A 125,225-nucleotide genomic window follows, 5' to 3' on the forward strand; every position below is an offset into this window, starting at 1 on the left:
ATCAGAAGAGTCTGGGTGGTTCCTCTCAGAACAATGCAGTCCTGCTGCAGATCAACCCCAGGGCCGCCAGTTTGTGCCGCCTGCCTCTCACCTGCACGGCACCTGGAGCCTGCAGAGACAGACTAGGTCATCTAGCCAGAGCCAGGGGCACTGTGGGATTGGCAGGAGGGAGGGGGGCATCCGCTTCTAGGGCTGACCACAGCTATAGACTGGAGCCTTTCCCAGGCTGCATTAACTTGGCTGGCAAAGGGCATTGATGACCGCAGGGAAATGCTTCTGCAGAGAGCAAGTGGGATCTGGGGCCAATGTGTTCAGTCCCGATGACAGCACCTGGCTCCACGTCTCCTAGAAGCAGCTATTGGGGGAAGACAGGAACTGCAGAGCAGCTGCTGGAGGGGAAGCTGGGCCAGGAGGCCCGATTCCTCCTCTGGCTCAGTCATAACAGTTAGACTAATGGCAAATGGGCACTTATCGGGCACCTCCACCATGCCAGCTGCCATGCTAGCATTTTACCTAAGGGCTCTTCAACAACCCTGCAAGGATGGCAAACATGTTCCTATTGGAAAGATGAGGAAACTGAGGATGAGAGAAGAGAAAGACTCGCCAAGGTCACCCAGCCTTCCAGACAGTCTTCCTCTTGAAGACGTGTCAAACAGGCAGGACCCTCATGCAGCCTGCAAAGCTCTGTGTGGTCCGGTCTCTACTTCCTTCTCCAGCCACACTGGCCTCAGCCCTCTCTCTCGGTCCCACCATTTTTTTGTGTGTGTTTTTTTATCCACACCCAAGGACATTTTTTCATTTTTTTTTCCAGATAGAGTAGGAGGGAGAGAGAGGAAGAGAAAGAGAGAGAAACAGCGACGTGAAAGGGACACATCGAGTGGCTGCCACCCACACGACCCAACCAGGGCCGGGGACAAACTGCAACCGAGGTACGTGCCCTTAGTGGGAACCGAACCCACGTCTCTCTGGACCGCAGGCCAATGCTCTAACCGCTGAGCCAAACCGGCCAGGGCCAGTCTTCTTTTCAATCACAGGCTCTTAGGGTCTTCAGAGCTTAGCAAACCCTGTCATCCATCAGAAATGCCCAGAAGCCTCCCTGACCCCTGGACTAGGTTGGGGGCCCCATCTAACCCCTTGCAGTGACCTCTCCTTGGCCTTTGGAGCACTTTTTACAACTATATCATTTCACAGCTATAACAATAGTGATCTGTGTAAATTTGTGTTCAGGTCCTTCTCCCTCACGTACCTGCACATAGATGGTTCTTAATATATTGTTGGTGGGAGAACAGTGAATGAGTGAATAAACCATAAATGAATCTCCCTCTTATGGAGATGGGCTGGCTGCAATTCTGCTCAGAACAGGGGACTTATAAAGGGCCATCTCCCAGGGATGGGGAATGTCCGGCTTGGGGGCCATATAAGGCCCTCAAAATCAGTACCAGCTAACATCACATGCCAAATATAGCAGGCTAATTTTTTTTTTTATTGATTTTAGAGAAAGAGGAAGGGAGAGGGAGAGAGAAATAGAAACCGATGAGCAAGAACATCAAATGGCCACCTCCTGCATGTCCCCCACTGGGGACCTGGCCCACAACCTGGGCATGTGCCCTGACCAGGAATCGAATCGGCTCCTCTTGGTGCGTGGGTCGACACTCAACCACTGAGCCACTTTGGCCGGGCTAGCAGGCTAATTTTTAAGTTGATAATTTTGTATGGCCTGCAAATGATGTTATAAATATCCAAATGACCCCTGGCAAAAGAAAGGTTCCCCACCCCTGAACCTGATAGAAACAGTATCTTCCAATCATATGGATGCTGGCCAAGGAGATGTGTGTGAAGAGCTGCTGCCCAGGATGTGTGTGGTGGGAGGTGGACATGAGTTGATGCCCAGACCAGGCTGGCTTCTCTTTGTCATTCCTCAATCTCAAACCTCCAGGAGACAGTGGCAAGGGTATGGTCTGACTTGCCTCCGAAATTGCAAGGGAAGTATGCCCCGTTTCACTTCTGCTTTGAGGTGAGACACATCCTGTGTGTCAGACCACCCTGGGAGTGCTCCTGGCTTCCTGTGCCAACCACCAACGGCGGCCAGTGTGGTGACTGGGAAATGGAGGGCCTGTGGATTGGCCCTCATCACTGTGCAGGGAGCCCAGGCCCCAAGCCCAGGCCCCAAGCCCTGCCCTCCCTTCTTCCCAGGTGCGGCTGCCCACCGTGGAAACCACTCACAATGGGCTTCTTTCTCCCACTCCCTGGCTCCTTCTCTCCAGGGAAAGAGCCCTGTGGTGGAGAATCCCTGAGCTCAATCCTGCTTCTGCCATGTGTGTGCTCCCTGGCCCTGGGTAAGTCCCTCCTCTCCCCTGAGACTCGGTTTCTCCTCTGAGAAGCAGGGGTACGTCACCCACCCGCCTCCCTCAGGCTGTCCTCAGGCTCCAGCAGGGCAATGGGTGCACACATGCTTGGGGGCCATATGAAAGTAATATAGATACAAAGGCACTTTCGTTCCCTCCCTCCCCAAGTTTCAGTCTAGCGGGCAGTGTACCCCGTTCTTGGTGGACCTCCGGGCACTTCTGAAACAATGTTTTCATGGCCTTCGTCAGGGGAGCGTTCACAGTGCTGACTTCAAGCTAGAGGGTGTTTTGTGCCACCCAGACACCCTTGCAGATCTGACGTCATCGGATCTTCACCCCTTAGAGGAGGCAGAAGAAACACCAATCATCCACCCACCCCCAAACCTGAGGTCCAATGAGGTAAACGGACTTGCGAAGGATCACACAGGTAATTGGTGCAAAAGTCAGACAGAAACAGCAGGGACCCCCACCTTAGATGGTGTAGGAGTTCAGCTCTGAAAACATTTCAAAGCCCTTCCCCGGTTCTCACACCGATCCCCCAGGCTCAGCGCAGTTCCAGGAGCATGGCAGGGTCACCAGGAAGACATGGCAGGTGAACCTGGGAGCAGGGTTCTGGCTCCCAGAAGAGAAAGGGGATGAGGAAGGAGGGTCATTCCCAGGCAGCCATGCCCCCTCAGAGCCTGAGTGTATTTATTTATTTTATGTCTTAACTTTTTTCTTTATTGACTTTAGAGAGAGAGGAAGGGAGAGGAAGAGAGAGAGAAACATCGAGAGAGAATATGGATTGGCCGCCTCCTGCATGCCCCCCCCTGGAGATCTGGCCCACAACCTGGGCATGTGCCCTGACCAGGAATCAAACCAGTGACCTCTTGGTGCATGGGTCGACGCTCAACCACTGAGCCACATGGGCCGGGCTGGGTGTATTTAAACCTGTGTTCTACCCAGATCTGGAGCCAGCAAAGCCTGACGGGTGAGCAATGTGTGCCCTCCCCGTCTCCCGGCTCCCACCAGTGACAAGCGCCCAGGGCCCAGGCTAGCTCCGGGCTCCCAAACAATGGCCTGTTTGTCACTCTGCACTCTGGCACTTGACAACACTCACCTCTCTCTGGAAACCGCGTAAAGTTTGCTACATGCTCAGAATACAGGAAACACTCAGAAAACGGAGCGACCATTATTATTTCACGTGCCTGACGTCCTGGGCAAAAGAGGAGGCCTGTAAATTGGCTTCTATTCAGCCTTCTCTCCCACCACTGCCCGTCCACTTTAGCAAAGTCTCACAGGTTCCCTTAGTCTCAGGTGTGTATCATGTTCAGTGACCCTCAAACAACTTGGGTGTGAAGTGAGCAGGTCCACATTCACGCAGATTTGTTTCAATCAATATACGATTGGTCCTCTGTATCCTGGGTTTCACATCCATGGATTCAACAAACCATGGCTGGGAGTCTGCACATGCAGAGGACTGACTGACATTATCCAGTGGATTTTTTATTGTGGGGGGAGGAGCACGTCTAACCCCCACATTGTTCAAGGGTCAACTGTACTTTTTCCTTGTAATACCTGAAGTTTCCATTTTCATTATTGTGATGGGTCTCTTCCTACAAAGAAGACACGGGCTTCTGTGCCTATCCAGTGTAGTACTTGGCAGTTCCTGGCCCAGCGGCTCCGTCTTGGGTGGGCCTTGAAGCTCTCCATCTGCTCCCACAGCCATGGAGCCGTCAGTCATCATTTCATGCTGCAGCCGTGTTCTCTGCCTCTGCTGTGTTGCCTTCCGGCGTGCGGCTTCTCGTCTGCTTTGGTCTGAGACTCAGGTTCCCAGTTAGAACTGGGTGTGAAGCAGGCAGGAAGAAGCCCAGAGCAGGACTCCGAGGCAGGGTTTCTCAAATGGACCCCTGATAGCAGAACCACTTGGAGTGTGTGTTTACACACAGAGTCCCCGATCTCCTGAACCAGAATCTTGGGGGAAGGCTCTGAAGCTGAGGTTTGGGCGAGCTCTTACACAGGAGCATTGGAGAAGCATGGGTGGGGGACTATGACAGCTACTTCTCCAGTTTTGAGGCCTTTCTGGCTTTTTTCTAGTTCCTTTGGTAAAGGGACATGTTACCCTATCTCATTTCTTTTCCCGTCATGTTCTTTCGCATCCTACATCTTATGTGGTTCCTCACCCCAGACTCATTTCTAAGTCTGGGAGGCTGACCGGTGCTGCCCCAGGTGGACCTGAGCCTGTGTGTGACCCTGAACACAGCCACAAGGCTGAGGACTGTCTCCAGAGCTGGCTCCTTGGCAAGGAAGCAGCCAGGGCAATGTGGTCAGAGGGCCCTTCTTACTGCTCTTGGCAACAGGGTGCCTCTGCCAACAGAACATACTTCTGAACAGAGGTTCTTAGGACCCAAAAAAGCAGAAGGACCGTGGCAGCTAGAGGACAGCAGTCTTCCAGCCCAAGTCCAGACAGTGGGCTCCGCCTCTTGACCACTCTGATTCCTACACATCCCACAAGGTCCAAAGCTACTTCCTCTTTAAAGACCACCCTGTCTACTCTGGCCCTCTGCAGTTATTCCCATCATCATAACAGCTCCTGTTTAGGGAGGGGGTCACAACCTTTCAGGCACTGTCTTAGCTTTTTTTTTTTTTAATTTTTTTTTTTCCTTTATTGATATTAGAGAGAGAGAGAGGAAGGGAGAGGGAGAAAGAGATAGAAACATCGATGAGAGAGAACATCGATTGGCTGCCTCCTGCATGCCCCCACTGGGGATTGGGCCCACAACCTGGCCATGTGCCCTGACCAGGAATCTAACCGGCGACCTCTTGGTCCATGGGTCAGTGCTCAACCACTGAGCCACACTGGCCAGGCCTATCTTAGCTCTTTACCCACCTCCTCACATGGGATTTTTATGGCCCCGTGAGGGGGTATTATTGTCCTATCTTACGGATGAGAAAACCAAGGCTCTGAGAGGTGCAGTGACTTGCTCAGGGTCACGTGCTAGCAAGGGGCCCTACTGGAATCTGACTCCAGCCACCTGCCTCCTGAGCCTGCCCTCTTACCACCATGCTGCTGACTGCAACCACCTGCCTAGAAAGGTCTGGGGACCCTGGAGCCAGGGGACCTGGGTTCCAGCTAGAGTGAGAGGCAGGCACCCTTGTTTCTTTCTTTCTTTTTTTTTTTTTATCCTCACCCGAGGACATTTTTTCCCATTTTTTGCACAGATAAAGTGGGAGGGAGAGAGAGGAAGAGAGAGAGAGAGAGAGAAACATCGACGTGAAAGGGACACATCAAGTGACTGCCAACCGCACGACCAACCAGGGCCGGGGACAAACTGCAACCGAGGTATATGCCCTTAGCGGGAACCGAACCTGGGTCTCTCCGGACCGCAGGTCAATGCTCTAACCGCTGAGCCAAACCGGCCAGGGCACCCTTGTTTCTTTATCTGGGAGAAAATGAAAAGGTTGGAACAGATCTCCAAGAACCCCTCTGTTTTAAAGCTTGTCTTATTGGACCACACTCATCTCCACTCACACTGGGGTGACCCAAGGCATGTCACGCACGTGTCTTGGCCTTGATGGCCTCATTTCTCAACCTGAGTAAGTGCCTTCCATGATTTGATTTGGGGAGCAAGATCAGGTGATCCCGTCAAGGTCTTCCTTATAGTTTATGTGTCCCTCCGACGTGCTGGGCCCTGCCTCCTCAATTTCACCAACTCATTCATGCAATTCCCACTGACTGAAGTGTTTCAGAAGAATTTCTGGACCTAGTGAGCTGAAACGGGCTGGCCAGTAGGTCAGTGTCACAAGCACAGAAGGGCAACACACGAGTGCGCGGGTACATGCGTGTGTGTGTGTGTGTGTGTGTGTGAGGGTTGGGGAGAAAGGCGGGCCACGTCATTCTATTTCATAGGTGAGGAAACAGGCTCGAGAGACAGAACTATCCCTAGTTGTCACAGCTAAGAAATGGCAGGGCTGGACGTCAAACCCTGGTCCTCTTGGGCCCAAGCCCCGTTTTTCTCTCCCCCAAGGAATGGCTATTCGCGTCTCTGCGTCTGCGTGTTTGCAATACGCACTCACACACCCCGAGGGCCGGGCTCTGCACCTGGGCAGCAGGGATGGAGGGAGGTGGGCAGGAATGAGGAACAGGCAGGAGGGATATGTGGGAGGACTGGGTGATGATGGAGGGGGAGGACTGAGTCCGAGTCCCAGATTCTGGCTTGGACAAGTGGGTGGAGGGAGGTACTGGTCAGAGAGGGGAGAAAGGCAGGGGGAGCTGGGGTTCGAGGGCATGTCTCAGGCCCGGCTCTGAGGATAGTGACCCGGCATTCTAACTTGTCAGTTGCCTCTTCTTCCACCAAGTCATTCTCTGGGCCTTCTTCTGCTGAGTCGTCTTTGCAAGAGGGAAGAGGGCAGGGGCGACTGCTGGCCTCACACGCAGGCTACTGGGATCTCAGCTCACAGTGAACGGGATCCTGGCCTGGGACTGTGCGAGCAGCCACTGAATGTATTGCCTGTTGGCTGCAAGTCCTTTCACATACATCTATCTTCTGATCCTCCAATCACCCTGGGAAACAGCCTCCCCATGTATAACTGAAGGATAGTGATGCTTAGAAAGGGGCAAAGATTTTTTTTTATCTTCACCCAAGGACATTTTTGCATTTATTTTCAGATAGAGCAGGAGGGAGAGAGGGAGGGAGAGAGAGAGAAACATTGACATGAGACGCATCAACTGGTTGCCACCCACACGACCCCAACCGGGGCCAGGGACAAACTGCAACCGAGGTATGTGCCCCTAGCGGGAACTGAACCTGGGACTCTCTGGTCTGCGGGCTGACGCTCTAACCGCTGAGCCAAACCCGCCAGGGCAAAAGAAGCAAAGATTTGTCTGAGGGAAGGGAAGATGAAAAGGGAAAAGAAAATGGATTTTTATCAAGAACTTGCTCCACCCCAGTAATCAACCTATACACATTCATACATCTTAACAGACCTGTTCTCAAAATCTGCACGCAGCATCAATAGCTAAAGAAGAAACAGCCTCCACTAAGTAACTTGGGAACCCAGCTGGGGAGAGATTCAGATGTAACACCCAGTGCCCGGCCCTCAAGCTCAGAGTTCACTCATTCAATCCACCCATTCAGCCAGCAACCACTTTTCCACCATCTGCACATTCAGAAACAGAGATAAATGCAATAGGCACGCTTCTGCCACGCTTAGTGTCAATGTGCCGAGCGCTGTGGGAGAAGGTGCTGTGGGGAGATGTCACAGGGCATCCCACTGTGCCTCTCTGGAGAAGTGACGTGAGCTAAGAGCCGACGGACGACGAGCAGGGGTCAGCAAGCGTGGAGAGGAGTGTTCTAGCAGAGGGAACAGTGTGTGCAAGGCGCTGAGCAGCTACCGCGTTTGCAGATCCCGGTGGCTGGAGAAACGGCCAAGAACCAGATTGTGCGAGACATTGTCTAAGATTTTTGAATTTCAAGCCACCAAAGGGTTCTAAATAAGTGGCGGGTTTTTCAAAAAGATGCTGACTGCCAAGTGGGGAATGGCCTGGAGTGAAAGCGGAGCCCAACTGAGAGGCCCTCCCAGCCACGCAGGAGGAAGCTGAGGACCAAAGAGGTCTGGGCTGAGAGTGGCAGCCAAGGGCCTGGGAAGAAGCAGATGGATTCACAAGCTTTATTATTATTATTTTTGATCCTCACCTGAGGACATTTTTGCGGAGAGAGAGGGAGAAACATCGATGTGAGAGAGACACACACACTGGCTGCCACCCACACGACCCAACCAGGGCCGGGGACAAACTGCAACCAAGGTACGTGCCCTTAGCAGTAACCGAACCCGGGTCTTTCTGGACCACGGGCTGACGCTCTAACTGCTGAGCCAAACCAGCCAGGGCGATTCCCAAGCTAGTAAGGTCAGTCATCAGGGCTTGTGAGCGTGTGGAGATGGGGAAGAAGTGTTGGTAACTGCCGGGTTCCCCTCTGGCTGGCAGCCCCACCCCACCCCACCCCACCCCCGAAGGTTAGGGCGGGCCGCTAAGGCTGAGGCACCAGGCTGAGTCTTGCCCTGTTAAGCAGTGGGCCCTAAACCTTGGTCAGCATTAAGCGTGGCTTTCCTTTGATTTTTCTCTGAATGTCATGCATGAAGTCTGAGTGGCCCAGTTGGGATCATCCTCTTAGCAAGATGCACCTGTGACCGTAGAAGCCCGCAGTTCCCTAGGGCTGTGTGTCCTCCAGGCCTGGCTGAACTTTCCTGCTCTGGCCCATGGGCCTGTGGAAAGACATCTTTCAGCAGACCCACAGCCAGACCCTCCAGGACGGTAAATTCTAAACTCCTCGCCATCCGTGGCTGCTCACTGGCCACTACAGCCCCAGAGACAGGGCACAACTGTCCACTGAGGATGGGACAGCTGCTGCCAGAAACCAGGCTGGGGACAGGGATGCCACATATGGCACTTTATTCCAGCTTCTGCTATGTACAGGTATATACAGTTGGTGTGAGCCTATGGTACATTATTTCACAAAATTATCTTACATCCTGTGCACAGTTCTAGTGGGAAATGGCAGATTCTGCTCTGAGTAGCCCATGGATGGCAGAGGAAAAGGGTGCTCAAAGAAGCCGCCCCCTCTCTGAGGACATTCATGGGGGCTGCCTGTCCCCTTCCCCAGTACTGAAGCCCTCCCACGGGCCATCTGAGTCTCCCACCGCTCTGGGCGCTAGCTGCTCCCAAAATCTTTCTCCTCGAGTGGAAGAAAGCTAGTGGGGAAGAAGCAGCACAGCGGCCCCCACTCACTGACAGTGGCAAACTGCCACCTGATGCCCAGAGCCTGACTGATCCTATTGAATATCAATAGCAAGACGGGAACCCTCCCCACGCTCTGACTCCAGTGCAGCCTGGTCTCATGGGGCGCTGGCATGCATCTTCTCTAGGCAACTCATCCAGAACGCGACCAGCCGGTTGTCACGGTTGATGCAGAAGTCCGTGAAGTCCTTCAGCAGCCGATCGGCAAACTTCTCATCCCCCGTGGCACTGGAGCGCCACGTCTTGGTCAGCATGGTGTTGTAGGCCCAGTTGTAGCCGATCCGCTCCTCACAGAACATGTTCTGGTTGGTGGAGCTGGTGGAGTTCCGCCGCCGCCGCTGCTGCCCCGAGAACTTGCGTTTGGAATAGGGCAACTGCAGGAACACTGTTCCTGAAAAGAAAAGGGGGTTGTGTCACAGCCCCAGGGGGCACCCGGGGCTGGCCGGGGGGGGGGGTCTGCAGCCACAGGCTTGGTATGAGGGAAGAACCCTGTGCATAGGGCCCAGCTCCTCCTGCCACAGGGCCCACCCACCCACGCTCTGCCTGGAGCGCCTCACCTGTAACGTGGATGTACTGAGGTTTGTTCTCAGCCGGGAAGTTAAAAGCAGATGCAGAATATTTATCTTGTACAAACCCAAACCTAAGGGAAAGAAAGGAAGACAGACTGATTAGGGCCTCTAAGGGTCAAGGGGAGTGTGGCTACGGGGCTCTGACAGCTGGGTCTAAAGGGATCTGGAAAGATCTCTTTCAAGGTGGAACATCCAGGCTGCTTACTTTTGTCCTTGCTTGCTGCATCTCAACCTTCACCTCGTCGTGGCTCACCAGATCCCCCCCAAGCCGCCTTTCATCCCTGAGGTGGGTGAAAGCCCTCACCTGCTGCATTCTTTCTCATCCGGCCTTGACCTCTGCCCCCTTCTCGGCACACCCCCAGTCTCGTCAGACCTTCCCACGGTGCCCACCCAGTGTCCTCCAGAAAATGGTCCTAATCTTTATTTTCTTTAGCTACACCTTTCTCCCTTTCCTCATCGTCTCCCACCCCAAGCACATAGTAAGTTCTCAATAAAGGTTCTGAAGTGAAATGAGGTATCTTAATTGAAATCCTTTTCTTAAACACGAGGAGCACCAATCTGGGGCTCTCTGCTTCGCTACGCTCTGGAATGGGCAGGAGGGGTCATTTTTCATCTATGGCTGTTCTATTCCTGGCTCTATTTCCATAAAGCCCATTTATTACACTCTCCCTGCTAAGTGCTGCAAAGGACATGTTCATAGCTGTGGCTCCTGCCCTGAGTCTGAGGGGTTTATGAAGGCAGGGGTACAAGCAGAACAACAGGAGGTAAAATGCCTCTCTCCACTCAGGGAGGTGCTGTGTCACAGGGCCTAAGCTGCCAGCTTTACACTGGCATGTGGTGATTACTGACTGAAGAACACATCAAGCCAGATACGCACATTAAATGGACAGGCCAACATGCACCGCAAGCTCCATCATCTAGGCTTCGGTCCTGTGTAAGAACAGTCCTGGGTTTTGCTTTCTTCCTCTCTACTTTCAATCAAGGTCATTTCCTGACCAGATTCTTGCCTCGTTTCTTCCTTAAGTCACACAGGGAGGACCTTTCATTTTAAAAAGGCAATTTAACCACATGGTCCTCAGCCCCCTCACTGTCCACTCAGGATCAAAGTGAGGACAGGGGGCTCCAGACCCTGGGAAGGGGATGTATTAATTTCATGCCAACAGCCCACACAGAGATGGAGGGAGAGTTGGGAGCTGGCCACTTTTCTAGCTCCTTCTGAGATGGAGGCTAATGTTTCATCTCAGAGCCACATTCCCCCTAGAGCATCACCCTATGCAAAAAGTGACATGTTGAACAACTCTTCTGGGCAAGGCACTTTGCTAGGCCAGGTGGAGGGAACAAAAATGAGAAAAATGCATGCCCTTGCTCTCCAGGGGCCCTAAGTTAGTGTGATACATGGACAGGGTGTACTGGGAAAATGGAAGGAGGGATTCAGAGTGGGGAGACCTGGGATCCCTGTGAAGCAAGACTGACAGGTGTAGAAGGGGGTGGGTCTTAGGTGGGAAGGTGCGGGAGAGGGTCTAGATGGGGAAGGAGGAGGATTAGATGAAGGGACACAGCAGTCTGGAGCAGCGATACATGGGGACTGGGCAGGAGCTACATGAGGAAACTGGAGGCTGGAAAAGCAGACTGAGGAGGAAAGGGTGCTAGTTTACAGAAGACCTCACTGGGATCTGGACTAAGGTGGGTCTGGAGGAGGATGCTGTGAAAAACAGCAGATTTGACAAATAAAGGCCACATCCCAAGTGACATCCAGCCAACAAGGTGCAGTGGCTGCCCAATGACACAGGTGAGTGGTGTCAGACTTGACAGTCAACTTGTCAGCCGACTAGAGTCCTCCTAATAGGAACTTCTGTCTACTGAGGGCTCACTAGGTGCCAGGAAGATGAGAGAACCTTCCCAACAGCCCTGTGAGGAGGGAGAAGATGAAGGTGGAGCAGTTCCAGGACTTGTTCAAGGTTCCCCAGCCAGATGCTGGTGGAGGCAGAGGTGACCCAGGCCTGTCTGCTTCCCACATCAGTGCCCTTTCCACCAACCACTGTTCCCCCGACCTCCTTCCCCAAATCGGCACCCTTCCCACTGGAAGGAGAAAACCAGCTTCCCTGGCCCTCATTCCACAGCTTTTACTGAGCATCAGAGCAAGGTCTAAGAAGAAAGGGTCAGCATGAGGTCTAAGGCGGGGGCCGACTTGGGTGAGGGAAGGACGGGGAGTCTGGGCTTCATCCTGTGGTGTGCAGAGTGGGCGCGGTGGTAGCTGAAGGTGCTTGAATAAGGAGACAAGACACTGAAGGCTGCAGCAGGAGCATCTGAAGCAGGAGGCTTCGCTTACACCAGGACTAACAAGGAGCAACAACTGGACACCGAGTTAGCAGTATTCTGGAGAAGGAAACTGTACTGGCCTGAGAGATGGACAGCTAAGCCTAGGAAAGGCTTTCCCTGGAATACGTAAGTGCCAGTGAATACCTACTGTCTTATCTATCACTTTTTAACCACTGAATGTCTTTTCAACATGTTTCAAGGGACTCTTGACAAATTTCAGTTTTTCATTTCATGTCATCTCCTGGATGGCTTGTCTCAGGGTCTTGTTGGAGGCTAAGGAGGGAGCTCTCTGCTCTCCCCTCAACTGGAAGACGACAGATATCAGGTCTGAAAAACAACAGCCACAGGAATTGGAGAGCTAATGCTTATCTTTGAAACCAAGGCCAGGGTTCTACTGGAGATAAGCAGCAAATTTGTCATTGGTGGACAAGACCTGTTTCCCCACAAGTGAAACAAACTGGGTTTTGCTTTGGTAACCGCTATTCAAGACAAACGAGAATGCCTTGCCACTATTCTCCATTGCTAAGGGACAAACCTGTGTGCAATCGCTTCCTGGAACAGGTGCATTCGATCCCAGTATGTTTCCGGTTCAAAGCCTGAAAGGAAAAAGAATAAATGCTCAGTTGTGATCCCAAGGTAGGTAGTTCTCCTGGGTCTGGCCTTCTGCACCCTTCTCTACTCTAGACAGTTCTTACCCCTTGGTCATAGGCTCTGCTTTTCCATACTACCTACTTCTGGAAAGACCAGCCTCAACCCCAAGAAGGGCCATCCTAAAGAAAAGGACAGTCATACAGTCTCACCATCCCTTCCCCTAAGCCCTATCAGGATCTAGAAGGGGGATGAATATGAGTCCTCTGAAACCAGCGTGGGCTACCGAACGCGATAAAGCCTCATTCTAGCCCTGGCCAGTTTGGCTCAGCTATTAGAGTGTCGGCCTGTGGAACAAAGGGTCATGAGTTCGATTCCTGGTCAAGGGCATGTCCCTGGGTTACAGGTTCGATCTTTGGCCCTGGTTGGGGTTGTGCGGAAGGCAAACAACCGATGTCTCTCTCTCATATTGATGTCCCCCTCCCAACTCTATCTAAAAAATCAACGAAAAAATATCCTTGGGTGAGGATTAACAACAACAACAAAAAGACTCCAATGACCTCCTATGACAAAAGCAGGAAGTCGCATGATATTCAAGTGCAAACAGAAGAGAGGCTTTAAATGCATGTTGTCTACTCCTAAGGATCAAATAAAAAATATACATACATATACCTACACAAACTTATAATCCTCACCAGAAGGTATTTTTCCATTTATCTTCAGATAGAGGGGGAGGGAGAGAGAGAGACATCGACTGGCTGCTTTGCACATGACCCTGACCAGGGCCGGGGACAAACTGCAACCGAGGCACGTGCCCTTGACCGGAATTGAACCCACAACTCTTTGGTCTGTGGGCTGATGCTCTAAGCTCTGAGCCAAACCAGCCAGGGCAAAAAAAAAAAAAATAGTTTTTATTATCGCTGATCTTCCATTTCCCTATAAAGAAAGGTAATATTATACGCTCCATTTTAGGGGTAGGGAAAATGAAGCAAATAATACAAAAATTATTTTGGAAAAGTGATCAGCTAGGGTAGGGCAGGAACACACCCTCCCCCAGTGCCCACTTCATTGCTCCAGCCTCGCTCCTTCTGTTCCTCCTGCTGGGCTGCTGTGAGGACCAAGGAGGCGGTGGGAGGGCTGGGCAGCCTGTCACACAGCAACAGGCCATGGGCCTGGGCTACTTTTGGGACAGAGGTGCCGAGGGCTAGAGCAACAACTGTACAATACATCCCAAAGGCCATGGGTGCCTGCAGTGTCCTCGTTACTCCTTCTACACTTGACATCTTCTATGTAGGACAGATATGAGGATTCTGGGCAATGAAAGAGCAAGGGAGAAAATGACTTTGGCTTTAATAGAAAAACATACACACACAGCAGATTCTTGTCAGATTTTTAAGGTTTTAAATTCATTGTTATCAGAAGGGGAATAACTGGAAGAGAAACAGCAGAGAAGCGAGAAAATCGATTTTTAGATTCAAGTCCTCATTCCTTGAAGCTAAGACTCCTGTTCAACTGTAACCATGGTAACCAACAGAGGATGCTGGTCTTGATGACTGGGTTATAACTGGCAGGGAACATGATCAGCTCACATAAAAATGTCCTACAATGCCAGTCCCTTGAGCAATCCTGTGCTATTACCGTGAAGGTAGAAAACCCCAGAAGAGTCTCTGATGGTGTGGGGATGATCTCTCTATCCCCTCACCATATTAAAAACAGCACTAAGAGACTGTGCCTGGCTTAAAATCATCAGATATAAACATAATCATCTGGCATTTCAGAGCTGCAAAAAGGGTCCTGTATCAGCCACACTGTGAGGTCACACAAGAATGTGTGTGTGTGTGTGTGTGTGTGTGTGTGTGAGAGAGAGAGAGAGAGAGAGAGAGAGAGGGAGAGAGAGAGAGAAGTACTTTATAAACTCTAAGGATAAAGAGTGGGGCCAGCATCGGCCTGCGATCCAGACAGACCCGGGTTCAGTTCCCGCTAAGGGCATGTACCTTGGTTGCAGTTTGTCCCCAGCCCTGGTTGGTCGTGCGGGTGGCAGCCACTCGATGTGTCCCTTTCACGTCGATGTTTCTCTCTCTCTCTCTCTTCCCCTCTCTCCCTCCCACTCTAGCTGTACAAAAAATGGAAAAATGTCCTCGGGTGAGGATAAAAAAAAAAAAAAAAGAGTGGGGCTTGCCTGAATCCTAACTGTCACTTAAAACATTGTCTCTATAACAAAACGTCTTCCAAGATACAACCAAAGAATATACAAGCGGGCCTTTGGAACAAAAGCTGTTTCTACCCTGGGTGCAGCCTGCCACAGGGAAAGCACAGGGACACTTAGCTTGGTCTCCCCGACCCTCTGGGCCACTAACCATGACACAGACTTACAAGGGCAGAGGAAGAAAGCATCTCTCTTACATTTGAAGTTTTTTCTTTCACGTTGTTAATTTCAACATCTAAGAAACGAAAAGGCGCTCCTAATAGATTAGCAGCAACTCTAGCTTTTTGGATTTAAAAAGTCCATCTGTGAGCTCACCCAGAGCTCTGGAGGAGCTACTTATACGTTCATTGCAATGAACCCTTGGTGATAAAAAGTTTGGTGCTGTGTGAAAATGCCTCCTTCCATCTGTCCTGCACCTACCCTCAAAGTTCTGGTGGATTAGGGGTGAACAGCAACCGACAACCCTGTTCCAAGGGAAGGGCTCTGTCTGGCTCCTGATGTCCTCCTACAAGCTCCTCCTGTTCCATCTGCCTTGAGATGCAGGGCACAAGCCACGTGCAGTGTCCCAGGTGCTGACACCCCACAGCTCTGCACAGTAGGTCACTGTTTCCTGTTTTGCTTTCAATGTCTCCCTTTTTTAGCATTTCTGCATGGAACAGCAGATTCGAGCCTCCTGTGAGGTTCAAATTCCTGCAGCCCAAACCAGTTAGGCCAGAGCATAGACAGGACAGTGTGGGGAGAGTACCTGGGCCACTTGTGACGTACAGAGTATCACACCCTCTCCCATCTGCTATTCTGTTCCAGGCCTTCTGAGGGTCTTCCTGAGTTGCAAAACAGCTCTAGCCACCCTCATTTTAGGAACTTGAGGCTCAGAGACATTAAGTGACTTGTCCAGGATTACCCAGCCACTAAGTGAAGAATGAGAATTAAAATCCAGATCCTTTGGCCCCTTGTCCAAAGGCTCCCTCAACACAGTCGTTTATGTGGATTAGACACCTAGAGGTGCCCTTGGGGGAAGAGGAGGTCTCACTCGTGGAGACAGAACCCCAGGGGGAGTATCTCTTACTATCAAACAGGTGCTCGCTGCCTTCCTTGAGCAGACAGCTGACGTTGAGTGGGATGAAGAGCTGGGCTCGAAGCGGATCGCCATACAGGTAACTGGGCAGCGCAAAGGGACCCTCCAAAACCGGGACCAACAAAAAGCCACAAGAGGTGGCTTTTCGATGCCAACCTTGGACCTGGTGGAAAGCAAAGAAACAGTATCACTGCCAACTTGGTTCAGACAAGAGAAAATACTGCTCAAGGAGCAAAGCAGCCAGGATGACCTTATGCATGTTGATTGGCATGTTCATTTATTAATGTTCACTGCTCCAAGCTGGTCCTGGGCAGGAAAACACACAGTCTAACCTGATGAATACCCGAAAATCTGTGAGTTTAAGCACACAGTTCCTCTTCATTGCCCAAGCTTCTGCAATTTCCCTATTTCTTTTGGGAGGAAGAGACTGGAAAGAGCTATTTCTTGCCTCCTAAAACCCCTTCTCATTCTATAAGATGTTGGAAGAAGGTCACAGGATAGAGGTTAAGTCCTAATTTTGTCCTTTATAAAATATTTACTAAGTCCAGAGTATTGAGTAGGAAAACAATGCACTCAAGCCGGCTGAGTGGGTCATGACGCAGGGTGCAAGATGAGTGTGGTGGCCTCTGGCCAGAAGCGATAAGCCTGGACCTGGCGGAATGCGAGCTGCTCCCAGGCGAACTCCCAAAGACTGTCTGTCTGCAGGCTGACCGAGAATGAAAGTTACTAGGGCGTAAAGGAAACTCTTCCCATTAATAACATTTTCTTAGGAAACAGTGACAATGTTCTTAAGATACTTTTAATCATAAACCTGATATATTTAAAAGCTGATGAGTGTGGCTCTGCATACAGATGAGATTTGTGTCCAATGCTCTCTCAAAAACCTACAAATACAATTGTTTACAACCGAAGGGGACCAGTCTTAGTTTCCCAGGAATACTCATAACTACAGTATAACAACAACACAAAAACCAAGCTCTCTGTTTGACCAAAATAATTTCTAAGATTTAGTCAATGATGCTTTTATTTTATGCAATATTTATCCTAATGAAGTCTAATTCATAACAATTTTGGACACTGCCTCAAAATAATAATTAATATGCAGTAGAGACTTCTGGGCATCTTTTTAAACTTGGTCCTTAAGAATGCTTCCCTGGTGAGAATCTCTCCAGGGGAGTAGTGCACAAGATATTCATGCTCCCACTCCCGGGGGATTAGTGGCAATATCTAGAGATACTTTTGGCTGTCCCAGGTGGGTGATCTCCTGACATTTAGTGGGTAAAGGCCAGGGATGTTGTTCAACATCCTAAAAGGACAGCCCCCCACAACAGAGTTATATGTTCCTAGATGTTAGTAGTGCCAAGGTTGAGAAGTTCTGAGTCACACCCATTCTGGCTGCTTGAATTTGTTATTATGCCTGAATGTTTTTAAAAAGGTAATTTCAATAATCTAGATGAAAGGTAATAGAAGTATGAACTTTAAAAAAAAAACAAAGGACACGAATTGCTACTAAGCATCCACTGTGCCCCTCTGCCAGGTGAGCCAAGGCCCCACCCACAAGCGGAGGTGCTCACCATCTCAAAGAGGACTGCAGCCGTCACCGCCATCCAGTGGAGCTTGATCTCAAACGCTGCATTCAAGGAGAAGTTGCCATGGTAATAACAACTGCACCACTCCAGCCGGTCTGTTCGGTTGTTCACATCCACGTCCAGGGTCACAGTCCTCTGCTCCGGGACAGTGGCAGCTATGTCAGCACAGAGGGACCCCAAGAGAGAGGGAAAAGGAGTGGGATGAGGAGGAAGAACAAATACCCAGAAATGAAACTGCAGAATCACCTAATAGGAAAAAATCACAGATTCTAGAAGCTTCTGGGAAATCATCTAGTCCAGGGGTCGCAAACTTCTGTAAAGGTCCAGATAATAAACAGTTTAGCTTTTGCAGGCTATCTGGTCTCCTATAGAGACTTTCAACTGCTCAACTCTGCCTTTATAGTGCAAAAGCAGTCATAGACATCACGCAAACGATGGGCTTGGCTGTGGTCCAATAAGACTTTATTTATAAAAACAGATGGATTTTTATTGATTTCTTAGAGATAGGAAGAGAGAGATAGCTAGAAATATCAATGTGAGAGAGAAACATCGATCGACTGCCTCCTATATGCCCCCCACTGGGGATCAACCCCAAAACTCAGTCTTGTGCCCTGACCCTGAATCCACTCTGCCACACTGGCAAAAACAGGTGGATTTTTAGGGTGGTGAAACTGTTCCATATGACACTGTAATGGTGGACACATGTCATTATACATTTGTCAAAACCCTAGGTAAACCACAGACTTTGGGTGATAATAATGTCAATGTAAGTTCATCAATTGTAACAATTTTCCCACTCTGGTGGGAGATGTTGATAATAAAGGAGGCTGTGTGTGTGATGGGGCAGGGAGTACATAGAAAGTATACTTTCTGGTCAATTTTGCTGGGAGCCTAAAAGTGCTCTAAAAATAAAATTTATTATAAAACAAATAAATAACAAAGAGATGGTAGGCCAGATTTGACCAGTTAAGCCATAGGAGGTAAACCCCTTCATTTACAGATGAGGAAACAGCAGCCAAGGAGGAAAATCCTTGGTCAAGATCTTAGAGTCAGAACCTCAGCCAGCTGACCCCTGATCTGACTCCAGGGACCCATGAATGGGGACAACTGGACCAGCAGCCTAGACCACAGTCTGGAGGAAGTCTTGCTTTTCTGGTCTCAACACAGGAAGGCAACAGTTCTATAATCTTTCCTCAAGAAATGAAACCTCATAATGAAGCTTAATGCCCTGTTCCATCAACCGTGTGTTGCTCAAAACTTCCAGGTCAGAAGATGGTGGCGTAGGTAAGCATGGTATCGTGTCCTCCCACAACCACATCAAAGTTACAACTCAACTACAGAACAACCATCATTCAAAACTGCCAAAAATCAGGCTGAATGGAAATCCTACAACTATGGAATTAAAGAAGAAGCCGCATGGAGACTGGTAGGAGGGGTGGAGGGGCAACAGGCTGGTCCCACACCCACGTGTGGTGGAAAAAGAAGGACACCTCAGCTGGAAAGGTCCTTCCTGAGGACTGAGGGGTCCCCGTCCCACACCAGGCACCCTGCTCAGGGTTCCAGAGCCAGGAAGAGAATCCCCATCACTTCTGGCTGGAAAAACCAGCAGGAACTGAGGCTCAGAGAGGCTGAGGAGGCTGCAGCCCCAGGCAGCTCCTTAAAGGGCCCACGCACGGACTTATTGGACTCACTCCCTCTAAGCTTGGAGGGGAGGCAGCTTGAAAGGCACCAGAGACATATGGGGAAGAACTGAGTTGTCTGGCACTGGAGCGAGAGCTGGAAAGGATGCTTTCTCCTGAACAGACCTGCTGTCAGAGGCCTTTGTTCCTTTGGTGAGCCCTTCCTGGGGGCGGCAGACAGCCCCAGAGCTGGAACTCCAGCAACCTGGCTCACACTGGTTGCCCCACCCTGCTGACTCCCTGAGGCCCCGTCCCACCCATCTTTCAGGTCCACCCAAGCTGTTGCCAGTTTCTTTACCATAGGATTGGCCTGTCTTGGATCCTGCTTCAGGTTTTCCTAAAGTCTTTCAAACAAGAAGCGTCTGGTCTCAGGGAGCCCCATACCTCTCGTTAAGTAATACACAAAAACAAACACAGGGAGGCGGCCAAAATGAGGAGACAAAAAAACAGGTCCTAAATAAAAGAACAGACTAAAACTCCAGGAAAAGAACTAAGTGAAATGGAGATAAGCAACCTAACAGATGCTGAGTTCAAAATACTGCTTATAAAGATGCTCAATGAACTTAGTGAGAACCTCAGTGAACTTAGTGAGGGCCTCAAGAGCATAAAAAAGGACCATTCAGAAATGAAGGAGGCACTAACTGAAATAAAGAATAATTTATACAGATTCAATAGTAGAGCAGGTAAAGCCAAGCAGCAAACCATCAATTTGGAATATAAAGAAGCAAAATACCCAATCAGAACAGCAAAAAGAAAAAAGAATCAAAAAAAAAAAAAAAAATGAGGATAGTGTAAGGAGCCTCTGGGACAACTTTAAGCGTGCCAACATTTGCATCTTGGGGGTGCCAGAAGGAGAAGAGAGAACAAGAAATTGAAAACCTATTTGAAACAATAATGGCAGAAAACTTCCCTAACTTTGTGAAGGAAACAGACAAGTCCAGGAAGCACAGAGAGTCCCAAACAAGATGAACCCCAGGAGGCCCACACCAAGACACACCATCATCAAAATGCAAAAGGTTCAAGACAAAGAGAGAATCTTAAAAGCAGCAAGAGAAAAGCAGTTAGTTACCTACAAGGGAGTTCCCATAAGACTGTCAGCTGATTTTTCAAAAGAAACTTTGCAGGCCAGAAGGGAGTGGCAAGAAATATTCAGAGTGATGAAAAGCAAGAACCTACAACCAAGATTACTCTATCCTGCAAAGCTGTCATTTAGAATCAATGCCATATAAAGAGTTTCCCAGACAAGGAAAAGCTAAAGTTGTTCATCACCACCAAACCATTATTTTATGAAATGTTGAAGGGTCTTCTTGAAGAAAAAGATAAAAAATATGAACAAACAAAATGGCAATGAATACATATCTATCAACAATTGAATCTACAAACAAAATGAACAAGCAGAACAGAAACATTCTCATAGATACAGAGAAATTTTGTTGGTTGCCAGATGGGAGGGGGGTTGGGGGAATGGGTGAAAAAGGTGAAGGGATTAAGAAGTACAAATTGGTTGTTAGAATGACAAACCTCAAAGGGAAGGGAGGGTGGAGGGTGGGAAGAGAGAAACCAAAGAACTTATATGTATATATGCATAACCAATGGACACAGACAACAGTGTGGGGAAAGGCAGAAGGGGGGCAGGAGTGGGGAGGAGGGGGTCAATAGGGGGAAAATGAGAAACATCTGTAATACATTCAACAATAAAGATAAATTAAAAAAACAAACAAAAAAACTTCCAGGTCAATTTCAAACTAGCTCATCCTATCTGGGTCTCCTGCTCAGAAATTCTACATGGCCAAGAGATGGATGTTTTAGAGACTGATCAGATAATCAAGTTTCTGACCAGACTAAGGACCTAAATGGGCTTAGAAGTAAAGACAAGATTATGGCCAGACTTCGGGTTTCTAGAAACTATTATCAGTCTCTCATTCTCCCCTGGCTCCCCTGAGTCCAATGGTATTTCTTTATCTGAAGGAGTCAGCTTAGTTCTGAGTTCTGCAGGTAGAAGTCCTGAGTGGCTTTTATCACTGATGAGGATGAAATGGCATCTGAGTCAGCAATTCTAATGAACTATTGTTGGGAGGCAAGAGAGCTACAGCTGGGACACTGAATGCACCCAGGCAGAAGGCACCCAGCTGCCTGGTGTACAGCTTACCATTCTCTCCAAACCAGAACACTCAAAATGAAAAATGTTCTTGATTTGCAGTCAGAATCCAACTCTGTTCTTTACTATGTACCCCTGAAAATACTGCCTCACCTTTCCTGGTTTAGTTCCTCATCTGCTAACTGAGATGGTACCTGCCCAGCTGCTTCATGTGGAAGAGAATCACAGACGCCCCCCCCTTCCCTTCTCCTCTATCCACCCTCACTTGTAACTCTTCTTTCCTCCTGTTCCTGTTCATCCTTCCTCCCAGCTTATTTATTTTTTTAATATTTTATTTTTTATTTTTATTTTTTTTGTATGTGCCCCTAGCAGGAACCGAACCTGGGACACTATGGTCCGCAGGCCAATGCTCCAACCGCTGAACCACACTGGCCAGGGCCTTCCTCCCAGTTTAAGCCATGAGCTCACCCATGCTCAACATGAGGCCTGTCCATAACTCCCACAGACTCTGCTTAGCTGTCTATGATACTCAAGGCAAGATAATTTGGTGCCTCTGATGCTAAAAGTTTCATTTAAACTGGTTTCTGTCTCTGTCTGGTGTTCCGGATTCATGACACCGCCAAAGTAACCATTTACTTAGCCAAAATCAAAGGAAGAAAGTTTTGCTCTCTGGTCCTGGACACTGCATTTCTCTGCAGGTAGAAAGCCTCTGGTCACAATAGAAAGGACACTCAAAACACCAGCAGTGACCTCACACATCTCTTCTCTTCCATCTGGCATGTCAAGTTCAGAACAGGCTGGTCTGCGGAAGCCCAAGACAGGGTGTTGCTCAGCCAAGTGCTTAAGATGCCACCGGCTTCCTGCTCAGGAGCCAGACTGGACAGTGCGGATGCTGCCGGCAGCTTATAATGCTGACCGAAGTGTAAGCCCAGCTGAGTTGCAGCTTTCAGTGAGTTCTCTGAATCACTACTTGAGCCCTAGGAGAACTGACTGATTCACCTTAGGACAGTGAGATAGGGAGAGCCCAATAAATACATGCAAACCCAGAGGAGGAGCAGGATGAGTCATAGTGAGGGGACTATTAATGAGCAGAGAAGGGGATCAGTGTCACCGGAGGACAGAAAGGAACCAGGGAGGCGACTGAGGCTCGATGTAACAACCAGAGCTGTCCAGTGATGGAACAAGTGGTCTCAGGAGTGAGTGCTGTGTTGGCAGGAATTTTCAAAGAGCATCTGGCTCCTCACTTATCAGAAGTGCATGGAAAATGTGCAAGCATCAGGGTTTGGATAGAGGTGCCTCTTCTGACCCTGAGATCCAGTGGGTTGTCCAGAAAAGGCTGAGAAGTAAAAGGTGTGTGAGCACGCTTGACAGATGCAGTGCCACTTCTTCCAGGATCTCAGATGCCCCTGCAGCATCACAGCTCAGCGGCACAGGATGACAAGGGTGGGGAAGTGGGAGCCACCACGGGAGCAGCCAGACAGGACCCTGCCCCACGTCAGCTATTTTAAAATAGCTTTCCGCTGCCTACCTCCAACTGAGAATCAGAAATACTTAAAAGGGAACATGTCAAAACAAATACACACAAAAAGGGAGCAGGTCATAAAAGATACACAGGCCTTCTTCCCTCTAAAATCATGTTAAATTTGCCCTGGCCGGTTTGGCTCAGCGGTTAGAGTGCTGGCCCGTGGACCAGAGAGTCTCAGGTTCAGTTCCCACTAAGGGCACGTACCTCGGTTGCAGTTTGTCCCCAGCCCCGGTTGGGGTTGTGTGGGTGGCAACCAGTCGATGTGTCTCTCTCATGTGGATGTTTCTCTCTCTCTCTCTCCCTCCCTCTCTCCCTCCTGCTCTATCTAAGGATAAATGCAAAAATGTCCTTGGGTGAGGATAAAAATTTTTTAAAAATAATATTAAATTTTTTTCTGAGAAATAAACTCAACATTGAAGATAGCCCCATTTATAGAAAACTGATCTTTCTCACTTAAGTAAATGACATAGTAAAAGTTTATATTCTAACCTGAAAAAAATGCTGGGGAGAAGTATCTCATATCCTAACACAAAGGTCTGGGGGATGTTACTGGACAGAATTAGCTGTCAGAGTCATGTCAAGTTTCAAAGGAAAAGAAACCCACTTCCTGTGGGAGGGGTGATTGGAAAGGAAGCAGATGGAGTGAAATTCTGCGATAACAATCATGGGAGCCACTGAAAAGCTAACAGAAGGGTGCCTTCCCAAAAAACGTGCACACGCAGGATTCTGCCTCATTTCAGAACCACTGAACCTAACGCCCATGCAGACTCCATGAAGCATGATGGCTAATAAACTACCTGCTGAAGACATACATCCTCTCTTCTCCCCTACCCAAGCATGTATGTGCCTCCCAGTGCAGGCGGCAGTATGGTCACCTTTCTGCAAAGCAGGTGTGAGTCTTCATTCAAGCCTAATGTTAGGCTCATCAGGAAAGTTTTGTACTTGTCCATTGTATATTGATTCTGCAATCACATCTATACTTGAAGTTTACTAAGAAGGTTGTTGTTTTTCATTAAGAAAGTGTTTATGGCCCACCCGGTATGGCTCAGTGGTTGAGCATCAACCCACGGACCAAGAAGTCACTGGTTCGATTCCCGGTCATAGGGCCCAGCGGGTGTGGCTCAATGGTTGAGCATCAACCCATGGACCAAGAAGTCACTGGTTTGATCCCCAGTCAGGGTACACACCCAGGTTGTGAGCCAAATCCCCAGTGGGTGGTATGCATCAGGTGGCCAATCAATATTCTCTCTCATTGATGTTTCTATCTCTCCCTTCCTCTCTCTCTAAAAATCAATAAAGAAAAAAAAAAAAGAGAAACATTGATGTGAGAGAGACACATCAATTGGCTGCCTTCCACACGACCCCAACCAGGGCCAGGGATCAAACTTGAAACCAAAGTACACGCCCTTGATCGGAAATCAAACCTGTGACCCTTCCCTTTGGTTCGCGAGCTAATGCTCTAATGGCTGAGCCAGACCGGCAAGGGCAAGGATGCATTTTTTTTCCTCACCCGAGGACATTTTTTGTATTTATCTTCAGACAGAGTGGGAGGAAGAGAGGGGGGGAAAAGAGAGAGAGAGAAACATCGATGTGAGACACATCGTTTGGTTGCCACCCACACGACCCCAACTGGGGCTGGGGACAAACTGCAACGGAGGTACGTGCCCTTAGTGCGAACCAAACCCAGGCCTCTCTGGTCCATGGGCCAACGCTCTAACCGCTCAGCCAAACTGGCCAGGGCAAGGATGCATTTTTGAAAGATGCTCACATCTCAACCCTCATTCCCTCCTTGAGAGTAGCATTCCCCATTTCCTGTTTGAGGTTACCACCATTCAATAAGCAGGTGTTCACCCTTATCTTATAGCTGCAGGAAATGAGGAAAGGAGGGACAAGTCCCAGTTTACAGCCCTCAATGGGGTAAGCATATTTGGGGGGGAAAGACAAAGGGAGGTTCATGCTCAGAATGAGTGTTTGGAATGGACCACCTTTAAGGTCCCTTTCTCTCCTGAGGTTCTAGGATGCTCTAGTCTCAGGGAAGGCCTCTGACAGGAATTAAACCAGCAGTGAGCACCAGCTCACATCCTCTGAATCCTGAAGGCCTCTTGAGAAAAGTGGCCACACTGTCTACTCTGTCCTGTTTGTGCAGGTTTTGTATTATGTCCTGATGTGAGAATTGCTAAACACTGTTGGCTGGGATAATAATAAGCTTGGCCCACTCAGAAAGTAGAAGCTAGCACAGGAACCTACAGCACCGACAGACAGACAGAATGGCCAGTGTGATGGCCACGGCAGCTCTAATCCTGGTCCCTGTGGCATTGTTCCCCTGGCTGGCTGCCACTCTCCCTCAGCCACCCACCAGCACATCCCCAGGCCCTGTGTGGGTTGGACACCTACCTAGAAGGGCTGCTGCCTGGCTCCGCCCTCCAAAGCTGCGACTGAAGGAGCTGTGCCTGCTTGCATAGGAGGCTGGCCGGCTGGGCAGCCAGGGCAGGAGGAAGGCCGGGATCTCGGAGTGCAAGAGCTCTTCAGCCACAAATGCCACCTCAAACCACTTGCGCTGGAAGCTGGCGAAGTCATCTACCGCTGTCGTGTGCCAGGTGGTGGGCTGCTGCATGGCCACTGGGAAAAGCAGAAGGGAGAAAAGCACCTTCAGCACGAATGTTTACTTTCTTACTGATGCACGCTACAACAAGGGTAAACCCTGAAAACATTATACTAAGTAAAAAAAGCCAGACACAAAAGGCCAAATATTGTATGATGCCACCTAAATGAAATGGCCAGAATAGACCAATATTTAGAGACAGACAGCAGATTGGTGGTGGCCAGGACATGGAGGGAGGAGGAGTTTGGGACTGGCTGCTGATGGGTACAAGGTTTCGTATGGGGGATGGAAATGGTCTGGAACTAGATAGAGTGGTGGCTGCACACCATTGTGAATGCGGCAAATGCCATTGAATTGTTCACTTAAAATGGTTGATTTTAGCCCTGGCCGGTTTGGCTAAACGGTTAGAGCGTCGGCCTGTGGACCAGAGGGTCCCAGGTTCGGTTCCCGCTAAGGGCACGTACCTCGGTTGCAGTTTGTTCCCGGCCCCGGTTGGGATTGTGTGGGTGGCAACTACTCGATGTGTCTCTCTCACATCAATGTTTCTCTCTCTCTTCCTCCCTCTCTCCCTCCCACTCTATCTGAAAATAAATGCAAAAGGTCCTCGGGTGAGGATAAAAAATAAAATAAAATAAAATAAAATAAAATAAAATAAAATAAAATAAAATAAAATAAAATAAAATAAAATAAAATAAAATAAAATAAATAAAATAAAATAAAATAAAATAAAATAAAATAAAATAAAAAAATAAAATAAAATAAAATGGTTGATTTTATGTTATGTGAACTTTACTTCAAATTAAAAAATATTTCATTCTCAGTTTCAGACCTTTCATTTCACAGCATGTAACAGTAATTGGGACGTCTTCAACTTGAAGGTAACACAGGTCAAACTCAGAGCTGAAGAGGTGGTGTGGGAACACCAGTGGCTACAAGGGCAGAAACCTGCGCAGACCCACTCCTGACACATCCTTGCACGATTATCTGATGCACGATTCCTGAAACCCTGAGGCCAGGAAGCCTTTCCTCTGCAGAATGGGAGTCATTTCCAGCCCTGTGTGCTCTAGGGGGACTAGAGATGTTTGTCCAGTGCTACGAGACCCAGCTCTGACTGTGCTGGAAATTGCTCCCCTCTTGGGGATTACTTTTTCTCATTAAAAAGAAAAAACCTTAAAATATATCTTGGAAAATCTTTAGAACCTGATAGTCTCTCTGGAGGAAGAAATGGAGTCTGTAGGCCCAGCAGGTAGAAAGTGCTGTTATAGGTTAGAGCCCATCATGTCATACTCAGAAGCACCTGCACTGGGGTGGGTGAGTGGGTGGATGGGGGCTATGAAAAAGCAGCTACCAAAACATGACCCATGAGAATTTCCTCTCACTAGGTCCTCTGGCCTCTTTTAGGGTTATCTTCTATCCACACTGTTCTCACCAAGAACATACTGTAGCTTTAAGAAATAGCTGTCAATCTAGTTATGCTTAAATTAAATACAAATGCTCAAAGAAGTTAACATATCCATCAACTTGGAATACAAAGTGACATAAGAAGCTCAAGAAGCAGTGTCATTTGAAGGAGCAAGTCACCACGCAGAACACAAGCCCCTGTGGGCAACAGCATCTGCCTCATCTCTGACCTCGGTCGGGCTCTTTGTCCATGACTATCTTGTAGAAATAGAAGCCGTAGATGAAGGTCCGCCAGACTTCACCAGATGCGTGTGTGATGAGCTGCTCTTCCAGCATTTTCTAGAGAGAGAGACATTGAAACTCTGAAATTCCTACAGAGGGACATCTTAGAGGTGCAGCCCTCAGTGATATGCTGGAGTCAAGAGAAGGACGAGGGCACTGAGGAGATCTTACTCTTCACCCCCATCCACCATAACTGCACTGTGCAAAGTGTTGTGCCTGGTGCAGGTAATATTATAAAGTAGAAATGCATAGTACAATATCATCAAATATTTCAAACATACAGGAAAGTATAAAGAAAATCCAGGTACACCACCATCTGACATCAACAAATTTAATATTTTACTATACTGACTTCAGATCTTTTTTATTTTTTAATCTTATTTTTTATTTTATTTTTTCTTTATTAATCTTAGAGAGAGAGGAAGGGAGAGGGAGAGAGAGACAACCTGGGCATGTGCCCTGACCGGAATCGAACCATCGACCTCTTGGTGCATGGGTCGATGCTCGACCACTGAGCCACACCAGCTGGGCTAAAAAAAAAAAAAATCTTTATGAACTCTCCAATGTCCCAATCCTTTTCCTCTCTGTCCAGAGATAAATGGTGAGTATAATAGTATTCTCATACATGCTTTAAATAATTTTATTATATAGACATGCACTGATAAAGAATATGAGGTGTTTGCATAGGCTTTTAAATCCTGAGTGAAGTATATAATACTATTATCATGTTGTAAATTGGACTGTCACTCAACATCATGCTTGTGACATTTATCCGTGTTGATACGTGTACCTCCAGATTGTTTATGTTAATGCTCTAATACATTCATTGCATGAACAAGGAAATACAATTCTCAGGGAGATGGGAATATAAAGTAATCAGGCAAAGGCCAGGCACAACAGCCTACTGAGACCTTCAAAAAGAAAACTGAAGATCATGTGCTTATTCAAATCAGTTACTGATTTTACATTTCAGTGATGGCAACCCAGCTGGTCAGCAAGTGGTACTGATTCCCAGCAGGGGCCTCTGTGTGGCCAACTTGACTTTGCCATTCCTCTTCTCCCGAGTTTAATTCCAGCTCTGAACATTGTAATTAAATCCGGCAAACATGTGCCAAGTGCTGACCATGTGCAAAACAACATGGCAGACACTGGTGATGTGGAAATGCACCGTGGGAGGTGGCCCCGCTCGCAAGAAGCCTGGGCAAGGTGGGAGATGTGTGTTAAGGGCTGACACAGGGCCTTCCCTCCAGCCTCAAATACTGAGCGAGCTGGGGAAAATGGGGGCTCAAGGTCAGAGGGAGGGCATCCCAGGGAATCTTTCACAGAGATTCCTCTCAGGTTCAAAAGTGCAGATTCCTTTCAGAATGCTTCATTTCAGACAATAAATTCCACCAGATTTTTAAGTCAAAGTATGGTGTCTTTCAAAGCAAGACACACTCCTTCATCAATTCCACAGTCCTCACTTACTAAAAACAGTTCCTCACCTCAACCTACAGACCTTGTTACTGGAGAGGGTGGCTCCTTCAGGGACAGGATCTGGCTGTGTGGCTGCTCACCTGCATGATGTCGATGGCCATCGCGGGCGTCTGGACCCCCTCCACGTTGTTCACCAGCCAGTGCACCACCTCCGCGCTGATGAAGCAGCACGGCGAGAGGCCCTTCTGTTCAGAGAGCAGCTGGACTCCTGTCCTGAGATCCAACACGGCGGGCAGGGAGCAGGGGGTGTGTGCACACAACGGCAACAAGCGGAAAGAGAAGATGACAGAGATGGGACTCCTGCTAAGGCACTTAGTATCTGAAGTGAGGATCCCTGTAGTGGAATTTCTCTACACTATTTGTAGACCCAGAGAAACCTCCGTGACAGAACAAAAATGGTGCAATAGGGAGAAAAGAAGAAGGGGAAGGAAAAAGGACTTGATATTTAGAGAATATCTATACTTGTCAGGCATTATACTAGGTAAATTACATAATTATTTTATTTAATCCATATGTCAAACCTGTGACCTATCCCATTATCCTATTTTACAAACAAGGTAACAGGATCAGAGGTCAGAAAGGTCAAGTAACTTGCCCAAGGTCTTGCAGCTAGTGAGAAAAAAAGGCAGGCATGAATCCACCAAACTACACTGCCTGAGCATTGCCCCGGCCTGGGCCTGCAGGATCCTCCCACCCCCGCACTTATGCATGCCCCGAACACTTACGAGGGGTGCTTCATGGCTTCCAGGATCTCTGCCAGAGTGGAGGACGATGTCAAGGAGCTTGCCACCAGTTGCTGAGAGCTGTAACACAGAGCATCTGGTCAGCAAAGCAAGAGGTCACACACCGTCAAGAGCACAAACCCTAGGAACTTCTTACAGAGCTGGGAACTTGGACAACACTGACTCTAAAGGTGTTCCAGCATATTCTGGAGAGTTACATCCTAGGAGAGTTACGGAGGTGTGTGTGTGTGTGTGTGTGTGTGTGTTCTACTTCCAAAGTATATATGCTAAAAAAAAAAGACTTCAAAGTGGTTTTGTTTTATTTTATTTTTCTTTATTGATTTTAGAGAGAGAAGAAGGGAGAGGGAGAGATAGAAACATCGATAAGAAAGAACATTGATTGGCCACCTCCTGCATGTCCCCCCCCACTAGGGATTGGGCCCACAACCTAGGCATGTGCCCTGACCAAGAATCAAACCAGTGACCTCTTGGTGCATGGGTCGAGGCTCAACCACTGAGCCACACCGGCCAGGCTCAAAGTGGTTTTATATCCACACTTGCTTATTATTATTATTATTATTTTATTAATCCCCATCCGAGGATATTTCTCCATCTATCTTCAGATAGAGTGGAAGGGAGGGACAGAGAGAGAAACATTGATGTGAGAGAGACACATCCATTGGCTGCCCCCTGCAGGGCTGGGGACCTAACCACAACCAAGGTGCGTGCCCCTGACTGGAATAGAACCTTCGACTCCCGGCCCAAAGGCCATCACTCCAACAGCTGAGCCAATCCAGCTAGGGCAACACATTTGCTTGTTCTTTTTTTTTAATCCTTGCCTGAGGATATTTTTCTATTTATTGTCATACAGAGTGGGAGGGCGGGAGAGAGAAACATCTACGTGAGAGGGGTACATCAACTGGTTGCCTCCTGCATGACCCGGACCAGGGATGGGGATGAACCGCAACCGAGGTATGTGCCCCTGACTGGAATCGAACCCACCTCTTTGGTCCGAGGGCTAACACTCTAACCTGAGCCAAACCGGCCAGGGCCACTTGCTTATTCTTAATAAGCACTTCCCCTTTGAATAATCTGCCTCAGGCCCGACCACTTCCAAGAACTCTCCCTGGAATGCTGGAATGCTGTGGGTTTGCCCCAAAGGCCTTTTACCTGTCATATCATTTCATCTTAGCAGAGAGCACTAGATCATGTGTAAGAACTTAGAACACAGTATCCCAGAACCATTACCTACCGGCTGCAAGGCCTCTCTCTAGCTTTGCTCAGCCTTAGTTTCCTCATCTGAAAAATGGGGATCATACTACTCCTGTCTTTCAGGGTTGCTGTGAGGTTAATGTGTGTAAAATATCACACATAGGACTGATACCCACAAAGTCCAAAACAGTAAACAATACTAAACATAACACCAATAGTATCAACCCTTTGAAACTCAGAGGTTAAAGGAGCTGGTGAAGGTCAAAGAGCTGGGAAGCATCAGGGTCCAGATCTGAATCCAGGTCTGTTGATGCCAGAGCCCAGATCTTTCTATCACTTGCTCCCCGAGTTTTTTCTCAGTGGTATGATGGTTCCTTGAAACACAGTTAATACTCAGCGACTGAGCCCAGGTCACTGGGCATGGGACACAAGTGGCCACCCTCCATACCAAATCAGGTTTATCCAGACGCTCCTCAAGCCTTAAAACCTCTCCCTTTCCAGTACCCACCAGCACGTTTCAGAATCTCAGGGTTAAAAAAGCCTCTACAGCCCTGGCCAGTTTGGCTCAGTGGTTAGAGCATCGGCTGGTGGACTGAAGAGTCCCAGGTTTGGTTACTGCTAAGGGCACATACCTCGGTTGCAGTTTGTCCCCGGCCCCATTTGGGGTCGTGTGGGTGGCAACCACTCGATGTCTCTCTCTCACATCGACGTTTCTCTTTCTCTTCCTCCCTCCCACTCTATCTGAACAAAAAATGGGAAAATGTCCTCCGGTGGAGATTGAAAAAAAAAAAAAGCCTTTATAGACCCTGGAAGTGCACTTTCCTCTAATGCCTGAGTCCCCACTACGAGGGTCAGACAGGAGGCAGTCCCACCGCATGAACACCTTCAGTGGCACAGAACTCGACCCCTCCAAGGCCACCCAGTGTACTGTGGCTCACCCAACTGTGAGTAAGTCCTTCATCATGAAACGGAATCTGTTCTAATTTTCAGTCCATCCTGATTCCTGTCATTTTTGGCCTTCTTGTCTCCAGCCTAGACATCCCCAGTTTCTCTTTGCTCCCCAAAGCAGAAGAAAACCTGCTACCCTAGCCTCGTAAGCAATAAGAAATGCATTCTGTCCCTATGAGCCAGGCAGCCCCTCCAATCTCCTCCACAGCAGCGCCCGAAAGTCAGCCAGGCTAGTGGAGGAGTTGAGCCTGGGAAGATGACAGACTAGAGAAGTGCGGGCCTTCTTGTGCCTCTGCACGGATCATCACCTCTACTGGCCAGAGTATGAGCTGCAGTGCATGGAGCGTGGGAGAAACCGGCACCGAGCGTGTGACAAAAGGAAGCGGAGTAACTGCTGACAGTGGCCAGCCAGGCAAGCTGCCCCAGAGGCCCTTCTGCTCTCGGGTGAAGGGATGCAAAAGTCAAGTTTTTCAGACCACTTAGCCAAGGGCTGCTCAGTCAGTACAGTGAGGCAACAAGAACAGACTGGACAGATTATTATACAGCTTTATAAAGTAAAGGAAATGAAAAAGAAGTTTCTCTGCTTTGTCAACAGTATAAAAAGCTGAAGCACTTCCTCAAGCAAATGAGGTCCTAGCAGTTCCTTTTTCCTCTGGATGCTCAGGAATAGGATCCGAGGTTAGACCATCCCCACTGCCCAGGAGGACAAGTCAGCCATTCTGAATCTCACCTGCTGTCACTGGGGTTTGCAGAGGTGAAGCCCTGTTCCCCTGAGTTCTGGGAGTTCCCGAAGGTCTGACTGTTGCCTCTGTCCACGGATTGGCCTGTGCTTACCCCCAAACTGGTGCCATCCAAAACCGGGACGGCTGTCTGGTCCACAGACACCTGTAGGAGATTTAAAAATTAACACCAAAAATAAAACATCCTTTAAGGCTATTTACATTTGCGGTCCTTTTTTGTTCCTCTCTCACTCCCAATCCTGCTGGTCCCTGGTGGAAGAGCTCAAGGAACAGGGACCACACCAGTCTTGTGTAGGCTGCCTTCTTGCAGAGCCATGGGCATCCAAACCTAAGCTGACAGACCTCATTCATAGTAAATCCCCAGGACCAGAGAAATAGCTCCCGCACCTGACTCAAACTGAAAGATGTACGCTAAAGAAAAACCTCCATAGAAAGTAAAGAAGTCAAAACCATCCCTTATAATGAGACGAGGAGGAGGGAGGGAGGATACAATTAGAGACAAATGGATAAGTACTGCAGCAGACACCCTCTAGTTACCATGGCTCACCCTTTCCCACCCACTCCTCCAACTGCCCAGGTTCAAACCTCAGGACATCTGATAACTCTTCTACAGCTTCACTTTAAAGAGAGGCCTCATCCTATGGCCTCCCCTCTGCCAACTCTCCAAGTCATTCCCACCCCACCACTCTCTCCAGGCCCACACTTTCCCCCACCTCAGAGGGCTGTACCAGCCTCTCCCTGACTCCCCTGACGGGCAGCCTTTCCCTGAAAACCCTACCTGGGATCCACTTCCATTTCCATCTTTCTAAAGGACAGTTCTAATCTCATTGCTCCGTTACTCTGTATCTCTCAAGTCTCCCACGAAAACCAACTCACAGGACACTGGCATCTTGCATATTTAATTCTGTCTATGTGCCCTGCCACCCTGAGACTCCTTTCCCCTAAACCACAGGCTAAAAACCCATCCATCTCAAAGGGTCATTTCAAATGCTGCTCCCTTAGCAAAATGCTTCCTTGATCTCTCCACTGCAGCCCCAAACAGAAGCCATCTTTCTCTCTACTTTGGACCTCTATGACCTTCTCCTGGTAGCTGCCAGATTTTGGTGTCATATCTGTCTCATTCTCTTTACAGGTCCTAGAGGGTAGGACTAGGACCTGCTTACCTGGAAAGGTTGTGCCCATAACAAATACCTGGAGAGACTGGTGAGCTTTCCAGAGCATACCTAGAAAAATGTAAGACTCCTAGTCCCTCTTACATAGAGTACATGAGAACTTCCAAAGTGGAGCCTTATATTATCAGATATTTTGTTAAATGATGTAAAAAGTACTCCTTCGAAGACAGGGTGTCTCAACCTCGACACTCGTCTCTTGGGGACAGGTAAGTCTGTGGTGGGGCTGTCCTGTGTAAGATGTCCTGCAGCATCCCTGGCTTCCACGCACTAGATGCCAGTCCTTAACACTCCTCTTTTCATCTCCCCCCACCCTAGTTGTGACGAATAAAAATGTCTCCAGATACCACCAAGTGTCCCTTGGGAGTCATAATTGCCCTTAATTCTGAAAGAATCATTTTGCTCTCCTGCAGCAAGCTCAATGATTTGGAAAAACAAAACAAAACAACAAAAGCATATATAAACTCTGCTAGCACCATAAATACACAGAGAAATGCAGCAAGAGGCAGCCTGCAATTACCAATCACCATCTGGTTCTAACCAGCAAGATTCAGGAATGGGCACCACACTGTAATTTTAAATTAGAAGCTAATGGAGGACTAGACCCAGCTCTTAGCACAAAAGAGCGGCTCCTCTGTGCTGCCTTTTCAATCCCTGTAATGGGGTTCTCTCTCACCTCCTGCACTCTGAGAACTGCCCCACCAGCCTAAACTGAAGGATGTTACAAAAATTTACATAATTCCTGCAGTTTTATTTTAGTAGAGGTGTGGTTAAGGAGTTATCCTCTTAATCAGAAATTGGCAAACATTTTTTGTAAAGGACTAGACAATAAATATTTTAGGCTTTGTGGGCCATATGGCCTGTGGCAACTACTCAACTCTGCACCGAAAAAGCACAAAAGCAGCCCTGGCTGGTTTGGCTCAGCGGTCAGAGCGGCAGCCTGCGGTCCAGAGACCCAGATTCGGTTCCTGCTAAGCGCATGTACCTTGGCTGCAGTTTGTCCCCGGCCCTGGTTGGTCGTGCGGGTGGCGGCCACTCGTGTCCCTTTCACGTCGATGTTTCTCTCTCTCTCTCTTCCTCTTTCTCCCTCCCGCTCTATCTGAATAAAAAATGGGGAAAAAAAAATGTCCTCAGGTGAGGATTAAAAAAGAAAAAGCACAAAAGCAGCCACAATGTAAACAAGCAGGCATGGCTTTGTTCCAATAAAACTTTATTTATAAAAGCAGCTGGTGAGCCAGATTTACCCATTTCCTGACCCCTGCTCTTTACCACACAATGTTTATCCTTCAAGAGCTGCAAAGAAAAGCATTTTGCTCAGATCTTAATACCAGAAAAAGTTATATTTTTCCTGAGAAATTGATCTGTCTTTTTTTTTTAAGATTTTTTTTTTCTTTATTGATTTTAGAGAGAGAGAAAGGGAGAGGGAAAGGGATAGAAACATTGATGAGAGAGAACATCGACTGGCCACTTCCTGCATGCCCCCCCACTGGGGATCAGGCCCACAACCTGGGCATGTGTCCTGACTGGAAATCGAACCGGCGACCTCTTGGTGCATGGGTCGACACTCAACCACTGAGCCACACCGGCCGGGCTGATCTCTCTTTATCTTATAACCATGTTGAATCTTGCAACAAATGCTTCCCACTTTCCTCTGGCTACCAGGAAGTTCAGGGCAAATTCGGCATGAAGCTCTAGGTACTTTATAAGCCCTCACATTATGTCCTATCATATTTTTTCTTGTCCTGAAATTCCCCCGAATGTGAAAATCTCGTCACATTTTTATTCTGGAGGTTGTGTTTATTTCCATAATCCACCTGAAGTAAGTTTTTGGAATAAGACCAACGGAAAACAAAAAGACAAGGAAGGCTCGTTGGAAAGAATGGTTGCCTTCTCACACAGGGGCCTGGAAAGAGCCAAGCGGAGGGAGGTGTTTGGTCTAGAATGCATTTCCTCTTAGAACCTTATTCAAAACCTTCCTCAGAGGATTCCATTTAACCTGTGCAGATACTCCTTCTCCCAGGAGGTGGAGTTTCAGCTCCTCCTCCTCTTTTAAGCAGGCTAGATTTAGTGACTTGTTTCAAAAAATCGAGTACAGCAAAGAGAAACACAGTAACTTTCCAGGCAGCCAGCTGGCAAACACGGCATCACTGAGCGATGAAGATTTCTGCCACCAGTGATGCTGTGTGAGCTTTGTAGCCCCTCCATACCCCATGCTACCTATTAAAAAACAAAACAAGGAGATTTTATGTTATGTATATTTTAATACAGAAATAAAGTGCAATTTAATTGTAAGTTTAGAACTCCCTTACTATATATCTGATATGAGTAGGGATAATTTTCTAAAAAAATTATGTATCTTCTTAACAACATACCTGGTGGGTAATATAAATTTTATTCATGTGCAACTCTATTTGTTATTTCCCATTGTGGATACTCATCCAAGTTTGTTCTACTGGTGAATTCTACCATGTGAAGCTGTGTGGGCTATCATAGGATTTACAACACAATTATTTTCTTCTATGATTTTTCTTTTGTTAAATTCTAATCTAAGTCCAAGAGGCTCTCTTGCTATAAAGTAAAAGGTTAAAAAGTCCAATCTGAGTCTGTTTTAAACCAAAAATGCAGTGTGCCCTCCACAGTTAGAGATCAGAGATTCCTGGAGTAGAACACAGAGGTCCTAGCAGGGCTGTGACCCGGGTCAAGCAGCTCACTTGGGAAGAGGTAGGTGCTGACCTCTGAAGACCTGCACAGACAGGTGCAGCACCCTCTGGACCCCTCAGTGTGGTGGGCAGGATGGTACAGGGGTTCCGCCACTCACTAGTTGTATGCATTTTGACTAGGTAACATCTTCAAGCCTCAGTTTCCTCGTTTGGAAAGTGGGGTGATAATACCTGTACCTCACACGCTGTTGTGAAGATCATATTTGCAGAGCCCACACTGCACAGTAGCTAGCAGTATAGGTACTTAATCAGCGTTGGTTTTCTGACTTCTATCAGATAAGAATCCTTTAACCTTTACCTGGAAACCTCCCAAGTCCCATCCTCCTTAGCTTGCCTTCTCTGCATAAACCTTCTCAGCTCTTTCCAATCTCTGTATCCAAGCCAATTTCATATACTTAGGGGTCTTGGGAGCCCAGTTTGTCTTCACCTAGCACCTATCAGAACAGTAATTGCCAATGTTGATTACAGAGCAGGAGGGTCATGAGTCAAGCCTGTTGGTCCTGGATTTAAATCCCAGGCCAATACCATACTGTAAAAAGCACAACTTCTTTCCCCTTCAGTGTCTCCATTTGTAAACTTGCTATAAAGCATCTCCCATAGGTTAACTCATAGTTTATGGTGTGAGGATGAAAAGAGATAATACAATGTGTTTGGTGCATGGTAACTGGAGAATGTTAAGGCTTGGAAGGCCCTTGGAGAGCTGGTCCAAACCCTTTATTTGACAAATGTGTTAAGGGAAGACCAGTGGCCAGACGAGCTGCCCTGGGTCGCACACCATTGGCCTCTGACAAAGCACAAGCTTATTAGTAAATGTCTGCTTGTTTTTCTCCACTTCCTGCTTTTCAGCACACTATTATAAATTTACCCAGTTGCATTAGGATGAAAAAAACAAATGTTCTGTCCTTAAGTAAGCATATTTCATGTTGCTTATATTATATGAAAAAAAAAAAGAACACCTCAAAGGGAAGATGCTGCCACTTGGCAAAGAATCACTGGCAACTATGTGAAAAAGAGAGGCGTGAGACAGGAAACATGTGAATCAACACTGATGTGATCATTTGTTCTCTGACATTAATCTTTTCCATCCCCCTTTGCCATGGCCAAGATCATGGATGGGCATGTACACCTCTGAGACCAAATTCAATGTCAACTGCCCTTGAAACTCAGCTGCAGCCCAATCCCATCTGTTCAGAGCTGAGCAGAGGCTTCTGCTCACAGGACAGGCATGCATGGGCTGCAGAGTTTGACTGACCTGCGGGTAAAAGGCTGCGCGTGTGCTGCGGACAAACTCCACAAAGAAGGCCCCGTCCTGAAGTCAGAGGAGGAGGAAGCAGTGGCAGCAGCAGGTGCAAGAGAGTGAAGGAACGGAATGTGGACCAGTGGTGATCCATCAGGGAAAGGAGATGGGTATGAAAGAAAAAAAATAAAAACAAGGAGGAAAGGAGAGAAACAAGGGTACATGACGAGAATGGGGGGAAAGAGAGAAAGGGAGATCCACCCAGGAAGACAATATCCAAATGCAAAGCATGAGCAGGAACTCAAACCTTCTTGGGCAGAATATCCCAGCAAGTGGGAGCAAGCTCCTGGGGTAGAAGGTAGGTCCAAGCTCCCTCAGAGCCTGGCTTGGATGCTTACATTCACCCACATAGCTCTGAACTTCCTTCAGACCTATGCCAAGAGGCAAGGAAAAGGCCACAGAGTGGCTTGGAGGGGGTGGCAGGGAAAATGCTTCAGTGGATACTTCCTGGCCTCCACCTGCTGGAGGTTTTCAATTCTGTCTGTCCCTAAACATGACAGTCAGTTGGGAGAAGAAGATTCAATGCAGGAAAAGTTCCTGCTTAATTTTCTGAGCAAACAGGGAATACAGAAGCAGCAATACCTTCTCCACAGGTTGTATAACATAATGTCAGATGCATATGCATTCATGGGGAGCTTCCTGAAGCTGTCTTCCTCTCCTCAACCTATTCTTCTGGGGTTCAAGTTGTCATGTATGTGAAACAAAACTGACATAGAGGACTTTTCCAAAGACCCCTCCATCTTTCTTAAGGCCAAGAAGGTCTCTCTTGTCCCGTCAAAATGTTTTTGTTTTTTATGCATTATCACTGAAATTCAGAAATGGCACTTGATAAATCTGAAGGTCTCTGCTTTCCTACAACTTTTCTTCAATTCTGTAAGTAGAATCACTGAACTCTTTGGCTGTCAATTTGATCAATACCACTGTCATTTTCCACAAACCTCTAGAAACTCAAGTAACAAACCATGAAAACATGTGGCTGTGGAGATGCAAACTCAGGTACCCTTCTATGCATCCCACACAGAGGTTGACTGAAGACACTGTCAAGCATTTCTTAGAATGTCTGCCAGGGTTCACTTTGGCCATCGCATCACACCTTTGCTGCTCCTTGACTACGTGAGAATCTACATCCGGCATGACTGATGGCCATCCACCTGCATTTTAGTGCTCACTTGGAAGATTAGGAGGGTGTTCTAAATAGCAATCGAATAGTTGGTTGTTGGCACATTTTAATCTGGATGCTTGTGGCTCTATAATATCTCTACTTTCCAGTCCTGTCCCTGGCACTGTTTCTAATCCTCAAAGATGGCAATGAACAAAGGTCAAAGCCAGGGTACTTATGGGTTCTCATTATTCCATCTGGGTCCCTTCTCTGCCAGAACATACAGAAGCAGAGGTGCTAATCCTCTTCCTTGACCAACAGATTATTCCTTATACACAGACTAACCTTAGAATCTGGCCAGTGCCGGGTCAGCAAACCACAGCTGCTAGCCAAATCCATCCACTGGTTTATTATAGCCTGTGAGCTAAGAGTGAATTTTAAATGGCTATGGAAGTACCTACACAAAAGCCTTGATCTTGCCTCTTGGCTCACAAAGCCTGTATTTATCAAGGTTTGCCAATCCCTGATCTATATAAACTGCCTACAGCCTCCATTATACTTTTCCTCAGATTTTAATCCCTCCATCCTTGTAGTCTAATTCTAGTAGTTAATCCTAAAAAAGATAATCAGAGATGTGATCAAATAATTATCTGCAAAGATGTTATTTGCAGTATTATTGATCACTGTAATACATTACAGAATTATAAAAATTTATGGAAGAATTATCAAAAGTTGTTTTTAAAAATCAGACACCATCTACATTTTGAACAATAAAAAAATAAGTTATAAATGAAGGTCCATCCGTATGATGAAATGTAATTATTATTTTTTTATATAATTATTTTTTAAAATTATTTTTTTGAAAAATATTTAATGATATGGGAAAATTTTCATGATGTGGAAGTAAAGTAAATAAACACATAGGTGATAATATACAATTTGACCATGATTTTGAAAAAAAATATATCCATTAAATCTCCTTCATTTCTTATTAAAAGAGATCAGATAATAGACACGATCAGCTCACCTACCACACATCAGAATGATCTCAGATTCTGAATTTCCCAGAAGGAGTTGAGAGAGAGCGAAGGCTATTGGTCTTAAAAGATATAAAAGAGTTTTCAGTTTCTCTACTGTACCTCCTATTCTATATAGAGGCCCAAAGCCTCAGGTTTGGTTTTGTTTCTATCAGGGGTCTAAGTAAACTGTTGGAAATTTCATTATCACAGAGTGAGCTCTCTGATCCTGAACTTTTGCATGCAGGTAATTTAAAAAAAATAAAAGTGAGCTCTCATGGAACACGCTTCAGTAGCTTTCTACCTACCCTCTGGGAGAGCCAAAGATATGGCTAAAGGAAAACCAGCGGGCTAATTTCAAAGCTCAAGTCAGATCCTGGACCTTGACCAATATTGTTTAGCTGGATTGTTTTATATCTGCAGTTATCTAGCAGTTAGCTTCCTTATAATTGTAAACAGGAAAGTTCACAAAAATATTAATGCTTAAAAGGGCTCAGGGTAGAATTCATCCAAATCCTCAGCACATTCAGTCCTGGACTCTGCCCCGCACATCAGGTCTCCAAGAGCATGTTCCCTGTTGGAATGGCCTCCTTTACCTTTCGTGGGCTGTCCACGTAGGTGGGAGTCATGGCAACGCCGCTGCTCTCGGCTGGCTGGGCAGAGCTCTTGCCACCATGCACAGCTGCCTGCTGTTCTCCCAGACACCTGAAGGGAGGAAAAACACATGCCTGTGGCTTGCTCAGAGCCCCCTGATGAAGAACCCACGTTAGCCAAGACAACATGTAGACAGCTCTGTTGCTGTCATCTTTGAAACACACAATCTTGCTTTGTTTCTCCTTTGGGCATTACACGATACCCTTCATTTCATTCGCGGTCCTGAACAATCACCAGCCCTCTACAGCAAATCAGAAAATGGCCCAATTTAAAAAGCATCTTGAGCCAGGCTGGTGTGGCTCAGTGGATTGAACATTGTCTCATGGACCGAGAGGTCCTGGTTCAATGCCCAGGTTGTGGGCTCAATCCCCACCCAGTATGGGGCATGCAGGAGGCAGCCAATTGATGTTTCTCTCTCTCTCTCCTTCTCCCTTCCTCCCTCTCTGAAGTCAATAAAGAAAAAATTAAAAAACAAAACATTTTCATTGATTTATTAGAAAGAAACATTGATGAGAGAGAACATCGATTGGCCGCTTCCTGCATTCCCCACTCTGGGGATTTGGCCCACAACCTGGGCATGTGCCCTGACCAGGAATTAAAGAGGCAACCTCTTGGTGCATGGGTCAATGCTCAACCACTGAGCCACACTGGCCGGGCTTAAATAAAAAAAAAATGTATTAGTGTACATAATTTTTTAAAAAAATTTTAATAAAATAAAAATAAAAAGCATCTTGCCCTGGCCCATTTTTCTCAGTGGTTAGAGCATCAGCCCACAGACCAATGAGTCGTGGGTTCAGTTCTGGTCAAGGGTACATACCTCAGTTGCAGTTCACCCCAGCCCTGGTCAGGTCATGCGGGAGGCAGTCGATGTGGCTCTATCGCATCAATGTTTTTCTCTGTCTTTCTCTCTCCCTCCCTCCCACTCTATCTGATAATAAGTAGAAAAATATCTCAGGTGAGGAATACATAAATAAATAAAATAAAAAGCATCTTGGCAGCATCTGGTGCATGCCTATTATTCTGAAAAGACAAGTAACACAGTTTGAGTGACTCCATCCATAAATACCTTTTTTTTCTTAATCCTCACCAGAGGATATTTTTCTATTTATCTTTAGATAGCATGGGAGGGAGAGAGTGGGAGAGAGAGAAACATTGACATAAGAGGGACACACTGACCAGCTGCCTCCCTCGTGACCCTGACCAGGGCCAGGGACGAATTGCAATCCAGGTATGTGCCCTTGACTGAAACTGAACCCATGACTCATTGGTCCACAGGTCAATGTTCTAACCACTGAGTAAAACCAGCCAGGGCCATCTTTTTTTTTAGAGAATAATTTATTGATGTTTAGAGAGGAAGAGAGAAAAGAGAAACATCAATGTGAGAGTATAATATGGATCAGATGCCTCCTGCACAACCTCCACAACCCAGGCATGTGCCCTGACTGGAAACAACTGGCAACCTTTCAGTGCATGGGACAATGCCCAACTACTGAGCCACACCAGCCAGGGCAATACCATCTTTTTAATCATCTGGGAAAGACTTTTTCTCAGTTTTTAGTATACCAACAGAAGCATATTCTGAAAATTGGGGCTGCACTGATATGTGGCATAAACTAAACAGGGGAAGTGTTGACTCTATACATTTTGAAGGCTTATATGTTAATATTTCAAATATACATATTTTTATCCCTCCCTGACAAAGAAAACCACAAAGATCTAACGGACATTATCTCATAACACAAGACAACAATGGTTTTCTTATGATATCTCATCCCATCCTTGTTCTGATGTGCATAAATGCACACTCTCATGTTTATTTTCCTAATTTTTTTCTATACTAAAATTAATTATGAACTATTATCATTTAAATACTCCCCCAAATTAGACTGTTGTACTATATCACTGAATTTTGATTTGGTAATTTTCAGAAGGCTCACATTATAGTCTTAAATGCTCCATTATGATTTTAACATATACTTCTTGTGGTGGACACAGCCAGGCGCCACCCAGATCCCTCTGCAGCAGCCTTGTTGCCACAGTAGCTAGGCCTGTTCTCCAGGTGGCTCTGCTGTTAGCCCCTTCAGGGACTGTAGCCCCATCTTCGGAGCAGCCTCTGCTAAGTTCTCACCCCTCCCCGGGCTGCCCACAGACAAGGAGTGATCAGTGGGGAGTGGCAAGGCCTGGCCATGTTGGTCCCACCTGGTCATCTGAAGGCTGGTCCAGCTCCAGAACTCAGTGAGGTGGCCTGAGGCTGTGAGTGGGTTTTCATGACATCTCAGCTTCTCCTTCTGTCCACTCCTGCTTCTTCCCTACCCTCCCACAGGTGCTGAGCCCATGACTTTCCTTAATAAACATCCTACATGTTCAAGTCTGTCTCTGTCTGCTTCCCCAGGAACCCAATCTGTGACATTTCTCTAGTCTTAAATTCTGACATTTGTATTAGGGCGAAGTAATGTCATTTGAGAGATTAAACATCGGTTGCCACAGTGCCTGTTATACTCTCTTTTTTAAATTTGTTATAAAAAAGTTGCAAACATACAAAAGTAAAGAGGATAATATAATCAAACCCTAACTGCCCAGACCCCAAAATTATTTAGAGCCAATCTTGTTTTGTCTCTACCTCTCTACCTTAGTTATTTTGAGGCAAAATTCATGCATGATATTATTTCACCCATAAACACTTCAGGATGTACTGTATCTCTAAAATAGAACATATTTAAAGAAAAACAGCCAATTTCATCACCATGCTCACATTTTTTTTAAGGTTTCTAATATCAAAAATTTCTCTAATCATCTCCAAAAATTTCTTTGTAGTTTGTTTGTTCAAAACAGGATTCAACTAAGGCCCCTACATTGTAATACGCTGTGTCTCTTAAGTCTCTTTTAAGCTATAAACTCTTTTTTCTCCTTATCCCTGCAATTTATTTGTTGAAGAAAGAAGCTCCTTTGTCCTATAAATTTACACAATCTAGATAAGCTGATTATATCCCTTCATTGCTTATCATGTTCCTCTGTGCTCTGCACTTCCTGAGGACTGGAAATTATAATGAAAGGTTTGAGCATATTTATATTCAATCGGGACAAGAATTCTTCCTAAGTGTGTTGTGTATTTCTGTCTGGAGGCCCATAGTGTCTGGCAGTCCCTCTCTGGTGATGTTAGTTGCCACTCATAATCTCTGTTAGATCTACTAGTTCATTAGAGACCACACATGGTAATATTCTATCACCCTTCTGTACCTGTTAGCTGGCATACTGAAAAAAGAAAAACTTCCCCACACCAATTATTCAGTTACTCTGAGGTGTAATTCATATAGGAAAAGCAGAATAAATGCTTGATTCCTTTCCTTGTCCACTTACACCACTGGCTGCCTCCTCCCCCGGCCCCATCACTGTGTGGTTTCCTCTGAGCCCCATGCACAATCGCATGCTGTGACATTCTGTTGCATACCCCGAAGGCTGAGTGGGCAGGCCATGGCTGGGATTCCAGTGGCAGGAAGTCTTGGTTACCCCCAGATGTGTCACCTGATGAACACATCAATCCTCATTTACTGAGATGCCTTCTGACCCGTGGACTAGGAATCAGGGATTCAGAGACCCTGGCCTTGCCCTTGGAGGCTCCTTGTCTAATGGCTCAGGGGAGGGGACTGCCACAAAATGACCAGTTATACATATTGTACACATACATATGTGAGAACACAGATAAGAGCACACTACCTTCTGCTGGGAGGGGGTCACCAGAGGCAGTAACCTCTGCCATGAGGGGGTCTCTCTGCTCTGACTCAGCTGTCATCGGGTCATCCTCATCTAAAGGAGCAGACTGCTCACGGCCAAGCTGTTAATTGGCACAAGGCCAGCCTCTCCCACTATCTTCTGGGAGAGGCCAACTGAATGTATATGCTACAGAGAAAGACCAGAAGGGAAGTAGAAGAAATAAACACAGTTATGCTAGGACGGCAGGACTACAGGTGACATCTTAAAAATCCTTTTTTCAGTTTTTCATAATAAATAAAATTGGATAGGTTGGCACAGAATGAAAAAAAAGCACACAAATAAAGAATGCTGGGTGAGCAAACACTATACAAAGGTCTGCTCCCTCTGCTCTACCTCCAGCACTGAGAACACACACCACGTCACCCAGGATAGACACCTGGGGCAAGGAGTATATCTCTCTGCCCTGCCTCTTGCTCTGAGGTTAGCTGTGAGTCTGCCCTCACACAGGGACACTACCATCCAAGCTGTCCTTCTTCTTCCAGGCTTAGCAGAAACAGGCTCCTTGGAGCATACTAAATGATGACTCACTGACAAATTAAAATAAGATTCCCCCACCCCCAGCTTCACACTCTTCCCAGCAACATATGTTCCTTGTTCTTTTTTCCAGCAGGAAAGGCCTGTGATTAGTTATAGGGAGATCCTGCCAGGCAGAGTTCTGGGGTCTTTCTTTGGGCACATAAAGATATTTTCTGAAGAGGACCCAGTGTCCCCAGTGATGGGTCCAGTCTACCTCAAATCTCTTCCCCTCATTTGTCCCCCAGTCACCCTGCTATGTTCTTCACTTCTCCATTGGGATCCCTTTCTTTCCATGTCATCATCACCCTCCATCCAGCCTCTGGAGCCTCTTACCTGGACTAGTGAGAGCCTACCAATGGGTCTCTGCCTCCTGGGTCCACCCACTGGGCCTTCCTATACATGGGACTCATCTCTGAAAACACCATTACTGGCAATGACACCGAATGGATATTTATTTCATGATGTTAAGGAATTGCTGTAACTTTTTAGGTAAATAATGGTATTACAGTTTTTTTAAAGCATACTTATCTTTCAGAGATACATATTGAAATGGTACAGATGAAGGGATATGATGTTTGGGATTTAATAAGAAATAAAAAAGGAAGATGAGAGCAAGTGGGACATAAATGAAACAAGATTGATTTTGAGATGATAATCATTGAAGAACGGGTGATGGGTAAACAGGGATTTATTATACTAGTCTGTCTACTTTTTAATCTGAAATTTTCCATTAAAAAAAAAAAAACTTCTACAGGATCGCTCTTGCTATGAGAATGTGTAAGGACAGCCTGAATCCAGCTTCCCACACAGTCTTTGTAATCGCATCTCCCACTATGCCTCATACTCCACAGAACTTTCTGAAAGTGGACCGTACTCAGGCTCCTGCTGGGCACAACACAGACGCTCAGAGCAGACAGACATGGTCTAGTCTCCTCCAACATCTCACTCAGGGACCCTCCACAGCCCTTTCTCCATCATTCACGTCTACTGTCCACCTACTACATGCCAGGCACAGCACACAGCCTCTGCCCTCACTGCACAAACAAGTTGGGGGAAGAAGAGTAAACCAGGTGTGGCCATTGAAAGAATACTGATGGACGGAAACCCAGGATGGAGGGAAGCACAGAGGATACCTAATCTGGCTGGGAGAATTAAGGAGGTAGGAAACACTCCCCTGCCCGTGGCAATGTGTTTTCCTCTTCCCCAAGTCCCACTTCCCCTCTATATAAATGCTTCCCTTCCTACAAGGTCAATTTATTATTATTATTTTTTAATCCTCACCCGAGGACATTTTTGCATTTATACTCAGATAGAACAGGAGGAAGAGAGGGAGGAAGAAAGAGAGAGAAACATCGATGTGAGAGAGACACATCAACTGGTTGCCACCCACACGACCCCAACCGGGGCCGGGGACAAACCGCAACCGAGGTACGTGCCCTTAGCGGGAACCAAACCCGGGCCTCTCTGGTCTGTACGCCCACACTCCAACCACTGAGGCAAACCGGCCAGGGCTCTACAAGGCCAATTTAAATCCTCTAGCACTGTCCCTACCCTCCCAAACAAGATGTGGCCTCAGCAGTGTCCTAGGACTGTAGCACTTACTGTTTATAAAGGGACCATATACTCAAATGCATAGAGAAGCTGGCCAGGTGCTGTGACTGAGGGTATAAGACAAGTCCAAGTCCAGAGGGTGCAGGGTTCTTATGGTAAACCAGAGGGCACATGTCCATTCTAAAGTGCCAGCCCATCATGGCTGAGTATGACTATGGACCCAGTGTTAACTGAGCCTCCACTACTTCAAGCAAAACTGGATTTTACATATTATGTATAATATAATTTTGTATTATATTATGTATAATATATTGTTTTATATATTACATAATATAAACATGCATCTTGTTATATATATTAATAATATACTAATATTTTTTCATATTAGAATTCATAAAAAATCCAGATTCTTATATTCTTAAAAAACTTTGGCTTCAGCCTGGCTCGTGTGGCTCAGTGGATTGGGCATCGTCCCATGGACTGAGAGGTCCTGCAGTCATGGCACATGACTGGGACTGGGTTGCGGGATTAATCCCCAGTGGGGAGTGTGCAAGAGGCAACCAATCAATGTTTCTATCTCGCTCTCCCTTCCTCTCTCTCTAAAATAAATCAATAAAAACATATTTAAAAAAAAATTTGGGCCCTGGTCGGTTGCTCAGTGGTTAGAGCATCAGCCTAACCACAGAGACCCAGGTTCGGTTCCCGCTAAGGGCATGTACCTTGGCTGCAGTTTGTCCCTGGCCCTGGTTGGGTCATGCAGGTGGCAGCCACTCGATGTGTCCCTTTCACATCGATGTTTCTCTCTCTCTCTCTTCCTCTCTCTCCCTCCCACTTTATCTGAATAAAAAATGGAAAAATGTCCTCAGGAAAGGATAAAAAGAAAAAAAAGTTTGGCTCCAATATTTAAAAAATATTTTGGTTTTTTTGGGCACAGAAACTACTCTGTAAGGGTGACTACATATCATTATAAATTTGTCTAAACCCACAGAATGTACACCACCAAGAGAGAACAGACTTTGGGTGATTATGTCTCAATGTAGGTTCATCGACTGTAACAAATGTACCACTCTAGTGGGGATGCTGATAAATGGGGGAAGATTATGTATTTGTGCGGACAGGGTGTATATGGGAAATCTCTGTACCTTCCACTGAATTTTGCTTTGAACCTAAAACTGCTCTAAAAAATATTCTACTAACAAAATAAAAACAAACCAAAAAAAGAAAACAATATTTTGTGGGCCAAACCAAATGTATCTATAGTTCAGATTAAGCCCCACACTGTAAGTTCTGGCCTGTTTCATGTTATTCGACATTTACCAGGTATTAACCCAGCCTTATTCTCATGTATGTGTATTTTTGTATGTAATAGGCTCCTTGCAGATAGAAATCATATTTCACCCCAATCACAACAGTGGGGCACTGAGAACCCTCAGGATCTGTGGGATGGGGACAAGTCTCTCTTCAACCAGGTACTTACTTCTGGCTGGCCTCCATCTCCAACAGGGCAGACAGAGCTGAGGTTCCCTTCTTCCCAACTGGGGGACCAGTTGATTCCAGGGAGTGCGTGGAAATGGGTCCAGTCATCTGTAAGCCTTTCATGGTTGTCCCTTTCTAAAGCAAAGAAAAGAAGACAAGACCATGAGCCCGAGTGGGTCCCTCAGTGGACGCCACTCATGCCCAACACACGCTGCTACATCTGTTATGTCTCAGGCTCTGGGAGTCCTGTTAACTGAGGAACACAGGTTCTCGGAATTCAGTAAATGCCAGAAAATGTCTTTCGATTGAATGAAAGATCCCAAATGCCCGGGGATTTGTTGTTGTTTTGTTGTTGTTAATCCTCACCGAGGATATTTTTCCACTGATTTTTAGAGAGAGTGAAAGGGAAGAAGAGATAGGGATAGGGAGAGGGAGAGAGCGATACAGAAACATTGATATGAGAGAGACACATCAATTGGTTGCCTCCCACACATGTCCTGGCTGGGCCGAGGATTGAACCTGCAACCAACCCAGGTATGGGCCCTTGACTGGGAATCAAACCCATAACCCTTCAGTGAGTGGGCTGATGTTCTAACCACTGAACCACACAGGCCAGGGCTCCCAAGTGCCTGCCTCTTTGAGGTGTTTTACACATATCATCTCATGTTACCCTCATCATAACTCTAGAAAGTAAATAACATCATACCTAATTTACAGCAGAAGAAATTGAGTCTCAGAGAAGTTAAACATCTTATCCCAAATCCCAGTTACCTGACTTCAAAACTAAGTTTTTTTCCCACTATACAAGCTCTCCCAGAAATGATGCCGTGTATATAAGGCAGCTGAGTAGGTTAAAGAACAATGGACTTGAGGTTAAAAACAAAAAAATAAAACATGGCCAATGATGGAGCACTACTCAGCAATGAAAAGAAATGAATTCAGCCCTGGCCCATGTGGTACAGTGGTTAGCACGACTGATATATGTGACAACTTAAATGAATCCCAGAAGCATGACACGGAGTGAAAGAAGGCAGCCATAAAAGGTTACATACTGTATGATTCCATTTACATGACACCTAGAAAAGACAAAAGTATAGTGATGGAGAACAGACCAGCGGCTGCCAGGAATTAGAGATGACAGAAGAGTGTGGCTATAAAGGGTGGCATGAGGGAGATTTTTTTGAGTGATGGAAACTATTCCAAATCCTAATTGTGGTGATGGTTACATGAATCTCTACATTTATGAAATTCACACACACACACACACACACACACACACACACACAAAGCTGGGCATCCTTAGAAATACCAGTGTACTCATTAGGTAGCATGGCCCTCAGTGTACTCATTAGGTAGCATGTGGTTGAATGAATGAATGCCCAAGGGTACTGGGAACTCTAAAAGTGATGTAAATGATATTGCTGATATTGCTGCTATTACTTTCTTAAACAAATTTCTTTTCTTTTTTTTTATCCTCACCCGAGGACATTTTTGCATTTATCCTCAGATAGAGTAGGAGGAAGAGAGGCAGGAAGAAAGAGAGAGAAACATCAATGTGAGAGAAACACATCAACTGGTTGCCACCCACACAACCCCAACAGGGGCCAGGGACGAACTGCAAACAAGGTATGTGCCCCTAGCAGGAACTGAACCCCGGACTCTCTGGTCTGTGGGCCGATGCTCTAACCACTGAGAAAACCAGCCAGGACTTAAGCAAATTTCTAATCAGTAGTCCAGCACCACATCACATAAGCAGCTGCATTCAACACTGGGTCCCACTTGGGGAGTACATGAGGGAGCTGTGTCCTCAGGTTACCCTGTGCCACAGAATACTACCCAGTGGTTGTCTGTACCCAATCCCCCCTCCTCACCCTGCACTGGAGATGAACACACTGTTTTGGGGTTTTTTGTTTTTTTGTTAATTCTCACCCAAGGATATTTTTCCATTGATTTTTAGATAGAATGGAAGGGAGGAAGTGGGGAGAGATGACAGGAGAGGGAGAAAGAGAAACATCAATGTGAGAGAGATACATGGACTGGTTGCCTCCCACACAACCCCAACCAGGGCTGGGGATCAAATCTGCAACCCTTGACCAGGAATCAAACCCAAGATCCAAAGGCCAATGCTCTAACTGCTGAGCCAAACCGGCTGGGGCAGAACACACTGTTTTAGATTTAAGATAAATGCTGGACAGTTGTAGAGTAAATAAACCAGCAAGTGAGAGGTCCCCGAGATAGGAGGAGATAGCTCCTGAATCCCAGACCAAGCACAGTCCCCAAGGAGCCCCCAGAACCCTCACCCGCATCATGCGATCTGAGCGATGGCGCCTTCGGATCCGGTTCAAGCCCTCCACAAAGCGGATAAAGCCATCCAGGAGCTGCCACTCCTCCTCGTCCGCCCGGGGCCTGTCCCCATAGATGTCGCAGTGGGCTTCCCCCTCCGTGATGCGCTTGGTGGCAGTGACACAGGCTGGCAGCAGCAGGAATCGAGTCCTCCAGAACTTCAGAGACTCAATCAAGCTGTGGAGGACCAAAGGAAGAAAAGGGGTGGTGGTGAGAAAAAAGCAGATAGTGAAAGCACTCCCGTGAACATACCACCTCCACCCTCTCTCTGAAATTGGTGTGAGGGTCCCATTCCCCATGATGTGCCACAATTCAGGGCTTCACTTAATACACAAGCTCATTGTATGTCAACGATAATTAAAAGATAAGTTAAAAACATAAAAACAAAAGCATAAGCTCAAAAAGAAGAACTCAAAGACTGCATTTACTTTATATCCCAGAGATGCCAGAATGCTTCTGTGCACCAGCCCAGTGAGTTGTGGCTTTTTAATCATCACAATCATAAATCACACACACAAATTAAAAACAAGACACCACAAAGTAATCAGGAAAATGTTAAGAACATCATCTGCACTGACATTCCAACAAAGAGCACATCACCACCAAGGGTTTTGGCCGTTGGTTTTTATGTGGTGACATGTACACAGCAAAGATGACCACTTCGCTGGTCCTTAAGAGCACATTTCAACGCATTCCGCACATTCACACTGTTGTGCAACGTCCACCCCCATCCATCTCAGCACTGTGTTTTTAACCCAATGCAGAATCGCTTTTGTTCTTCCATGTTTTTCTAAAGTAGACATCATTTTGTAATCAGAAAAAAAGGCCAGAAGTGTTAAAATATGGATACACTCAAAGCAGCCAGAATGGAAAGCCAAAGCACGCTCTCTGACCTGAAGTCCTCAGAGCCAGCGGAACAGATGTACTGATCTAAGTAATTCCACTTGTACTCCTCCAGCCGTTCGTGGGAGAATTCCACCCAACAGGACACAAATTCTGAGTCGGAGTGGGAAGGGCAGAGGCTGTAGGTGTAGTGGATCTGGGCAGATTCATAAGGGTACCTGAAAAAAAAAGGGCATGTCCGAAAGTCCAAAAGTGAATCTTCCCCGATTCCTCTCAGCCTTTTCAGTCTCAAAACACTTAGCACCATCCTTGGTATTCAACCCTTCACCATAGTAGCCAACTCATCCCCAGGGACTGGTAACAGAGATTTCTCAGATCTTAACTTTCTCATTCTTCTCTCCTCACATTCTTTTTTTTTTTTTTTTTTTTTGTTTTAGGTAGAGTGGGAGGGAGAGAGAGGAACAGAGAGAGAGAGAGAAACATCGATGTGCAAGGAACACATCGAGTGGCTGCCACCCGCACAACCGACCAGGGCCGGGGACAAACTGCAACCGAGGTACGCGCCCTTAGCGGGAACCGAACCCGGGTCTCTCAGGACCGCAGGCCGACGCTCTAACCGCTGAACCAAACCGGCCAGGGCTCTCCTCACATTCTTTATTTTTACTTGGCTTGTTAAGAATCAGGCTAAACATTATAAACTGAATCAAATCTCTTTTGGAAGTATGGGAGCTTTACCCCTAAAATAACCCTAGAAAACAAAACAGTAACTCCTGAAGAAAAAGCAATCACTCAACCTCCTCAGTTTGAATCATGTGTGATACACTTAATTCAGTATGTGGACAGTATGTGGACACAATTCAGAACAGTAGCTGAAAACCTTAAATATCCAAGGACTCACTTGGGAAGGTATCGTGTCACTGTGATCATCTTATCCTTCAGTGTCACCTTGTGGAAAGTTCTGCCCATACTCAGCCAGTATTGGTCTTCCTCCTCAGGGCGGTTTCGGGACACAAGGCCTAACAGAAAAAAAATCATTTCCTCCATTTGGTGAAAGGTCATTCTGTTAACAAGTAATGGCTCCTCTTCCATATAGTTTCAGAAAAGGAGAAACAAAAGAGGCAACATTTTCCTTTGAGGAGAAGGTTTATAGAAAAGCATTATCCTTGATTAAAACAAAGAAAGTCCTGAAATTGGCAGATTTTTCTGTTGCTGAACCAACCAGCAGCAGATCAGAGCCTGGGGCTGTTGAACAGCCTGTTCTGGAAAGTTCTTGAGATGTTAATAGGCTGAGGGATGATTGGGAGAAAATGGAACTCCACTCCACTCAAGCACAACTTGCCACCCTGGCATTTGAGGTCCTCACCCCAGGGTGGAGCCATGTTTACTGGCCTTAGCTCCCACAACTCCCACACTGCTATATCATATTCAGTCTTTTTTTTTTTTTATCCCCACCCGAGGACATTTTCCCACTTTATGTTCAGATAGAGTGGGAAGGAGAGAGAGAGAGAGAAACGTCATGTGAAAGGGACACATCGAGTGGTTGCCACCCACACGACCCCAACCAGGGCTGGGGACAAACTGCAACCAAGGCACGTGCCCTTAGCGGGAACCGAACCCGGGTCTCTCTAGACCACAGGCCAACGCTCCAACCACTGAGCCAAACCGGCCAGGGCTCATATTCAGTCTTAAAGGACCACTTATTTATTTGCTGCAATTTCTTTCTCCAGATATTTGTTCCTGGTGCTTCCTCTTCCTTCTCTTCCTGGGTGGACCACCATCAAAGTCCTGTGGATCATTTGAGGTCACCATCAAATGCCACTTCCTCGAAAACAGTGGTTCTCAACCTGTGGGTTGCGACCCCTTTGGGGGTCGAATGACCCTTTCACAGGGGTCGCCTAAGACCATTGGAAAACCCATATTTCTGATGGTCTTAGGAACCGAGACACGGCTCCTCTTTCCGTCTCCAGGCGGGCCCGCCCACATGCAGATACGCCCACATACAACATACAACATGAGGAACTGTAGTAAATGGTTGGGACATTAGGAAGGTTGAGAACCACTGCTTTAAAAGCTCTCAGACCCAGCAGCAGTCATACTACATACCCTGTATGTAGCTCCTTATGTGTGTGTCTCACACCCTCACAGACTAAAAGTTCCAGGAGGCCAGGACACAAATCTTGCTCACCGTCATATTTTCTGTGGCACCTGATAAAGTGCCATGCCCACAGTAGGCACTCAAAAGCATTAATTGAGCCCTTGCTTGTTCGGCTCAGCAGTTAGAGCATCGACCAAAGAGTCTCAGGTTCAATTTCGGTCAAGGGCACATTACCTGGACTGGTTGCAAGTTCCATCGAGCCCTGGCCCTGGTCAAGTTGTGCAGGAGGCAACCAGTCAATGTGTCTCTCTCACATCGATGTTTCTCTCTCTCTCCCTCCTTTCCTCTATCCCATACTATCTAAAAAAAAAAAAAAAAAAATGGAAAAAATATCCTTGGGTGAGGATTAAAAAGAAAGGATTAGCTCTGGCCGGTTTGGCTCAGCAGTTAGAGCATCAGCCTGCGGTCCCAAGAGACCCGGGTTCGGTTCCCACTAAGGGCATGTACCTTGGTTGTAGTTTGTCCCCGGCCCTGGTCGGTCGTGCGGGTGGTAGCCACTCGATGTGTCCCTTTCACATTGATATTTCTCTCTCTCTCTCTCTCTCTCTTCCTCTCTCTCCCTCCCACTCTACCTGAACAAAAAATGTCCTCGGGTGAGGATAAAAAAAAAAAAAAGTATTAGTTGAATTGAGTGGAACACTGAAAAGAGGAAAATAATGAAGAATCAAGAAAACTACAAGCTTTCAAGAGAGTAAAAATAGTGCCTAAATAAACAACCAAGCCAAGACAATTCCTATGATCTAAAAGTGAAACAGACCCCTCGCTCAGCCCTGAGAGATAGTCACAGTGGCCAGCAGCATGGGAGTTGTCAGAAGACAGGATAGCAGAGGTTGAAAGGATCTTCACTGTGAATAAAGAAATTTCTCACGTAATGTTTAGGGAGCAGCAGACAGGTTGCATATAAAAGAGACGAGGCTTTGATTCGGAGGACCTGGGTTAAACCCCAGTGCTATCATTTGCCTGCTGTGTGATCTTGGGTACCAAATCTCTCTAAGTCTCGCTTTCTGCAACTAGAAAGTGAGCTTGTCCCAATGCCGGCATTCTTTCATTCATGCATCAAACACCACATTGGTTGTCAGGAAGACAATGTGATAATGTTCATGACGATCTAGAATGGTACCTATACCCCATTCCTAATTAGGTACACCATACCTATTCCTGTGTTGTTTCTTTAAAATATGTCTTTATTGATGTTTTAGAGAGAGAAGAAAGGAGAGAGATAGAAACATTGATGTAAGAGAGAAACATTAATTGGCTACCTCCTGTATGGCCCCCACTGGAGATCGAGCCTGCCCTGACCGGGAATCAAACTGGGACCTCTCAGTCCATGGGATGATGCTCAATCTACTGAGCCACTCCAGCCAGACCTATTCCTGTTTTTATCCTGCATGACACTTCTCACAATCTGTGATCAAATATACACTTGTGGTTTATGACTTTAATTTCTGTCTCCCCAGTAGACTGTAAACTCCAAGGACAGGACCAATGCTGTTCTGTTCACTACTGGAACAGGGTCCTGCTCACAATCAGTTTTCAATAAATCTTCAATCAATGAGTAGCACAGGTCACTTATAGCGGCTACTTTTCCAGTAATTAAAATAATAATGGTAACATTTCTGTTGCTATAGAAATAAAAGCAATTAAATTTATCAAAGGAGAAAAACAGCCAGAAAGGGTACAATCAGGTGAGCAGCCTCTAGCCAATTAGCCATGACATGAGGCTCATGAATCAGCCAAAACAGAACCAGACACGTGAGGAATTACAGACCACTAATGGACATCCATCAGCTATTCCAGAGAAAAGCAAGTAGGCAGCCTGGATGGGACCATTGATACTAATGGCAAATTCACTCCACTACTCTTGGGATAAAAAAACAACCCTGGTCAGGTTTCTCAGTTGGTGAGACCGTCATCCCATACACTAAAAAATGTTGCAGATTCAATTCTCCGTCAGGTCACATACCTAGGTTGTGGGTTTGAGTCCCTGTCAGGGCACGTACGGGAGGCAAAACAGATGGTCGTTTCTCTCTCACATCATTGTTTCTCTCTCTCCCTTCCTCTTTAAAAAAAAAAATCAATAAAAACTATCCTTGGGTGAGGTTTAAAAAAAACAAAACAAACAAAGTCCTTCACATGGCCCTGCCAGGCCTGGATCTCCTGACATTTCTGGCATCTCTGGCTTACTCCCTATGCCCCACCTCGCCAGCCTGTGTCACAGTGCCTCTTGCTTAAGGACCTTTGCTCATACTAATCCTCTGCCTGGCACTCTCTTCTTACCTAATCCTGCCCTCCATCCCCATTTCTCTTACTAATGACTCCAGCACGTCCTTCACATCTCAGCTCAAACATCACCTTCTCCAGGAAGCCATCCGACCCATCACCTTCTCCAGGAAGCCAGTCCAGGTCCCATATTCAATATTCTCACAGCCATTTGGTTTTCCCCTCACAGTCTTTAACACAGAATGGAATTATATTTCATAGTTTGACTACTGTTATTTTTCCCCTCTGGGTTATATACCCCTCACCAAGCAGGAGATTCAAAAATACTATTGAATAAATGAACGAATGACTGAATTCATATGTTTATCAACCCATACTGTTGTATGCCAGGCACAGTGGTTTCCATTATAGAGGATTTTTTAAAAAAATGAAGTTAGCCCGGCTGGTATGGCTCAGTGGTTGAGCGTCAACCCATGCACCAAGAAGTCACCAGTTCGATTCCCGGCCAGGGCACATGCCCAGGTTGTGGGCCAGATCTCCAGTGGAGGGCATGTAGGAGGTGGCCAATCAATGTTCTCTCTCATCGATGTTTCTATCTCCCTCTCCCTCTCCCTTGCTCTCTCTCTAAATCAATAAAGAAAGAAAAAAAATGAAGTTAAAATAATCCTGGCACTCAGAGAAGTTTCTATTCAGTAGAGTCTAGAATATGAAAAGAAGGCAACAAGTGACAAATATCACAAGGGGTTTTCAAAGAAAACCCAGAGGGAGTCCAAACCTTCATCGTCAACAACGCGACCTGGACCACATGACCACTAAACTCCCTCCAACAAAATCACACTTCCCTAATCCTCTGGCCAGAGTAGGTTTAATGAAGCCAAAGATGGTCTGAGATTTTGAACTGGGTGGTCAGGGGAACAAGGGGGTCTCATATGCTATAAGGAGGAAGCAGAAGATTAACAGCTGCTCACTGATTATTCCAGGAAGTGATCGCTGCTTCTGATTCCAGGCACCGTGCTTAATTTTCTCTGCCTGAATTATTTTAGAAGAGCTCTCCAGAGCCTGGCTCTAACTCAATCAGCGTCACTGAGTCTCTGTCACTTAGCTTGTCACTCCCAGATGACCCACCCTTGCTTCAAGTCACTAAGCTTTAGTGACAAACAAGAGATGAATCCAGAATAAGTAAAAAATAAAATAAACTTCAGGTTTGGGTAACATCTGAGAACCTGCTGTATGTCAGGTACCATATTAGAAACAAATACAAGTTTCTGGGTCTAGAATATTCACAATGTATTTGAACATTTTAGTCATGGCTCAGCTGCCTGCTACTCCAAGGTGTTGCCCAAGCCAGGCTGTAACATTCCTGAACTTGGTCTTCCTTAAGAGGAGAGCTATAGATGAAAGAGAGTTTTAGGATAAATGTGTGCCTAGTGGAGACTTTATTCCTCCTATAAAGTAAAATTTAGAAAGAAAAATTTTGTGTTAAAAAACAATTACCCCTGAAGCTATCTACTCCTTACCATCTTGAGAGTCTACTTGTACAAATTTAGTACAAAAGACAAAATATAAGTTCAAAGAGAAGAACTCACCTCGGCTATAGAGGGGGCTGCTGCTTAGCGGAGGTGGGACGACAGGGTTGGGTTTCTGTGCCTTGGGCTGCACGATGATTTGATAGCCCTGCATGAGACGCTGGCAGATGAACTCTTCAAACACCTGCTGGGCCGTCATCTGCACACCCTCCTCGTCCCTCCTGAAAAACCAATTGATTGTTCACATGAATATGCTTAGCCCAGGCCAGAGTGACACTCAGGGTCCACAGTCCTATCCTCTCCTATGCTTCAAACCCACAAGCCAGACCTGATAACTATTCTATGGTGGTTCAAAAAACTAACAATTTGTGCTCTGGCTGGTGTGGTTCAGTGGTTAGAGCACTGGCCCACGCACCAAAGGGTTGCAGGTTTGATTCCTGGTCAAGGGCATGTACCTGGGCTGAAGGTTCAATCCCCAGCCCTGGAAGGGACACGTGCATGTCTCTCTCATATCAATGTTTCTCTCTGTCTGTCTGCCTGTCTGTCTCCCTCTATCCCTTCCACTCTCTCTAAAAATCAATGAAAAAAAAAATATCCTCAGGTGAGCATAAACAACAACAAAAAAAACTAACAATCTATAAACCAGTTTTGGGAGAAATGATCAGTTCAAGAGGGAAAAAGGCAGGTGCCCCACCGGTGTAGCTCAGTGTTTGAGCATTGACCTATGCACCAGGAGATCCCCGGTTTGATTCCTAGTTAGGGCATTGTTAACCGAATCCCCAGTAGGGGGCATACAGGAGACAGCCAATCAACGTTCTCTCTCATCGATGTTTCTCTCTCTCTCTCCCTCTCCTTTCCTCTCTCTTTAAAATCCATAAAGGAAAAAAAAAACAATAGAAGGCAGGTAATTTGATGCCCAAATGAGTAATCTTAGAAAAGAAGATCAGAACAACTATCATAGAAAACATGAGAAAGGATCAATGAAGAGAAATGGTTAAAGGAGGCGGGTCACAAGAACTCCAGAGAAAAATGAACAGTTCTTGCATCATAAAATTTCCTAAATACAAGAGGAAATGGGTTTGAAAATTCAGTGTTTTGACACACACCTGGCCATACCTGTACTCCCTGCAAACACCTTTCCTCTGACACCAACCTGTCCATGTCTGCTTCCGGAAGGAGGTCATAACAGCCCTCTGTGTAGTCGTTCTGCAGGCTCTGGCGGTCAGGGAAGTAGTCAGTGGTGAGGGGGAGGCACGCCGGAGTAGTGAGAGACTTCCAGTCCACTCCAACTGTGCAACAGAAGCCTGGCACTACAGGGGGAGCAGACAGTGTCAGAACTGCCTCGTGTAAATAGGGGGATAGGTATGTGTGGTCACCACGGCAAGCGTGGACAGTGGTGAGTAGGGGGAGGAGAAGAAGGGGAGGGTGGGGAAAAAAGTTCATGATGAAAGGTGATAAAATTTCCAGACATGGGGATGGGGAGGGAGAAAGAGAAAGAGAGAAACAGTTTGTTAGACAATGCAATGCGCGTGCTCATTCAATCCCATCATGCAAATGGGATTCAAAGCTGAAACTTCACATTTTCTGCTGATCGTGAGCTATAAGCTGCAATGCCAAGGAGGTTACTGCAGGGCAGGCAGAGTTACACATCGAAGCAAATCACATTCCAAGAGCAGAAGAGAGCTCAAGCTGGAGCCTCTCCTGAGGACTGCAGAATGGCTGGGTGGAGAAAGGAGGAGAGCTCAGCTGGGTTTTGGAGCGAACAGCACACGGTAGCAGAATTTAGGAATACTTTCAGAATTGCAAAAATAAGTCACAGATCTAAAAGTGTAAGAGGAGAAATCAAGGATGTTTGGGAAAGTTATAAGGCCAAAACTTTAAGAGACCGAGTTTAACAATCTAGAAAGGAAAGTTTCGATCGGTAGAGGGGCCTGACCACATGGGTCTGCCCACAATTGCCTGCTCTTTGGTTAAAGCAGGATTTCTCCTCCTCAGCACTACTGAGATTTTGGACTGAATAACTAACTCTGTGTTGGCAGGGTGGGGGGTGGGGGCGCTTTTCTGTGCATTGTAGGATGTGGAGCAGCATCCACTGATGCTACTCACTAGATGCCAATGGCATCTCCTGATTGTGAAAATAAAAAATGTCCACAGACATTGCCATATGTCCCTGGGGGACAAAAGAATCCCTAGTTGAGAATCACTGAGTTAAAGAAATAAGGCAGTTCTTTCTTTAAGTTATTTAAGTAAAGACTATTTTCCAAGTCTCTATACAAGGGAGCAATATGAAACAGAAACACTCCACATCTCTGCCTCTGAGTCCCAGGTGAGATCCTCATACACTTTATCTTTGCACAGTGCTATGTGGCTTTCAGTGTGGTTACCTCCGTTATCTCATCCACTCTCACACTGCCTCCTCAGAAGGTGTGGTGTTTTCATCAATCCCTTTAAAGAGTTGGCCAAGCCAAACCTCCTAGAGGTTATAGGACCAGAACCCTCTCTGTTCAGGAATCTTTCCACCCTACAGACACACACTAACCAGTGCAACCAAGTCCCACTGAACCCAGAGTTAAAGGACAAGAAGAAGACTAGTGTGCTCCGTCACTGCAGGAAATATGCCCCATACAGCACCACTGCCTTGTGGAAGATGATTTCACCTGCAACAGGCCTACCTCCATGGTCTACACAGGTCTTGGGGTCATTTTTAGTTGTCTGCTTGAATTTTATTTTATTGTGGTAAGAACACTTAACCTGAGAGCTACCCTCTTAACAATTTTTTAAGTGTATAATACAGTATTATTAATGTAGGCACAACGTTGTACAGCAGATGTCCAGAACATAATAATCTTGCATAACTGAAACTTCATGTCCATTGATTAGCAACACTCCACTTCCACTTCCTCCCTAAGTGCCTGGCAACCACCATTCCACTCTTCGATTCTACGAGTCTGACTGCACAAGTCTTGTTAACTCATTAACACTTTAAGAATTCAAAACATAGCCCTGGCTGGGTAGCTCAGTTGGTTGGAGCATCATCCCTGATATGCCAAGGTTTCAGCATCCATCCTGGTCGGGGCACATGCAGGAATCAACGATTGAATGCATGGAAGGGTGGAACAAGAAGTCAATGTCTCTGTCGTGTGTGTGTGTGTGTGTGTGTGTGTGTGTGTGTGTGTGTGACTCCCTTCCCCTCTCTCTCTCAAATCAATAAATACATTTTTTAAAAAGGTGTTGACCCATGCACAAAGAGGTCGCTGGTTCGATTCCTGGTCAGGACACATGCCTGGGTTGTGGGCCCGATCCCCAGCAGGGGGCATGCAGGAGGCGGCCAATTGACATTTTCACTCATTGATGTTTCTATCTCCCTCTCCCTTCCTCTCTCTCTAAAATGAATAAAGAAAAAAAAATTTTTTAAAGGAATTCAAAACATAGCCCCGAACAGCCTAATTAATCACCCCAATTTCTCCATATGGCAAATGAGGGGATGAGCTTATTCCTACTTTCTGATTAGAACTTGTAGTAGAAGGAGAACACCTGATTGAAGCAACATTAGGGAAGCCAGAAACAGAAGATAGTTATATCTTATTACCTTCTTAAATCCTTCTGGTCCTCATCAGCTTCCTGACTCTCAGGATTATAAAAACCTTTCAGAAATGTTTTCTGCTGGCACACAGCAAGATACAGAGAATTTAAATGTCTGGTCCAAAATCCCATGGTGAAAAAGGTCCCAATTCTTAGTTTAATGACATTCTTTCACTGGAAAAAGAGTGTGGCCTCTTTTCTAGCTCCAGCATCTTCAGCCCTGCCAAGACCTCTGAGGAGGTTCCATTTCAGAACCATCAAATTAATAATGATAAACACATTACTAAATCCAGTGCTGGCCCTGGCCAGTTTGGCTCAGCGGTTAGAGCGTCGGCCTGCAGTCCGGAGAGACCCGGGTTCGGTTCCCGCTAAGGGCACGTACTTCGGTTGCAGTTTGTCCCCGGCCCTGGTTGGTCGTGCGGGTGGCAGCCACTCGATGTGTCCCTTCACGTCGATGTTTCTCTCTCTCTCTCCCTTCCCCTCTCTCCCTCCCACTCTATCTGTACAAAAAATGGAAAAATATCCTCGGGTGAGGATTAAAAAAAAATAAATAAATAAAATAAATCCAGTGCTGGAGTTGTAGAGAAGAAATAGGCTCATCTATTCATTGCTGGCAGCTTTCTAGAAAATAATTAATGTGCCAACCATACTTTGGGAGATATATTCCAGGGATCTGAACCAAAAGCAAAAATACACCAACTGCACCATGCATTGTATCTATATTATATACTATCACAAAAACAAAACAAAACAAGAAACCACCCAAATGGCCACCTACAAGAAATTATTATTTTGAGCTGTGATATAGTAATTTTTTTGATATTGCCACTACAAATGATTAATATGAGGGGCTGGAAGAAGTAGTGAAAGGACTATTAAGTTAATCATAATGGGACAAAAAAAACCTCAGTGATGTATATCCACTGGCCACAGCTAAGTAAAATAGTCCATCTATCAGGTGGTAGGATCTTCTTCTGGTCTTTTGCTGTTGTAGATACTTCGATATTCTCTCAAATACAGCTGACCCTTCAACAACAGGGGTTTGAACTATATGGGTCCACTTATGTGCAGATTTTTTAAAATAAATACTATAAATGTATTTTCCTTATGATTTTCTTAATTACATTTTCTTTTCTCTAGCTTACCTTACTGTAAGACTACAGTACATAATACATATAATATACAAAACGTGTTAATTGTTTATGTTCTCAGTAGAGCTTCTGGATAATAGTAGGTATTGGTAGTTAAGTTTGGAAGGAGTTAAAAGTTATATGTGGGCTCTGGCTGGGTAGATCAGTTGGTTGGAGCATCGTCCTGATTCGATCCCCGGTCAGTGCACATGCAGGAGTCAACCAATGAGTGTATGGATGAGTGGAACAACAGATCGATGTTTATCTCTCTCCCTCTCTTTCTCTCAAATCAATAAATACATTTAAAAAATTTTTGTTTGAGTTATAAGTGGATTTTCTACACATGGGTCAGCACCCCTAGCCCCCATGTTGTTCAAAGGCCAGCTATAATTACTTGTTCAGCTATTTCAAGAGAAAAGGATGACCAAAACAAATGCAACCCAGTCAAACATTTTCAGCTACAAGTATGTAAATAACTCCAGTTCTCATTACTTGTTTCCAACTTTTCCCCAAAGCCATCATTAGGTAATTTAAGGGCTAACACCAGCTCTGGATCAGCACAAAAGCCTCTAGAAAATTCTGCTACCCTTCCCAGGTTTCTCTGAATCATATTCCAGAACAGGCCATTTGGCCACTTCCTTCTCACTCTCCATCCAAGAGGCTGAAGAGTCTTCCCTCACCACACTGCCTTCCGGTACCCCAGAGCCATGTGGACTTCTAGACCATTCTCTTCCCACAGGGCTCTCTCCTGCTTCCTCAGGCCCAGATCACCCCCCACCCCCCACCTCCTTTCAACCTTCCCCAGGCAGCCGCCCCCTCTTACTTGGGTCTGGAGAGGTAGAAACACTGTCCTCTAGAGAGTCCTTATTCTGGGTCCTAGGATTCATACCTATAAAAAGAGGAAAACCACTTGTTTTAATGAGGTTCATTCTTCAAAAAAAAAAGGTCTGATCAGTTGTAGTTTTAAAAGCCCAAAACTAGATACTCTGGTTTCTCTTCAGATCGCATAAATCTTTCACCTTTTAAAAGCCCCAAACTAGAGCTAAAAGTAAAAATGTAAATCAAGTATAAAATCTGTGCTGAGGATTTCCAACAGCACAAAAGAATCAATCAAAGAAAAATGATCACTCTGAAATTTGGGAATGAGCCAGAACTTCACTCTGAGGTTATCAATGCTATTTTTTGCCCAATGAGACCTTGCAAAGAGCAACTTACCACTTACATTAAGAAAAGGGAAGCATTTCAAAGTCATTTTAACTAATTAAAGCAATCTTTAGCAAGTATAAAATGACCTATTTAAATTTAGTCAACTCAACAGTCATCTTCTTCCCCAAATCATGGTGTTTTGAAGTAGTGCATCAAAACTCACTGAGAGAGAAAACAAAAAAACAAACAATGCTTTTACCTATAACTAGGCTGAAAGAAAAACAGATTCTTTAAAATGCAACTTATTGAATGAAGAAATGTAATAGAACTCACTTTAAAACACACATGTAAACATTTAAAAGTCCCTTTCAAAATATATAGTTACTAGAAAATTATACTATAAAAAGAACTGGAAATATCCTAACCAAACTGTCCACAGTGACGATCTCTGAGAAGAAAGCTGGAGGACGTGGCAGAAGGTAAATGAGAACTTGAGTTTTTTATTCTAAATACTTTGTGCAGTTCGAATCTTTATGACAAGAACAAATATTTGTAAGTCCCTTGTGAAATCTTGGAGAAGACAAACTACAACCTGGGGAAAAGCATCTACAAATCACATATCTGGCAAAGGACTTGTATCCAGAACATATGAAGAACTCTGAAAACTCATGAGCAAAAAAAACAACCTCATGAGAAAATGGGCAAAAGATTTGAACAGACACTTCACCAAAGGACACATAGAGAAGGCAAGTAAGCACATGAAAAGACATTCAACATCATCAGTCATTAGGGAAGTGACACATTAAAAGGACAGTGAGGTACTTCTACACATCTCTTTGAATGGCTAAAAGGACAGGTTGTACCAAGTGCTGACAAGGGTGAGGAGCAAAGGAAACTTGAATCCATTGGTGGCAGGAATACAAAATGGTACCCCACTTTGGAAAACAGTTTTGCAGTTTCTTTAAAAGTTAAGCATATATTTATCATTTGACCCAGCAATCCCACTTCTAGGAATTTACCAGAGAAATAAAAATGTATGTTCACACAGAAACCCATTATGTAAATGTTTACAGTGGTTTTATTCACAGTTGCCAAAACCTGGAAACAATCCAAATGTCTTTGGGTTAAACAAACTAGTGAGGACACCCATACAATGAAATCCAACTGGACAATAAAAAGGAATGAACATTACTACTGATGCATGCAACAACTTAGATGAATCTTTAAAGCATTATGCTGAGTGAAAGAAGACTCAAAAAGCTATATAACTGTATGATTCCATGTGCATAATATGCTGGGAAAGGCAATTTAGAGGGAGACAGAACAGATAACAATGGTTGCAAGATGGGGAGGGGTTGCGTACAAAGAGGTAGCACAAAGGAATTTGGGGGATAATGAAAATGTTTTGTTTCTTGATGTGTTTGTAGGTAATTATGACTCCATGGGTTTGTCAAATCTCATAGAACTGTACGCAAACAGAGTGAATTTTACTGTACGTAAATTTTAAAATAAATATTGTTTTAAATTTAAAGTGATGATGTCACTTGGCCAAAGCAATTTTTGGAACTACCTTCAGCAGATTTTTAAAAAGTACTAGTCATCATAAGAAGAAGATACAATTTGGTAAGTTAGAAAAATACAGTGTTTCATTTTATTCAAACCCACACTATGTGGCAGATATGAGGTAGGTATTATCCCTTTTCCACAGATAAAGAAACCAAGGCTCAGAGAAGTTAACTTACTAAAAAATCACACAGTAAGTGGGTGAAATCTGCACTTAGGCTCTTCTGCTTAACTCTACAGATGCTCTATTTCCTGACTATCCATCTGGGGCACCAGTTTTCAGCTACTGAAAATGTCATCTGTTCTTTGTCAACAGCCAAAAGCCATTTGGAGCTAACTTTTCTGAAAAGCTAGCTTGGTTGATTACACCCATTTTCACAAAAACACAAAGCCTGACTATACAGAAGCAATGAGGTAGATTTTCTTGTTCAGCCTAAGAACCAGTATGAAGGCAATCCCCAAATGGACATTACCAAAACATTAAAACTATTAAAACACATCACACCTCACAGGTTTGGATGCTAAGCTCAAATATTAGATCACCTTTTTCTTTTTTTAAGAAAACCAACCCAGACTTTGTAAGGACTGAAATTCTTACTCCAATAAAGAAACAGTTCAATTTACAATTGCATGGGCAATTGTTTGAGTTCAAAGAGCCAACCAATAAAAGGGTTCTCAGAGCAGCTTTGGCTCCTAGGCCAAGAGCAGACTTGTGCCATTTCTAACAGGTACAAGCACATTCGAGGCCAGTAGGTACCTTGAATGCTACACACACACACACACACACACACACACACACACACACACACACACACACACACTTTATTTTAAAGAAATAGCAATGAAAAAAATTTAAAGAAATAAATATTTTAAGGGCTTCTGCAAAGCTTATATGCAGCTTCCTTGTGTTTCAAGCCTAATTCACTGCCTCTCCCACCAGCTCTGCCTCTGAGGCTTATTTTCAGTTAAACAGACTTGCTATAGGCATGTGAAGAGCCCCAACAACCTGAGAGGATGGAGGTGACCTCCTGGTCAAGTCAGCTATGCTCCAACCTGATATTTGGGGATGAATCTTGTCAAAGTTCAAAGACAGGTACAACTTGGGAAGCCAATGCTGAGAAGAGTCATCTCAGTTCTGTCTCGTCTGACATCTGTTCAGAGTCAAGAAGTCTAAATGTAGTCTCTGGTTGTTAACCTCAGGCCAAAAAGGGCTGGTTCCAGGGGAATCTACAAGCCTGTGCCTGGGGTCAGTCACTTCTCCTCTCTGGGCTACATAGACCTTGCTTACCCTTCAAAAGCCCAACCTGCCTGGATGAGTGAGTCTGAGGCCCTTTCTTCTGGTCTCAGTGTGCCGTAACTTACTTTTTACTTTAGCTGTCAGGCCAAATCTGCCACATGGACCTCATGCTCAACACAGACACCAGCTTGCAGATTCTGGGTCCCAATACCAAAGAGAAAGAAAACTTGGCATTACTTATTTTCTTTTTCAAAATTATCTACAGCACTTACACCCAATGAAGGGAATGATGCTAACCAACAAGTCACAAACTGGTGCTCAGTTAAAGACACAGAGGGACAAAAAATATCTGCTCATTTCCAACAACTTGGTCCCTGCTGGGCCGCCTGTGAAAAACAAGTGAATAGTCCAGGTGCCAGGCTCCAGCCAACAATGCTCAAAATGAAATTCAACAGGGCAAGGAGGGAAACCCACAGAGACACCACTCCTGTGAATCATGACTCACACATGAGTTAAGTCCAAACACAGGAGAAAATCTGAGTCATGCTTGAGTGCCTGCAGATGGTGCAAACTGTCAAGCCTAGAAGGTGAAGGAGAGGCCACAGATGAGGTCTTCTATTTTCTAATAAATGAAATGTTAACTAGTTGTTTGTTTAGACCCCACCTTGTTCCAAAACAAGAACCCAACGTGACATTTTGTCCTTAAAGAACCCGATCTACTTTTGATTGTTACAGCTTTGCAAGGCAGGTAGGCAGGAAGGTAGGCAGATGAAAATCTTTATGCCCATTATATAGATGAAGAACCTGAGGCTTAGCAAAGGCTGAAGGCTAAACTCCAAAGGCCACGAGGAGTAGGGCGAGGCACTCAGGTCTGGACATTTGCATCATAGCAGGCTTCCTCATCTACCATACCATGATGCAGGCCACATGCTCAAGCCACATGGTATCACTGGAACCACTCACAGTTCAGCTCCCTGCAAGGGGGCTTTACTGTCATGATAGTCACCCCACATCAAACTTCTTCAAATAGAATCCCAAACCAGAGCACTTGAGGTGAGAAGAATCGGTGCCCTAATCATTTTGTTTCTTCTCAGGCCTTAGCAGAGGGCCTAGAGTTCAAGAAACGTTTTTGGAATAGGTAAGAGTTTGGTGGGTATGAAGACAGCAAACCATATTCTATGAGGACTGAGGATGGCTTAATAAGAGTCAATTCCAAACCAAGCAAGACAGAAAAAGACCGTCCAATGCGTTAAGAAAAGAAATCCTGTTAACTGTTCCAGAATGAATGCTGACGGTTATTAAGAGAAAACATTCTTCAGCAGAGAGAAAGCTAATCTCAGAAGGCTTTTAGTATCCATTCAACTACCTGATATGTGCCAGGAGCTGTTTTAAACCATGGAGATACAACCCTAAACAACAGCAAAAGAAACTATGCCAGGCGGAACTATGGAGAAATATTAGGCAGGGAAGATATGTGGAACTGCCAGGGAAGAGAGCGGTGGTTCAAGTAAGACCTGAATGGAAAAGAGCAGCTCTGGATAGGGCGGTCATATAACTTATCATCCAATCCAGAACACTTTTGAGAGAGGAATGGGACATTATTAATAATGATATAGGACAATGAATTCAAAGGAGGACCATCCTGGGCAAATTCAGACATGTAAGCCTCAGCCATGAAGATCTCTGGTGTTAAGGGCACAGAAGAGGATAGAGCAAGAGAAAAGACCTGAGGATCAGAGTGATCTGGGGAACCACTAGAGTAAGGTGAGAGGAGCAAGGGGCCCCATGGCACAGGGGGCTCTTTGGCGTTTACTCCGAGAACACTGGGAAGCCCTCGGAGGGTTTTGTGCAGATAAGTTTCACAATCTGACTTCTACTTTGGAGGGTCATTCTGAATTGCTGTGCTGAAAATAAACTATATGGAAAGGCAGTTAGCAGGCTACTGAGATAATTCAGGCGAAAGATGATGGATGGTATGTTGGACCGAGCTAGGACTGGTGGAGGTGATGATATCTCATAAGATTCTAGATATATCCAGATAGTAAATCTGACATTAATTGGTTATTGTATATGGTAACATAGAATGATTTTTATCTAATTTCTTCCTGTGGCTAGCTAACATAATTCGTCAGGAAGCACAAAATCAAAGATGAGAGTTCAATTGCATTGGAGGCTAATGCTATATAGACCACCTCCTGATGACCTCTGACCCCTTTGAAAACACGTGCTACTGGTCATTAAGGGACTGGGCAAGAGTAAGGATGCCTCTATTTAACTATATTACCCTGACTAGAAAAAGAACCCAAGGTTCCCACACCTTCTCTAAGAAGCTAAACATATTTTATGTAACTGAATAGTCACAAACCAACTATAATAATTTTGTGGGTCATTCAGATGCTTCACATGTGGCGCTTGGTCTTGGAAGTATAAGTTTACTTGTCCATAAATGTGCTAAACAATGCGGGGATGGATACAGACAAGCTCTTTCAGTCTGGTGGAGAGACAAGCGTGGAAACAGTGGGATCGGGATGTGCCAAGCACTACAATTGGGTTATGCATGTGAAGCTCTGTGGAAACATGGCTAACATCTCCGGTGAAGGTATGGGAAGGAGACAGAAGCACCAGAGAGGGCTTCAAAGAAGAGGTATTGTTGGAGCTGATTTATAAAGACTAAGCCAACATTTCCCAGGCAGAATCAGGGATTGAAGATAGAGAAAAAGCATATTCCATAGAGAGACTAGGCTACGCAAAGAAATAAGAGGACAGCCCAGCCAGTGTGGCTCAGTGGATTGAGCGTCATCCCATGAACTGAGAGGTCCCAGTTCGATTCCTGGTCAGGGCACATGCCCAGGTTTTGGGCTCAGCCCCAGCAGGGGGCGTGCAGGAGGCAGTCAATTGATGTATCTCTCTGACATCGATGTTTTTATCTCTCTCTCCCTTCCTCTCTCTCTAAAAAATTAATAAAAAAATATTTTTGAAAGAAAAGAAACAAGAGGACAAAGTACCACATTGTTCCCCTCTGGGCCTCTCCTAATTGTTTATGTGGAGGTGGGTTTGCCCTCACCCCACACAACTGAAAGCTCTTTGGGAGCAGAGATCACTCCTACTCTGGCCCTGGCACTGCCCTAAATGCTAAGCTCATAAGCTGCCTTCAATCACGACTCACTGACAGACCAATGACAAATGTGACTTGACCAGCATGTTCCTGGCTAAAAATGTAATGTGCAGCCCATTTATAATTCCATGCATTATAAAGCACTGTTTCTAAATAGGTCACCCAAAATTGTGGCTGAAATGATCCCAAAATAGTCATGGCCCTTCTTTTCTAGTCCCCATGTCATTTCTAGATGTGAGCCTGCTCTGAGTATCCCAACTCTGTTACCCTTTGGATTGGTTACCTGCACCACTGTTGCTAAGCAGGCTGACAGAAAGCTCTTCTGTTCCACTGAAGTTCAAGAAGGACATGCCATCACCAGGCTGGCGGGACGTGCTGTGCCTGCAGAGAACAGAGCCCAGCCACCTGGCTTAATGCAGATCATTACTTCTTTGATCCTGCTCACCCTGTATCCCGGGGCATTTTCATCAAAACAGGCCTGCCCTGGCTGGTTTTGCTCAGTGGTTAGAGCATCGGCCTGCGGACCAGAGAGTCCTGGGTTCAGTACCCGCTAAGGGCACGTACCTCAGTTGCGGTTCGTCCCTGCCCCTGGTTGGGGTCGTGCAGAAGGCAACCAGTCCATGTGTCTCTCTCACTTCGATGTTTCTCTCTCTCACTTCGATGTTTCTCTCTCTCACTTCGATGTTTCTCTCTCTCTCTTCCCCCTCTCTCCCTCCCGCTCTGTCTGAAGATAAATGCGAAAATGTCCTCAGGTGAGGATACAAACAAACAAAAAACAGGCCTGAATATTCAGCCACACAGGCTGGCAAACACTGGGATCCATATCACAGGCTAGCAGGGTGAGGCACTTGGTTTACCAGCTCTGGCCTCCTGTGACCAGCTCCTCCTGCCCAGGCTCCTTAGCTGCCATTGCCACGCTAGATTCCCTGCCCTCTCTGTCCTGAGCCTCCCCCTGCTAACACCAAGAGGAGGATGTGAAGTGCTTGAATAGAGGTACCAAGTTAACCTGGTAAAGATGGTCACATCCAGACTGTATCCCTCATCCATCCCACGGGATGTCAAGGTGAGTGAAAAAGGGGTCAAATATTACTCTTTGAAAAGTGTTTCCTAAAGCATCACAGTGAGTCCAGGTGTAACCTGGGCTCATGCTTATCAAGGTTTAAATGACTTTCGTCCTGTACTGAGTTTCTTTGGATGCCTGTAACACATTCAGAATTCTGGTTCAAAGAGTTATTTTTAAAAACACAGGCCTTGATTTTCATTGCTTTTAGTATTAACTTATTCTAAACTCAACAGTAAAATTTCTCAATGACCAAAATGACAAAAGTCATAGAATGAATGCCTAAAACACACAGCACAAATCACCAGTCTCAGCATCCATTTCGCCCTTGACTGAAGATTAGAAGAAATTCATGCTTGAGGTTTACAAAGTGTGCATTGAATTACACCTAAAGCTACAGCAGGGCCTAGGTAATATTTCTGGCAAAAATGTCAGGTTGTTTGCTTTGCACTTGGACCATTGAAGGGAATGATGCTGTCTAACAAATGAAGACCCTGATCTCACACTATCTCTTCAAATCTTATAAACATGACATTTTGTCAGTGGTTTGTTCCACGCACTGTCTTGGGTGCTGAAGAGTGATCTCGAGGTACCATCCGGAGCCCTGTACACATTCTCACCTTCCGGCAGCTTCATGATATGCTAACTCCAGCAGCTCTGCAGAGGAGTGAGTTGGGTCCCTCTGCCCGCTGCCCTGCAGCTCCGCCATATTCTGTCGGGTCTGGTGATGGATCTGGATGGCCTCTCCGGATGGTCCTACCCAGACAAAGATCCACTGAGCAGCATTCCCACCTGACAGCTAGTGTTGTGCACTTAGCTTCAATCTTCCTTTCTGACTGCTGGATATGGGTGTTGGAGACATTGAAAGAGTAGACCACAGGCCACACACACAGAGGAACATTATGTACATTCAGACTGTATCCCCCAAAGGCTCCACTCTGTACCCACTGTATCCACTCTGGCTCCCACAAAGACATCTCTTCAGAGCCACACTCATCCACCTGTGTGGGCTCATGTTTGTCATCCTGTTCAGCCTAAGAATATTTAAAGGCCTCTTTCTTATGTATGACAACTGAGGCACCATAGAGAAATATGGAAGAATAGGAGGCAACAGCCCTTCCTAGGAAGCTTAACACACACTAAATGAAAAGGAACACACAACTAAAACACCAATGACTCTGTTGATATATAAGACAGCAACAACTGTGACTCAAAGTAGCAGAGGATGCATGAGTGCAAAAATGATTAGTAGGAAATGATCAGAATTAGTCAAGTCTACTAAAAAGTGCTTCCTAGAGAAAGAGACATTACAGAGTGTTAAAGTTAGCAGGGGCTGAGGAGAAGATATCTGGGTAGAAGAAATGACCTGTGTGAAACCCCAAGCACGGAAGAGGGAAGACAAGTGCAGGAGCCCACCAGATGGGCTTGGGAAAGAAAAGCTCTGAGGATGGCGGGAGGAGATGCAGTGCTGGGAGCCCAGCAAGCGAGGGCCTGAGCGATTAGAGGCCCAGGTGGGCAGGATGATGCAGTTTTGAAGAATATCATTTTAGTGAAGGGTTACACGTTGGGTGTCTGGAGGAAAAGCACAGAAGCAAGAAGAGCAGAGATTCACGAAAGAAACACCAGTAATTCTCCTAGGAGAACCTGAAGCGAGCCAGTGGGGGTGACAGTGAGAAGAAAGAGACACCAGGAAGAAACAAACCATGTGGTTGATTATGACAGCGGTAAGGAGGGCAAAAAGGGGTTTAAGAATGACCCCCAATTACAGCTGAAAGAACCAGATTCACTGCTCACTTATTTAACTTTTAACACTAAATCAAGTATAAAATAATAATAATAATAACTAGACAGTTCTAGGCAGTCAGAAGAAAGGCCTCTATGAAGAAACCTGGCATTTAATGCACCTGTCCCTTCCCAGCCCAGTAAGAATCCATTAAGCTGAAGTTTCATTTTAGCCACAGCTTTATAAACCTTACTGTCATCTTTAGGACAGAATACAGATCAGGACAGACTAGGAAAAACTGAATTCAGAGGGGAAAAAATTATTTTTTTAGTTGTCAGAGACCCCTGTGAGAAAACAAAGGAATATAACTGTGTACCTAAAACAGTAACATCAATATCCAGAGAGATCCAGGAAAGGAAGGAATGAATGAGAATGAAAGATATTAGTCTTAGGAAAGAAAGCAGGTGGCAAAGTACAGTCTCTTTTAAATTACAAAAACAGAAGCCCTCAGGTTGATACAGCTAATTACAGTCACAAAGCCCATTCCCAAGTGTACCTCAGAATCTTAACAAGAATCCCTGCAATAGGCAAAATGGGCATGGTTATCCCCATCTTAGAGATGGGGCACCAGAGGTGCAGAGAAGTTTGGATACTTGACTGGTCACGTGTGATTAGTGCTGAGGACCAGGACCAGGAACTCAGTCCAGGGCTCTTTCCTGAGCCACCAACTTACCCACAGGAAAGGTGTGCATCCAGCGCCTTCTGTTGGACGTGAGCTTCATGGGCATTCGTGAGGGGGCAAAGGGGTTGATCAGCGCCCGCTGGGGTGTGTATCCCCCTGGTCGAACATGTAGCATGGATTCTGCGCTGCCTACGTGGAACCGCCCTGGCGCGCTGGAGTCTCGCTGCGGTGGCTCCATCATGTTCTCCAGGACATCTGCCAGTTATTGTAGAATTGAGACACAGACAGCATCGAGCCACATTGAAACCAGAGCTAGGCAGACCGATCTGCCAAGGCTAACAAGAATCTTGGACATCATACATGTTAAGCAGTTAGGGAAATGAGTAAAATCACCAAAAGAAAAAGAAATAAAATATTGGGTTTGTTTACTTTTTAAATTCTTAGTTTGCTCCCCAGATTACTGGCCCAATGAAGCCACACCCAAACTTGATGGGGTGGACCACACATCACCTAAAGACCCTGGACTTGAAGCTAGTTATAAGTAAAGGGTAGGACTTGAATTGCCTCCATTGGAGATGGGGTAGTATATTCTGTATGCGGGAGGAACAATAAAAATCCATATTTGGCCCAGCTGGTGTGGCTCAGTGGTTGAGCATCAAGCCATGCACCAGGAGGTCACCAGTTCGATTCATGGTAAGGGCACATGCCCAGGTTGTGGGCCCAATGCCCAGTGGGGGGCATGCAGGAGGCAACCAATCGATGTTCCCTCTCCCTTCCTCTCTCTCTAAAATCAATAAAGAAAAATTATTAAAAAAAAAATACGTATGTGGTGACCAGAGAACAGACTCTGACAGAGACCGTTGATGTGTTTGCTAAACTTGTTTGATTTTCCTCTTAGGCACACAACAGGACTCTAGTTCCCAGCCCCTTTGCACTAGGGCCAAATAACTTAGCCAACTTTCAGCTACTGGAACACAGGTAGAAATGACATGCTCCAACTGAAGAGCTGGACCACAAATATCTCCACACATGATCTCCATTCTATTTTCCCCTGCTGTGGCAACTTTGCAGACCAGTGTTGATGACCACGGCATCCAGGATGAAAGGAGTCTGGGGCCCTGAATGACTGTGTGGATCAAAAACCCCTCCCATTGACTCAGTATCTTGGAACATAAGTAAGCAATCAAATGTTACTGTGTTTAAAAATATATTCTTGGGGAGAAAAGAATGAAGAAATGGAAGCATCCAGCCTTAACCAGGCAAGGAGGTGACATGATATTTAGACTCAGCCTGTCCTGTTCAATGACAGGCCGGTCCCTACTATGGAGGTGGAGGCATCATGCTAAATACCCTGAGCAGATAAAAGAGCTGACCCACAGCCAACTCTTATGTTCACCTCATGTTCACTAAGCAACCACCAAGGTTAGAAAGTGGGTCCAGAAGATGTAAAATCCATGGCATCAAGGGTTCTGTCTTGTCCACCATTATCTACCCAATAAGAGCCTGGGATAGAGTAATATTTAATTCCTCAAACTAGTGTACATGCAAGAAGAGAACATTCAGATCTCCATGAAAACTATTTTTTCATTGTAAATTAATGAGTTGATGCTCTGGTTTCCAAAATAAACAAGAATATGGTCTAGCTAGTTAAAGAAATAAAAGGAGAAAACCCAATTTAAAAAAAAATGAGTACAGCCCTGGCCAGTTTGGTTCAGCGGTTAGAGCGTGAGCCTGTGGTCCAGAGAGACCCGGGTTCAGTTCCCGCTAAGGGCACATACTTCGGTTGCAGTTTGTCCCCAGCCCTGGTTGGTCGTGCGGGTGGCAGCCACTCGATGTGTCCCTTCACGTCGATGTTTCTCTCTCTCTCTCTCCCTCTCCCTTCCTCTCTCTCCCTCCCACTCTATCTGTACAAAAAATGGAAAAATGTCCTCGGGTGAGGATAAAAAAAAAAAAAATGAGTACATACTTCAAAAAGTTTGAGAAACAGGACTAAGGGATAAAATAGGTCAAAAATATGTTAAAATCAATTCTAGTATTCAAATCATTTTGAAGAAAACTATTTTCAAGGCTACTTGGATTAAAACCAGCATCATCTCCTTAGGGGAGATCTGGCTTTAGAATAACAAAGGTTTTTAAAGGACTAATATTTAGTTTAATTTAGCTTTTGCAACAGACCCTTATAAAAATATTTTCAGCAAAATGGGAGTCACTGTCATGTAAACTTAGAAATTACCAGAAGGTGGGAAAAAGCTAACCTAGAAATTTTCAAATGTATTAAAATTCTTTTGAATACTAACTCTAATTAATTATTTAAGTCATGTAATTAAAAAAACAAACCAAACAAAAACACTTTTTTCAGCAGTCAAAAATTTTCCTAGGCCCTTGGCTCAGTGTGTATGGTGCTAATGGATGAAAATGCCCTGTTCCTCTGTCCTGAGGCCACACCAGTGGCTTCCCCTTCAACATGCTGGGTCATGGAAAACACTCCTGCCCTTTGGGAAACCCTCCAGGGCAACAGGAGACAGCTGTGTATATACAACATTCCCAAGTCAGTGATCAAGTCAGAAGGGCTGTGCTTCCCTTTATATAACCTTCTTAAAATAACAAAATTATGGAGAAGGAGAATAATTAGTGGGAGGGTGTAGCTATAAAGGGGTAGCATGAAGGATCCTTGTGGTGATAAAATAATTCTGGATTTTAACTGCAGTGGTGGTTACAGAAACCTTCATGTGATAAAACTGCATACACACGCACACATACACACACACACACACACACACACAAATGGCTGCATATAAAACTGATGAAATCTGAATAATCTCTGTGGATTACACCAATGTCATTTTCCTGATTTTGATATTATAGTCTAGTTATGCGTGATGTCACCAATGAGGAAAATGAGTGAAAGGTGCACAGGCCCTCCCTGTATATTTTTTTTATGATTTCCCATGTATCCATAATTATTTCAAAATAAAATATTTAAAAAACCAGGAGGGACCTGTACACTGTAGTTATTGGTTCTGCTGGATGGGAAAAATAGGATACAGGAAAGGCAGCACTTGTCTTCCTTAGTGTAAGCCAGGGTAACAGATAACTACAAGGAGAAATCTTAAAATGGAATACAGGATAGAGACTGTTTTGAGTATGGCACAAATAGAAATAAGGAAATAAGCAAACATCTTTGACCCTAGGCCTAAGAAAAGCTCAACTTTAACATATGGAAATGTAGGAAGTTACAGGAACAGGGGAAGAAAGGGTAGAGACAAAATTAATATAATACACACATACATACAGCTCAGGTGATTTGTACTCGTTGCACTGCATGGAAATAATTAAAATGTGGGACTTACACCCCACACCTGGCCACAACCCCCATCCCTTACTCCAGGAAGGAAGCTGGGCCCCGCTCTCTGACCTCGAGTGCTGGTGTAGCCCAAGGAGCTGCTGACTTCATACTGGTGCAGGTGGGGGAGTGGGATCATGAGGATGTTGGCGCTCCGGCCCAGAGAGCTGTCATCAGAAGCCTGGCTCCTCACTTCCTCAGTGGGCAGCACACGGCTGGGCACGGAAGGGCTGGATGACACGTCACAGGAGCTGGCACTCTTCCGATTGTGACTCTCCTGCTCTCGCACAGACCTGGCCCAAGAGAGACAAATTACCACCTAGTAAGGAATGCTGCCCCCCCTAGAGTAAAACATCAAAAACTGTCACCAGCCCAAGCTACTTGGAAACCAACAACAATCCCCAATGAGATCTATGAGCAGACATAATATAGGAGGTACTTTGCCCAGAGCAGCTTGTAAGAAAGAAGATAAATGACAGACAGTTTTCAAATGGCCAAAGTCCTGGGATCCCAGCTGTAAAGAAGTAATTGCTCTGGTCTGACCTCACCGATCAATCTTCTATCACTAAAAATGGGGTAACCAGATGGGACATGACATGATGCCACCTGAGGAGTCTTGTTGCACCAAAAACTGAGCCTAAGGCTAATCGAGCCTCTGGAGATAATTGCCAGCTTACAGAGAATTTAGACACCAGAGGAAGAGTTAAATTTTATGGACTAGCCATCAGAGGATAGAAAAAAATTAATGTTATTTGGTCACCAATGATAAGGTACTGTTTTGGGGTTTAAGTTTAAGTTTTTTTTAGTTTTTATTTGGTTTTTTTTTAGTTTTTATTTGTTTTTTTTTTTAGTTTTTATTTGTTAGCAACATATACTGAAATATTTACAAGTGAAAAAAATGGAATGCCTAGGATTTGTTTTAGAATATTCAAACACTTTTAAAATGTGGGGGAAAGCGATGAAACAAGGCTGAAAATGCGCTGACAACTGTCCATCACACACGTCTCTTATTTGCACGTTTGAATATTTCCTTAATAAAGGTTTAAAAAACAGTACACCCTGATTAAAACATAAAACTCCCTAAGGGGAAAACCTCTGGAAGCAGTAGGAAGAAGGATCAGAAAGGGAGATGCCCAATGGGGGAAAAACCCAGAATGAAAGAGTCAGTAGCCGTGACAGGGCTGCCCCTCCTGCATCAGAGCTGTTCCCTTTCTGCCCGGAAGGGTTTTGTTTTCAGTAATAGCCTCAACAGAGCCTGAAAACAGATCCTAAGGGCTGACTACACATTCATTATTTCAACAGTAAATATCTGAACACAGTATATGCTCAACCCTGCACGAGGGACAAAGCACTGATTAAGACAAAGTCCGGCCCCTCAAGGAACACACAACCTGGGTATTTGAAACACCATGTCTTGGCATCTTTCATTAGAGAAAAAAACCCAAGGATCTTGGACTGGGAAAGCATTTTAAGATAAGCATGACTGAGCCCCTGAGCAGAGTCTATGTGTACAGGAGCTTCTGTTAATAGCTTTTACTCATTCTAAGGTCCAAACATTCTTAGGATGAGACATTAGGATGGGATAAAGGAAAAGGACAGAAGACAATCGTGTTACCATTACAAGTTCATTTGTCACAATGTGAAGAGATAAACTAGTGTTAAAATCAATTGTATTTAAAGTTGCATACTTAAGAAATCTGGTAAATTTGATCAAGTAGGAAAAAAATCAGCTAGATTTCTGTTTCACACATTAATAATCAACTTCTATATAATGAACTAAGCCTAAAACCAAGACTATGAAGTATTGGAAGAAAGTGGTAACTAGACTTACCAGGGGGATCACTTTGTAAGTTACATAAATGTCTAACCACTATACTGTACACCCGAAACTAATAATATTGAATGTCAACTGTAATTGAACATTTTAAAACAAATTGTTAAGTATGAGGAGAAAATATAAAACACATCTCTAACCTTGAATACAGAATGAATACATTGGTAGATCTGACTACATCTCAATTACTATATGACCAACACACCATGGAGCAAATTTAAAAAGCAGGAACAAAAGAGGGGGAAAACAGTATCTTTCCCTTTGGAAATAATAAACCTAAAATAAACTCTGGGCCCTATGCGGCAGCAAAGTAAGAATAAGTATCCAGATTTGTGAATTGCTTCTCTTGGCTAGAAAAAGCAGAAGAAAGCTCTCCTTATATGGGGACAATACTTCATAATGAGCAGAGCTAACAAAATGGCAGATCCAGAGAACCCAAAAACAAAATCCCTAACACTCTATATGGTGTGGTTTCTCTTAGGCTAATTTTAATTTAAAACATTCTCAAGACTGTTTTCACAGAAGTCCCTGCTGGGCCTCCCATTTTCCTTAGCAGTTTTTATATCCACCCCCAAGTGAATCTGGCAGAAAACCTGCAGGTGGCGAGACGCTGAGCCCGGGATGGGCCTGGCAGCCTGAACACTTGAGCATCGTAGGCATCATAATCTACTTGGATGGGAAGGGCATTCTCAGATTCTTTTGGAGTCCCAAGAGCTGAAATACACAAATATGAATTGACATCAAAACATATTTCAACCAGATGCCTTCACAGGGTCTTCACCAAAAGCTGCAAGGCACAGGTGATCATCATCATCATCTCCCCCTGAAAAAAAAAAGGGGGGCCTGGCTGATTTGGCTCAGCAGTTAGAGCATCGGCCTGCGGTCCAGAGAGACTGGGGTTCGGTTCCCGCTAAGGGCACGTACCTTGGTTGCAGTTTGTCCCCGGCCCTGGTTGGGTTGTGTGGATGGCAGCCACTCGATGTGTCCCTTCCATGTCAATGTTTCTCTCTCTCTCTCTCTCTCTCTCTCTCTCTCTGTCTCTCCTTCCCTCCCTCCCTCCCACTCTATCTGAACAAAAAATGGAAAAATGTCCTCAGGTGAGGATAAAAGAAAAAGAAAAAAAGGGATAATAACCCATTCATCAGGTTGTTGAGATCAATGACTTATATGTCAAAGAATGTAGAAAGAGTATAGCACTAAGTAAAGGCAAGGCGATGGCAGTATCTCATTCTTCTGTGATCCCACTTTTAAAATATCATCTTAATATGAATGTTTAGTACTTTGAAACTTTCTACCTGACCCCTACAATTGACCTATGGAAAAGAAAATTGAAGTTTTATTATCATCCACTTTGTAGCTGACAAGACGAAAACATACAAGTTGGTTAAGGAACTTTCCAAAGGTCACACAAGGGGAACTCAGGTCTCCCAGCTTGGCTGTAAACTTTAATGTGACCTCACATAATCTTGTTCCCATCGGCTAGCTGACTCTTATTAAAAGAGATGAAAGGAGTAAAATACTCACACGTATCACGGCCATTTTTCGCTTTCTCAGTGGCAGGCTGTAAAGTTAAATAGAGAATTAATCACTCCCTTGTCTGCTAGAATAGAACTTTCACAAGAAACAGTATGTAGGTGGCCGCTCCCCAGGCACAAACCATGTCTTACTCCTCACTGTGACTGATGGAAAGGCAGGAGCTAACACCAGAGACCTACCTACCACAGTGTCAAGCCCTGCCCAGTCCTTTACTTCCTACCTCACATCTTGTTCACTCTCACAACTCTATCCAGTGGGGGCATGGACCCCACTTCACAGGTGAGGAAATTTAACTCTAGAAAGAATAAGGGACTTGTTCAAAGTCATGTAATTAGCAGGTGGCAGAGCCAAAATCTAGGATCAGCTCTTCAGACTCCTGGCCAACCCACTGGCGTAATTGTCCTATCATGACTAGGTTTTACCTGTGCCAAACTCTGCATGCCTCCCCTTCACCATGGTCTTGTCACCTGTCTGCCTATCCCACCAGAGCTGAGTGCCGCTAGATTGCCCAATTTGCTGAAATGAAGTACAAAGGTAGAGGAGAAAACTAAAAGAACTATCACTTTTTAAAAGATAAATCTTTTGCAGGACACTTACACCTTCCGTAACAATACTCATTCTTTCTTCTTTAAAGTGATCATGTGCAGAGAAGTTCCCCCTTGCTGAGAATGACTGTGGTGAAGGCATAAAACCTCAGAAGGCAGGAGAAGAACATTTCTCCTAGCACCTATTAGACATGGCCTATTTTAGGAGTTTTCATATCTCCAATTAATATTTTCCCTATTAGAAGCATAAGATTAACCACCCTGTCCAAAAAAAAGGGGAAGAACTGGCCCTGATACTACTAATGTAGCACAGTCAAACGGGGCAACTTTCAGAGTTCAGCTTTGCTAGAAACAGGCAGATAGATGAGAGCACCCGAGTGTGCAGCCTCCGTACATAACAACCTGTTTTTCTCTTCAGGTCACATTAAAAAGGCGTCTTCAGATTCTTCAGAGTGGCATTTTTATTGGCTGCAAATATATTCCATCAAGTGGCTATTTCGTGGTTTATTTAGCCATTTCCCTATTATTTTCAACTTGTCACTATTATGAATAACACTAGACCAAGATCTATTCAGATTCAACAGCCTCAATTATTTCGTTAGACCACATGGCCAAAAGTGAAATGATGTGGTCAAACAGCATGACCATTTTGCACTGTTCTTGAAACACATGACTGAACTGCTTTTCATAAGAATCGAACACCAACCAAATATTCAAGCACCAATTTCACAGATGTTTTGGTATAATTATTAATACGTTTAAACCTATTTGGTAAGCAAAAATATTAAATCCCTGCTCCTGTTTGGATTTGTCTTTCTTTAATGACCTGCTAAGATGTAATCTTTTTTATTTTAAGTTTCTTTTCCCATTAATTTTTTTAGAGAGAGTGAAAGGGAGGGAGGAAGAGAAAGAGAGAGAGAGAGAGAAAGACAGAGAGAAATATCGATGTGAGAGAGACACATTGATTGGTTGCCTCCCACACAGGGATGGAACCTGCAATCCAGGTATGTGCCCTTGACCAGGAATCAAACCTGTGACTACTCAGTGCACTGCTGACACTATCCACTGAGCCACACCAGCCAGGGCTAAGATGTGATCTTTTTATCATATTTCCCCTTTGCTGCAACATGTGGCTGTGTCCTTGTCCCTACCAGCATCTGACAGGTCTCAGTGTGTGAATAAACCAGTCATATCACACTAAAAATAGTTCTTTTATTATTGAAGAACTGAAAATAGTTCTTTGTCATACTTTTACCAAAAATATTTCTTACATATGAGGGGTTTACCTTGTTTTTTATTTACTTAATGTGGAAAATTGTAAAGTTCTAAAACAATTTCTTAAACTCAGTTATTACCCTGGGGGAAAGGGAGTATCTCAGGACCAATATAACCACATGAGTGTATGACAGTCCCTGAATGTTCTGCTGGTTGGTGACACCTACCTTCTTTCCTGCCAGTTTTATCCGTGGGGTGAAACTGTTACAAAAGAGCTGGCTTTTGGAAGTGTAGAAACTGTAAAAGAAACAAACAGGGTCATTAATCTAAACCTTTTTTTAAAAAAACCTCAAGACAGTGAAATCCCAGCCATGGATCAGCCCTCTCATGAAAGCCTTTGTCTCAAGCCTAACTTCTTTTGTAATGCCTTTGTCTTCCCAAGCCTAACTTCTTTTGTAATGCCTTTGTCTTCCCAAGCCTAACTTCTTTTGTAATGCCTTTGTTTTCCCAAGCCTAACTTCTTTTGTAATGCCTTTGTCTTCCCAAGCCTAACTTCTTTTGTAATGCCTTTGTCTTCCCAAGCCTAACTTCCTTTGTCTTCCCAAACCTAACTTCTTTTGTAATTCCTATAAAACATTAACTATGTTTTAAATTGTGTTCTATCCCCCCACCCCTATAAATTGTTTTGTGCTAGTTCTGATTTCTAAGTGGATTAGAACCTCCTCCTTATGGCAGAGATAAATCTATTTACACCATAATATTTCTTCACCTAGATACTTGACATGATGCTGGGCCCAAGGGAGGTCTTTATTACTCCTTGGTTGATCAGCACTTAATGAGCAAGAATAACCCAGGCAAGAAAATTTAAAAAGTGGCCCTCAAGAAAAGATGGCAGAAACCATGAAGTCTCAATCCCTCTGAAAATCATGTAATGCAGTCATGTCAGGCACACAAGAAAACTAGAGACCCAGCCTTGCCCAGGGTTGAATGAATAAGTGAATAAAGGTTATGCAGCCTTTTCTATTCTTTAGACATCTCTCTGTGTTTTTCTTTTTTAATTAATTAATTTTATTTATTTATTTTTGTTACAGATAACACCCCCCCATTGACACCCTCCTCCTGTTCCCACCCCCATGTTCTTTATTTTAATGTATAGTTAACTTGTGATAACAATGTTATGAATATCCCCATCTCGTATCATAACTCTGATCATAAACAAACAAAAAAGGCAGACAATCAGTGGACTCTGGGGCAATCCTAGTGGCACAGTAAGTACATAAGAACATTAGAATAGTGTCTGCCACAAGACCTAGAGTCCAGCTAGCCTCTGGGACTTGGCCTCTCACAGTGGTACCAAGGAAGATACCAAGTAGAGGAGGCTACTCTCTTTCCAGACATTAATTGTAAAAGCTGAGTGGTGAAGTGATGTCCATCAGAAGAACGGGTTTCTATTACAAAATATGAAATTGCTGTGTTTGAAGGTCTAAGACAGTCTAATATCATAATTTCAAATGGTTCCTATCAATGGCTACAGCTTTGCCATGAACTTGCTGGTCAACCCTCAGCAAGCCCCTTATCCTCTCTGGAACTCGGATTATAAGCTCCAAGACAGATTTCAGTAATATCCTGTGATATCTTCTAAACCCCAGTTTTATAATTCTTATGGATATGGTATTAATTTACTTTTTAAATCCATTTTAATTATTAGCCAATAATACTTCGGGAGTAATAAGCTCTCACTGACGACAGTTTGATTATGCTCAGTAGGGTCTCTGGCCTCACTACAGTGGGAACAATCTGCCTGCTTCTGAAGAGGCTTTGCTGACAGGATGAGAACAATGGCCCCTGTGAGCAGCCACCCATCTCAGGCCACTGTCCTCTTGTTGCTGTCCCCAAGTGCTCAAGCAACAAGGCTCACAATGAGATGTGAAAAACAGGCCTCGGGCCCTCCCAGCTCTCAGATCTTGAAGCCCCTCAGGTGTGGATCTATCTTTCATCTTAACTGGAATCAGAGAACCAATTTAGGATGAAAACAGTGACAAATTGGAACACCTTCAAGTTATTATGAAGATTTGAGAAACTGTAATACTTAAATTCATATACAATTTTGTATGTGTTATAACAACTTTTTCCCTTGATTATTTCCAAAACCATGAAATGTGGTATATAATTAAACAGTAGCTGTTTTCTTATTGGCAAAAGAATCTGAATGTCTATTCAAAGATTACAAATCCAAAAATAATTAGAGGGCTCACAAAAAAAGAAGATACACTGTCTCTGAAATACATGAAAAAGAAATAAGCTCAAAATGCTCCTATTTTGCCTGAACCAAGTTTTTAAAATAATAGCAACAAAAACACAAGATGAGAAAGATTCAGAAGGCATTTCATTATGAAGCAGTCATTTTGTCAAGGTGATGTCAGGCAATACAATGACAACATCTAAAATTGAACATCATTCAACAGTTGTATATTCACACATGTAAAGAAATAACATGGATGACCAGCCAGAGAGTCCCCCTGAAAAGAGTAAGACATACTTAGAACAGGATAATTACAATGTGATCGCTCTATCTTTACGAACTGGCCAAATGACTATTTCTTGCTCATGAAACTGATTCTTAACTGACCAGCAGCAACTATCATACCAGGGCAATGTGGCCCATAGCAAAGTAAAAAAAGACTACAGGCTGAAATCAGCATTTGTGATGAGTTTTCAAGCTGGTCTCCAGCAATGATTTGCAACTAAAAGAAGTTCTGTTGAGCTTGAGGGATGAGCCAAGTGATCTTCTTTTTAAGACAGAGGACCCAGAGAGGGGCAGAATGCTCTGGAAGCACGGAAGAAAACGCGGCTACTGGCTATCAGGGGTAGCACAGGAAGAAGAGAGATGTTAGGGCTGGCCTTTGGGAGGGCAAGGGCAGGTGGAGAGGCCCACTAGGTGGAAAAGCTCACATGTGAGAGTGAGATGTGGTATGTGCCCTGCAGAATGAAAGAGGGCAAGTGGTGGGAGAGGAGTCAAATGCTTAAGTCTGTAGTAAGCCACACAAAAAAACCGGAGGACAGTCATTTTAGTTTCATAAATATGGTTCTGGCAACCAAGTCAAGCAGTGCTTGACAGATGCTGGTCCCCAGACGCCCCGTGCTTCTGGGTGCTACATCGGGGCCTGCAGTGCGAGGCACAGCGGAACACTAACACTTTTTCGCTTTTATATGCTTGGTTCCAAGTAATACTTTTACTTGAAGAAAGGGCCCTGTTGCTTAGGAAAAAGCACCAGTGTAAAGAAGTGATTCTCAATGGGCAGGCAGGAGGGGTTTTGCCACCCAGGGGACATGCGGCAAAGTCTGTAGATATTTTAAAAATTGTTTTTAGTTGCAATGATTTTCCCTCCCTAGTTTCCAAAGGTTTCAAATGAATTCTCCATAAACCTGCAGTCTTTTTTTTAAATCATAAAACATTAAAAAGAAGTAATAGCCCAAGTCTTTTTACTTTCGGCAGGTTTCTTCGAGGACATCTAGTTCTCATAATTAGTTTCCAAAAGGTATGATCTCTACCTGCAGTGTTTCAAAGAAACAACTGAACTTTCTGCAGGATTTTTTATAGGAAAATTTACTTCACCACTGTTTCTGCAGACAATTTTGGTTGTCATAGCTGGGAGTGGGCGCTGTCAGGATCTAATGGGTAGAGGCCAGGGACACTGCCCAACATCCCACAATGCACAGAAAAGCCCCCCAACAACGAAGAATAATCTGGCCCCAAACCTCAGTAGTGTCAAGGTTGAGAAACCCTGGTCTAAAGGATGGACTGAAGGAAAGAGATCAGAAATAGACACACTAAGATCACTGCAGTTGTTCGATAAGATTAGGACTGGGAGAAGGCAGTGGCACAGGCAGAGGGATGAGAGACACCACCTTGAGCTGGACTCAGCAGGAACACTGAGGCCTCGTCTCATGTAAAGAAGGGGCCTGGGGAATTTTCTACACATGGAGGAGGTCAGGCACAATGTTGGTCTGCTGTGGTGTGTGGGAATGGGGAATAATAGGAGCTGGCAACAGTAGCGGAAATAAATCCTTCAAAATTTGCTGTTGTTTTTTTTCACCATAGACTGTTCTTATGTTAATGCCACAGCTCTGCACATAGAGAAGCTATAAGCAAACATTAGAACTTTGGTTTCCACATCCTGACAGAAGTTTTTATAGTAAGAACATAACAGACTTGAAGAGAAAATGGCAAGGAAGTTATTCAAAATTCTTATCACATTCTAGGAATCAAGATCACACCCACCTGTGGTTTATCCAGTGAGGAATATTATAGTCATTGCCCAGACGAGAATCGCAAGGAGCGCTCCGATTATGCAGCTGAAAGAGAAAAAGTCAGGCAAAGATCAGCTAAAAAAAAAACAAGTTTTAATGAAAACTACTGTCAAGATCACCCTGGCCCTGGAAACTGGCCCTTAGTAAGCAATCCAAAATCGAATTACCTTGAACAACGGGACAGCATGTAAAGGTTGCTCCCCCATGCACACCAAGTCCACACCAATTCCTAAGAAAGAAAAGACAGAAAGAGTTTGGATAGGAGAGAGGCGGGGAGAGGCAGAGATAAGTGCTCCAATCTATTATCAATGTTATTTCACTGGATCAGGAGATGAGGCAAAGCCAATTTACCATCCTATGATTTATAATCTCCTCAGTGCTGCCTACGCAGCAAAGAAATAAACAGAACAAAATGTATTTTGTTCTTTCTCTTTCCCTTTACCAAATCCTGTCACACCTGCCACTGTTCAGTGCTTGACAGCCAGCCTCTGCCTTGCAGATCAGGATTCGTCACAAGGACAACCAGGCCTCCATGACTCATGTCAAGGCCCGAAAGGAAAAGGAACCTCATCATCTCAGCAAAAAGCGAAACAATCGACATCACTTAACAGAGCTTCTTTATTGGCAATTAGAGGATTTGCTTTCCCAACCCCATCTTGTTGTTGAAGCACAGATTAAATGGGGGTCTGGGGTGCAAGATGGGGAAGCATGGCACATCACAGAGGGAGGACTGGGCTAGACAGTCTGATGGTACTTCCCATTAGGGGCTGAAGGACACTGGTTCCTTGAAACAATCCCCCCAAAAAGGTTTCTCCAGTATCAAATATGTTTGGGAAACTCAGTACCAGTTAAGTCTTTTAGAGATAAACAGGGCACACAAGTATATTAAAATCTGCAATTAGGGAATGGGTCTAACTGAACATGGCTCAACATCTCCCAAATCAATTTGACCATGGAACTTTTTTTGTCCCAGACCTGCGATGCACGGAGCCAGGGAAAGCTCAGAGGTCTAAGGGTAAGTCAGCACGAACCAGGGAGCATTACCGTTATCTATCATCCGCTGCTTGGTCAAGATCATGAGTAGACGGTCCACTTCAAACACACCCACCCCAGGTGTGATCACCACGGACATCTGCCCAGTTCGGTCAAAGTTGCGGTTGATATAGTGTTTGTCAAACACTTGAAACAAAGCAAAAAGTCCTCCAATGGAGATATTACAGCTTTTCAGAAATCAGCCACTGGCAAGCATCTCTGTGCTCTCAGAGCATTTTATCCATATTTCTTTTATAGCAATTGCCACATTCTGACCTGATTTCTAGTTAGTCATGCTCAAGCCTGTCTTTCCCCTTCTACATTAAGAACTGCTTAACGCTCTGGCCAGTTTGGCGCAGCGGTTAGAGCGTCGGCCTGCGGTCCGGAGAGACTCGGGTTTGGTTCCCGCTAAGGGCACGTACTTCGGTTGCAGTTTGTCTCCGGCCCTGGTTGGTCGTGCGGGTGGCAGCCACTCGATGTGTCCCTTCACGTCGATGTTTCTCACTCTCTCTCCCTTCCTCTCTCTCCCTCCCACTCTATCTGTACAAAAAATGGAAAAATATTCTCGGGTGAGGAAAAAAAATAAAGAACTGCTTAACACAAGACTATGTCACTGTCGCCTTTGTTAATCTCTCTCCATCAATACTTGCCTTGTATAGCCAGCCTTACAGGCTCAAATTTCATGTCATTATTTCATGAGTCTGTACTAAAACTTATAAGGATCAAATATTAATTTTAGACAATATTTAAAAGAGGTGGACCTGAATCTTGTGATGACTTTGTAAATTTGGGAAGTTAATTTTTATTTCTGGGCTGTGTAATTCTTACTCTGGAAAATCAGTGACATTCAAATATGACAAAAAGATTTACTAATGAAAGACCCCATGTTCTAGAATGCCTAGCACCTGAGTGCAGACCCATAGGAAGGTGATAAGCACAGTGAAGTGACCACACATGATCACTTCCACCACTGGCCAGTGCCAGACAGAAGCCTAACTGGAGGTGGTCCAATCAGATGCGCTCTGCTGGGAGTGGGATTCTGAACAAAGAGCAGACAGGGATGCTGGGATATGAACACAGTTCTAGGAATTCCTGCTGCTGCAGTTCCCAGAGCCACCCTGGTCCCCACATTCTTCGGCATGGTATTCAAGCTTTATGACTGCCCTACTGAGCCCCTGATTTCCTTAGAGTACATTTTCCTTTTTGTTTAAATGAACTTATTTGCAAACTAAGTATCTCAGGTAACACATAAAAATAGGGACAAACATTCAGAAGAAATCACATCACACTCTTAACAATGGTCTCTCTTGGAAGGAGCCTGACAATGGAAGGAGGAGGAAGATATTTATTTTTACTCAATATATCTCTCCATTACTTAAATTCACTTTTGTAATTTAAAAAAAAAATAACCTAGGAGCAGTTGAGGGATGGGGTAAAAAACAGAATATATTTTAGTAAAACAAAGAGCATAAGGAAGATTCCCTCCAGCTCTTTCCTCTCAGGTTACCATGAGAAACAGATGAGAACAGCAAGTTAATTTCCCAAAAGAAGACCTCAGAGCTAGATTTCGGCCATCAGAAGTTAATGCTTTCAATTAATTTGGGGGGTAGGTGGTGTGAACATCAACTAGGTCTGGGTCTTTGGGCATTAGTAAAGAGAAGTTCATAGTCGCCCTGGCTGGTTTGGCTCCATGGTTAGAGTGTAGGCCTACAGACTGAAGGGTTGAGGGTTCAATTCCCAGTCAAGGGCGTGTACCTGGGTTGCAGGTTTGATCCCTACCCTGGTGGGGGTTGTGCGGGAAGCAGTGGTTCAACATGTCTCTCTCACATCAATGTTTCTCTCTCTCCTTCTCTCCCTCCCACTCTATCTAAAAAACAATGGATATACATCCTCGGGTGAGGATTGAAATAAAAAGTTCATAGTCACGAGGTCAGCAAGATGCCTGCTCACTGTGGTGGTGTTCTTACTCACCATTGAATGACAGATTGATGGCCTCTAGGTAGTTTCCTTGGGCTGAGGTAGAATTGTCTCCTTGAGGAAAGCCCTCTGAAGCAAAAGACACAAGAGGAGGAAACAGCTCATGAAAGATAAACTCTTAAAAAGCAAGTGGAAGGTGACTGGTTCCAGAGGGCCCCCTACCCTGTAGTAGGGACATTACTGAACCTACTGTAGACGTAGTGAACAATTGGACCTAACCAGAAATAGAAACCTGACAGAAGCAGAAACCACACACAACACTGGAAGGAAAATAAGCTTAACCTTTTCACCTCCCAGCCCCCACCCTACATCTCCTTTCCCTGCCGCACCTTCTAGCACATGGATGCAGTACCTGCCTGTTCCAGTCGCACCAGCACTGGATACTGGATGAAGAGCTTTTTAATGGTCACAAGGAGGGAAGTCCACTCTTCTCTCCTCTCATTCTGTACCACCACTCTGAAAGGAGTATTATCAGAAAACAGATATTGAACCAGTATTACATACAGGACATCAGATCACTAGCAGGGTTACGAGGGAAGGAGAAAATGGGACTCCCAAAGTTAGGGGAATTTACCATATAATTATAAGTGATATAGTCAAATACATTTAACAAACATTAAAAAAGAAATGTAATCACATCAATAGTCACATAGATTGAAAATAAGGTAACATTTAAAAATTGCCTTGAGATTGTATTAATACCCACCATTCAGCTGGGATATGAACATTTCTCATATACTAGATTACAAGTACAATGAAAAGCCTTAATATAGAAGATCCATATATTTGTCTTACATCTATATCCAATAAATATATCTACATCAGGAAACTAGATTGGTGGAAAGGGATGATGAAATCTGAGAAAAGTCTGAAATTTAGTCAATAGTAATGTTCTTGTAACTTATACCTTGGTTATGAAATGTTAACAGAAAAATTAGATGAAGGGTATATGGGAACTCTGGATTATCTTTGCAACTTCTTTGCAAACCTAAAATTATTCTAAAATAAAAAAGGTTAAATTTTTTTTAAAGCTAGGAAAGAGTCTGGCCAGTGTGGCTCAGTGGTTAAGTGTTGTCCCATGGACTGAGAGGTCCCAGTTCGAGTCCCAGTCAGGGAACATGCCCATGTTGCAGGTTTGATCCCCAGTGAGGGGCATGCAGGAGGCAGCTGATCATGATGTTTCTCTCTCATACTGATGTTTCTATTGCTCTCTCCCTTCCTCTCTCTCTCTCTCTCTAAAAAAAATCAATAAAAACATATTTTTAAAAGTTTTTTTGAAGTTAGGAAAGAAATCATCAAACACAGGGTTGGGAGAGGGGGCTAGTAAAGGACCCAAAACATACTTATAAAAGTCTTCATAGAATCGCCCCTTGTGATCCTGTCGAATCGAGGCTCGGTTTACTTCAGGAAATTCATCTGAAACAGAGAAAACAAAGTATGTAGATCAGATTGAAAAGAGAAACTCACAATTTCTCTGCCCCCACTTCTGGGTTGAACATTTGCATCACAAAAATAAATAAATATAATTATATATCTATTAAATTGTTTTTAAGACGAATCACAGCCCACAGACTTCTTGCATCTACTAATGGACTATGCCATTTGCTATTTGCAAAAGGAAAGAAGATAATAAGGACTGAATGGGGGTGGGGTGTGAGAAGCAAAATAAAAAAATAACTGGGAGAAAGACTGACTCACCAAGAGATTTTGCATCATAGAAAGTTCTAGAAAATAGGACCACTGTCACTTCATGACTACAGTTCTTCTCCTAGGCATGAGTAGAGAAAAAGAAGGCTCAGGTTTATTCCATTTACTTCAGTATGAAGCAACCTACATGAACAGAGTATTCTCAGTTCTAGGAGGCATCATGGCAGTATAGCATTAGATAACATCAGGTAATTATAGGTTGCATAATGTAATGAACAGAGCACTCCTGGGAGTCAGAAGACATGGATCCAGCCATGGCTCTGAAACTTACCCTACATGTAAGTACCTAAAGTTCCAGGAATGTGGCAAATGCTCTGAAAACTGCAAATCACCTAAAAGTATAGGTCCCCGACTCCAGCTTTTGATTTGGCATGAAATCAGCCCAGAGGATCATGGGATTTGTATCTGCTTCAGTATTTTTTAATTTCTACGTATGTGTAGTTTAGGGAACAAGAACAGAACTGATGGTGGCAGAAGAAAGAATCAAAGACACGACACTCCCACATCCTCCCATTGTGATAGGATGAGGACTGGGGGCTGCTCCAGATGTAGGGGTTAAAGCCAAGACAATGAATTACCTTTAGACTGGGACAAGGACTAGTGAGAATCAACATTTCCATGGAGTCTGGAGATCAATGTTCTGGAAGTAGAGTGTTTACAGATGGCATAAAATTTGGCTTGCACCAGGGAGCCAGCAAGCTGTTTCAGCCCCTGGATCTTTGAAAATAACAGCCTATACTGACCAGCCATCTCTAACCCAACTGTACTTACTGACTACACAATTCAGCATTCACCATATAAGGTATACAACATGACCCTATCTATCCTTCCATGGATCTACCTCAAATGAACAGAAATTCCTAAATATAGGCCGCAGTACCAACAGCAGAGTTCTACGAAAGAACAGACCTTCATTAGATACCAACTAATTTATTGGACTCCAGTGCTCCAAAGTCAGCATCTTTATCTGATTTTGCTATAAGTGATATACAGAAAAGATGTCTTACAATGGGCTGGTATGAGCATATGAGCCTCTTAACTCATGTGTGATGGGAAAGATACACAACAATGGTGACATGGCCTGGGATTACAGAAACAGACAAGACAGCACAGGAGTTATGATCTTAGGCTAGCTCTGGGTGAATGGATGGAACAAGCTTTGAATCCTCAGTCTACTTTTACAGGCTGCTGATCATGGATAAGTTAACTAACTTCTTAGGGCTGTACTTCCCCTACCTATGTAACAGGAACAAGAGAATTAAGTGAGATAATATGAGTAAAACACCATGATACCTGCTATGTCAAAATAATAAATATTAACTAGGAGTACTACTATTACTCCTACCACCACTATATTTCAGGCTCAGAAATGAATTAATAAATTCCCATGCTCAATCCTGCTGTTCAACAGGATATATGAATAACTTTCACCAAACTTCATTAAATCAATAGTGTGAATACAGAAAGTTATTTCCAGTTTTTGCTTTATAACCAATTTCTTGATTAAAGAAAAATAAACAAGTCCTAAGAGCAAAGTCCTGTAAACTAAGGACTGGGCTTATGTTATATCTTGTCCCTACATTTAATCATACATACACTCACAAAGTCTTAAGTTAGGAGACATCTAAAGGACCATATAGCCAGACTTGAAATGGAGGTTTGCATGGACCCAACACTGAAATGGCCATTATGTGGTCCTAGGTGACCATTATTCAACCCACTCCTAAGGCCTGGCTTCCTGCAGCCCCTGTTGTTTGTGCTCTCCTCAGACCCCATACTCAGGCAGACTCAAAGGCCTGATCACCCTTAAGCCACATGACTGCAGAAGCGTCCTGGATGGTCTGCTTAATTCCATCTAGTCTGTCCCTTCACCAAATTGCTTCTGGCCACTAGGCTATTCTTCCTCAAATTCTCTCCAACTTTGATCACATTGACCCCCCCTACTGGAGAATCTCTATAGCTCCCAGTTCTTATCAACCTGTTCAATCTAACCTGTCGGCTTGACCTGACCTTATCCTTCTAATCCAATCTTGTTACTTCATTGTTCCCCTCACAAACTCTGTGGAGTCACCTAAGACCACATCCCATTCTCACACTTATTTTCATTCTTCTGCTCCTATGTTTCTCTTCATCTGAAATGACCTCAGTCCTCCTTTCCAACCCTCTGAGCCTTCCTCAGTCTTCCAGGTCCAAACTCAAAAGTAAACAAAATTCTAACCCCTAAAATGTATGGCTAAAATAATAATAAGACGAAGAAGAAGAATAAAATCAATTAATTAAATGTATGGTTAGCTGTTGTTTCAAATACATATATCCAATCTCCCCAGCAGGTCTGCAAGTTCTCTGAGGGCAATCACCATATTTCTATTTCTTTAACCTTCAGAGCTGAAGGATCTTTTCCCTATATTGCTGAGGAAAGAGAATGAGACCCCAACCCTACTGAGACTTTACTATGTGCAGACAATTTAAAACACCTTGTGGCGTAGGGATTATTATTCTCTCCATTTTGCAGATAAGAAAATAGAGGCTCAGAGAGACTGAGTATTTTTTTTTTTCATTGAATGTTGATTTTTATTTTATTTATTTTTATTTTTTTATTACTTAATTTTTGTTACAGATGTTTCTCCTTTTTCCCCCACTGATTCCCCCTCCCCCTCCCTCCCTGCCCTGTCCCCCTGAGTACTTCTTAAATACAAAAAAGCAGAACCATAATTTGAAATCCAGTCTGTTTTAATCCAGACTCCATGCTCTTTTCTGCTACATATGTGACCTCAAATACTTCTTGATCAGGATGATGTTTCCATGTGAAATCAGGGTAGGGTAACTGATTACAGTAATTTTTGGTGTTTTTTTAAACTGTGTTAAAATACATATAACATAAACATTACCATTAGTGACATTTAGTACATTAACAATGTTGTGCAACAATCACCACTATCTAGTTTCAGAACATTCCCATCCTTCCAAAGGGAAACCCCATACTGATTAAACAGTCATGCCCCAGCCCCAGGCCCTGGCAGCCATGAATCTATTTTCTGTCTCTATAGATTTCCCTATTCTGCACATTTCATATAAACAGAATCTTATACTATGTGGTACTTTATGTCTGGCTTCTCTCACTTAGCATATGTTTTCAAGGTTCATCCATGTTGTAGCACTCCCCTGTATGACTGAATAAAATTACGTTCTATAAATAATACCACATTTTGTTTATCCATTCATTTAGCTGACAAACATTTATGCAGTTTCCACTTTTTGGCTATTATGAATAATGCTGCCATGAACATTCACATATAAATTCCTGAGTGAACATATTTTCAGTTATTTTGGGTATTTACTGAAGTATGGAATTGCTGGGTCATATAGCAATTATTTAACTTATTGAGGTGCTGCCAAACTGTTTTCCTCAGCAGCTATACCATTTTACATTCCCAACAGAAATGTACAAGGCTTCCAATTTCTCCACATCCTTTCCAGCACTTGTATATTCCATTTTAAAAAGTATTATAGTCATCCCAGGGGATATGAAGTGGTATTTCATTGTGGCATTAGTTTGTATTCCCCTCATGACTAATGACCTTGAGCATCATTTCATGTGTTTATTGCCACTTATATATCTTCTTTGAAAAAATGTTTATTCAAGTCCTTTGCCTATTTGTTAATTGGGTTGTTCCCTTTTTGCTGTTGAGTTGTAAATGTTCTTTATATATCCTAGATACTAGACTCTTATCAGATAGATAATTTGCAAATATGGTCTTCCATTCTGTGTGTTGTCTTTTCACTTTTTTGGTAGTTCCTTTAATGCACAAAAGTTCTTCATTCTAATGAAGTACATTCAATTTATATTTCTTTGGTTGCTTGTGCTTCTGGTGTCATATCTAAAAAACCCTTGCCAAATCCCATGTCATAAACATTTCAGTTTTGTTCTCTTCTAAGATTTTTATGGTTCTAGTCCTCATATATAGGTCTTTGATCCATTCTGAGTTCATCTTTTTTATATGCTGTGAAGAAGAGTCCAAATTTATTCTTTTACATATGGACATTCAGTTATCTCAGAACCATTGCTGAAGAGACTATTCTTTGCCTCACTGAATGGACTTGACACCCCTGTCTAAAATCAAGAGCATAGATGTATAGATTGATTTCTGTACTCTCGATTCTATTCCACTGATCGATAATATGTCTATCTTTATGCCAGTACCACACTGCTTTGAGTATTAACTTTGGCATGAGTTTTGAAATGAGAAAATGACAGTCCCCCAACTTTGTTTTTCTTCAAGATTATTTTGGTTCTTCATGATCCCTACAATTCCACATAAATTTTATAATCAGCTTTTCTATTTCTGGAAAAAATAAAAGCCACTGGAATTTTGATAGGAGCTGTACTGAGCTGTACCTTGCTTTGGGTAGTACCGCCATTTTAACAATATTAAATCTTCTAATCCATGAACATGGGTTAATTTTCATTTATTTGGGCCTCTGTTAATTTCTTTCAACAATGTTTTGTAGATTTTATTGCACAAGTCTTGCACCTCCTTCGGTAAATTATTCCAAAGTATTTTATGCTGTCTGATGTTCTTATAAATACAATTGTTTTTTACTTCCCCTTTAAAAATTTAATTCCTTGTTTAATTTCCTGTTCAATTGTTCATTGCTGATGAAACATGACTGATTTTTGTGTTGATTTTGTATCCTACAATTGTGCTGAATTCATTTATTAGCTCTAACAGATTTTTTAATAGATCTTTTTAAGGATTTTTCTACATATAGGATGTCATCTGTCTTTTTTTCCAACAAGGATGCCTTCTATTCCCCCTTTTTTTTTTTTTTTTCATATTTATTGATTTTAGAAAGAGAGAGGGAAGAGGGAGAGAGAGAGCTCTGTTGTTCCACTTTGTTGTGCATTCATTGGTTGCTTGTTGTATGTGCTCTGACCAGAGATCAAACCCGAAAACTTGGCACATCGGGATGACACTCTACCCAAATGAGCTACCTGGCCAGGGCCACTATTTCTTTTTCTTACTTAGTTATTCTGGCTAGAACTTCTAGTATGACATTGAACACCAGAGGTGACAGTAAGCATCCTTAGCCTGTTCCTGCTCTTAAGGAGAAAAGTTTTCAGTCTTTCATCACTGGGTATGATATTAACTATAGGTTTTTCATGAATGCCATTTACAATGTTGAGATTATTCAAGTAATTTAAATCTAGAGTCTTATCAATTTAGGCTTTAGCTAAGATACCTCAATTAAATGTAGCTCAATAGCCCTGGCCAGTTTGGCTCAGCGGTTAGAGTGTTGGCCTGTGGACCAGAGAGTCCCGGGTTCAGTTTCCACTAGGGGCATGTACCAAAAATAAATAAATAAATAAATAAATAAATAAATAAATAAATGTAGCATAATAAAAATAGCATATTTTTAAAATCTGCATTGAATAATGTTTGCTCAATGAGACTTAGTGCATAAGAAGAAATGTACCTTCCACTTGGTAAAGAGATCGGCAAGGAAACCATTCACAGCTTTCTCAAAATACAGATCCCCTGAAAAGGAACAAGAAGAGGGTGAGGATTATCTTTAATTATTACTTACAATTTCTTCTCTCAGTAAAGTAACAGGAATGGGACTAGTCAAAGAGAATGTGGGTTCTGTTTATGATCCTAAATCAAGATCATAAAAGCCAGATATATATAAATGGTTTCGACCTAGACTGTCTGTGGAGTCAAATTTAACATTTACCTCACTCAGTAAGAGGCCATGGCTTCAAGGTAAAATGCAAGATTGAAAAAGCTTGATGACTGGAAAATATGGTACATCTTCAAAATAAGAGAACCATCTAATTTCCAAACATGATTATTTTCATAGTGATGCTTACAGTTTGCTAGTAGATGACCTGGTAGACCCTGGGCATTCACTGAATTACCATTTTCAGTTCTTGCTGTTTTTGAGTGACCTTGATGACCCACAGCAAAATTTACTTTATAATTTTGCTAAAAACAAATCTAAATTATATGCACCATGAAGCTGGTGTGTTGGACACAGTATCCACATCTCACAGCAGCTTCACTGTTCTCTACTTATTGTGTAGTAATTCTAATAAAAAGACAAATTTGGTAATTTCTGTGATGATAGGACGAGCAATGAACGATCAAAGAAACTGTTGGTTCCTCGCCAGAGAGTCACTCTCTTTCTCTATGACTTTTGAGCCTGTAGTTGCAGAACAATTAAAGATCTACTGACATTATAAGTGATGGTGCTTTTATCTTTTTTGTTAACCTTTTAATACTTCACCACATATCATGTAATTCACTATATACATATAAAAGATATAAAATGTTTGTTTTAGCCTTTGAGGATTTGAAAAAAATCTCAGGACACATCATTAGAAAATGTCAAGAGCTTACTGTAAATGACAACAACCTGGGAGAAACCAGAAACTTCTCCCCATTAGCAGTTACAACCAGCATTTAGGAACAGTACCATAAATATCAAAATCCCACATTTCACAGCTCATCTGAATAAATATGTAAACCATAGCCGACGTAGAACGGAACACCACCTGAAAGTAAAAAACACATAATTGCATTTAAAAAAAAAATGATGTAGAGTTTCAGTTCTGTAAGACAAAAAAGTGCTGGAGATCTGTTTCACAACAATGTAAGTATACCTAACACTACTACTCTCGCTATCTCTCTCACTCTACTCCTCCCTCCCGCCCTTCTACTCTCCTCTAAAAAAAAAAAATCAATAGAAAAAAGATCCTCGGGCCCTGGCCGATTTGGCTCAGCAGTTAGAGTGTCGGCCTGCGGTCTAGAGAGGCCCAGGTTCGGTTCCCACTAAGGGCACGTACCTCGGTTGCAGTTTGCCCCTGACCCTGGTTGGGTCGTGCGGGAGGCAGCCACTCGATGTGTCCCTTTCACATCGATGTTTCTCTCTCTTTCTCTTCCTCACTCTCCTTCCCACTCTATCTGAACAAAAAATGGAAAAATGTCCTCGGGTGAGGATTAAAAAAAAAGATCCTCGGGTATGGATTTTTTTTTTCTTTATTGATTTCTAGAGAGAGAGGAAGGGACAGGGAAAGAGAGAGAGATAGAAACATCGATGAGAGCCCTAGCCAGTTTGGCTCAGCGATTGAGAGTCGGCCTGCGGACCAGAGAGTCCCGGGTTCAGTTCCTGCCAGGGGCACGTACCACACACACACAAAAAAAATACATAAAAAGAAACATCGATGAGAGAGAACATCCATTGGCTGCCTCTTAATGCCCCCAACTGGGGATCGGGCCCACAGCCTTGGCATGTACCCTGACTGGGAATCAAACTGGCGACCTCTTGGTGCATTGGTCAATGCTCAACCACTGAGCCACACCTGCTGGGCCTCGGGTGTGGATTAAAAAAAAAAAACAATGTTAACTGTGATCATCTCTGGGTATTGGCATTGAGTGATTTTTTGGATTGCCTTTTAAAATTTGAAATATTTCAGAGAAACAAACAGAAAGATACACTAAATTTTTAATAATAAAGATACAATGATCTTACAATTAAAAAAGTTACCTTTTAAAGATAACTTCTTAGGCAAAATTATTCTAGAGACAGAAGCAGATCAATGGTTGCTGTGTGTATGGGGGATACTGACAGCAAAGGGGCACAAAGGAACTTTCTGGGGTGATGGAAATGTTCTATATTTTATCGTGGTGCTGGTGGTATATATACATTTATCTAAATTCAAACTATACACATATAATGGATGTGTTTTACCGTATAAAAATTATGTTTTATTAAGTAGATTTAAAAGATACTTTTCTAACCCAGCCAGTATGGTTCAGTAGTTGAGTGTCCACCCATAGACCAAGAGATCCCAGGTTCAGTTTCCGGTCAGGGCATGTGCTCAGGGTTTCAGGCTCAGTCCCTGGTGGGGGTCGTGCAAGAGGCAACCAATCAATGTTTCTATCTCAGATCTCCCTCTCCATTAAAAAAAAAAAAAAAAAAAAAAAATTAAATAAAAAATACTTTTCTAAATATGGTTAACAAATTCCATATTTATAAAGAGTGTGTGTGTGCATGAACATAAATATCTAAAGTGCTATTTTTATTTATATGTGTATTTTAACATTTTGAAGCATTTACTGTATTTGAATGTCTTAGAGATACTTTGAAAAATTCTAATTAATGCCAATTAGAACAGTACATGTGTCCTTCACTTTGAAACTGTAAAAGTGTCAATTACTGTTATATTCAAATTACCCCCCTAACGATCCTTTCCTTTTTTGTTGTTGTTTAGACTTTTTAAAGATAAAACTCACATAACAAAATATTCACCATTTCTAGTGAATTCAGTGGTTTTTAGTATATTCACAATGTTATGCAACCATCAGCACTAATACCAGAACATTTTTATCACTCCAAAAAGAAACACCATACCCATTAGTAGTTACTCCCTCTTACCCTTACCCCGGCAACCACTAATCTACTTTCTATCTCTGTGGATTTGTCTTTTGTGAATACTTCACATAAATGGAATCATACAATATGTGATCTTTTGTAACTAGTTTCTTTCACTTAGCATAATGTTTTCAGCCATAGTGTTGCATGAATCATCACTTCATTCTTTTCTTATTGAACAACATTCCATTGTATGGCTACACCATATTGTGTTTATCTGTTCATCAGCTCATGGACATTCCTAGTTTCCATTTTTTGGTTATTGTGAATAATTCTGCTACAAACATCTGTATGCAAGTTTCTGCATGAACATCTATTTTCAATTCTATCAGGCATATACCTAAGAGGTAATGGCTGGGTCATTTGGTAATTCTACATTTAATCTTCTGAGGAACTACCAAACTGTTCCACGGTAGCTTCACCATTTTACATTCCCCCACCCCCACCCCAGAAGTGTATGCAGGTTCAAATTTCTCCATATCCTAATGCTTGTAATTTTTCCTTTAAACATTATTTTTTCTTTATTGATTTTAGAGAGAGAGGGAGAGGGAGATAGAAACATCAATGAGAGAGATCATCGATTGGCTACCTCCCGCAGGCACCCCACTGAGGATCAGGTCCATAACCTGGGCATGTGCCCTGACCAGGAATTGAACCAGCAACCTCTTGGTGCATGGGTCAGCGCTCAACCACTGAGCAACAATGGCCAGGCCTAAAATTTTTTATTTTTATTATGGCCATCCTACTGTATTTGAGGTGGTGTCTCAGTGTGGTTTTGATTTACATTTCCCTAATGACTAATGATATTAAGCATCGTTTCACGTGTTTATTGGCCAAGTGTATAGTTTTTTTTTTTTGGAAAAAAATGTCTATTCAAACCATTTGCTCATTTTTATTTTTTGTTATTCCTCACCCAAGGATACTTTTCTATTTATCATCAGCTAGATTGGGAGGGAGGGAGAGAGAAAGAAAGAGACAGAGAGAAACATCAAATGTATGGAGCCACATCGAATGGTTGCTTCCCGCATAATCCGACCAGGGCCAGAGACGAATGGCAACTGAGGCACGTGCCTTTCACCAGAATCAAACCCAAGACTCAGTGGTCCGCGGGCCAACTCTCTAACTACAGAGCCAAACCAGCTAGGGCAAATTTGCTCTTTTTTTTTAAATCCTCACTCGAGGACATTTTTGCATTTATCTTCAGACAGAGTGGGAGGGAGAAAAGGAGAGAAAGAGAAAGAGAAACATTAATAAAAGAGAGACACATCAAGTGGCTGCCACCCACATGACCTCAACCGGGGCCAGGGACAAACTGCAACCGAGGTACGTGCCCTTAGCGGGAACCGAACCCAGGTCCGCGGGCCGATGCTCCAACAGCTTAGCCAAACCGGCCAGGGCAATTTGCTCATTTTTTAATTAGGTTGTTTGTCTTCCTTCTTTTTTCTTTTTCTTTTTTTTTAATCCTCACTCAAGGATACTTGTCCATTGATTTTTTTTTTTTTTTTTTTGGTATGTGCCTCTAGCGGGAACTGAATCTTGGACTCTAGTCCGCAGGCCAATGCTCCGACCACTGAGCCAAACCGGCCAGGGCTCCGTTTATTTTTTTTAGATAGTGTGGAAGAGCGAGCGAGAGAGAGATCAATGTGAGACAGACACATTGATTAGTTGCTTCCTGCACGACGCTGACCAAGGCCAGGGATTAAACCTGCAACTCAGGTACATGCCCTTGACCAGGAATTAAACCTGCGACCTTTTGGTCCTCTGGCCAAGGCACTAATGGCTGAGCCAAACCAGCCAGGGCATGTTTTCCCTCTTTTTTTTTAAGTGAATCAATCATTTACTGTATCTCAATATCTTTAAAGACACTTTCAAAAATTCTAGTTAATGCTAGTTACAACTTTTTCTATCGTATTTTAATATTTATATAGAAATATAGCCATATCTATACAATACAGTTAATGTCATTCTTCATTTAGAATTTGGGGGTGCTTTTTGTTATTTCATTATAAAATTTTCAAACATACAAAAAATTTTTTGAAAAATCATACAGCAAACACCCACATACCCACCACCTAAATCCTGTACTGAACATGACATTTGCTTTACCATTTACCTATCACCATCTAACTATCTGTTTATGTATCGATCAATCCATCTTATTTTTTCTATCTAAAAATAACTTGCAGACATCAATACTCCCTTTCTTTTCATGTTTGTTTCTTCTAATGTTTGTGGGCTGGAAAACCAGGTAATTGAACTGGTTATAAAGTTTAACATAAGAGAGCTTTGTGCCATTAGTTAAACTTTACAGTGTTGATTTCTTTTCGTACACTCAACTCTTGTTTTCCTAATCAGAGTATGAATTCTTGAATGGGGAAAGCAGGTCTAAAATTTCATTCAACAAATATTTGACAGACTGCTAAGTGCCAGGAACCATGCCAGAGAACTTTGGGACATAAAAGTAAGATACAGTCCTTGCCCTCACAGTACTTGCATTCTAGTAGGAGGCACGCAAACAAACCACAGTGTGATAAGTACTAACATACCCACATGTCCGGGGCATTACGGGGGAACTTCCACCTGATGGAACCAAGGCTTTCCAGAAGCATGAAAGCCTGAGACTAATGCTGAGAGGTGGATAAGTGGCTTGGGAAAGGGAAAAGGCAGAATCTATCCCAGGTGGGAAAGAGCAGCCTACCCAAAGACACAAAGGCAAGAAAGAACACGGAATGTTTGAGGAACAAGTTATGGTTCCCAGGGCTAGGATTTATTGGGGATGGAGATATGGGAGAAGTGATTAAATGAACTCCAGACTCAACTGCCTCCCCTGATTCCTCCACTCAGATGTCCAACAGGCACTTCACAAACTGAGATTGTTAATTTCCCCCAACCATCTCCTCCCCAGTCTTCTCCATCTCTTATATGTTACATGATCTATCTACACAGCTGCTCAGTTCTCTTTCTTTCACTCCTCATATCCAATACATCAGCAGGTTCTGTGGATTCTACCCCAAAAGTATCTCAAATCTGCCCATGTCTCTTCATTGCTACAGCTCCCACCCAAGTCCATGCCACCATCTTCTAACTCCCTAACTCGTCTGCTTCTACTCTTGTCCCTACAAAGAACTCTCTACATCAGAGCCAGAGGGGTGACAGCAGGTACTACGGATGCCTATCAAATATCCTTCCTTCCCAAGGAACAAGAAACTGATTCTATTCTGGGAGGCAAGGGACCCAACCAAAGGACTAAAATAAACCTCCCATTCCCCTAAGCAGCTACATTTGACTAAATTCTGGCCAATAAGATGTAAGTGGGACAATGCACCCCTCTTTCTCACCCCACCCCCTGCATAAAATATGGACATGGCTACAGCAGCTCCAGATGGATCATGGAAGCCCAATCCTGAGTATGGCCCAACAGGAAGACAGAAAGGAACCTTAGATCACCAATAATTGTGACATTGTCATACCAGTCATGAACTGCCTACTCCTGCACTTTTTTCTTTTTTTTTGTAATTTTTTTTCTTTATTGATTTTAGAGAGAGAAGGGAGAGGGAGAGAGAGATAGAAACATCGATGACAGAGAACATTGATTGGCTGCCTCCTGCATGCCCTCCACTGGGGATTTGGCCCACAACCAGGGCACATGCCCTGACCGGGAATCGAACCAATGACCTTTTGGTGCATGGGTGCACGCTCAACCAGTGAGCCACACCGGCCAGGCGCACTTCTTTTATAAGAGAGAAAAAAGCTGACCTTTAAGCATCAATTAGCCACTGTTACTTTGTTTTTTTTATGCAAAAAAATTCAACTGAATGACTAAGTCATCTTTTAGAAACATAATTCATGTATCACACCCACACTTAAAACCCTTCAATGAATTCTAATTGTCCTGAGACTAATGGCCCTCAAGGCCCTGCATGAATTGGCTGGAACCTGCCTACCTCCTCACCAACATCCTTCCCCTAATTGTCTCCTATGTTTCTGCCACAAGGGCCTTTTAAATTGCTCCCTCTACCTGGAACACTCTTTGCCTCAACCTCCACAAGCTGGTTAAGTCTCACCTTTCCAGTACCTTCTCAAAGAAGCCTTGCCTGCCACCTTTATAAAGAAAGTTCTCCAGAGTGGTGTACAGACTGACAATCCCCAGAAGAGGGGGTGGTGGGGGAGAGATAAACCATAGAACTTACATACAGAAACAATGGACATGGACAACAAAGCTGGGGACAGGGCAGGGAGGGAGGGGGAAGGGGAAATTAGTGGGGGGGGGGGGACATCTGTAACAAAAATTAATAAAAAAAAAGAAAAAAGAAAGAAAGTTCTCCAGTTATTCTCTACTCAATGCCCTGTTTCCCTAAGAATTTTTCATTTATCTCATATGTTCACCAAGGAGTCCACCTTCAGTTAGTTCTTCTCAATACCCAATTAATTTCCTTTGAAGTTCTCACCATAATCTGTAATTACCACATTTATGAACTAGGTGTCTAGTTACATCTGTCTCCCTACTAGGGGATAAGCTCCTTACCAGGAAGGATCTTGTTTGTGTTGTTCACCCATGAATCCTTGGGAATGGGGATTCCCTTCCCCCTTTGAATTCCCCTCTAGAATGAAGGTTGTTCACTGATAATGTTCTGTACCACTTTTTTTTTTTTAATGGAAAGAAAGCCCAGTAACTAACACATAAGAGGTACTTCCATATTATTTGTTAAACAAAGGATGGATGAGGCTGAAGAGGTAAGCAAATGCCAAATCATCAAGGTCTTTGGAAGTCATGCTTAAGAGTGAATTTCTAGAAAACTGGGGGGAAAGCAAATTAAGATCACTATAAAATACCAATGTATACCCACTAGAGTTGCAAAAACTTTAAAAATTTAAGACCAGGTGCTGGAAAAAGTGAATAAAACACAGAAGACTTTATATATTGCTACTAGGAATATAAACTGATCCAAAGAATTCACAAAATAATTTGGCATTACAGAGTGAAACCTATAACCCAGCAAATACACTCCTAATTATAGATTTAAAATATAGTATGAGCCCTGGTCAGTTTGGTTCAGCGGCTAGAGCATCGGCCTGCGGTCCAGGGAGACTTGGGTTCAGTTCCTGCTAAGTACCTCAGTTGCAGTTTGTCCCTGGCCCTGGTTGGGCCCTGTGGGAGGCAGCCACTCGATGTGTCCCTTTCACGTCGATGTTTCTCTCTCTCTCTCTCTCCCTCCCACTCTATCTGAACAAAATATTGAAAAATGTCCTTGGGTGAGAATTTTTTAAAAAACGAAAAAAATTAACTAATTAATTAATTAAATAAAATTTTAATTGGAAAAAATAATTTTAAAAATAAAATATAGTATTGAGTACAGCCCCGCCAATATGGCTCAGTGGTTGAACGTCAACCTGTGCACCAAGAGGTCGCTGGTTCGATTCCCGATTAGGGTACATGCCCAGGTTGTGGGCACAATTCCCAGTGGGGGGCATGCAGGAGGCAGCCAATCAATATTCTCACTCATCAATGTTTCTCTCTCTCCCTCTCCCTTCCACTCTCTCAGAATCAATAAAGAAAAAACTAAAAGCAAAACAAATAATATATTACTTGAGTAAAATATACTGGGGTGGGCAAAAGTAGGTTTACAGTTGTGAGTATGCAGAACAGTTTATTCTTGTATTAGTTATTATGTATTACTTCATGTTTTTCCATACAAAGAGCTGTAAACCTACTTTTGCCCACCCTGTATATGTATTACCACTATGTAAACAATAAGGAAATTACAAATATAAAATTCAGAGGTTACCTCTGAAGGTACTGGCTCTCAATCGGAGCAATTTTGCTCACTCAGAGGACATTTGGTAATGTCTAGAGACATTCTGGTTGTCATGACTTGCATGGCATTTAGTGGGTAGAAGCCAGGGATGCTGCTAAACATCTCACAATGCACAGAACAGCAACATTAAGACCAACATTAAGACCAGCATTTCTTTATTGGCTGTCCTATACATTGAAGCATGTTTAGCAGTACCCTCCACACACCGCTAAGCTGTGAGAAGCAAAAATGTCTCCAAACACTGCAAGACCCCTGGGGAGGCCATATCTCCCCAAGCTGAGAACCACTGCTCTCAGGGGAGACAGGTGGGTGGTTTCACCACCATGGGTAATGGTCACAGCTGTTAAGTTTGGATTTTTCCAACCAGAATAAAGAGAAAAGGAGATTCATTTGCAAAGGTCTCGCTTCATGTTTACCAACACAATCTTCTACCATGTCTAACTTTTCCTATGTATTAGTGGGCAGAGAGGCCTGCAAGTTAGACACTACATCTCTACATCTGATATTAAACAGACCTTCTTCAGAAGAAGAAAATGAAGATTAACCCCAAATTGAACAGCTCCAATTGTAAAATATTAGAGTATCAGGAGTCCCTGACAATATTACAGTATAGTCCACCTGGTAGGCAGACAGACAGTAGCCATCATGAGAGTATGAAGTTTTTGCTTATTTCTGTTTTGTTTTTTAATTCAGGACTCAGACATAATGATTTGGAAAAACAACACCAAAAAAGCATTTTCTCAATCTTACCCTGGTATCTTCACTGATATAACCACACATGACCTTCTCATTCTTGACCCACAGCTCACCAGCCTGTGCCCTGAAAGGAGAAACCACACACAAGTTATTACAAGTCTTACATGAACCACAAAGAAACAGTGGTGACTTCAGGGTGACTCATTCTACTCTGTTACTTATACCCAAATGACCTGGTCACACATAGATTTCCAGAGATAGTGCCATGAACAGATTACAAAATATCAAGAATTCTTAGAGCATATTGAATATGTACAATAGGAGCTATAAATCTGAGAGTCCATAAACAACATGAGGCTCTAAAAAAAGGGCTTCAGGGCCCGGTCGGTGTGGCTCAGTGGTTAAGCATTGACCCATGCACTAAGAGGTCACTGGTTTGATTCCCGTCAGGGCACATGCCCAGGTTGTGGGCCCGATCTCCAGTGGGGGGCATGCAGGAGGCGGCCAATCGATGTTCTCTCTCATCGATGTTTCTATCTCTCTCTCTCCTTCTCTCTTCCTCTCTCTCTAGAATCAATAAAGAAAAAAAAGAATTAAAAAAGGGCTTCACCGCCTGCGGTCCGGAGAGACCCGGGTTCGGTTCCCGCTAAGGGCATGTACCTTGGTTGCAGTTTGTCCCCGGCCCTGGTTGGTCGTGCGGGTGGCAGCCACTCGATGTGTCCCTTTCACATCGATGTTTCTCACTCTCTCTCTCCCTCCCACTCTGTCTGTACAAAAAATGGAAAAATGTCCTCGGGTGAGGATAAAAAAAAATTAAAAAAAAAAAAAAAAAAAAAAAAAATGGCTTCAGGCCCTGGCTAGTTTGGCTCAGCAGATGGAGCATCAGCCTGCGGACCAGAGAGTCCTGGGTTCGATTCCCGCTAGGGGCACGTACCAAAAAAATAAAAAAGGGCTTCAGGGAACCCATGAACCCTCTGAAATGATGCAAAATTTTCTAGGCAGAGTATTATAGCTTTTGTCAAATCTTAAAAGAGTCCATGTCATAAAAAAACAACTAAGAAGAACGGATGAACAATTTTGCTAATCCCAGCTTTAACACAATGAGTTCCAAAAGGAACAAAATCCATCTTAATATCAGGATTAGAAGACAAGTGGTTGGGAGGCAGAAAAGATGGGGTCCCTATTCAATGGAGGTCATTCTGGTGAATAATTTCCATGGCAACTTGCTATTGTACTTTGGGAGCTTGTTGTTTTCCCCTTTGCAACTTAAGATTGTGAAATGGATAGTACAGTGAAAGAACATGGCCTTTAGAGCTGACGAGCCTGGAGTGAAATTGACCTAGGCAGGAATCTCAGTTCAGTAACTCTGTGAGGCTCAGTGTCCTTAAAAAATGAGATATAGCCCTGGCCAGTTTAGCTCAGCAGTTAGAGTGTCCACCTACAGACCAAAGAGCCATGGATTCAATTCCGGTCAGGGGCACATACCTTGGTTGCGGTTCGTCCCCAACCCTGGGTTGTGCAGGAGGCAGTCAATGTGAACCTCTCACGTCGATGTTTCTCTCTTCTCCCTCTCTTTCCCTCCCTCCCACTCTATCTGAAGATAAACAGAAAAATATCCTTGGGTGAGGATTAAAAAATAAATTAGATATAGAGCCCGGCCATTCTGGCTTAGTGGATCAAGTGTCGTCCCATGGACTGAGAAGTCCTGGGTCTGATTCCTGGTCAGGGCACATGCCAGGGCTGTGGGCTCAATTCCCAGTAGGGGTGTGCAACAGGCAGCCAATTGATGTTTCTCTCTCACATCGATGTTTCTATGTCTCTCTCCCTTCCGCTCTTTCTAAAAAAACAATACAAACATCTTTTTTTTTTTAAAGAAAATGAGATGATACCTACTTCAGAGTTGTTTTGAGAATTAAACTAGATACAGATATGCTGTTCAGGACAGTGCTGGGATAAGAGACACTCAATTAAAAGTACTAGTGGCACCCTGGCTGGTGTGGCTCATTTGGTTGGGCATCATCCTGTGCACTGAAAGTTTGCAGGTTCGATTTCGGGTCAGGGCACATGCCCAGGTTTCAGGCTCCATCCTTGGTAAGGGGCATGCAGGAGGCAGCTGATCAATGTTTCGCTATCATATCAATGTTTCTCTCTCTCTCCCTTCCTCTTTTCCTAAAAAAAAATCTATTAAAAAAAATACTAGTAGTTATTTGTATTAGCAAGAACTATAACAATGGGAAAACAGTACCACAAAATGCTATCCCACAGAAGTATTGGTAGCTGTTACCTGAGGACCCTATAATCATCTCTCAACAAACCATAAAAGCCCTTCTCTTCTACCAATCCCAATGCATTTTCTTGCCTGGCCCTAAGCAATCAGTTCTCATTAAAAAAAAAATTTTTTTTTAGGAGGAAAAGATAAAATAAAAGCAAGGAAAATGTTGTGTACCATGAGTCACAGCTCAGGCTACTTGGGAAACAGTGAACAACTGATCAGCCTTCCCGGGCCTCCCTCCTATTTGTAAAATGGAGAGGGCTGAACCAAGACCATGTTCTTCAAATACGCTTCTTAGGGTCCCAGCCCTGCTTCCACCAAGAGGAGTGCCTCTGGGTACTCCTTTGCTCAAGTATGTCTGTGAGTGAACAGATGCAGCAAGCCTGACTTGAGAAGGGACTTCTGTTCCTTTAACATTATAAGGAAGGATGCAATGTTTCCATGATCTATGAAATCGATTAGCAAGAAGTACCATACATACAAGCTACCAACCACCAAATTAACCAGACCTCTAAAACGAGCTCGCTATTAGTGCACTCACTCACCAACTTCTACTAGGTCTTTTACTGAGCCCATCTTTTTTTTTTAATTAATATGTTGTGTGGTCTTATTATTATTTTTTTTTAATAAATGTGGTTAAGAAGAATATTGCCCTCTCCGTCTGCTAGAGTTCTTGGGAGGACCAAATGAGGAGAGGATTTGGTAAAATACACAACAATTAGGATTATTCTGATGGAAATGGTTCTCTTTTTTTTTTTCCTTATTGATTTTAGAGGGACTGGAATGGAGAGGGAGAGAGGGGAACATCGATGAGAGAGAACAGTGATTGGCTGCCTCCTGCATGCCCCCCACATTGGAGATTTGGCCCACAACCTGGACATGTGCTCTGACCAGGAATTGAATTGGCAACCTTTTGGTGCATGGGTCAATACTCAACCACTGAGCCACAATGGCTGGGCTGGAAATGGCTCTTTATGAGAGAGAGAGAGAGAGAGAGAGAGAGAGAGAGAGAGAGAGAGAATGAATATATGAAATCTTGACCTTTCTTAGCCCTTGCCCATACAGGAACCAAGAACGGCCCTGAGGCAGCATCTCTTCTCTTTTCTGCTGGTTCAACAGAGAAAGAAATTCCACTGATGATGCAAATGCCAAATCCATACCCCCTAGGAAACAACCCAGGAGCACATAGGCATTCTCATAAGAGAGGCAGATGGCACACTGCCAAGCCCTAGCCCTTGATTAGGATCTTGGGCAGGTCATTTCCCCTTCCTTCTCTATCAAATGAACTATTGGGGATCAGTGATCTCCACTGTCCTTTTCCAGCTAAGTTTTATCATTCTGTGAATAAAAGATTAAAATAAATGCAAAGTATGGTCACTGTGGTGTCATTTGAATTATATACCATTGAATACCTAAATGTCCAGCAGTGGCAGATCAGTTAAGTACATTATGGTGTATCCAGACAACAGAATATCATAGAACCATTAAAATAAAGTTTACAATGAGTTGTTGTTTTTTTCCTCACCCGAGGACATTTTTCCATATTTTGTTCAGATAGAGTGGGAGGGAGAGAGAGAATCATGTTCAGATAGAGTGGGAGGGAGAGAGAGAGAGTCATCGGCGTGAAAGGGATACATCAAGTAGTTGCCACCCGCACGACCCAACCAGGGCCAGGGACAAACCACAACCGAGGTAGGTGCTCTTAGTGGGAACCGAACCAGGGTTTCTCTGGACCACAGGCCCACGCTCTAACTGCTGGGCCAAACCAGCCAGGGCTTTACAAGGAGTTTTAACTTCACCAGAAATGTTTATATGCTTTTAAGTGGGAAAAGGATACAAAATAGTATACACTGTATCATCATCTACATAAAGATGCGTGGCCCAGTGTGGCTCAGTGGTTGAGCATTGACCAATGCACCAAGAGGTTGTCGGTTGGATTCCCAGTCTGGACGCGTGCCCAGATTGTGGGCCCAATCCCCAGTGGGGGGCATGCAGGAAGCAGCCAACTGATGTTCTCTCTCATCAATGTTTCTTTCTCTCTCTCCCCCTCAGTTCCTCTCTCTCTCTAAAATCAATAAAGGAAAAAAAAAATTTAGAAAAAATTTCTGTTTTTTTTAAACAATGATTTTTAAAAAACATTTTAAAGAATACATTAGGGCCCTGGCCAGTTTGGCTCAGCAGTTAGAGAGTCGGCCAGCGGTTCGGAGAATCCGGGTTCGGTTCCCTCTAGGGGCATGTACTGTGGTTGCAGTTTGTCCCCAGCCTCAGTTGGGGTAGTGTGGGTGGCAACCACTCGATGTGTCTCTCTCGCATTGATGTTTCTCTCTCTCTCCCTCCCACTCCATCTGAAGATAGGTGCAAAAATGTCCTCGGGTGAAGATAAAAAAAATTTTTTTTTTAAAGAATACATCAAGGCCTAGCCAGTGTGACTCAGTGGTTGAGCTTCGACCCCATGCATCAAGAGTTCACGCCAGTCAGGGCACACACCCAGGTTGTGGGCCCAATCCCCAGTGGGGGACATGCAGGAGGAAGCCAATCAATGTTCTCTCTCATTGATGTTTCTATCTCCCTCTCCCTCTTCTCTCTCTAAAAATTAATAACGGAAATTTTAAAAAAAGAGAATACATTAGAAATTTACTCAGAGAAAATCAAAATATTTATCTTTTAAGGAAAATAATGTTTCAAGGTAATAAAATGCACATATCCTTGTTATTGACTAAATTACCAGGTTAAAAAGGCTAAATTACAGAGAAAACCCTTAATAATTTATTATGACTTTATACAAATGAATATTTTTTCTTTTATCATATGAGGCCCAGAGCATCTTTTTTTTCCCCCCATGCCTTTCTGTGGTTAGGAAAAGTCGCTTTTCATTTAGTGTAGGAAGACTATAAATAAGTCTTCTGGACAAATAATAGAAGATTTGTGATTTGCATTTAATCATGAATGAATAAGCAAAATATTCAGACAGAGCTTTAAAAGGCTAAAACTGCCCGCCCTCTACATCCCCAAGGGTGTATTATTTCTTTTCACCCCAATAAATCTTGTCACTGTTCTTAAAAATAAAATAATAATACTGCCTTTATGTCAATGTTTTCATTTCTATGTCTAGCACTATGTATATGAGGGTTTCTATATAGAGAAACAAGGAATTTAAGAAAATTAGGTTTCTAAACCAGGGCTCACTCACTGAACTATAGCCTATAGGTTAAATCCATCCCATCTCCTGTTTTGGCCCTCACTTAAGAACAACTTTTACATTTTAAAATGGTTGGAAAGCCCTGGACAGTTTTTCTCAGTGGTTAGAGCATTGGCCTGCGGTCCAGAGAGACCTGGGTTCAGTTCGTGCTAAGGGTGTGTACCTCGGTTGCAGTTTGTCCCCAGCCCTGATTGGGTTGTGTGGGTGGCAGCCACTCTATGTGTCCCTTTCACGTCGATGTTTCTCTCTCTCTCTCTCTTCCTCTCTCTCCCTCCCACTCTATCTGAACAAAATATCGAAAAATGTCCTCAGGTGAGGATAAAAAAATAATAATAATAAATAAATTAAATAAAATGGTTGGGAAAAAAAAACAAATAATTTACAACAGAGACCTGAGATCTATGTGGTCCAATGTCTATAATATTTACTATCTGGTCATTTACAGAAAAAGATTCTAAACCAACCATTTCATTTTGCAGATGAATAGACTCAGAGACACCCCCACCTGCCTGGCATTGCCCCGCTCATCAGTGGCACTGTAGTGTAGCATATAGGTTTCTTGATTCCTGGCCCACTAGTTCTGAGAGACTAGCTTGTATTGGGAGGCATGAATCTAGGCTGTATTTCTTGCTTATTCACTTTTTTTCTTTTGGTATGTGCCCCTAGTGGGAACTGAATTTAGGACTCTCTGGTCTGCAGGTCGATGCTCCAACTGCTGAGCCAAACTGGCCAGGGCTTGATTATTAGTCTTAGGTTGTGCTTTAGTTGCTAAGATTTTTCAAAGAATTTTGAGCCCAGCTAGTGTGGCTCAGTGGATTGAGCACTGTCCCATGAACTGAGAGGTCCCAGTTCGATTCCCAGTCAAGGCACATGCCCAGGTTGCAGGCTCAATCCCTAGGAGGAGGCGTGCAGGATGTAGCCGATCAATCTCACATCAGTGTTTCTATCTCTCTCCCCCCCTTTCTCACTCTCTAAAAAAATCAATAAAAATGTCATTCTTTGTGTCATGAAGTGAGTCAACCAGATGCAAATATGCTTGTATATATACAGTAAATTTCAGGAAAGACAGTTCCTTCTAAGGAGAAGGATTTATATTTCATTACATACTTCTTTTACTGACAGTTTTACTATGTGGATGTTATGTTTTAATTTAAAGGGGGTTCAAAAAGTCTCTTTTTCTCTTCTTTTTTTTTATCCTCACCCGAGGATATTTTTCCATTTTTTGTACAGATAGAGTGGGAGGGAGAGAGAGAGAGAGAAACATCGACGTGAAGGGACACATCGAGTGGCTACCACCCGCACGACCAACCAGGGCCGGGGACAAACTGCAACCGAAATACGTGCCCTTAGCGGGAACCAAACCCGGGTCTCTCCAGACCGCAGGCCGACGCTCTAACCGCTGAGCCAAACCGGCCAGGGCTCTTTTTCTCTTCTTAACAAACAGAAATATAGAAATAATTTTTAATAAATCAACAATTCAATACAGCTAAAAAGGCAGCCCTGGCTGGCTTTGCTTAGTGGTTAGACCATCAGCCCTCAGACCAAAGGGTCATGGGTTTGATTCCTGGTCAAGGGCACATACCTGGGTTGCAGGTTCAATCCCTGGCCCTGGATGGGTCATTTAGGAGGCAACCAATCAATATGTTTCTCTCACATTGATGTTTCTCCCTCCCTCCCTCCCTTCCACTCTAAAAATCAATGGAAAAATATCTTTGGGTGAAGATTAAAAAGGGGGGGGGCAGCAAATCAGAACTATTGTGCTAGTCATTTTATGTCTCCAAATCTGTTTCTTAATCTGTAAGACAAGAAGGTTTGATTAAGGCTTTTTCCCATTCTAAAATTATTAGTCTAGACTTCCATTGTTACAGAACACCAGATGGCTTCAGAAATTGCCAGTACTCTAGTGCATTGTGGGAGTTTTTTGGTTTGTTTTAGCTACAATAGAATCTAATATTTTAAGCTATTGTGTATTTTATTATAAGAACATCCATATACCTCAAATATTCTTTGTAGCCCCATTACTGTATTAGATCCTATTCCCGTTTACTAGCAGATAAATCAAGAATCTTGAAATAGCTACCTGATGCCAGCAAATTCCACCTTCTGAGTGATATAGGCACATGTGCTGACCTAAAGGATGAGAGAGAGGTTCAACAATACATCAAGGCCATAAAAGGTCATAAAAAAGTATCCTGGCTTTCTAATCTCTTCTAACAACCCAAAGTTCAATCAACATGAAGTAACAGATTTATTCCATTAGAAAACCTGCTGGGGCAGGTATAACAGTAGGTTCTTAAGAGTTTGGCAAGTACAGACAATAGTAAAGACCAGATGGATAAGTGGCCAGTTTCACCAATATACTTATCCTCACATATGTTTGCATACTTACCTACATTTACATACTTATTTAAATGGAGAATATTTAGTTCTCATTTTAGAAAATAGAGCACTTCTTCTACCATTAAAAATGAGCAAAGATTCTTTTTTCCTGAAAATATACACTATATAGAAGTTCTACCTATAATTTGTTGTTTCATAATACTTAAAAAATCCAATAAGAAAAATTTTTTATCACCACCTCACAATTTTGATTAACTCATTATTTATAGTGGAAAATGTTAATTAAAAATAAAATAAGAAAAATGGGAGGAGGGTACAGCAAAAGCAGTCTAACCTGGAAGCAGCAAGATCTGGACTGACTGCTTAGTGTGAGCTCAGTGTTAACTGCTTACTAACTTTCTAGTCTTGGCCAATCACTTAATTTCTCAATCTCAGTTTTCACATCTATAAATTAGGGGAAATAAATACCTGTCCACAAGGAGGACATGTGAGGTGCAAATGAAATCAAGTGAAAATCTTAAAAGTAGAGTCTCATTCAAATGTAAAATAATATTGTAATTTCCCACTCAAAAATGCAGAGTAAGCCCTGGCCAGTTTGGCTCAGTGGTTAGAGCATCAGCCTGCGGTCCGGAGAGACCCAGGTTCAGTTCCCGCTAAGGGCATGTACTTCGGTTGCAGTTTGTCCCCGGCCCTGGTTGGTTGTGCGGGTGGCAGCCACTCGATGTGTCCCTTTCACATCGATGTTTCTCTCTCTCTCTCCCTTCCTCTCTCTCCCTCCCACTCTATCTGTACAAAAAAATGGAAAAATATCCTCGGGTGAGGATAAAAAAAAAAAAAATGCAGAGTAAGAATCTCTGACAATAAACAAGCAAAACAAAGACTAAAAAACACACACGTACACAATGAAAAGAGCTCTGGCTGGTATGGCTCAGTTCATTGGAGCATCGTCCCATGCCCCAGAAGGTCATGGGTTCGATTCCTGGTCAGAGCACATACCTAGGTTTCAGGTTCAGTAGTTCCCGGTTGGGGAGCTGACAAGAGGCAACCAATTTATCACATCAATGTTTCTCTTTCTCTTTTCTCTCCCCCTTCCTGTCCCAAAAACAATAAATATATCCTCAGGTGAGAATTAAAAAAAGACAAAAAAACAAACAAACAACAAAAAAAAATGAAGAAAAGAGAATGGAAGAAGATACATGAAGTGTTCATAATAATCGTTTATGACGCTGCAATCTGAAATTATTGTAAATTCTTCTCCCTTACTAGATCTGCTAATCTCTATGAGAACATGGATTATTAATATAACAAAAAAAGCCAGACTTAAAAAAAATCATCTTACCAAACTTTTCTTTAGTCGCCACATATCCCCACGGCCAATATACTGATCCTTAAAGGTTAATTCTACTAGATCAAGGGTCACATCCTAAAAGAGATAATCAAATATACTTCTCTGCATTACTCTGCCACACTTCATAGTCATAAGATAATGCCCATTCACATGGCGAAAGCTTTTGGCAAAAAAGAACTATTGGAAGACCATTCAATAGCAGAACTCTGACAAATAAATTTTATCCTGCCATAAAAGGCTTCTGAGAACAGGTGATAGGTCTATAACAGATGCTACAGCAGCTGTATCATAGTTAAGTTCAAAGAGTACCAGAATACTAATTCAGTGTTTTAGTCTTTTTGGGTTTTTTTGTTGTTGTTGTTTTTCCTTTTTATTAAATATATTGGGGTGACAGTGGTTAACAAAATTATACAGGTTTCAGGTGCACAATTCCACAACACATCATCGGTACACTGTTTTGTGTTTGTTGTATTTTAGTCTTTTTTTTTTTTCCCCCAAATAAGAGCTGTTCATTAGCGGCTGGCGTCTGACTCCGAACACCCCTATGACAGTCTTCGGAATCTGCCTTGTTTTAGTCTTAATTCTGACACACAAACATAACATTGAGCTTCATGCTTTATTTCTCTAGATAATGTCAATGATAATATCTTCTAGATAATAATTTTTACCTATTGTAGCATCATTTCTAGAAGGAAAGTGTGAGAATACATAAAGAAATTTTAGTATTTTAATAGGAAATTTTACCTTTAGCTTCACAAACACACACACATACACACATACATACGTATACAAAATCTTTTAAAAGTGTGGAGGAAGCCCTGGCCAGTTTGGCTCAGCTGTTAAGAGCGTCGGCCTGTGAACCAAAGGGTCTCGGGTTTGACTCCTGGTCAAGGACATGTACCTGGGTTGCAGGTTCAATCCCTGGCCTCGGTTGGGGTCAAGCAGGAGGCAACTGGTCGATGTGTCTCTCTCACATTATCCTTCTCTTTCTCTCTCTCTCTCTCACCTTCCCTCCCTTCTTCTCTTCCATTCTATCTAAAATATCATTGGAAAAATATCCTCAGGTGAGGATTAACAAATAAATAAATAAAAAGGGAGAAGCAAAGAATAAATACATACATACATAAAGTTAAAAAAAAAAGACTGCATCCTTATAAAAAGAAGGGCAAAAAAAGGGGAGGAGGGCATTCTAAATGCACCTTACATACTATCTATAATCTAAGTTACCTACATAGAACCACATATTTAATAGTTTAACACTATACTTAAATAACTCATTGTTTCCTTAGAGACCTAATCTTGAGGAAAGGTGATAATCATCTCCAAAAGATATTCAAGTACAGAACAAAGATATACCTTAGGGTCTACTACATTCACATAGACATCTTGATAAGGTCTTAGACGAAACACTTGGGTCACGGTCTGGTCCACACTGATAGTTTCTGAAACAAAGAAGAAATCTAATAATACATTATGGAAAAAAGCAGGTAAATATATATTAATCTATAAGTACCCAGACATTGGGTGGGGGCGGGGGTAGGTGGAGGGGGCAAAAGTGGGGGGAAGTGGGGGCATCTATAATAGTGTTAACAATAAAAATAAAGAAAAAAAGACTTATAAATACTCAGACATTCAACAAGCAACACAACTGACCCTTTGCCAGGGACAAGGCACATTCTCTGCCTCTCAGGAGCTTAAAATATAGAATTCTCTGCTTTTCAGGTGACACAAGCAGGTAAAGTAAGACCTGAGCCCAAGCAATTAAAAAATGAGAGAGAGCGAGCGAGCGTGCACAGAGAAGGAGAAAATAATTTAAGAAGCAACATAAAAAACTTCAAAGAGCTGTGAAAATTCAGAAGAGGAAGAGATCCTTTCTTATTTGGAATTAAGTAGTGATGGTAGTTCAGATAGAAATAAGAAACACACAGGTGATAGGAGATGGACACTCCTAGGATTTGGGTTTTAGAGAAATCTTAAATCTTAGGATTTGGGTTTTATAGAATGCTTTCCCATCAAGTTGAAATATAAAAAAGCAGTTGACTCAAAATCCTTCAAAGCAAATTAGAAAGTTTTTTTTCTTTCCTTTTCCATCCCCGCCTCCTCCCCCCGCTGCCCGCCCTGGTTTTTTTTTAAATGTCTTTTAAGTACTAATTAGGGCATTACCTTATTTGCTAATATCTTGGTTTCTAGATCAGCATGGTATAGTCATTAAAAAAAAGAAAGGGTCTGGATCCAGAATGAGTAAGCAGAGTCTAGGTTGTGGCTCCTTCACCTACTGACTTCAGGCAAGCCAGTTTATCGGCGGAGGCTGTTTCCTCACCCACTCAAGAGTTGGTGGGAACCTTCTTCAGTCCTCCTGAGCCCACCAGCCTGGGCTCTCAGGCCCTGCACCTGACTCGGGTCCAGCTCCCACCACTGGGGTAGGTGGCCCCTCCTGGCTTCTCTCCCCACGCCCCACCCCAGAAATGGTGCTCTCATGGCACTAGCCTCTGGCCCCTTCCTGAGCTGTTGCCCCCTCAATCATGGGGCACTTCTGGGCTCCTGACCTAGGCCAGAGGGAGGTCCAAGCCCCTTCCCATGGCCATAGGCTACCAGGACCCTGCTCCTCAGGCCACTCCCCCTATCCTCAGCCCAGGGGTAAGAGTCAGCCCATCATTCCTGACTCTCTGACATCCCCAGGTGTACCATGCCTGCCCTCTCCTCTCAGCTGCAGTTGAAGGCTTTAACTCTATACATTTTGGGTCACAGTTCCATCATTGTACATTAAATAATCTGAATAAACCAAGAGATCTCAAAAAACAGAAAGAGAGAATAGGTGGGAGGATAAAGAGATATTACAAAAAGCTCACGGGACAGTACAGTGCCTTACACACTTTATAGGTAACCATCAGGATGTTTCTTTCTCTGCCTCACCCAGAGTAGGTACTTAAATATTGTGTGCAAAAACATAATATTTAAGAAAGCATGCTTTGCCAACAAGTATTTTGGAATTAAGTGTAAAGCTTCACCTCTTCCGATTAATTTTCTTCCTGACACTAAATTAGGATAGTGCCAGATGTTAACAAGTGAGATTCATTGGCATTTTGATAGGGGACCATTTTTAAAGAGGGAACACAATTTGTTTAGGAGAGAAGTACTGTGCCCTCATTCCCTGAGATTATAAAGAGGTTTCTTGCAGTTTCTGGGACAGTAAAGTGTAAAAAATCTTAGGGAAAAAAAAGGAATTCTTTCTTACCTTTCTGTAAATCTTCCTTAAGTGACTTGACCTGCAAAAGCAGAGGGCTGAAAAAAAAAGCAATAAAAAATGGGATGACTAACTTTCTTCACATGCCTCCCCTCCCTCCCCACAAAGGCAGACAGACCACTCTGGACATATTGTAACTTGCAGCAGTAAGCATAATGGGAGAAAGTTCTCTTAGAAACAAAGAAACTCTGCACCTGTACTCAAGGAAATGGAAAAAAACTATTTATAAAAAAAAAAAAAAAAAAGAATTTTTCGCCCTGGCTGGTTTGGCTCAGCAGTTAGAGCGTCGGCCTGCTGTCCCGAGAGACCCGGGTTCGGTTCCCGCTAAGGGCGCGTACCTCGGTTGCAGTTTGTCCCCGGCCCTCCTTTCACATCGATGTTTCTCTCTCTCTCTCTGTTCCTCTCTCTCCCTCCCACTCTACCTGAACAAAAAATGAAAAAATGTCCTCAGGTGAGGATAAAAAAAAAAAAAAAAATTTTCAGAGTTGTCAACTCGGCTTTAAAAAGAGAACAAAATGTACCACTTTTTGTAGGATTGTTGGTTTACTGAATCCTAGAAGGCAGGAGCATTTTTATCCAAAGGCAAAGTGCTGTCTCGCCCTTCAAGCCCCTTAAACAAAATATCATCTGGAAACAGCCACCCAATTAGCTTCCTTGATCCCAGTCAGACACTCACCTGTATTCATCGTTGGGGTGAGCGATCTCAACAATGTCTCCAAGCTTGATGTGAGGAAACACTTTGGGGTTCACGACCAGCTCATCATCTGAAAGACAATTCAGTAATCCCAAGCAGAAAACACACTCACTTAGGTGACAGGTCATGGTGTATATTCTCACATTGGGTCCTCACAACCTCATCAGGTTGGTATTACAGGACAATCCCTTATACTTATCCAAAATTATGCAAAAATACTGTCTTAATGTGACCCTCACAATAAATCTTTGGATCTAGCAGAAATGAAGAAATTACATAGAATAAGTTAAGGGCAGACAGCTAGTAATAGCACAGGCAGCACTGATGACTGACATGCCCAGAGCTCCTTCTACCTAAAGCCCACCACCTCTCATACATCATAAAAATCAAGCCAAATAAAATGCTCTTTCAAATACAATATACTCAGAACCATAAAGATGGAATGATTTTTTTTTTCTCTTTTGATTTTTTGGGAAAGACATAGATGGCCTTTAATTATGCCAAAATCATGACAAATAAGTATATCTAGATTTCAAATATAATCAGACCCAATAAAAATTCAGCCTGGGAGCCCGTGGCTCAGTAGATTGAGCGTCATCCCATGAACTGAGAGGTCCAGGTCCAATTTCCCATCAGGGAACGATGCCCAGTTACGGAGTTACGGGCTCAATTCCCAGTAGGGGGCGTGCAAGAGGCAGCTGATTGATGTTTCTCATCAATGCTTCTCTCTCCCTTCCTTGCTCTAAAAAAAAAATCAATAAAAACATATTAAAACAATTCAGCCTGGGAAAGCAAAGCACTGGGTTAATCCAAGATTATATATTTTTTATATATTTTTTTTAATTGATTTTAGAGAGAGGAAGGGAGAGAGAGAAACATCAATGTGAGAGAGAAACATCAATCAGCTGCCTCCCAAACACATCCCAACTGGGTGGAATGAGCCTGAAACCTAGGCATGTGCCTGGACAGGGAATGGAACTGGAGACCTTTCAGTGCACAGGACAATGCTCAACCAACTGAGCCACAATGGTCAGGGCTTATTTGGTATGTTGTTTCCATTTAGTTTTATGCCAAATCCTCTGTGAAGTCTTCCCCTAACTTTCATAGTCTGAATTAAACTCCCTGAGCATGTATTCCATTCTGCTTCATTTTATCATTTCCTTTTTGCATGCCTATCTCATTAAGCTGAATGCCCCTTAGGGACAAGGGACCTTGCCATATTCATAACCTGTATGTTTGGCACAAGTATGCAATTAATATATTTTTTCTTTTGCATTTATCTTCAGATAGAGCAGGAGGGGGGGAGAGAGAGAGAGAAAGAGAGAGAAACATCAACGTGAGAGAGACACACTGACTGGTTGCCACCCACACAACCCCAACCAGGACGGGGGACAAACTGCAACCGAGGTACATGCCCTTAGCGGGAACGGAACCCGGGACTCTGGTCTGTGGGCCGACGCTCTAACCGCTAAACCAAACTGGCCAGGGCACAATTAATATTTTTTTTAATTGATTTTTAGAGAGAGAAAAAGGGAGAGTGAGAGCACCAGCCCATGGACCAGAGAGTCCTGGGTTTCGGTTCCGCTAAGGGCACGTATCTCGGTTGCAGTTTGTCCCCAGCCCCGTTAGGGTCATGTGGGTGGCAACCACTTGATGTGTCTTTCTCACATCAATGTTTCTCTCTCTCTCTTCCCCCTGCTCTCCCTCCTGCTCTATCTGAAGATAAATGCAAACAAAATGTCCTCAGGTGAGGATAAAAAAGAAAAAAATATATACCCTTGGGTGAGGATTAACAAAAAAAACAGAAACAAATTATGGGTAGTAAACTGGCAATATCCACAGTGTTCCTTAAAAGGCAGAGTGCAATGCTTTTAGGAAAGGCCTGCACTCTCTGCTCTTACTGCCCTCCCACTACTGTATTATACTTGCTGCTTCATTCAGACAAGTTGCCTGTCACATAAGCCAGTGTGTAATTTTCAAGGCAGAACCTCAGCCAACTTACACAACTCCCAAAGACCAATCAATACTGACCACTGCCCCCAAAGCCCTTCTTGTGGATGACCAGTTTGTAGACCTTTGTTGTTCTCATCTTGTACTATTGTTTCCTTCAGCTGTTCCAAGCTTGGGGGAGAGAAGTCATCTTGCCTCTCTGCCATGGAAACAAACAAAAAGACTGTCAGACTTTTCCTTGCAACTGCTCTTTGAGTTTAGCTTGTGAAAATACTGCTGTTGCTCAGCTAAGAGGTGGCACCAACCCTTGAATGAAATCACTCCTTCAAGTGCAAGGAGGGATACAGAACAAATAGAACCAGAGAATCTGGGAACTAAGGGGAATTCAGGCTACGCTCTAGCCCAACGTCCATGAAGATCTCTCTATCACACTTCTGAAGGGAAAACTTCTAGGAATGGGACATTCATTACCTTGCCTCTATCTAAACCAATTAACACACAAATAATAAAGAGGTCTTAAATGGTAAGCACACTCATTCCGTAAATGAAGAAAGCATGGGCTAGTTCAAGGAACTTGGCCAAAATCACTCAGAGAATGAGAGGCATAACCACAGTTTCTGTTTCACCGTCAATGCCTTGGGTAAATAAATGGGAGGAAGGCAAGGTTTCAGTTCCTGAACCTCCATATACACAAACTCTCAGTGGATCATCCCCACAGACAATCATTTCACAGCTGAGACCACTGAGGTTCAGAGAGGTAAAGAGTCTTGTCTAAGGTCACACAGCGGGTTGGGGGTGGGGCCAGAACTCGAACTAGAGCCTGGGCTCGCTGTCTCTTGTTCCCCAAACCCGGGCCCCGACTGGCAGCTCCACTCACCAGCGGCTCCAGAGCCCCTTCCCCCTTCAGGCCGGGGCCCCACGGACCGGACCCTCGTCAGTCCCCCGCACCTCCTCGGGACGCCCTGCCTACGCCCCGACAGCCTGTGCAGCTTTCGTGCCCGAGCTCCAAGCGCCGAACGGCCAGCCCCAGCCAAGGAGCGCTCACCTGAGAACCCGCGCCGCTCCGGTGGCTCCGCCCCGGGGATCAGCCCCCTTCCCGCCCACCAGCCCCGGGCCTCTCTGGCCCGGCCTCCGCCTCCTCTCGGTGTCCGCACGACTTCCTCATCCGGGGCTTACGCCGGGGGCGGGGCTGCGCGCGCGGCCTGCAGCTCCAGCTTCCCCCTGCGTCTCACGCATGCTGGCCATAAGACCTTAAGCACCGTAGAGGAAATAATTTACCTTCTAGACGTTCGTAAACAAATCCGAGCCAGAGCTCTTCGTTTCCAACTTAGTGGTCTCCCTACAAGGTAAACTCTGGAGAGTCTCCCGGATCTATAAAGGGAATGTTATACACCCTTGCTGGCCTCACCACGGCTAGCTGCTGAGAGGCACAAAATAATTTCTGGGAGAATTTTTGTAAAATGCAAAGGGCTGAGCACGTGCGACTTAGTGCGATCACCCCTGCTGGAAAATATCCATGTTTGAGGGGCTTTTCAAATCCTTCCAAACCCCAAATGACGTTCGTGTTGGTCTGGTTATTAATAATAGCTACCATAGCTTTCACAGACTCCTTATGTAATCGTCACATCCCTATTAGGTGGCAAATACTATCATGTTTCATACACGAGGAAACATGCTGGGGACACAAAACTCCTCCGAAGGAAGCAAGGACAGATCCTCACCCAATCGACTCCAACTTAACTCCAAAGGCTAAACATTTAACCAGCCTCTTCATGTCACACCCAAGGGCTCAGCCTAAGCCCCTATAGGTAGAGATATTTTCTCTCCCCAAAGAGAAAATAAAATCTGTGTGGGTTGTACCTGAAACTGGCCAAAGGCTCCTGAGAAGATGCCATCTCCATCTGATTGTCTATGGTTTTTGGAAAAATTCTGAATGCTTGAAAGAAAAAGGCATTGCATACCAATAGGAGACTTGGGAGTGGCAAGACAAGTAAGAGATTTCTTAAGCATCCATGCTTTTACTTTAGGATTCAAAAGTTAAATAAATATTTGTAATTTTTTATATTTAAGGGAAACATATAATCAAGTGCACTACAACAGTTGCAAAATTTTTCAGGGACAAAATGTTGCAGTAAAACACTTTTTATGTTGCCAATTCAGGGACACACCCAGATCCCCCAGGCTGTTTCCATCCTTAGCATCAGTGGCTAATGGTAAGCCCTTCCAACCCAGAGGTAGCAAGACAAGTAAGAGCTTTCTTATGTTTTTTTGGTGGTACGTGCCCCTAGCAGGAACCGAACCTGGAACTCTCTAGTCTGCAGGCTGACGCTCAACCGCTGAGCCAAACTGACCAGGGCTAGTAAGAACTTTCTTAAGCATCCATGCTTTTACTTTAGGATTCAGAAGTTAAATAAATCATTGTAACTTTTTATATTTAAGGGAAACATATAATCAAGTGCACTGCAACAGTTGCAAAATTTTCAGGGACAAAATGTTACATGTAAAATACTTTTTAATGTTGCCAATTCAGGGACACACCCAGATCCCCCAGGCTGTTTCCATCCTTAGCATCAGTGGCTAATGGTAAGCCCTTCCACCCCAGAGGCAGCTTATTGGGATTCTTCTTGCTGCTCCTCAGAGGAGTTTGATTGCTTCTCCTGAGAGCTGTCCATAGTTGATATCATATCTTAGAAATGCAAATATCCCACTTTTTAATTTGGCAAAAACTTGTGAAATACCTTAACAAGTTTTGAGATTTTTAAAAACTTGTCTAAAGCCCTGGCCGGTTTGGCTCAGCGGTTAGAGCATCATCCCATGGACCAGAGAGACTCGGGTTCGGTTCCCATTAAGGGGACGTACCTCGGTTGCAGTTTGTCCCCGGCCCTGGTTGGGTCGTGCGGGTGGCAACTACTCAATGTGTCCCTTTCATGTCGATGTTTCTCTCTCTCTCCCTCCCACTCTATCTGAACAAAATACTGGGGAAAAAATGTCCTCAGGTGAGGAAAATAAATAAATAAATAAATAAATAAAAATTTAAAAAATAAAATAAAAACTTGTCTAAAGCTGGTCAAGTTAAGGAGAGGTTGGAGCTCCCAGACTGGGAATCCAACTGCCTTGGTTCTACAACCATTGTGCTACAACCACCAACAGGATGTATCAAAAAACTCAGTGAGCAAGATATATAATATATTTTTTAAATGTGTATGTTTTTATTGATATTTTAAAGAGAGAGCAAGGGAGAGAGAGATATAAACATCGATATGATAGATACATCGATTAGCTGCCTCCTGCATGCCCACTTGCAACCTGGGCATATGCCCTGGTGGGGAATCGAACCAGGACCTCTCAGTGCATGGGATGACACTCAATCCACGAAGCCACACCAGCTGGGCAATAAATAATATTTTTAATGCAATATTTTCAAATAAAAATTAATACAAAAATCCATGATGAATAAAACAATCACATTTAAATAAAGACAAGATCAATAATGGTGCTGTGCAATGATGTTAGAGCCTGAGGCAGAAGGACAACCCTACTATTAATACTGGGTTTCTCAGATCTCCTTGTATAGATAAATAGTTGCCTGAGGAAGTATTTGAGGAAGCATATTTTGTAAATGTAGAAATGTTTTAATGTGAATTTCTAGTTAATTCATCCCAACCGCATCTGTAGTAGCCTATAAATGAACTAACCGTACATATGTAGAGAAAGACTATGTATGGACTCACAGGCTGTAAACAATAGGGTTGGCATTGTTGTTGTTGTTGTTCTTTGTATGTTTGTTTGTTTTTTATCATCCTCACCTGAGGACATTTTTCCATTTTTTGTTCAGGTAGAGTGGGAGGGAGAGAGAGGAACAGAGAGAGAGAGAAACATCGATGTGAAAGGGACACATTGAGTGGTCGCCACCCGCACAACCAACCAGGGCTGGGGACAAACTGCAACCGAGGTACATGCCCTTAGCGGGAACTGAACCCGGGTCTCTCCGGACCGCAGGCCGACGCTCTAACCACTGAGCCAAACTGGCCAGGGCTGTTGTTGTTTTTTTATAACAGTAATTTATTAATGCTCACTAGTTACTATTATTATTATTATTTAATCCTCACCCGAGGACATTTTTCCATATTTTGTTCAGATACAGTGGGAGGGAGAAAGAGAGAGAGAAGCATTGACGTGAAAGGGACACTTTGAGTGGTTGCCACCTGCATGACCCAACCAGGGCCAGGGACAAACTGCAACCGAGGTATGTGCCCCTAGCGGGAACCAAATCTCGGTCTCTCTGGACCACAGACCGAAGCTCTAACCACTGAGACAAACCGGCCAGGGCAGGGTTGGCATTGTTAATGAAAGGGAACCTGGTCCTGAGCAGGTCTGCCTAGGGCCAGCTGGTAGTGTGTGAGTTCTTGACTTTGTGCAGGAAAGGTTTCACAATACAAGTCCAGGTGAATTTCCAAGGATGTTTATTAAAGCCAGGGACAGTCCGGCAGGTGTGGCTCAGTGGCTGAGCATCGACCCATGCACCAAGAGGTCACCGGTTCCATTCCTGGTCAGGACACATGCCCAGGTTGTGGGCCCAATCCCCAGTGGAGGGCATGCATGAGGCGGCCAATCGATGTTCTCTCTCATCGATGTTTCTATCTCTCTCTCCCTCTCCTTTCCTCTCTCTCTAAAAGTCAGTAAAGGAAAAATAAAAAATAAATAAATAAAATAAAGCCGGGGACAGTGAAACAAGGAAGGACCTAGGATAGAAAAAGCAACAGGAGAGAGACTAGGTGGGGGGATGGACCCAGGCTGAGCTGCTTTGGCTCACTAAAAGTCAGAGTAAACAGGGCCTTGGGGACAAGTTCAGGGGATTTGCCAGGGACAGGACCAGCTGCCACTGCCCATTGCTCCCTGGTTGCAAGTCTCCTAGATTCCCTTAGAGTTAGGAGATGTGTGCCAGTGGCAGGGCGGGGGGTGGGGTAGGAAGGGAAAGGCACTTGCTAGGACCTTGTTTTGAAGAGTTTTAAAGGCTGTGAATTTAGGGGAGGTTAAGGGGAGAATCTCAGTAGACTATCAGTTTTATGCTGTTGTGCCAAGTTGAGATTTATTCCCTTTGACTTCATCTGTACTTGGATGTGGCTGGCAAATGGCAGTAATGGGATTTCCACTCTATCTCCCTGAATAGGGTGATTTAAGCTATTTACCCTCTGGTTGGGGAAAAGTGATAACCATTTACTCTTAAGTGTCCTTCATTATAGAAGATAGGGTTTTGTGATTTACTAGATGGCTGAAACTGTTTGGCCATTCAGCTATCTGTCTGTTTCCCTATTCTGCTTGTCCTGGCTTACTAACCTGTCTTGGCATTTGGGTATTTGTACATCTCCATGCCTAACTAAAGCAGGGAAAACCATTATCTCCGCCCAAATAGTCCACATGTTGGCTGGCTCAACGGATATCTTGATCAAGGGGCACATTCTCCTTCCCAGGAGCACAGGCATTTCCGTCCACCCACCTACCCCCACACACCTTCTTCCCCCATAGGTATGCTTCTCCTAAACTCTAAGGGGCCCCACAGGCTGGCAACCAAGGCAGCAATGAGCAGCAGCAGTTCCTCCCCAAAACCCTAAACCTGTCCCCAACGCACCGTTTTCTCTGACTTCTTAGTGAGCCAAAGCAGACTAGCCTAGGCTCACTTCCCCAGCCCTTTCTTATTTCACTGCCCCGAGCTTTATAAACGTCCTTAAAAAAAAGATATCTTGATCAGAAAAGGGAGAATTAAAGTCTCCCCAAACCTCCAAATCTTCCTTCAAATGTCTATTCAGTGTCTACTTATGCAGGACACCGATAGGTGCTGAGCCGAGAATGACGAACAAAACACACAGGGGTGAGATGGGACAGACCATAAAGAGTCAATCAGGAAATGAAATGGGGCAATTTTAGCTGATGTTAAAGCTATGAATAAATGAAAACAAGACGCCTTGCCTTAAAGGACAGGAGGCAGAG

General features: G+C 43.9%; 1 protein-coding gene across 3 annotated transcripts; it reads right to left on the reverse strand.

The window, feature by feature from the left end:
• Positions 1-8,784: 8,784 nt before the first annotated feature.
• Positions 8,785-120,311, reverse strand: DEPDC5 (DEP domain containing 5, GATOR1 subcomplex subunit). 3 transcript variants are annotated; one of them, XM_036276557.1, is made up of 42 exons: positions 120,283-120,311; positions 119,319-119,436; positions 117,270-117,357; positions 116,585-116,631; positions 114,706-114,791; positions 113,341-113,424; positions 111,742-111,791; positions 104,245-104,314; positions 95,720-95,798; positions 94,721-94,782; positions 89,237-89,306; positions 88,882-88,954; positions 87,891-87,994; positions 87,533-87,607; positions 85,574-85,708; positions 84,697-84,758; positions 84,501-84,574; positions 80,446-80,515; positions 78,447-78,483; positions 77,516-77,636; positions 75,161-75,381; positions 71,797-72,000; positions 69,961-70,096; positions 68,564-68,661; positions 62,043-62,108; positions 57,661-57,817; positions 56,568-56,728; positions 51,505-51,622; positions 50,657-50,824; positions 49,721-49,940; positions 47,422-47,555; positions 40,049-40,157; positions 32,142-32,296; positions 29,255-29,332; positions 28,610-28,742; positions 27,002-27,110; positions 25,163-25,387; positions 17,452-17,621; positions 15,869-16,040; positions 12,544-12,604; positions 9,678-9,760; positions 8,785-9,511 (listed from the first exon to the last, which is right to left on the reverse strand). In XM_036276557.1, the coding sequence occupies exons 2-42, from the start codon at positions 119,374-119,376 to the stop codon at positions 9,219-9,221; spliced, it is 4,716 nt and encodes a 1,571-aa protein (XP_036132450.1). In that variant the 5' UTR covers positions 119,377-119,436; positions 120,283-120,311; the 3' UTR covers positions 8,785-9,218. The 3 variants fall into 3 exon arrangements, with proteins under 3 accessions (XP_036132450.1, XP_036132452.1, XP_036132451.1); XM_036276559.1 differs by lacking the exons at positions 68,564-68,661; positions 69,961-70,096; XM_036276558.1 differs by lacking the exons at positions 68,564-68,661; positions 69,961-70,096 and having other exon boundaries at positions 57,661-57,844.
• Positions 120,312-125,225: the final 4,914 nt, after the last annotated feature.

This window comes from Molossus molossus, unplaced genomic scaffold (assembly GCF_014108415.1).
Source record: "Molossus molossus isolate mMolMol1 unplaced genomic scaffold, mMolMol1.p scaffold_m16_p_22, whole genome shotgun sequence".
NCBI classification, from domain to species: domain Eukaryota; kingdom Metazoa; phylum Chordata; class Mammalia; order Chiroptera; family Molossidae; genus Molossus; species Molossus molossus.

Excerpts from the sequence above, each read along its gene's own strand:
- DEPDC5 (XM_036276557.1), bottom strand. The coding sequence starts at position 119,376 with ATGAGAACAACAAAGGTCTACAAACTGGTCATCCACAAGAAGGGCTTT. Across the intron at positions 104,315-111,741 it reads GTGGAATTTGCTGGCATCAG|GGCACAGGCTGGTGAGCTGT; the intron begins GTAGCTATTTCA and ends TTCTCCTTTCAG. Across the intron at positions 78,484-80,445 it reads TAAAACTGGCAGGAAAGAAG|CCTGCCACTGAGAAAGCGAA; the intron begins GTAGGTGTCACC and ends TTAACTTTACAG.